Source organism: Schistocerca americana, chromosome 5, assembly GCF_021461395.2.
Source record: "Schistocerca americana isolate TAMUIC-IGC-003095 chromosome 5, iqSchAmer2.1, whole genome shotgun sequence".
Classification (NCBI taxonomy): Eukaryota; Metazoa; Arthropoda; class Insecta; order Orthoptera; family Acrididae; genus Schistocerca; species Schistocerca americana.
Window position 1 is genome coordinate 158,948,955 of NC_060123.1, and position 142,473 is coordinate 159,091,427.

The following is a 142,473-nucleotide window of genomic DNA, read 5'->3' on the forward strand; positions in this document are numbered from 1 at the left end:
TAACCTCTTGTATCTGTTTCTTGCGTCTTTGTGGTTTTCTTGTCCCTTTTGTCCATTTAAGTGTTTGTTGTCCAGTTGTTGTGGTTTTTCCTTTCATTCTGTTTTGAGTTGTAAGTCTCATTGCCTTATTCTCACCCTTGTGGCATTGTTTCCTTTGGAACAAGGGACCGATGACCTTGTGGTTTGGTCCCCCCCCCCTTTTTAAATCAACCAACCAGCGTTCTTTTCTTAGTCTTATAATATATCACTGATACTCAACCAACTTATTCACATGCAATGCTGGATGACACTGAGCAAGGGTTGTTTGATGTTGCAGCACAAGTCCATTGCGTCACATCATCCTTGTACATCACTCAGAGCTGGCTTTAAATTGGATACTGTGTCCCTGTGCCTATTCACATGCTTTATTTTGTATGACGTCCCAGGAAACTGCCATTTCTTCTTTATATTTCTCATGCGCAAATGCCACCACTTAGATTTCAATACTTTTCAAATATCCACTCTGTGGGCCACTGAAAGCTTTCCAGGTCAACTTCACATTTTTCAGACATTGTTTGTCCTTTTACCATCTCTCAACATTGGCTTCTGTTTCTCCACATTTCCTCAAAGCTGCACAATTGTTTGTTGCTTTTGTAATGCTGAACAACCGAGGGTTTGAAATTTGCTCCATAGTAATGTATGCATCCTGTTAAAAAATTTGATCATGTAAATTGAGGGTAGAAGTGGGGAAAGGGAAAGGGAAGGGAAGGAACTATTGATGTCAGCAGCATCAGGACTTTATGTGGAATCAGTGGCAATGAGTGGCAAATGTGTGCCAGACTGGGATTCAAACTCGCTATCTCCTGCTTACTAGGCAGTTACGTTAACCACTGCACCATACAGATGCAATGCTTATTGCACTTGGGTGGACTATATTCACATGCCTCCTGGCTAATCCACCCAGTGCCACCTATCTGCACCTCCATGCTCGCTACTTTGAGATTTCTGCAGCAGGTTGAACATTATTGAGCATCTGCACTGAAGATGGTCGATTCATTACCCATCAAGACACTGTACATTTATATAAAAAATCTGATGTTGGACCACATTGCTCCACACAATGACCCATTAAACATTGTACTAGACAGTTTAGAAGTGGAATCTCCGATGTCAAACAACATCTAATTAAAAAATTGCTGTGAGAGACACTTCCTGCTGTTATATACACTCCTGGAAATGGAAAAAAGAACACATTGACACCGGTGTGTCAGACCCACCATACTTGCTCCGGACACTGCGAGAGGGCTGTACAAACAATGATCACACGCACGGCACAGCAGGCACACCAGGAACCGCGGTGTTGGCCGTCGAATGGCGCTAGCTGCGCAGCATTTGTGCACCGCCGCCGTCAGTGTCAGCCAGTTTGCCATGGCATACGGAGCTCCATCGCAGTCTTTAACACTGGTAGCATGCCGCGACAGTGTGGACGTGAACCGTATGTGCAGTAGACGGACTTTGAGCGAGGGCGTATAGTGGGCATGCGGGAGGCCGGGTGGACGTACCGCCGAATTGCTCAACACGTGGGGCGTGAGGTCTCCACAGTACATCGATGTTGTTGCCAGTCGCCAGTGGTCGGCGGAAGGTGCACGTGCCCGTCGACCTGGGACCGGACCGCAGCGACGCACGGATGCACGCCAAGACCGTAGGATCCTACGCAGTGCCGTAGGGGACCGCACCGCCACTTCCCAGCAAATTAGGGACACTGTTGCTCCTGCGGTATCGGCGAGGACCATTCGCAACCGTCTCCATGAAGCTGGGCTACGGTCCCGCACACCATTAGGCCGTCTTCCGCTCACGCCCCAACATCGTGCAGCCCGCCTCCAGTGGTGTCGCGACAGGCGTGAATGGAGGGACGAATGGAGACGTGTCGTCTTCAGCGATGAGAGTCGCTTCTGCCTTGGTGCCAATGATGGTCGTATGCGTGTCTGGCGCCGTGCAGGTGAGCGCCACAATCAGGACTGCATACGACCGAGGCACACAGAGCCAACACCCGGGATCATGGTGTGGGGAGCGATCTCCTACGCTGGCCGTACACCACTGGTGATCGTCGAGGGGACACTGAATAGTGCACGGTACATCCAAACCGTCATCGAACCCATCGTTCTACCATTCCTAGACCGGCAAGGGAACTTGCTGTTCCAACAGGACAATGCACGTCCGCATGTATCCCGTGCCACCCAACGTGCTCTAGAAGGTGTAAGTCAACTACCCTGGCCAGCAAGATCTCCGGATCTGTCCCCCATTGAGCATGTTTGGGACTGGATGAAGCGTCGTCTCACGCGGTCTGCACGTCCAGCACGAACGCTGGTCCAACTGAGGCGCCAGGTGGAAATGGCATGGCAAGCCGTTCCACAGGACTACATCCAGCATCTCTACGATCGTCTCCATGGGAGAATAGCAGCCTGCATTGCTGCGAAAGGTGGATATACACTGTACTAGTGCCGACATTGTGCATGCTCTGTTGCCTGTGTCTATGTGCCTGTGGTTCTGTCAGTGTGATCATGTGATGTATCTGACCCCAGGAATGTGTCAATAAAGTTTCCCCTTCCTGGGACAATGAATTCACGGTGTTCTTATTTCAATTTCCAGGAGTGTAACAACGCTCCAAGCACATAAGTATGTTCAAGGTTAACGTGGCAGGTGTGGCAGAAAGTAGAGGGACAGCATAATGGAAGCTTAAGGTTCTGTTTGATAAGGAAAAGGAAAACTCTGCATCATATGCTGTGAATGTAAGATGACTGCCTACTTCCGGGCAAAAAAATTTGGTAAAATCCTTGTCTTGGATTCAGACGTAAATAGTAGTTCTGCCAAGACCAACAGTATTCTCAAGAAGCATAACATCAAAGTCTTACATTGGCCAGACAACTAGGACTGTGGACCTTGATCAATAAAAAATAAATGAGGCTTCTGGCACAGACGCCAGATACTGGGACAGTGTTAACAGTAAAGTCAGTAGAGATAAAGTTGGTGGAAAACCTCATGAAGACGACACTGGGTACTAGCTCAGCAATATCTGGGATCCTGCACTGAAGTTGCCAAAAGTGAAATGGTTGCAGCAGAAGAACTCAACAAAAAGAAGTGCTGAGAATAAGGACATGGGGAATGAATTGCAGACAGAGCACCAAGGGCTGACTATGAAGAGGGGAGGCAGCAGGTATAAACACTGGACCCAGTCCACTTGACTAACAGTCATAGGTATTTCATGATGTAGACCATGAGTCAAGTTGTTGAAACACTGTGTGTTGATGGCACTTATATCCAGCAGAAGACACGACACCTCGAGATGTAAGCTGACCATCAGGACAGCCTGAAGAACTACATTTTAAATTCTTCTAATTACATATTTTACAGGGTTTGCTTTTATGTTGACATTATTCTCACATCATTTACATTTCAGCAACACAAAAAATTATATCTGATTCATTAGGCCAGGTTCTCTGTACTGGCGATCGTGAATTCATACACCTTTGTTTCATCAATCTGTATTAAAAGTGATATTCTAAAACTTACCATCAGGGAGGAAATGCATCATGACAATACCAGAGCTAGTACTGTGTTTGCTGCGAGAGTTTAACTTTGTAGGAATTTCAAGATTAAGATTTGCAAAGAAAGTCCTTCATTTTCATATTTTGCACATCTTTATTTCATCTGTTACATTCATAAGAATTTTATACTGTTATCATGCACCAATACAATGAAATATAAAACAAAAAACTGACTGAATTAGATTACAGGTCTTTTGCTCTTTGCACAAGTTATCTTAATAGCTGCCATCATATCTGCAGTTCAGATTTCTTTATTCTGAACACACAGAAATATATAACACAATTTCCAGTTCAAGTTTTAATTCTTAAATATTACATTAAGTAGAAATCATTTAACAACAAAGATTAAATTAGTATTGAAATTAGTTCATTGGTTCTAAAAACTGGTTTTGATGAAAAAGTCTGATGACTGTATCTGACATTTCATCTGAGGAACTGTGAAACACATTAGAAATTACATGCAGTAAAAAATATGTTTTTAGTGTTAATATTAGGATCAACATTTCTTTGCTACATGAGCAAAACAGAAAATAGCTGATAGAGAGTACCCAAGTTGAGAAACTGGCTTTCATAAATTTTAATTTTTTACAATATCAAATTAACTACATGTGCAATTGACATCCATGTCTGCCTGGTGCATGACACACTGTTCAACCTATAAATGCTGTTTGTTTCTGCTGAAAATATAAGTGAAATACTTGGTTTCTCATGGAATTATTCCAAGTTTGGTTGCACATTATCATTCTTATGTATGCAAGGAACAAAAGCATAACAGGAAAATTAAGTAATGAGATCTTTTGAAGAAAATGTTACCGTATTTGTGCTATGGACTAGGATATCAAATTGGACAGTGTTTGAGAATGGTAATGTTAAAAATAGCAAGAGACAAAACACGAATATTCTTCTAAGACTATTGTCGCACAATTAATACCACCAAAGACAACAGCATGCATGAAAACTAACTTTAATGACTTTGGTATAACTTTAATATGATTTTTCAGGCTTTTTTGCTTGATTGATTAATGGTGTGCATAAAATGGAAAGAATAACTTTGCAGAACACTCAGAAGCACACACTGAAGAAAACAATACTTTTTGTAGATAACGATAGAAAAGGAAGATTAAGGTTTAACAGTGACATCATTAAGACAAAGCACAAGCTTGGATCATAAAAAAAGGGGGGGGGGGGGAAGAAATTGATCATGCTTTGCCTTAAGCAGTTCACGGAAACTGTGGAAAACCTGAATCTGGTTAACTAAACAAGGATTTGAACTGCACTAGTGCAAGTCCAGTGTCTTACCCCTATTCCACCTTGTTTGGTACATTTTCCTGGGCACAGTTCACTTCCCTTCCTGAGACTGCAGTAGCAATTGTTTTATTGTAAAATGGTGAAATAATCTCACAATGAATTATTAACCGAGGCAAAGTATATAATAGTGTATGTAGTCTGTGAAAATAGTCAATAATTCTGCCCATGACTATTAAAATCATAATGTTTATAAGGTTACCATTGGCCACAGAGACTAAGCCAATGACTACATTGTTAAAAACACAGTGAATGTTCAATGTGACAAACTAACATAATGACCTGCTCCTTTATTTGAAGCACTTAATACAAATGTAACTGTATATTATAAAATATAACGGTAAGATACTTATTTGCAAATGATCATGTTCTGTGAAAACATAGTAAAATTTCAAAATGGTTGATCATCATCCATCACTTTACAAATGTTAAAATGCGAGAAAGAGAAGGAAGGTGTTTCTTAAAGTTCTTATTAAGTGTATGTAGTCTGTGACTACTCTCTAAGAGGTACACAGGAAGTTTGAAATACAATGAATTTAACACATCCCCAAAAGTACCAGTTATGTAAAGTAGTCAGAGACAGTTATTATAAGTGCTTGAAACAACATCTTTGATCAAAGAATTATCACCGGTGAGGTGCTGACTGAGGGGAAAAAAAACAGACAGAATGAAAAAAAAAGGGAAGGAAAATGACACAATATAGAAGAATGTCATTCTTTCTTATTAACATGATAGCAGTGTAGATACAAAAAATATAACAGGAATTAGACTCATTCACATACTTGTTAATGAAATGTAGAATGTGACAAGACATGACATGAAAAGATTATTCTATCCAAAGTAGGCAGATGTTTATTGAGCACAATGGCTATGAAAATAGTAGTACACAACTGAAACTCAGAGGCAAACTATGACACCGATATCAGTAAGATACTGACTGTCACAGGACATAGCAAAAGTGATATATCATCGATTGTCTCTTTCGCATTATGGCCAATCCCATGCATCTGTGTCAGCTAATTCATATAATTTTTGAATCCATTCTTAAAGTTGATGCAGTTGATTAAAGTCCCTGCTCTTTCTAATTGCCTGAGCATCGTTTATAAATGCACAAACATAACAGGAGATATTGAAGGCACTTACCAAATTCTTTGGAATAATGTTTCCACATACTGTCATCTCTAATAATGGCGCACAGTTTATCTAGCAATAAATTTCAATTTTTTACCACCAATAATATCATCCATAATTGATTTCCTTCTTAATCTACTCCTAGAGTAAGGGGAAAGTGGAAAATCTAACATGCATATTTGAATGTCACATGACAGATGTAGCTAGGGAAATTATAAGACAGGCATTAACTGGACTTTACGAGTATGTGTGTCGTGTTTCAACATTTGGAGCTGTACCACTACAGAGCACACTGCCATCACTGTACATGGTTAAGTGCGTCATGCTGCTTATTTCAATGCATGGCAATTAATTTTGTTGGATTAATAAGTGTCATTGTCTAAATACTACTGGATGTTTGTGTTTTTTATTTGTTATGTGTTCAATGTGGAACCATGGTAAAAGCTGACGGATCGTCTAGTGTAGTCTGCAGATTTGGAGATGCTGAACTGAGTTATTTCTTACCCAACAGCCACTCCTCACGGAAGATGTGTTCTGCTGTGTTAGGAATACTGCTGATGATTATTGTAATTGGAAAAAAAGAAAAGACAAGAAGATATCAGTGTTAAAGTAATCTTGTATTGGTTCATTTTCAGTCTCATTTGCTTTCGCATGCTTGTTAATAAATGTAACATATTTTTATAATGGAAGTTTTGAAAACCAATAAGGAGTTGTTTGATGAATTTTTATCTGTGACATTTACCAGAAATTATTTAACCTTGTATATTTGAAACAGAATTCATAAATCACAGATAAACCACATCAAAATTGAAATCTAAATACGATAGCAATTTAGACAATATATTAATTTCAGACTATATATGATGAATGGAGATTTAAGACTGAATATTTTGATTATTACTGAAAAGAAAGTTGATATAAATTATATACCAGTGAAAAGTATTACATTAAATTACCTGAAAAGTGATGAATGATCAGAAATATTTAAAAGTTAAAAAAATAATTTCAGTTTATTTGAGTAAACAATTTTAAACTCTGACATTAATCCAGGTTGCTGTAATGCAGCTGTTTAACATTTCTGGTTTTCATGGTAATGCACTAAACAGCACTGTAAAATGTTATGCAATTTTTGAGGGAACATACTGTTGAAAAGAGACGGAAACTGTGCTGCCCCCCCCCCCCCCCCCCCACTATTCTTTTAAAGATCTTTTGAATTTATACCTGAACAAATTATCTCTCTTTGGAAACAAACTGATATACTGACACGTTTGATAAAAGCAGATTATTACTTAATGCCGACTACTGATTTTTTACCACGCAAAACTACACATACATTCAGGAGCATAATGCTTTGGTATGAGCCTTCATGTATGAATGGCAAAATCCCTGTAGAATTATTCCACACTAGATAATTCTGGACTATTCTCACTTCTTCAGCTGCCCGCTTCCCATACGTGTTCAAAATGATCCCCTCATTTCCATAAAGGTGCTCTTATTTGGATGTGGTTATTTTGGTAAGTGCCTAGTATAATTGACAGCATAGTGAATGTGTGTATGGTGACCTCACATCCTTGTAAACAATAGCCACCAATCATGGTACTTTTTTACTTCAAATCAACCAGCTACATCTGTGTAGCCACTTCCACCATCACTGCTGTCATGTCCAGCAAGTACATCTGCAGCAACTGTTTCACTTCTGGTGGTACACAGTGCCTTGGGTAAAGTCATTATGCCCATGGGCAACTCAGAACTTCATAACAGTGGGGTCATTAAATCATGACCTTCGGATCACCCCTCTGCCACTTTTTATGACTTGGCTGTGACTGTGGAGAATTTTTGCAAAAATGAATATGCTGCTGGGCACCAATTACATACCATGGCCGGCCAGCATTGATTTGAATGCCCTCAGTTCCAACCCTAGCCGAACAGGTTGGATGGTGCTGCCAGACAATGAGACATATCTTCTGCAGTGAGCACTGTCACAAGACTTCACGGTGGACCCTGAAGATGGTATATGAGCTCCAGTCATCCTTCCTTCACTGCTTCAGAGGACTGGCACTTTCAACCATATGTAGCTATTTCATCTATGGATATCTGTCTCAGTAGCACACTTGGGTTGCTCAAAGAAGCACATCACCTAAGGTTCCACCACAGAATACATATCGGAACTGCCAGTTTATTAGTTCATGCTAACTTGTATGGGCCATGTCCCCATTGCATAAAGGCTGCAGCACAGTCATTCAACTTTATTGCATCTGTGGTACTGCCTTACATTAGTATTACTGTGCCACCAGCAGAATCCATCCATTGTGACATTGACTGTAATTTGGCACTTGCTGTAGACTGTGTTATATAAGATCCTATGTGTGCTCTCAGTGGATTCTGCTGTCTCTCTGGAGTTTCCTCAAGTCATGCAATGTCACACAATTCTCAGTATTGTAACTTTGCAGCTTTGAGTTCCAAATGTGTACTTCTCTATTCATATTCTTGTGTTGAATAAAAATCTGTCTATGATAGTTACAACAAAATCTTCAAGGGCTTTCTTGAAAACTGATAACAATATGTCATTCTAACAAAAAAACACAAAGTATCTTGCACAGAGAGAGAGAGAGAGAGAGAGAGAGAGAGAGAGAGAGAGAGAGATCTTTTTGTAGATTATATGATGTCCGAAAGTCAGTGAATCGAGATGTGGTTGAATAGCTAAACTATGTCCTCTACTTCACAAGTTTGCTATTCAGTCTGGTCAGCAAACTCCCCTTGTGAACTTCAGTTTAATACATTCACAGCCCTGAAGGTCACAATTTTCCTATCAAATTAAAACTAACTTTTCCAAGTACATCAGTAGCAAGACAATGAAATTGAGGCATTTACATCCTGCAGTGCCAGTACTCATTAATATGTTTTACTTTTGTTGCAGTTACATCTTTTTGTCAAATTTATGGAATGTCTCTTGGTTACCTTTTAGCTTCTGGATAGTTTTACGTTTGATTGACACGGAAAGCATTGTGTACATTCTTCATTTATATATCAAGTATATTCTGACCGAGAAATTATATGCTACTTTTCATTTCCACTTTTAAAATTTACAACAAGAACAGTCAGAATAATGCATACAAGTTTATTGTGATGTGACTATTATTTCTGCTATAACCAATAGTAAAACAGCAAGAAAGTTGGCCTGTTGGGAAGAGCTTCTAGAAATAGAAAAAATGGCATAAAGATTACATATTTCATCATAAGTAATGTTTGCAACACACTGATATTCTGTGTTTATCATTTTCCGCAATGAACTGAGGGGGAAACTGCACAGACCTATAGAGCAAGTATTATTTTTATCATTTTCCAATAGTGTTTTGTAAAACTGAGCAAGTTCTGGTTCTGAATCTGCAATTTGTGTGATCCAACTTAAATGAATACATGAACAGACAAATTTATTATCTGATATGTATATTATACCATTATGTTCAGTAAAGGAAGAAACATTACAGTGAAGAGATCCCACATCTGCAGATTCAATGTAATTCTGCTTAAAAATGTAGATGGGGTTGGTAGAATGCGACAATAAATTTGATCTTATGTTTTCTAATGACCTAGTCATTAAATAACCAAATCTATTTCTACTTATTTCAATGTGATGTGCAGAAATGATGAATCCTCCAGGCATTACTGATCTGAATCCTGAATTATTTACCATTATGAATGTTTCAGCTTCAACATTAAATGCATGTAGTCGAATATCTTTGATATGCGAATTTTCAATAACAACCTGAAATATAAAATTAATTGTGAAGTTAATAAGTCATAACATCTTAAAGCACAAGAATTCATTGATATCCATAAATGGAACATTTGCAGTGTCTATTAAGATATGCTATTTATGAACACTATCTTTAATTATTTTGTGCACATACATTTATTCCAGAACATGAATTGTAGTTAAGACATAGTATTGCATAGATATTTAATGTTCCTGGTAAAACTCATTAATCTCTGTTACAATATTCCCCATTATCTCAGAAAACAATATTTTCTTGTCTGTGAGAAAAACTGCTTATATATTTTGCATATATTTATCTTCCTATTTTGTTAGGTAAATCCTTGTGGGCAATATAGTAAACAAAGTTAGCATGTTTATTTTGCCAAGGAGGATATTAAGGAGGGACGTTGATGAAATTGACCAAAAATGTCATTTTTCGATTTATTTTTTATTTGTTAGTACAACTCATGGACAATAAGTTCCCAAAGTTTCAATGTTGAAATCACATCCGAAGTGCCTGAAAATTAATTAAAAGTGCAACACTGCCTCCCTGCCACACCCATGTTTTGAAGCAGCACTTCAATACCGGGTCAGCGAACAAAAAACTGGATAAACTGCATTTGAATAAGTTAGTGAATGGAAGATGCGAGAAACAATGAGAAACCAGCAATGAGGCTACATCCGAAGTAAGAACATCTGCCGAAAATGTGAACTCATCTCCTAGCAGCTCCAAGCGAAAAATTGGTGAGGTGAATCTCGGTACACTGATGAATCTCGGTACACTGGATTTAGGTTAACTGACCTTGAATTATTGACTGCAGCAGTGAAATTTTCTTATGTTTGTAAGACATGTGGTAGTGATAACATTCAGATTATAGATGATCGTAAGGGAGTAGGCTTGGCAGCCAATCTGCATATTGTGTGCAAAAAATGCGATGGTGATAGCTAATTCAAAACTTTTAAATGTAAAAACTGGTACTATGAAGCTAAAATGAGGTTTACCCATGGATTGAGGTGCATTGGAGTTGGGAGAGAAGGGGGAAATTTATTGTGCGGAATAATGAATATGCCAGCACCATGCCTGAAATTTACACAAATAAACTGTGTACTGGAAAACATAATTTTTGACATGTGTGAGGACAGTATGATAGCAGCTACAGTAGAAGCTATTGCAAACAATGACCCATTAGATGAGAACGATTCTGGTCATGTTAGGACAGATCTTGTTGTGTCGTGATGGTACATTCATGGTTGGTTGGTTGGTTTGGGGGGATGAAAGGGACCAGACTGCTACGGTCATCGGTCCCTTGTTCCAAAGACAAAGAACACCCACAGAGAATAAAAACGAGGAACAGAAGAGATCACAGACGATACAGAACAAGAGAAACAGACAAGGACAAGACAAAACGAACGAAAACCACACAGAGTGTGACGGTGGTTGGCCGACCATAGAAAGAAATAAGGAAAAGCCAACCACTTAGAAACACATTAAAAAATCAGTGGAAAATCATAGGCCAAAGGCCAGAATCAACACAAAACGATAAAATAAAACAGAAACACTCAGAGTAAATGATAAAATCCCCCTGCCCGAATAAAACGTAAAACTAAGTCAGCCATAGTGGAGTCGTCTGTTAAAAGGGCAGGGAGCGTAGCAGGCAGCGCAAATGTCTGCCTGACCACAGCTAAAAGAGGGCAGGCCAACAGAATGTGGGCCACTGTCAAAGCCGCCCCGCAGCGACATACAGGAGGGTCCTCCCTGCGCAGTAAATAACTGTGTGTCAGCCGGGAGTGGCCAATGCGGAGCCGGCAAAGAACTACCGAGTCCCTGCGAGTGGCTCGCAGGGATGACCGCCACACAGCCGTCGTCTCCTTGACAGCACGGAGTTTATTGGACATTGTCAGTTCGCGCCATTCCTCGTCCCATAGCGCCAAGATTTTGCGGCGGAAGACTGCCCGCAAATCAGTCTCAGGGAGGCCAAGGTCCAGAGGTGGCTTGCTGGTGGCCTCTTTCGCCAGGCGGTCAACATGTTCGTTACCCGGGATACCGACATGACCGGGGGTCCACACAAAGACCACAGAGCGGCCGCAACAGGCGAGAGTATGCAGAGACTCGTGGATAGCCATCACCAAACGAGAACGAGGGAAACACTGGTCGAGAGCTCGTAAACCGCTCAGGGAATCGCTACAGATAACGAAGGACTCACCTGAGCAGGAGCGGATATACTCTAGGGCACGAAGGATGGCGACCAATTCAGCAGTGTAAACGCTGCAGCCATCCGGCAAGGAACGTTGTTCGGAAAGGTCCCCTAGAGTGAGCGCATATCCGACACGACCAGCAACCATCGAACCGTCAGTGTAAACAACACCAGAGCCCTGATACGTGGCCAGGATGGAATAAAAGCGGCGGCGGAAGGCCTCTTGAGGGACTGAGTCCTTAGGGCCCTGTGCCAAGTTGAGCCGAAGGCTAGGGCGACGAACACACCATGGGGGTGTATGCAAAGTAGCCCGGAAAGGAGGTGGAACAGTGAAACCCTGGAGCCCAGAGAGAAGCTCCTTGACGCGGACCGCTATTGTACAACCAGACCGGGGCCGACGTTCTGGGATACGGACGACCGACCGCGGGAACAGGAGACGATAGTTTCGATGCCCGGGCGAGCTTAGAACATGGGCAGCATAAGCGGCCAGCAAACGTTGGCGTCGGAACCGCAGTGGAGGTACACCTGCCTCCACTAGTACGCTGTCCACAGGGCTGGTGCGGAAAGCACCAGTGGCAAGGCGTATCCCGCTGTGGAGAGGAGGAGGAGGATATTAGTGTTTAACGTCCCGTCGACAACGAGGTCATTAGAGACGGAGCACAAGCTCGTGTTAGGGAAGGATGGGGAAGGAAATCGGCCGTGCCCTTTCAAAGGAACCATCCCGGCATTTGCCTGAAGCGATTTAGGGAAATCACGGAAAACCTAAATCAGGATGGCCGGAGACGGGATTGAACCGTCGTCCTCCCGAATGCGAGTCCAGTGTGCTAACCACTGCGCCACCTCGCTCGGTACTCGCTGTGGAGAATCGGGTCCAGCACCCGTAACGCAGATGGGGATGCTGAGCCATAAGCCAGGCTCCCATAATCCAGACGGGACTGGATTAACGCCTGGTAGAGCCGCAACAGTGTAGAGCGGTCGGCGCCCCAGTGGGTGTTGCTCAAGCATCTCAGAGCGTTTAGATGCCGCCAACACGTCTGTTTCAGCTGCCGGATATGAGGCAGCCAAGTCAACCGGGCATCGAAAACCACCCCCAAAAACCTGTGGGTCTCCACCACAGCAAGGAGTTCGTCGGCAAGATAAAGCCGCGGCTCAGGATGGACTGTTCGGCACCGGCAGAAATGCATAACACAGGTCTTGGCTGCCGAAAACTGAAACCCATGCGCTACAGCCCAAGACTGCGCCTTACGGATAGCGCCCTGTAGCTGACGTTCAACAGCTGCAATGCCAGTAGAGCTGTAATAAAGGCAGAAGTCGTCAGCATACAGGGAAGCGGAGACAGAATTTCCCACGGCCGCAGCAAGCCTGTTAATGGCTATTAAAAACAGACAGACACTTAAATCAGAGCCCTGTGGCACACCGTTCTCCTGGACGTGGGAGGAACTATACGAGGCCGCGACTTGCACGCGGAAGGTACGACACGACAGAAAATTGCGGATAAAAATCGGCAGAGGACCCCGAAGACCCCATCCATGAAGCGTAGAAAGAATGTGATGACGCCACGTCGTATCGTACGCCTTCCGCATGTCGAAAAAGACAGCGACCAGGTGCTGACGGCGGGAAAAGGCAGTACGGATGGCCGACTCCAGGTTCACCAGATTGTCGGCGGCGGAGCGGCCTTTACGGAACCCACCCTGAGATGGAGCCAGAAGGCCCCGAGACTCCAGTACCCAATGCAAGCGCTGGCTCACCATCCGTTCAAGCAACTTGCAAAGAACGTTGGTGAGGCTAATGGGACGGTAGCTGTCCACCTCCAGAGGGTTCTTTCCAGGTTTCAAAACGGGGATGACAATGCCTTCCCGCCATTGCGACGGAAACTCCCCCTCGACCCAAAGACGGTTGTAAAGATCGAGAAGGCGCCGCTGGCAGTCCACTGAAAGGTGTTTCAGCATCTGACAGTGGATGCCATCTGGCCCAGGAGCGGTATCAGGGCAAGCAGCGAGGGCACTGCGAAATTCCCACTCACTAAATGGAGCATTGTAAGATTCTGGGTGGTTGGTGCGAAACGAAAGGCTCCGACGTTCCATCCGCTCTTTAATGGAGCGGAAGGCCTGGGGGTAATTCGCAGAAGCGGAACTCATAGCAAAATGCTCTGCTAAGCGATTGGCAATGACGTCGGAGTCAGTACAAACTGCTCCATTCAGTGAGAGCGCAGGGACGCTGGCAGGTGGCCGATAGCCGTAGACGCGTCGAATCTTGGCCCAGACCTGCGAGGGAGTGACATGGAGGCCAATGGTGGACACATACCGCTCCCAGCACTCCTTCTTGCCTTGGCGGATAAGGAGGCGGGCCCGCGCACGCAGCCGTTTGAAGGCGATAAGGTGGTCGAGGGAGGGGTGTCGCTTGTGACGTTGGAGCGCCCGCCGGCGATCTTTAATCGCTTCAGCGATCTCAGGCGACCACCAAGGCACAGCCTTCCGCCGAGGGGACCCACAGGAATGGGGAATGGCAGATTCGGCGGCAGTAACGATGCCGGTGGTGACCGATTGAACCACCGCATCAATGTCATCGGTAGAGAGAGGCTCAAAAGCGGCAGTGGAGGAGAACAAGTCCCAGTCAGCCTTATTCATAGCCCATCTGCTAGGGCGCCCAGAAGAGTGGCGCTGTGGTAGTGACAAAAAGATCGGAAAATGGTCACTACCACACAGGTCGTCATGCACACTCCATTGGACAGACGGTAAGAGGCTATGGCTACAGATTGAAAGGTCAATGGCGGAGTAGGTGCCATGCGCCACACTGAAGTGTGTGAAGGCACCATCATTTAACAGCGAGAGATCGAGCTGCGACAATAAATGCTCAACGATGGCGCCTCCACCTGTGGCCACTGACCCACCCCACAGAGGGTTATGGGCGTTGAAGTCGCCCAATAGCAAGAAAGGTGGCGGCAATTGGGCGACCAATGCAGCCAGGACATGCTGCGAGACATCACCATCCGGCGGAATGTAAAGACTGCAGACAGTAACAGCCTGTGGCGTCCACACGCGTACAGCGACAGCCTCTAAAGGCGTCTGGAGAGGGACAGACTCGCTGTGCAGAGTGTGAAGAACATATATGCAGACGCCACCAGACACCCTTTCATAAGCTGCTCGGTTCTTATAATAACCCCGATAGCCACGGAGGGCGGGGGTTCGCATTGCTGGAAACCAAGTTTCCTGGAGAGCAATGCAGAAGAAAGGGTGAAGGCCGATAAGTTGGCGGAGCTCAGCTAGATGGTGGAAGAAACCGCCGCAGTTCCACTGGAGGATGGTGTTGTCCATGGCTGGGAAAGGCGTGACGGGACTGGGAAGGCAGATTACGCCGCTGGGTCACCTGCTGCCTCCAAGTGAGCACCTGCGCCAGTGCTTTCCATGGCGCTGGAGGGACTGGCGAGATCGAGGTCCTCAGCGGACGCCAGGATCTCCACCTCGTCCTCAGACGCAGAGTTTGAGGGTGGCGGTGGGACAGGTGCCACCGCAATGTCAGGTTGCTTGGGAGCCTTTTTCTTCAACGGCTTCGCACGCTGTGCCTTGGGAGGGTCTGGCTGGGAGGGCCCCACTGGGTCAGCCTCAGGGACGGACGACGACCGTGAAGCCCTATGACCAGCGACCGGTTGTTGTTTCAAAACTTTTCGTGGGTCCGCTTTGACACTGGGCAAAGCCTGGGAAGGGAGGGCCCCAAGAGACCCCTTCCTGGCTGGAGTGGCCGAAGAAGCCCTACGCTTCTCCGGCTGGGAAGGGGGGACGAATGTCCCCGATGGTTGGGGTGGTGTTGCTCCTGGAGTAGATGGAGCAACAGTGGGCGAAGTGCCCCCCACAACCAAGGGGGCCGGTGCATTGAGACATAGCTGAGAGGCAGCAGTACGTGACGACACGGGAGAGGATCGGACTGCTTGTGCAGCAGCGGCATAGGTGGATGTCATGGGCACGGGATGTAGCCGCTCATATTTCCGCCTTGCCTCGGTGTAGGTCAGGCGGTCCAGGGTCTTATATTCCATTATCTTCCTTTCCTTCTGGAAGATCCGACAGTCCGGTGAGCAGGGGGAATGGTGTTCTCCACAGTTAACACAAATGGGAGGCGGAGCACATGGAGTATCAGGATGCGAAGGACGTCCGCAATCCCGACACGTGATGCTGGAAGTACAGCGAGATGACATGTGCCCGAACTTCCAGCATTTAAAACACCGCATCGGAGGAGGTATATATGGTTTCACATCACAACGGTAAACCATCACCTTAACCTTTTCGGGTAAGACATCACCCTCAAAGGCCAAGATGAAGGCACCGGTGGCTACCTGATTATCCCTCGGACCCCGATGGACGCGCCGGACGAAGTGAACACCTCGTCGTTCGAGGTTGGCGCGTAATTCATCGTCGGACTGCAGAAGAAGATCCCTGTGGAATATAATACCCTGGACCATGTTGAGACTCTTATGCGGCGTGATGCTAACGGAAACATCCCCCAACTTGTCACAATTGAGCAACCACCGTGACTGGGCAGAGGATGCCGTTTTGATGAGCACAGAACCAGAGCGCATCTTGGACAGGCCCTCCACCTCCCCGAACTTGTCCTCTAAATGCTCCACAAAAAACTGGGGCTTGGTCGACATGAAAGGTTCTCCATCAACCCGCGTACACACGAGGTACCGGGGTGAATATTCTCCACTGCCTTCTTGAGCAAGTCGTTCCTCCCATGGAGTAGCTAGGGAGGGAAACGATCTCTGATCCAATTTCTTCACGTTGAGGTTAGACCTCGATCGCTTAGAGACTGCTGGTGGAGGCCCACCAGCGATAGATGATGTACCACGCTTCATTGCGGGTCATCCGCCCTGATGCCACCTACTCCGACCAAGGGCCCTCCCCACGGGCGCCACCCAGCCACAGCAAAGGCCACCTGGCAGGATGGCCATTGCCGGGAGTCCTGATGCCCCAGGGAGATGGGCATCTACTCCTTGGCATACGTGGGGAGTGAACGGCGCAGGCATCAGTAGAGTGATCCCTGTGTTGTCAGGGGGCTACAACCAAGAGGGTACATGGCGACCCCACCACAACGGACTGGCTACCGTGCTGGATCTTAGGTGCAAAAATGGCCAAGGTCGTCGTCACAGTTAAAAGAACACTGCAGAGTGCAGCGTGGTAATCGCCCAAGAGATCGAAAACGAGCAGGACACCATTGCAACGACGAGAAAGACGGCGATAGGTCTAATTGCACGAAGGATACAGTGCACCATGTAAGGTGCCCTTCCCCAATTGGCTCGCTCTTCGGAATAATTTAGATAGATGGAGGTCAAACCCGAGAGGGGACCATCACATAAGGCCGAAACGTTTGAGACTCCTTTTAGTCGCCTCTTACGACAGGCAGGAATACCACGGGCCTATTCTAACCCCCGAACCCGCAGGGGGGGGTACATTCATGAAAAGAGGGCATACGTCTTTATATGGTGTGTCAAGTGTCATAAGTATTGACACAGGGGAGGTACTAGATGTTCAAGTTATGAGCAGATTCTGCCATAACTGTGCACTTAGTGCAGAATGTGAAGAAGATGTAAAAGGACATAACTGCAGGAAAACACTTTCTGATTCTAGTGGTGGAATGGAAGGAGCTGGTATGCAAATTATTTTTAAGAGATCTGTCAAGGAACGTTGTGTCAGATATGTGAAATATCTTGGGGATGGTGACTCCAGAGCATTCAAGTCTGTGAATGAGAGCAAACCTTATGGAGAACTTTCAACTGAGAAACTTGAATGCATAGGTCACATCCAGAAGAGAATGGGCTCAAGATTGAGGAAACTTGTCAGTGACATGAAGGGCAAAAAGTTGGAAGATGGAAAGGGCATTGGTGGACACACCAGACTCACAAAGAAGATGACAGACTCTCTTCAAGTGTATTATGGCAAAGCTATCAGACAGAACCTATCCAGTGTAAATGATCTGAAAAGTGCAGTATGGGCTACATATTTCCACATGTTGTCAACAGATGAACACGCTATTCAAAGTCTGTGCCACATTAGCTGGTATAAATATGTACAAGCTCAGAGGGGTAACAACCCCTACATTCACAAGGAGAGGCTTCCAAATTGTATCCAGGATCTTGTCAAGCCCACTTACAAGTTTCTGGCCAATCCTGTACTTCTCAAAAAGTGTGTTCATGGCAAAACCCAAAATCCAAATGAGTCTCTAAATTCACTCATATGGAAACAATGCCCTAAAAACACATTTGCATCAGCTACAGTTGTCAGAATTGCAACTTATGATGCAGTTATTGTATTTAATGATGGGAATGTTGGGAGGATGAAGGTATTAGAAAGAATGAGCTTCAAGATAGGAAATTTTACTCTAGACATCCTAAGAAAAATAGATTCACAGAGCGTCTCTGCAGCTGAAAAGTCAGTTGAAGACCTGGTAAAGGAAAGAAGACAGACAACAAGAAACCAGAAGAGAAGCCTTGAAGGGAAAGACAACCCAGAGTACACATGTGGTGCCTTCTGAAGAAGTGACATAAGGAAAAAAGTTAGGTTGAACTTTAAATTGTGTTTCCTGAGAAGTTTGTTTTTTAAAGTTTATGTACCTTTTCCTCAGATTATATGAATGCTAGAATTATGAAATTTAGTACACATATTTCTGCAAACCTAATAAACATTGTCTCAAGAGCAAATTTTGAAATTCTGATTGCAAGCTGAGATATGTGGCAAAGTGCTTGGAATTTTGCATGAATTTAAAATTGTACTTGTGGAATTAGAATTTAAAAAATTATGAAAATTCTCCTATTTGACCTGTTCCAGAAACATCATGAGATAAGCTTACAACATATAAAGAGAGGAAACAGAGAAATTTTTGTAGAAATGTCTTGAATACTTTCTGAGAAAAAGGAACATATACATTAGTTTTTGAAAATAAAACTTCAAATTTCATTTAAAAAAGTTGAATATACATAATCAAAGGATTTTATATGTAAATGTGTTACTTTCATGTAAAGCATGGTACAAAATTTCATTGCCATATCTCCAAAACTGTGTATTTGGTGTATTTTTGAAGTAGTGTGTGGTTTTCATCAACATCCCCCCTTAAAAATCTGTGCACTGCTAATAACTGACAGTGAAGCATGAGCATCTTTCAGGGACATGGAGCTCTGAATTTAGGATTGCTCATCTCTGTTTGTGCAGAGCTGTCCTTAACATGAAAGTCGTTTGAACACAACAATGGTTTACTAGACTTGGTGCTACTGGAGGTACTGCCTTCCTCCAGCCTGTGAACTGACTTACCCAAAAGTTATAAGGAGACTTGCACTTATTATGTAACCCAAAGCCATTATGAACAAGCTTTAGTGAAAAATCTGAGTTATGATACAAGTGAAAACACATGAGTGGTTAGTCCTAAAATAACTTCTATTAAAGACATTGGCCAGCAAGGTGCAACACACAACTGGTTTGAAGTGCTACATAATATGTGGGGTGATCTTGAACTAATTCATTTGTTGACTTTGAAAAACAAAAGTGTAGTGCATTGATAACAAATAATCAAAGAGACAAAATGCTTATCATAACTGATAGTCAATGAAGGAACTGTGGGAAATTGCTACAGGACAAATTAGTTAGCCACTTCACTCTGCAAAGTATTATAAAACCTGGTGCACCCATCAAGGAAGTTACTACAAACACAGACAAATCAACTGAGAACCTTTCAGGAAATTGATGGCTCAAATGACACAGCAAAACCTCTGGAAAAATTGCATAGGAACATAACAGATTCTCTGGAATGCATACTGGAACTAGCCCACAAAATCAATGGAATAATTCATCCAGCACCTTTTACATCAGATGCCCAAGGGCTGAATGTAAAAATTAAGTTCTGAATCACTTCATGATAGAAAAATCAATACTGCTATAAATGTGTGTACAAAGAAACACTCCAAATTTCAACACTGAATGGCTGGAAAGAAAAATACACAGCTCATTGTCTCCATGTAAACAGATTCACATTTGCAATAGGCATACCTCTTTCATGTGTATGGCAAAAATAGAAAAGCCAAATACAGTGTTCTCTAATGTCCATCTTATGTGGTATACTTTGCTGCTGTTAAGTTGGCCACATACTACTTTGATTACTGCAGAGGCAGATTCTGTACATGGGCTATTGCCTGTATTTCTCATACTTACAGCACGGATGGTTTGAAGATGGACACATGTATCTGAAACTAGCCACCATCAAGAAACAAAAAATGGATACTTCTCAATGCAACATATGGCAGAGCTACAACCATTTACTTCAATATTAAGACAAAATTCAGACCTATTTTTGACCTGCAGCTTGCTGCAAGTTCATAATTATGCATCAGTATGTGAGCACAAACAAGCAAAAGGGAAGAAACAACAGCACACCTACTGAGCTGAATTTCAAACCAATACATACAGCAACAGTGCAGTCGTTAATGGATAGACAGGTGAAAAAAGAACTGTAATACACTGGGAATTGGAAACAGCTTGACAGAGGAACTACAGAGTCCCACAACCAGTGTACAAACAAGGCAAAAGCCAAACAACAAGACTAATCAGGATATTTTTTCTACTAAAGACACTAGTACAAAAAGTGAGTTAAGTGGTCAAGCAAAAAATAATATAATCCCCGTACTCAACTTTAATTGCTCCATGAGAATATTCAATCACTGTCCAATAAACTTAATCAAACAAAAACAATGTTAAATGATCTTGATCCTTTTTCTTAGAGAAAACATGGAATCCAACAATTGTAACTAAATATAATAATTTGTCTAGTGAAGAATATACAGGGTGATTTTTGCCATCATATACAAACTGTAGGGACTGATCGACAAGAGCACACAGAACCAAAAAATTCATGGTTTCCATGCTAGAGACCATTTATATAATCATAAATTGTTACAGAGTCTGTGATCTAGTATGCACTATAACATGCAACCACAGTTACAGTATGTGCCTCATTGCATGCATGTACATGCCGTAGCATGTTCTGTCTCGCACATTCATATCAGCTAGGCCGCATCTGAACAGTGTCAAAAGCAGCAAGAATACAGTGCTCCATGGTATCCACATCTGGAATGGGCTCTGCATACATGATAATTTTAAGATGGCCCCATAATCAGAAATTGCACAGGTTGAGATCCAGTGAACTAGCAGGCCATGCGTCTGGACCCCCTCTTCCGATCCATTGACCAGGCAAGCCACTATCGAGATGTGTTCAGACGTTAGTGGCAAAGTGGGCTGGAGTACCATCATGTAGCAGCCACGTAACCCTTCAAATCATCAATGGCACTTCTTCCAGCAGGGCAGGCAAAGTCACCCAAGAAACACTGATAGTTCTTGCCTGTTAGGTAATGCAGAAAGAAGACTAGTCCCAAAATACAGTCGTCAGTTATCCAGGCCCACACATTCCAGCTGCACTGGTGCTGATCGTGTGATGTCACCATACCATTAGGATTCTGAATACTATCCCACAGACAATTGTTATGAAAGCTGAAGGTGGCTTCATTTGTGAATAGGATGGATGACACAAATCCAGGAATCATGGTTGCCTGGTGAAGAAATCAGTGCAAAACTGCTCCCAATGTGGAAAGTCTGTTGCTAGTAAGCCTGCATGCACTGTAAGTGATGACTAGTAACAAGAGCCATGGAGGATGTTCCAGGTGGTCATCTGGCTTATCCTGTACTGGTGGGCCAACTGTCTCAGACAAATGGCAAAATACTGTTGCAAACATTGAATGCTGTGGTTGTTGCCAGCAGGGATAGGTCTCCTGATACAACCTTGCTGCCTGCCACCTGTTGACATTTGCCTTTCTGTAAATAAACACTATGTTGACAAGCTCGTGACTTGAATACAGAAACATTTTGTGTAACACTGTATCACATCCACTACAGGGTGACACAGAAAGAGAAGTGAATTGGACACAACATTACCCATTACTATGGCAGGAGAGGGTGCTTGGGCATGACATATGAGGAAAAGTACCACTGTCTAGGAGGAAACCATACATACTGTAACTGTGGCTGCATGGTGCAGTGTGTATTAGACTGCAGTCTCTCTAACAATATATGATTGAATAAATGGTCTCTAATGTGGAAACCATGCATTCCCGGACATAAGTTCCTTAGACCTTTTTCGTTCTGTATCCTCTCATCAATCAATCCCTAGAATTTGTACACAGTGTAAAAATCACCCTGAATAGAACTCTCTATAATTGAATTACCAAGCCAAATTCCAATTATTATTTGCATGTGCAGGTCATCACATGGTGGCAAAAAAGGGTTTTATAACCACATGGAGAATCCTTCAGAAGAAATTAACTCTCCCAAGAAAAATATAAATATTTGGTGACTTCAATGATGATTTCTCAAAATCCAATAAATTCACAGACGATATTATAAGTTTACTATATTCATTCAACTGTTGTGATGTATGGAAGTGAAATATGAACACTCACAAGAAGGATGAAAACCCCAAATAATAGCTATCAAGATGCAGACAAGATATCAAATTACAGAGAGCAGGAAGACAAGCTCCAATACAGAAGCGATACACGGGTTCACCATCTGTTGAGACAAGATGATACCATTAAAAATATCATTGGAGGGTCATTAGAACAGAAGAATACAAGAAGCAGATGAAGACTAGAATACATCAACCAGATCATGGAGGACACCACATGGGCGCTGATGACCACGCTGTTTAGCGCCCGTAAACCTCAACCACACACACACACACACACACACACACGAGGACACCACCTGCACCACTTATACCACTCTCAAGAGGAAGGCTTCTAATAAACCTGACAATTAGAGACCCAAGAATTATTCAATATAAGCCCAAATGTAACTGAAACAATATTTTTGATAAATACATGCAACTATGCCATAACACACAAGGGATACACATATTTTAGGGATTAATATGTTCAAATTCTTATAAAGAATTTCGCAGGAGACTCGAAACTCCATGTAATAAGATGCACTGTAAGGAATTTCAATACAGAAAATGTGGAATACTTTTGTTTCCTCCTGAAGGGAGAAAATTTCGATGATATATACAACTGTAATGATACCAACGACAAATATGATAAGTTTATGGGCACACTTAAGTATACTTCGGAAATAGCTATTCCCAAAAAAACAATTATATTTAACTCTGACCAAATAAACAAACAAGTGCAGCCCAAAAGGGATAAAGATGGCATGTCAGAATAAAAGGAGACAGTACTAAAAATAGTAACTGTGATTTTATTACATATTTCAAAAGATAGAAACAAGTTATTTCGAAGGCAAGAAAACCAGGAAGTGACTAACTGATGTGTGATTTCAGGAATAAAATTAAAGCAAGATGGCTAATTATAAAAAGAGAAATTGGTGCAAGGTAAGATAATAACAATACTACAGGGCTGAATAAGAAAAACAGTAAACTAACTGACCCCAGACAAGTTGCTAGTGATTCCAACCATTATATTTCAAATATAGCATAGCAGTTGATAAACACACATTACGACAAGCTAGCAGACAATAAGAGAATACAGTCAGATCAAGGAGTTGTTGCAAATATGTTATTCATGTATCCTACAAATCTGGGGAACTATCTACAATTATAAAGAGATTACCTAATAAATATTCAAAGGATGCTGAAGAGATACCAGATACTATGATCAAAGCTAATGCAACGTTTACTGTAGAACTGCTAACAGATGTAGTAAATTCATCATATGAGAGTGGCTAAAGTCTGCAAAAGTGACACATCTGCGGAATAGGCTGCCAAATGTGAAGCTGTTAATTATAGGCCAGTTTCAGTTTTGTCAGACTTCAGCAAAATTTTGGGAAAATGTTCCTTGGAAGATTAACAACCTTCTTAAATAAACTAATTGTGATAAATGACTCACATTGGTTTACAGCTGGAAAGTCAACCAATTCAGCAATTTTTGCCTTTTTAAATCAACTACTAAAAACAGCAAATGATAAGCAATATAAATGTGAAATATTTCGTGATCTTAGTAAAGCCATTGTGTTATCAATCATAACAGTCTCTTGCATTAGTCAAATAATTATGGAATTAGAGGTCAGCCTAAAATGTGGATCCAATCATAACTCAACAATCATGAACAGGTTACAGAAAGGAACAACAAAACACTCAAGTATGGAATTCCACAATGGTCAGTTCAGGGACCTGTCTTATTCCTGCTTTATGTAAATGACTTGGCTGATAAAGTAAATGATGGAACAGTACCCTTTGCAGTTGACATTAGCATATTGATTAAAACCCAGCAAGGAAAATCTGCAGGAAACTACAGTATCAGTTGTCGAAAGTTTAACACAGTGGTTCGGGGATAACAGGCTCATAAATTCTGAAAAAAACTGTGGCAGTTAACTTTCACACCACACAAAACCACCATCCTGAAAACCATGTTTTCATAACTGTAGGAAAAAAATGTATCATATGTAAGTCACAGAAAATTTTTAGGCATATATGTTCAGGAGGATTCAAAATGTAAGATACACCTTAACAATCTAAATAAAAAACTGACCACATATAAAAGATGCTGACTCACTGGTAGGGCCTACCAGGCATACGAGGGGGCCATTCTGGTACCCATGGCTGTTCTCTTTAATTGTTCGTATGTCTGGCCTTCAAAAGTGAAGAAGTTGTCGGTTAGGATGACCTATTTATGGGTTGCTTAGAGGAGGCCTTCTTGGTTACCCAAGCCTGCCAACCCAAAGTTTGGTACAGATTTATTGATGACATCTTCATGATCTGGACTCACAGTGAAGAAGAACTCCAGAATTTTCTCTCCAACCTCAACTCCTTTGGTTCCACCAGATTCATCTGGTCCTACTCCAAATCCCATGCCACTTTCCTCAACATTGACCTCCATGTGTCCAATGGCCAGCTTCACACATCCATCCACGTCAAACCCACTAACAAGCAACAGTACCTCCATTATGACAGCTGCCACCCATTCCGTATCAAACGGTCCCTTCCCTATAGCTTAGGTCTTCGTGGCAAATGAATCTGCTCCAGTCCTGAATCCCTGAACCATTACATCAATAACCTGAAAACAGCTTTCGCATCCCGCAACTACCCTCCCAACTTGGTACAGAAGCAAATAACCAGAGCCACTTCCTCATCCCCTCAAACCCAGAACCCCTCACAGAAGAACCCCAAAAGTGCTCCACTTGTGACAGGATACTTTCCGGGACTGGACCAGACTCTGGATGTGGCTCTCCAGCAGGGATACGACTTTCTCAAATCCTGCCCTGAAATGAGATCCATCCTTCATGAAATCCTCCCCACTCCTCCAAGAGTGTCTTTCCGCCGTCCATCTAACCTTCGTAACCTGTTAGTTCATCCCTATGAAATCCCCAAACCACCTTCCCTACCCTCTGGCTCCTACCCTTGTAACTGTCCCCGGTGTAAACCTGTCCCATGCACCCTCCCATCACCACCTACTCCAGTCCTGTAACCCGGAAGATGTACACGATCAAAGGCAGAGCCACGTGTGAAAGCACCCACGTGATTTACCAACTGACATGCCTACACTGTGAAGCCTTCTATGTGGGAATGACCAGCAACAAACTGTCCATTCACATGAACAGACACAGGCAGACAGTGTTTGTTGGTAATGAGGATCACCCTGTGACTAAACATGCCTTGGTGTACGGCCAGCACATCTTGGCACAGTGTTACACCGTCCGGGTTATCTGGATACTTCCCACTGACACCAACCTATCAGAACTCCGGAGATGGGAACTTTCCCTTCAATATATTCTCTCTTCCCGTTACCCACAAGGCCTCAACCACTGCTAATTTCAAGTTGCCACCCCTTGTACCTCACCTGTCATTCAACAACATTTTTGCCTCTGAACATCTCTGCCCAACCTCTTTACATTTACATATGTCTGCCTGTGTCTGTATATGTATGTGTGTGTGTGTGTGTGTGTGTGTGTGTGTGTGTGTGTGTGTGTGTGCTCGCGTGCGTGTGCGCGAGTGTATACCTGTCCTTTTCCCCCCTGAGGTAATTCTTTCCGCTCCCGGGATTGGAATGACACCTTACCCTCTCCCTTAAAACCCACATCCTTTCATCTTTCCCTCTCCTTCCCTCTTTCCTGATGAAGCAACCATGGGTTGCAAAAGCTTGAGCATTTGTGTGTGTGTTTGAGTCTTTTTTATTTTATTGTGTCTATCAACATACCAGCACTTTCTCGTTTGGTAAGTTAAAGCATCTTTGTTTTTTATATATATTTTTCCCACATGGAATGTTTCCCTCTATTATATATTTATATGAAATAGTGGTCTTCACAAAAGGCAGCATTTTTATTTATTTATAAATCTTCAAACATAACTATGATTTACACTCATATGAAACTAAGCTGCAGCTTATCATACATGTAAAAACAGTAGGTATAAACTTATGTGGAGTTGTGTTATATAACCATATGCCTTCTTACTAAAACGCTTGCCAACAGTAAATACATTCAAAGTCAAGTTGAAATAGTTCCTTCTTGACTATTGCTTCTACTCTGTCTCTGAATTTCTGGAAAATCCTAATAAAGTAATTTATCAAACAGTGTTAATTATATTATTATGCGCACTGACTGTGTTGATTGTGTACTCTCACTTAGTAACTATTTTTATTATAAATTATGTTACCTGTGACTTGCCTTATATCATATGTACAAACACTGTACTAAAATGAGTTACTGGAGCAAATTAAAATAAATAAATAAAACAAAGGAGCAACTTAGCATTTTTCACATACATAAAGAATTGACAGTGGTGACTCCCAGTACTGCCCAATTCTGAACATTTGGGTTTGAAGTTGTGACAAACTGGTTGACACCCAGCATCGTACTTGGTATGCACTCCTGTTTCATATATTAAGGTCTATATTAAATTTTGGTAACTTTATTTTCAAAATTCTGATGCTTAAGTTCCTATATTTATCAACTGTGTGCATTTTACTACCTGTGTTTCTATCAAGATATGTATATATGTGGAGTGCCTTTTATACTTTTACTTCTTGTAATGTAACACTGCAATTTTATGACAGGTTCTATAATATCAGATGATGGAAGCATAAGACTGTTGCAACTGATCATTTTGGAACAATAAAAGTGTCTGCACTGTGATTGTGACAAATGAAGTGTGCTCTTCATTTACAACCGTGCAGATAGACCCACAGCACAGCATGTGTACCTTACATGTTTGTTAGAATAATAGTGACTTTTATGTTGCAAATCAACTTAATAAAATAAGTAACCATACATGGGACACACAAGTTGCTGAAGTGGGGCCCAATTGAAAGATTTGCACATGGTCATTGCACCATACGACCATTATTATTATTATTATTATTATTATTATTATTATGTAATTATGAAGTACAACAGGTGAACTGATATTAGTTGTTCAGCAGTAATACTTTTCTCAAATGAAAGTAAGAAGCTTTTGATGTGTACTGGACAAGATAGTGACTTATGACATGAATATAGTAAAGTTTATCATTCAACATTTAAAATTATGACGTTTTTAGTTTTATGTTGTGCTTCTGTCATGTGTTTCTTTAGAAACTGAATTATTTTATTCATTGTATTTCATTCAAACATTTTTATAATTATTCTTAGTTTTATAAATTCCTTACAAATTCAGTTTTAACTATTGTGTTACCATATTGCATTACTTCATTTATGTTTATTGCTGTAATACTTAATACCGTCTGCAACATTCACATCTTTAAAAAAAGGTAACACTGATTTTTATGATAATGTAATCTCATGCTGTTCCACTGGATTATAACAGTCAATGTAAAATTAAGATATGCTTGTGTTTGCAAAAGTTGAAGAAAGTGTGTTTCATAATAGTGCAGTATTTTCACATTATTTTACAACAAGTTAATCTGATTCTGAATGAGGGGAAATGGAGAGTCAAAGTACAGCAAGCTCCTGATTTTCAATGTGAGGATTATTGGGATTGGGATTATCTAAGTACAGTCAGAAATTTTTTGAAAAACTAAAAAATGAAGCATGAAATGTTATTAAAAAGAATGTTTTTATTTAGAATACACTTTTATTCATGTGACTCATGTTTTACCATTGGAGGATGATGCAAAGCCCCAATCCCATGACCAAACTTCCCTGAAATACTTTTTCATTCTTTCCCATTTAATTTTCAGGTGAATGTGGGAACTCTACCTTTGTAACAGACCCACAGTCAGTTTCTTACCTGCATCTTTGCCTAGCCCTTTCCCTAGAAGCTAAATGTTTTTAATTTACAGCTCACTTAAAGCCAACAGTAAACAAAAAATGATTTAGGTTTTCTTCTGGCATGATTCCCATCAGTAATCTTGCTCCATGTTGATACATAATGAAAGTGTTGATCTTTTATTAGAGTAGACAGGACAAAACTTTTTTGGCTAAAATCGTATTTTGCCTCCCTGGACATAGGATAAAATTGAATGAAAAATAGAAACAAAATGGTGGACAATTTTTGCAAAAAGTGAACTAAAAGCAAAATACATTACTGTAATTTTGTAACTAAGTAGTCAGTTTCCAGCAAGTTCAAATGGCTCTGAGCACTATGGTACTTAACATCTATGGTCATCAGTCCCTCCAGCAAGTAATGTATAAGTAACACAGTAGGCATTCAGTGTGATAGGTACATTTTTTTTTTCAAAGAAAAGCTGTAAATATCAGTTTCTGGTAATGATTTGTGTTTTGTATTGTCCATTATTTCTGTTATCTGTGCTCTCTTGGGTCCACACTAACCCAGATAATGGAGAGCTAGCTTTCCGTATGCGATATTTGGTAAGTTTGATAAAATCCAGATTGACAAACCTGTTTTTATTTGCTTAAAAATGGAATTGCAATTCAAGCTGCCCCAGGGCAATGGCAGTGCAACATTTCTGAAAAAATCTTTGAGAAAGTGCATATAAATTTCCTGAGCATGTTATATTATAAGGGAGATTTCAACATACTAGCTATTGACCAGGAAACTTGAACGATTAGTGTAGGTGGTAGGGTCAATGATCTGTGTGCCATTGTTCTAAATGCCTCATCTAAAAACTACCTTGAGCTGCTAGTCAGAGAGCTGATTTGTGTTGGTAACATCTTACATTTCCCAGCTGTAAATAAGCCTAACTTTTTTATTTAGTTAATTAACAGAAGCATGGAGTCAGTGATAACAAGGCAGTTAAAGCCTCACTGACTATTGGTATTGTGGTATCCACTACCATTAAATCTCCGCACTGAGCAGTGGTACATTATTACGTGCAGCTGAGAGATGCATCATTGGCCCCACTTTTCCATGCATGGCCCACTGCTAGCATTGCAGGCTGCCTTTGTGTGCATGTGCTTGATACCATAATGTTTGGCCACTCATAACACTCAGTGATTGGCTGCCCAGAATACACAGTGACCCAGCTACTGGCTCTATTAACTATGGAGCCCTATTTAATGCTGCTACTGATGTCTACGAGCCGGTTTTCATCATGCTATGTTCTACTCCACAACTAGGACGTGCTATGCTGTGGTAGACCTGCTGATCAATGTTAATTTGGCTGTGCTCCCTCCCATCCACAATATAATCAGAATGCTATGCTGCAACTTAGACTTCAACATTTACTAGGCTTAGTATGACAATGGACTTGTGATTTCCTGCAGAATTCTGCATTTCACTTGTATTTCCTGGGCAATGGTATAACCACCATCAATTTATATAATTCCCATAAAGTGTTATCTACAACTTGGCACTTTGTAACAGAACTATTTTCTATTAGTGTTGTGTCAATAAACCGTAGAACAGTGATATGTTTATTGTGTTATCCCTGGTTATAAAACAATAAAAATGGCAATGAGCCAGCAACCCTCTACATTTGAAGCTCTACTCTTGCAACTTATTCATTAGCAGGATGGGAACCAGAAGTTGGTACCCTCCAACCACTTCTTCAAGGCTTACTGCAGACTCAAGCAACTCAGCAAGTGCCAGCTTTTCCTCCTTTGATGAGGCTTTAGAGGATTGGGATGCCTATGAATAAAGATTATTGGAGCATTTACACGCATTCAAGGTAACTGATGCCAACCTCATGAAATCTTTGTTTTTGCCTTGATCATTACCAGCAGCATACCCATGTTATTTCCTCCAAGGTAGTATTTTAATGATGCAAGAAACAGCCAAACCAGACTCATAGAGAATGGTCCATAGAGTTGCAAGGTTTAGGGTGAAAACATCATTTTGTTACCCCTAAAAGTAAGGAGTCCTATGAAGAAGAAATGTTCAGGGACATTATCAACAGGGATACTCCCGACAGGGATTTACAGCATGATGTACCTCAACTTAAAGACCCATCATTAGACAAAATTTTGGACTTAGCACAAAGCTTCGATGTGGCCCGAGTAGCAGGCAAGAAACTAGTCATGGATCAACAAAGCAACGATTAGTGTAAACACATCCTAGCCAGCAGCCAATGGCCACACTAGTGGTGATTTGGATGTAGCAACAGTACAGGCAGGATGCTGTAGCATTAACCAACAATGTCCTCCACCTTGCTCGAGCTGCTCAAAGCGGTCTTGGATATCGAAATGATTGCTGTCTTGTCCATTTGTTTTAAAAAACGTTGTTGTGAAGACTGTCCTGACAGATGGGCCTATTCCCAACACTGTTCTTCCAATGGCCATTTACCTTCTTAGTCGTTAAGAGTGATTCCATTGAGAACTTGTTTGGGTTGGATTCTTTTCAGAAATTTGGATTTTCAGTAGATGATTCTGTGACTTTGGTATCCAAAGATGTTTCATACTCAGACCTAGAGACACTTTGCCAGGATTATGAGGACCTATCCACCCTGGAACTTGGCACCTCAAAGGATTTTGAGGTGTACATTGCACTGAAACATAATGCATGGTCTCTGTACTTTTGAGCCCACACCGTTCCATTAGCTCTAAGAGGCCAAGTAAAGGGAGAATTGGATTGCCTAACTGCAATTGGAGTTCTAGAACCTATTCCTTCTAGTCAGTGGACTACCCCATTAGTCATAGTGTGAAAGCCATTGGGGAGGGCCCGTCTAAGCGGCAATTTGGAAATAAGTGTCAGTGCCCAATCAGAGATTTAGACATATCCTATTCCTAAGCCAGAAGAATTACTGTAAAAATTAAAAGGTGGAAACTTCTTCTCTAAAACAGATCTAGCAGACGCATACCTCCAATTTCCCCATGATGCAAAATCTCAACAGTTTCTTACACTTAACATGCTACAAGGGCTTTATCATTTGGAATGATTAATGTTTGGTACAACAAGTGCCCCACCATTTTTCAATGTTTTTGGAACAATTAGCACTCGAAGTGGATGGATGCATTAACTTTTTAGGCAACAATATTGTAACAGGGAGAACCATGGAGGAACACCTTTGCAACCTGAAACAATAGAGTGTCTTACAGGAGGCTGGACTAAAATGCAGAAAAGAAAAATGTTGTTTTTTCCAGCTGGAGATTGAGTACCTCAGTCACATCATTTCCAGCTCAAGCATTTATTCAGTGGATAAACATATCAAAGCCATAATCAAACTTGCCAGACCAACAACACTTAAGCAACTTCATTCTTTTCTGGGGAAGATATTGCATTACCCAAAGTTGTTACCTGCAGCAGTAACAAAAACCACCCATTGTACCCATTATGCAGAAAAGGGGTGCCTTTCCACAGGACACCAACTTGTGAGCATTCCTCCCACAGGTTGAAATCCCAGTTGTTGATGGCCCTGTGCCCCACATGTATTGATCCAACAAAGCAGACACTTATTGCCATGGATGCATCTGATAAAAGCATCGGAGCAGTGCTGGCACACAGGGAGGTGGATAGCTTTGAGCACCTTGTCGCCTATACATTGAAAACATTGTCTGACATGGAATGCAGGTACTCACAAACAGAAAAAGAAGCACTGGCCATCATCTTTGCATTACAGAAATTCCACAGTTTTGTTTATAGCACAAGTTTCACATCATCACAGACAATTAACCACTGATCTCCTTATTCAATCCAGCAGCAAAGATTTCAGACTGGACTGCTCACTGCCTCCTGTGCTAGGCTTTATTTTGGCATGCTACCAGTATGAGATTCACTTCTGCAACACAACTGAGCATGCCATGTGGGTTGCATGTGCAACCAGTAATGATGAGGTACTCCAACAAGTCCGAAGTCACATACTTCATCGATGGCCTGAATGACAGCCTTGCAAAGCTTCCACAGCGTCCTGTCAGTTCTTTAATGCCTACCATCAGCTCATGTTGATCAATGGACTAATTCTACTTATTTTTGACAAGGGACACCCCCAAGTAGTCATTCCTTCTTCTTTACATCAGCAAGTCCTGCAGCCGTTGCACCAAGGTCACTGGGTGGTATCCTGAACTAAACTCTTGGCTTGCAGGTTCACTTACTGGCCAGACATGAACCAGGAGATTGAATGACTCACCTGAATGTGTCCATCCTACCAAAGCCAGCGGGCAGTCCCATGACATTCATTTGCTTCCTGGCCACCACATGCTTGCCCTTCAGAGCAGTTACACACTGATTTTGCCAGGCCAGTGTTTAACACCATGTTCTTGGCAGTGGTTGATGCTTAATCCACACTTCTCTAAATTATCTGATGCAATGCCATGTCAACCCCCAACACCATCACAGCCTTAGAAAAAATTTTTGCGATTGAAGGTCTGCTGGAAGTGCTCGTAACTGACAACAGTCCACAATTCCATAGCAAGAAATTTTGTCCTTTCTGTGCCCAGCATGGCATTTGCCACATTCCAACTCCCTCCCTCCCATCCACAACATATTAGAGAAGCTGAGAGAATGGTCCACACTTTCAAAACTCAGATGAAGAAACACCTCCAGGATCTCTCCACCAATGGATTTCGAACTTTTTTTTTTTTTTTTTACTATTCACAGATCCACATCCATCGGAGACAAAAGTCCAACAGAATTTCTCCATGGATGGCAGCCCTGGACCCTCCTAAACCTGCTAATGCTAACATCACGGCCAGTTCCTCCCTGGGACCTTGGTGTGGGAGAAAGGATTTGGCTGGCAACCAGTCTGGATTCCAAGAACAATCAACTAGCACTGGGACTGGAAGGTTTTCAGGGTGCAGTTTCTGGACGGAGAAGTTCTACAACATGCCAATCAACTTCATCTCCGACTAGTTTCCCAACACTTTTTTCTGTCCCCCTCTCTGCACCAGCATTACCAGTCCTCTAGTTCCCATCTTACCCTAAGCCAACCAGCCAGTGTAGCACCAGATTTGTACATGCCTTTTGCCCACAGCCAGCTGACCAACACCACACCCCAACAAGAGCAAATTACCCTAGATGTCACCCAGCCCCAGTGGCTGCCCTTCCTGGACTATGAGATGTCACCCAGTCACCAGCTAGAGTGATTCTGGATGAAGATGAAGACACGCTGCTGGCTCCTCCTGCTCTGCTGCTGAGGTCCACACCATACAACCTTCACCCCCGGCCAGGGCATTTTCCTCCGTATGCCCCTGTGCCCCAAATCACCAATGATGCTGAGGACTCAGAGAAGTACCACATGGACGTGGCAGTCATTTGCAGCAGATGTTTCCCCGCTTTCCCAAGGGGGAAGGGGTGTGCTATCCATGACTATTAAAACTCTGAACCGAGCAGTGGCATGTTATTACATGCAGCTGGGAAATGGATCATTGGCTGCACTTCTCCATGCATGGCTCACTGCTAGTATTGCAGGCCAACTTCACGTGTGTGCTTCAAACCTCAGTGATTGGCTACACATAGCACTCGGCGATTGGCCACCTGGATTATACAGCGACCCCAGCCATGAGCTCCACTAACTATGGATCCTTAGTTAACGTCCCTACTGACATCCATAAGCCAGTTCTCATCATGCTATGTTCTACTCCACAACCAGGAAAAGCTATGTGTGATGAAGCAAGCTGGGATACTTTTAATTCCCCTCTTGTTTTCTATCTGCCTCCCTAAAATTCATGATTTAAACAAATAATTCGGCTTAACTCTTGTAGTAGAAGAAACTGTTAAAAAGAACAAATTTTTTCATGTATTTAGTTAATTTAACGAGTTAAGTTTTAATTGTAATTTCTGTAAATTAAACTTTAAACAATGTGTAGTTTCAGTGACTATTATGGTGATGATATATAAGGGCCTAATGTTTGGTCACGAGACAATCAGTCCACGGCCGAGTTTCAGACGAGGAACTTGTGTTGGTTAGAATGACAACAATGCATCAGGTTAACAGTGTAAGAAGTGTTACACAATTAGGCCGTGTGTAAAACAGTGACAGTGTCTGCTCCATACGTACCTTTCTATTCTTCAAGAACAGTGAAATTTGTGGTTAGGTTTTTACTGCTCATAGATGTTCAATAGTAAACTATTGTAGCAGTATGTGGAGATTTGCCTGCAAACTCTTAACGAGGCTTATCGAAAGTTAAACAATAGTGCACAGGTCAAATAACTGTGTATTATTGGGGGGTTGTGAACAGTGAAATTAAAGTACTGTGAAACGCAACTGTGCATCTGTCAGCTACATTATTTACAGTAGTCAGTGTCAGAATTAATTATAAATTATATTAAATATTATATATATTATATTAAATATTATAACTAAATTAATTTATTTATTAGGTAACAAAACAATAATGGAATAATAAAACAATGAATAATGTTAGGTTCCTAATGGTTAGAGATCCTGTCTCTGCAGTAGTAATATAAATAATAAATTGTATTGTATTATATTATAATAAATATATTATAAATATAAATTATAAATTAATTATAAATTATAAAATAAGGGACAATAAATAGTTTAGACAAGAAGAGAATAGAAGCTTTTGAGATGTGGTGCTACAGAAGAATGCTGAAGATTAGATGGGTAGATCACGTAACTAATGAGGAGGTATTGAATAGAATTGGAGAGAAGAGAAATTTGTGGCACAACTTAAAGAAGGAACCGGTTGGTAGGGCATATTCTGAGGCATCAGGGGATCACCAACTTAGTATTGGAGGGCAGCATGGAGGGTAAAAATCATAGAGGGAGACCAAGATATGAATAATGAAGAACCTTGCACAGGATGGAGTAGCATGGAGAGCTGCATCAAACCAGTCTCTGGACTGAAGACCACAACAACAACAGTGTCAGAATTACAAACCCATATTTTTCAGCCAGTGTAGCAATGCAGTACGTCAACACCAAGGACAACAAATGATCAACGAAGAAATGAAGCCGCCAGAACTGCTACATATGCTGTGGTGGACCTGCTGTTCGATGTTGATTTGGCTGTGCTCTGGACTTAGAATCTGAAGGCTATACTGGAACTTGGACTTCAATGTTCACTAAGCTTAATATGTCAATAGACTTGTGATTTCTGCCAGAATTCTGCATTTCACTTCCACTTCCTGGACAATGGTATAACCACCATCAATTTATATAATTTCCATAAAATGTTTATCTACAACTAAGCTCTCGGTAACAGAACTACTTTGTATCACTGTTGTGTCAATAAACCGTAGAATGGTAATATATTTGTTGTGTTATTCATGTTTATTACAGGTATCATACGAATATGAAGAAAGATAGGGGAGATATTTCTGCACAGTGAGAGAGACAAGAAACAGATTACATGAGCAGTCAACATCAAACTTGCTTCTCTGAGACTGTATACATTGAGTACAAATGGAAAAATATGTGAGAGACAGGTATATGCCAAGCAAAGTTGCAGGGGATGGTAAAGACACATCAGGGTTCAACAGTTATGCTAGCAGGTTGCTCTGAAAGCTAACTGTACCTCAATGTGCTACCAAAGCCATCATGACAAACAAAAACTGAATGTTTCAAAAATGAACATAAGGGAAGCTGTACATGAAGCATTCAGTGAATTCAAAATATAAAATTCAATCTACTCTTTTGACAAAATAATGGAGAGAAGACCAAAATACTAAACTCCATTTTCTGAAATTATTTTGCTGAAAAGGTCAGTTATGCAGGGTTTATGTGCTATGAGGGGTGGACAAGGAGGAGCACTGTAAGGGTAGGATAGGGATTGGATAGTGGTGCCCCAAGGTGGTAGTAGGATGTCAGCAAGTTTGATAATTTATGGAGTGGTGGCTGAATTCTCCTCCAGGTGTGGGAGAACAAGGGATTCAATTTCAGAGATGTGATGTGTGGAGTAGGGATTGTACAGTAGTAGTGTCTTGAGGGGGAAGCAGAGATAGTTCTGGGATGCCTGTGCCATGGAGAAGTGTTTTTGCAGTGTCAGATTTGGGCAGAAGGTAAAGATCATTGTGAAAGGAGGGGTTGGGTCCAGAGAAAGGTATGTTTACAGTTAGGCCATTTGGGGGAATTCCATGGTTTAGGCAGCATTTGGGAAAAATGATGTGGGACTGGGTTTTAGCCAAGGAAAGGGACACTTTTCTGGACAAAGATGGAGCAGGAACCCACTGTGGCAGGAATGGTGTAACGGAAATGGGAATGACACAGAAATGGGCAAAATAGATGTTGATGGTTGTGAGAGGAGCTGTACAAGAAAAAAGATGCATAAACTATAAGTAAAGACATGCAGAAACACATTTAGATATGCAAAAATATGCACAGCTACGTAAAAACACACACAAATGTATAAAAACACACAAAAATGCATGAAAGTGCATGAAACCACATCAAAACATGCATAGATACATAAAAATGTACTGAAATGTGGGAGGAAAGGCATGATGAGGTATGGAAGAGTGTATGTATTGCGATAAGGGAAGAGAGGGGTGGGGAATGGATTTGTTTGAGGATCACAAGTATGTATGGCACAGGTAAGTATGGAAAATGAAACGCTGAGGTACATCTGAATGAGGGATGAAGTGGGGCCAATAGGAATAAATATAACTATTGGGGCTTCAGATGCTGTACCAACAATCTACATGGTCACAAAGCCTGTGTTGTTTGTGGATGATCATTGATACAGTGTGGCTCAGAAGTAGATGTGGTTTGGAAGGCGCCGAATAAACACAGTTTGTAGGATGGAAGAAAAGCCATTCAGCAAAATCAAGCAATGGAAACTTCAGATAGGAATAAGAACAATGTAGGAAAAGATAGATTGCTACTTACCATAAAGAAGACATGTTAACGTGTAGACAGGCACAATTAAAAGATATTTACGTAAAGCTTTTGGCTGCCCCTTTATCAGCAATAGAGAAACATGCACCATTCATACACACAAGCAAGCACACCTCATGTACACATGACTGCCAGCTTCAGCAGTTTGGACTGGAATGCAACTATCATATGGGACACAAACAGCAATTTGGAGACGGCGGAGAAGGGGAAGGGGAAGGTGAAGGGTAAGTGGTAGTAATGTAAGGGTGGGGGGTGAGATGAATGCTGTATGGCGGAGAGCGCAGGAAGTAGTATGTCAAAAGGTGGAGTGTCAGTAGGTTGTGGGGCAGAGAGGAGGAGAAAAAAAGGATTGAGAAAGGAGAGGAATGGAAAAAGATGGGCGGATGCACTGGCACAGGGTGGCAAACAAAAGAATGTGGGAGATGAGAATGGGGAGGAGATGATGATCAGAGGGGCTGGAATCTGTTGGGTGGAGGGTCTGAGGACAGCATGTTACCGTAGGTTGAGGGTGGGATGATTACCAGAGCAGAGAACGTGTTGTAAGGATAACTTCCATCTGTGCAGTTCAGAAAAGCTGGTCGTGGAAGGAAGGACCAAAATGGCTTGGGTAGTAAAGCAGCCACTGAAATCAAGCATGTTATGTTCAGCTGCAAGTCATGCCACAGTGTGGTCTACTTTGCACTTGGCCACAGTTTGGCAGTGGCTGTTCATCCTGGTGGACAGGAGGTTGGTAGTCGTACCAATATAAAAAGGGTGTACATTGATTACCTCGCACATCATTAGCAAACATGATAGTCTTTTCAGTTATGAACCCTACAGTATTGCTAGTGGAAAAACTCTGGTCGTAGGTTGTGTTCCAAAAATGAACAGCATAGAGAAAGAAGTAACGACACATTCTGTAGGACCTGAACACCATTTTGCAGGACAATACTCAAGCACGTACAGTGTACTGTTACTGTGTACTGTGTACTGTTACTGGTTTGTTTGAATGATGAGGCTGCTAAGTGCTATACCAACTACTGCACTCCCCTGACTTAAGCCCTGCTAAGTTCAACTTGATTTCTAAATTGAAGGAAACACTTCACGGCATTCACTTCAGAACTGCTACAAATTTGTTGGTCAGTAGACTGTGCCGCTTGAAATGTCAACACAACTGACACTGCTAAGAGTATCCTGTGCCTTCCACATCGCTGACAACAGGTTATACACAATGCTGGTGACTACTTTGAATGTCAGTAAAACTTTGAAACACACTATCTATTTTGTATGAGCTGTAACTAAATAGTTGCCACTATTAAAGTTCCAACCCTCATATATGCAATGACAAGACTGAGTTGTATGTGGCACAAGAAAAGGTGGTGGCTAGGCCCCTTCATCATATATTGGCTCAGTCCAGAACACTTCACGTCGACTGTTGTGTTTTTCCATTGCTGCCGCAACCTTGCAATAGTTGTATCATAAGATTCATTCAAGATATAGTTGCAACCATTGCAAGCATGTGAATGTGTTCAACATAGACCTGCTCCCAGTTCCTGTGGTTTGTGACTGAGTGAATGATGTTTGAGTTGCAGCCAATGAATGGTTGCAACTAATTTTGACTGATAAGAGGACATTCTTCTGATTGGCTCTAAAGCCTTTGGTGAGCCTGCTCCAAAGAGAACTAGATTCCTGCTAGCCTTTTGATGGAACTGTACATCTCAATCCCATGAAAACTTAATATGTCCTAGTGTAATTTTATTCCACTGATGGATTTTTCTTTAGAAATGTGTTGCAGGACAATACTCAAGCATGTACAGTGCAAGCTGTTACTGGTTTGTTTGAATGATGGGGCTGCTAAGTGCTATACCAGCAAAGTGGAGAAAAATTGTGTCACAAAATTTTAACCCTGTATAGCTGATGCCAGTAGGAAGCAAAATTACTAATGTTGTATAGGTGGACAATGCACCATATTTAAAGTATGGGAACTTGGTGCCGTGCGCTCTGATTGACCGTGGGATTGCCCTGTTGCCATTCGTAGGTTGACGGGCAGCGCTATGGTTGTCGGTTCACACATACAAACACCCCTCGTCCTGTCACTGCCCAACGTGATATGCACACATTTCGAATATTTCTTGCTGTTTGTATCTGCCACATGTCAGAGGCATTCACACATAAGCTTCACTTCAGAGTACACACACGTCACCTGCGATTTAGTCATACAGTAAGCATGGAGGCACAGTATTCGTTCGAAGAACAATGAGATATAGGTTTTGTTTATGGACTAGCCGATGGCAAGGTGCATGAAGCTCAATGGTTGTATGAGGAACGGTAGCCAGCAAGATGCCACCCATACCCGCAAACATTTACAACAATTCACTGGCAACTTGGCGAAACAGGCTTGTTAGCGTGATATCATGGTGATGCTGGAAGACCTTGGACACAACAGGATGCTGCATTTGAAGAGACTGTTCTCGGGCACTTTGAGGAAGCACCTATGACAAGTACTCGAGCAGTTAGATATGACATGGGGGTCACTCATCGGTTAGTCTGGTAGGTTTTGAGGGATGATGCCCAGCAGCCATTTAGTTTCCATCCTGTCCAAGACCTAAATCCTGTGGCACTATATGAACATAGGCTAGGGTTTTGCTGGTGGTTTCTGTGATGTGTTGCATGAGATCCTGACTTCCCTGCCATTGTGTTGTTTATCGACAAGTGCACCTTCCATTGGGATGGCCGAAACATTCATTACTGGGCAAGGAGAAATCCTCACAGCACGTACATCCACAGACACCAGGAACAATTTTTGCTCAACATTTGGGCAGACATTGTGGGTAACCATCTGACTGGGCTGGTCTGTCTACCTCCTTGACTTACTGGGACAAAATACCCTCACTTTTTGCGAGAAGCTCTACCTGGCCCGCTGGAAGATGTTCCCCTGGACATAAGGAGACGCATGTGGTTGCAGCATGATGGGGTGCCCGCACATAGTAGTCATGCTGTGCGCAGATATGAAAATGAACTCTTCGACAGCTGGGTAATTGACAGAGGTGCTCGTAGGACATGGCCCTCATGCTCACCGGACTTTTTCCTGTGGGGATTCTTCAAGGTTCTAGTTCACCCACCTGGATGTGAAACACCTAGAAACAAAGAGGAATTAATGGATTGCATTCAACATGACATCACATCAGGGCAATGTCAGGAGTCTTTGACAGAGTTCAGCAAAACACCGTTCGACGTTACCAAGCTTGTGTCATGCCAGAGGGTCACCAGTTCGAGCACCTGCTTTAAGTAAACAATGTCTTACAAAAAAGGTCCTTTTCATGGCTGACACAATTTGGAAAAGACTTTTTGTACGCAAACTAACAGCTGTTGACCGGTTTGTTCCCAGTACGTCTTATCATGAAACTACAATGGATGTGTCGGGACCCAGGTGGATTCGCCCCCATGCCTCCAGAGTGGAAGGCTGGTGCGTTACCACCAAGCATGTGGGCTGCCTTGGATACATTGTGTTCTTCAGCAAGCAAAGCATTCTCAGTCATGCTTTGTCCAGAGCATCCAGCAACCGGGCAATCTCACGGCATCAGCAATTTTAGTTCCTAATGGCGTCTGCTATTCAGGGTTAAAATTTTGTGAGACAATTTTTCTCCACCCTGTATAAAACCTGGGGTATCAAAAGCAAAAGGATCTCACTATCCCTCTCTTAAAGTCATTTTCAAAATGCATAAATTTTCTGTATTCCATGCAAGGACCTGATCACAAGAGCCAATAATTGGGGGTCAAATACTGTACTTATTGCTATAAATGATATGCACACATTAAGTTAAATTGGCTCACTTTAGAGGGGAGATGGTATAGGTAGAAATAAGCATGCTATGCTGTCATACTTGTATTGGTGAAATTCATCTGCATACCAGATTCATAAACAGTGGGCACATTGGAGCCACACCCAAACAACTAAACCAACAATAATTTTTGTTCAAATTAGATAAATCTGGCATTTGTGATGTTTGGAAATTTACTACATTTTAGTCTATTAACATTGGTACTAATTATTTGCATTGTATTATCAATTTGTGTTACCAAAATCAATGAGACATGCTTATCAAATATTTTCATAATATGCATATAATTAGAATATATAAAAGAAAACAGAATGTTGATGAGGAAACTGGTGTCAGACATAATTAAGAACAGTTTCAGTTAACATTTTGTATCACTGGTTCTCAAAGAAGTTCTGACCGCAAGTGGGAAGCAGAAATGTTTGACTCAATTTCGTTCAACATAATTGATGCCTTTGGAGTTTTTGGAAAGCCTGCAACTGTCATTCATTCTTTAAATAATGAAACACTGCAGCAAGTACATATTTTTTCATGATTGGCTTGAAGTATTTTGAGACCTTCTCATTGTCATAATCACATATAAGATTAGTATTTTTGTATTGTACTGTCTGTCTTGCAAAGCAGCCATCTTCTGGAGGTTATGGGATGCTGTGTCTCCAGCACTGTGCAGAAAACCACACACACAAACCATCACTCATATTATTTGTGAAATTTCACTGTGTGTGTGTGTGTGTGTGTGTGTGTGTGTGGGCGCGCGTTGTACATAATACAGAAGACACAGTATGGTACCTTAACCTAAAAAAGATGACACAGTACAATGCAAGAGAGGCACAACTCACATACAATCAGCACACAAAATAGTTGCAAAAATATTTGCTCTTGATAATGAGAATAAATTCTCAAAATCCGTAGTGCTGAGCATGAAAAAAAAAAAAAAAAAAAAAAACACACACACACATACTGGGTGCATTGTTTCATTATTCAGATCATATGCATTTGAGCAACATGAAGAGAGCAAAGGAGTCAACTAGAAATACAGGTGGTCAGACAGCAAAACATGCGAAATATGTGTTTGAGTTAACCCACAGAGTACTGATGGTTGAAACTATGACAAAACTGTGCTGTACAGCAGAGGCAGTTTGAAAAGGTTTCACTTTCACTCAAATAAAACTATAATTGTGCAGTGAAGTCAAATGTTGCAAATTGTGTTAGCAATGCCAATCATGGACTACACCAGCATTTTCTCTCTCACATCTCCCTCCTCCACAATGGCCTAAAATATTCCCTTAACTCCGCCACCACCTGGAGTACAAACTGTTTGTGTTTTGCGCCACTTATAACTTGCTCAGTCTCGTCCAATGTCAATAGGAAGAAAATGGGATGAAGTCAAATGAGGCATTGAGTAAAAATGTAGAATCGAGGTAAATGAAATGATCGTATGGTATTGTTGGCCGGGAGGCCCCATGTGGGGGAGTTCAGCTGCCGTATTGCATGTTCTTTTCTAGTTTATGCTACTTCAGTGACTTGCGAATCAATGATGAAATTATGATGAAGGACACACAATACCCAGTCATCTCGAGACAGAGAAAATCCCTGACCCTGCCGGGAATCGAACCCGGGACCCCGTGTGCGGGAAGCAAGAAGTGAGAACGCTACAGCAAGACCACAAGCTGCGGACATTGTGGTAAACCTTACTAGGAAGAAACGTAAAATTAGGAAATTTTTTAGAATTTATCTTATGTGTTTTTCACAGGGATTAGGAGTTTATGGTCTAGAATCATGAAAAACGTAAAATCAGAGAACCTAAAATCAAAGTTCCGCTGTAGTTTTAAAACATATCTTATTAGCAACTCTTTTTACAAAATATGTGACTATCTAGATTTAGGGATTAAAACTTTCTGGTTAGGTACTTGGAAAGTAGCAGTCCATGTTAATTTATCAGAAATGTTTGGTGAAAATCTAAGACTATAAAAACATTAGGTTTTTTTTATGAAATAACTTTACTGCTACCAGTCATGAGTAGCATTGTTATAAAGTTTTATAACATATAATAATGTTCTACAAATAGGATTCAGTATTTACAGATATAAAAATACTTTCTTCGAAAAATACCACTACATTCAAGTCAATATTGAGCTACTAAAAGGAGATAAACAGCGGCTATATAATAACAATTAGGAGAGAGCAGCTATTTTCAAATTAGCAGCTTTTTTTACTAAATTACTTGATTAAATTTATATGGTATACGTGTGAATAACTTTAAGGAGAGTTATTATAGTTTATTGGTAATAAAATATACATGCAGACTGAAGCGACAAATGAAAATTTTTACCAAGGTGAGGATTCAAACCCAGGTCACCTGCTCACTAGGCAGATGCACTAATCACTGTGCCACCCCAGCACAGTGGCTCTCAAATGTAATCTCACTAACAAGGTGACTTCCTCCCCCCCCTCCCCCCTCTAAGATCTAGTTGTAAGATGGCCCAGGATAGCCCATCACAAACTGAACACAGATCTAGCACGAAAACGGCAAAAAGATGTCCGAAATTGTGAAAAAAAAGCAAAATAAAAACAGTGATTGTGTGGGGGTCGGAGATGTTACGTACAGTAATATCGAACCCACCATTAAGTATTTTCTCATTTATAATGAATTAACTTTATTTTGATCATGTCAGTACAAACACATCTGCTCGAATACAGAGTTCGGAACACACTGAGATCAACAATTTTCAAAGACTTTTGTTCTAAAAGATGAGGCGGTTGACTCTTGCAGTTGATAACTGCTACAGAGCCCCCACAGGTAGTGTGGAGCATGGTAAGGATGATGAGAGGCGTGTGTGCACCCAGCCGGCTGATGGCGCAGGTGCGCGTGACCGATCATGTCGTGGCAGACGCTAGTAGGAGGCACGATCGGACCGTTTCTCGATGTCTTGGTAGGCACGACCAGTGGAGGGAAGGAAGCGCCAAAGGCATCCACAGGTTGACCATGCCATGCTGCTGATGGCACGGTGGAAACAGAAGGCGGTGGCGTGTCGGTGGGGAGAACATCGTCATGCCGAGGCCTTGCGGTGCAGCGGGCTTTTGATCCGATCAAAGGTGCGGAGAGCGTCGAAGATGAGATGTGATGTATTGCCAAAGTATTTGCCGGCGAGCACCACGGTAAGTGCAACGTGTCGGGCAACAGTTTGTTATTGGCTGCATGACATAAAGGAGCAAGCATGGTGTGGCTTAACAGGTTGCGTAAGAGCTGCCGGATGAGCAACACTCGCTGTAATGACGGAGTTATAGAGGCACTTGATGTCGCAGCAGGGGAGAAAACAGCAAGCTGCACGTGACTGACCTTGGCAGCGGATGACTTCAGTGTAGATGGAAGTGTCACCTCAGAGTCCGTGGATGGTGAGTGTGTTACAGCGGTAGAGGGCATGATGTTCCAAGCGGAGTTGACAGTGTCGGTGCTTTGGTGTGCGAAGCAGCCGTGATCGAAGGTTGGGGGGCATGGCCATGAGCCTGTGCATGAAGCATGGCAACTTCGAGAGGTGGTGGAAGGCAGACGTGGTCGGCGAAACCATGGTCAGACCAGGAAGGCGATGAGACATAATGTGAACGTGAAGAAGTCGAATCGGCGGATGAACTACTGGTCCGTGGCGGAGAGGTGACACAGATCAATGGAACTGGAGCTGCGTGTGTGCTGTTGCTGTTGGTGCTGTGGTCAAGTTGTATGGCTGCAAGCTGCTCACGTGAAACTGCTGCACAGTCGTGTGTTGGAGCGGAAAGATGCTCACTCGTCGAAGCAGAAACGGCAGATGTGTTGGTTGTACATTGCGGAGGTAGTGAAGAGGATGGCAAAGCAAGCAGCACTGGAATGCGGCTGGTTATGCTGTGGTACAGAAACGAAGTGTCTGGAACTACCAAGGAAAGGTGGCAGTGGCGTAAATAAGTTGTTGTCTCATATCACTAACATAGAATTTCCACTTGAGGCGGCGTGATGATGACAGTTGTGACATCTGGGACATAGATAAATGTAGCGTGATTGTCAGGGTATTAGTTGTTGCTGGTAGTAATGGCAAATGATCGTCAGCAGTCAGAGGCGGAACAATGACAGGAGCATCTTGTTGCATGTTGTGCTCGGTCAGTGTTGGCTGCAGCATGTGTAACTGATCTTGTACCAACAAGTTGTATGTTGCAATTTGCTCACGTAGCTGTCGCAATTGTTCAGGCGAAAACGTATGTCATGAAGCAGTCTGCTGTGTATCACTGAGTAAGATGGGGTCAAAACCAGAATCTGTCTCTATCAAAGGGTAACCTGGTGTACAAGACAAGGTCGGCGGCACAGTATTGACGTAACAGTGCGAGTAGAAGAGATCGTGTGTGCGATCGCGAATGTGAAACTCAGTACTCGGCGGTGGCGGAGTGACAACACGTTCACTGCTGTATGAAGCATTGATATGGCTGAAATCGTGTTCTGGGATGGGTGAACAAGTTGCGGGTGCGATCGAGTAGTGAACGGCCGGTCGGTAAGCGTGCGTAGTGTCGGTGAGTTGTTGAAAAGATGCGGGTGCGGTAGCCATGGCGGGATTGTATGTCACACAGCTGTCTGTTTTGGCTGGGTTGAGGTCAGTGAGCCAGCAGGCGGCGGCCATGACATTGCTGTCGGTAGCAGTCAAGCAGAGTCGGTGTGGGTCAGGTGCTGCGTAGAGGGAGGCATGGCATGTCCAGTGTTGCACTGAGAAACAGCCGGCATTGTCGTTGGTGTAATTGGTGCATTGTCATTGATCGGTAGGATGTCCTTGATGAAATTGTTCCTGTAATGTTGGTGACAGGCACTGAATTAAAGCAGCTTTCGCTCTGGTGTACTTGTCACTTAAATTGTCACAGATAATGTCCATAATTATATAATGATACCCATGTAGGCTTTCACGGCCGGCGACTTCATCAGTAAACACTTCCGGGCTAAGTTGCCGTGGTCGATCTGTAGAACTTCTTCTCCCTGATGTTTTGTTCTCAACTACGGAGAACATCTTCCAAGGCGAGTCGACGACTGGCTGCTAGGAGCTGGGGCCACCGCTTATATGGAGATCGTAGAGGGCACCACCGCACGTCACGCGGCGTCGATGTGTAGCTATCTCTGGCTATCATCTGTTCTCTCGATTGCAGGCAATCGATTGTCACGTGATTGATGCAACTCGACCACCATATCTTGTCCAATTTTAATCCTTCTTCTTTACAATTAAAATTGTATTGGTGTTTGTGGATTTCAATTGCCTCTCTATACATACGTGTATAATCATGCGACGTCCTCGCTAGCATGCTTGTCTCACCAAATTTTATTTCGTGATCTCCATCCTTAAAAACATGTTCCGCTACTGCCGATTTGTCGATATGTCTCAAGCGACAGTTTCTTTTGTGCTCCGTCAACCGTGTATTGATGCTTCTTTTTGTAGTTCCTATGTAAACCCTGCCACAACTACACGGAATTTTATATACCCCTGGGGTGGCTAGGGGGTGATGAGCATCTTTTGTTGATCTTAGGCATTCACTAATTTTCTTAGTAGGTCTGAAAATAGTCTCCACCTGAAACTTGGCTAGTACTTTCCCAATGCAATCTGTGATGTTATGGATGAACGGAAGAAATACTTTTCCAGCTGATGGTTCTTGCTGTCTCCTATTTTTAGGCATTTTTCTACTTGGGTGAAGTGCTCAGTTAATCTCGTATTTCGTATAACCATTTTTTGCAAAAGCCATACGTAAATGATTTAGTTCTTCTTGTAAGTAGCCTGGTTCACAAATATTATTGGCCCTATCCACTAGTGTTTTTATGACCCCCCTCTTTTGCCTAGGGTGGTGGTTTGAGTTCTTATGGAGGTAGCGGTCAGTATGTGTACCTTTCCTGTAGACCTTATGGCCTAAGGTCCCATCCGCCAGTTTGATAACTGATCAATACAATTTTAATCGTAAAGAAGAAGGATTAAAATTGGACAAGATATGGCAGTTGACGTTGCATCAATCACATGACAATCGATTGCCTGCAATCGAGAGAACAGACTATAGCCAGAGATAGCTACACATCGATGCCACGTGACGTGCGGTGGCACCCTCTACAATCTCCATGTAAGCGGCGGCCCCAGCTTCTAGCAGCCAGTCGTCGACTCACCTCGGAAGATGTTCTCCGTAGTTGAGAACGAAACGTCAGGGAGAAGAAGTTCTACAGATCGACCACGGCAACTTAGCCTGGAAGTGTTTACTGATGAAGACGCCGGCCGTGAAAGCCTTCATGGGATGATTCGACGCCTCTATGGGGAGGAAATGTCAACTAGGGTACGACGACTGGAGAACCTACACAAGAAGAAAGGTCAACAACTTTGCTCACTCACTTTTCTGCTATGCTGTTGTGATACCAGTATAGGTCCCAAGTTTTTAAAAGTGAGAAGAATGTTTCATTCGGCACAAGCTAACTGTATTTATTCTCGTATGGAACTGGCATTACTATGTGAGCGGATACATCAGACATGACAAGGACTGGCGGTATGTGATAGTCAACTGCTAAATCTTAATTTATGTATTAGCAATACTATGCAGTTTTGTCATTGGAACAAAGTGGACAGTTTAACATTCAGATCTATGGAGATTAGTGCAGAAGTGTCTTCCAATAGGCAGAAGGAGAAGTTTGATCGTCTACAAGAGGGTCGACAGGAAACACCGATTCCAAACAATACCCAAACGGTTATTAATTTATCGGAAAAAGAATTGTCTAAGGAAGAACTTTCTGTTCTGTTAAAGGAGGGAATTTTGCAATCACTCCATCCAAGGTTCCTATGGAGGACATTATTGCTAATATAGAGGCAGGAATTCGTCAGTTACCATCATATTCTGCTGATGAAATTAGGGTGGAAACCTCCAGGATATTACGTAAAGCTAAGCCACCCAGCAGCAATCTGTCTCAAGGGGAAAGGAAGGTATTGCGGGAGATCAATGCAGACAAGAATGTTATTACAGTTGCCGCTGACAAGGGAAATGTTACTGTTTTAATGAATTCTGAGGATTATCACAAGAAGATCAGTGATCTCCTGGAACCCAGCACATACAAGAAGTTGAAAAAGGATCCCACAACGAATGTGCTGAATGCCACCAATCATCTGATAAAACAGTCTTCCGTTCCTACAGAAGTTAAAAAGTATCTTTGTAAAACAGAGGCTTATCCTCCGAGATTATATGGATTACCAAAGACACATAAGCCTGATGTTCCTTTGAGACCGATAGTCAGTGCAATTGGAGCTCCTACTCAAGAACTAGCCAGACACCTTGCCTCTTTGTTACAACCTTACATAGGCAAAACTGAGAGTCATATTAAAAACTCTCTACACTTCATTGAGAAATTGAGGGAAATTACTGTCGGTCCTAATGACATCCTCGTCAGTTTTGATATAGTGTCTTTGTTCACTATGGTTCCAGTTGATGAAGCTCTCTCTCATATAGCCGATATGTTCCCTACCGATATAGTGGCCTTGTTCCAACACTGTCTATCCTCGACCTATTTTCAGTACAATGGTGAATTTTATGAACAGATTGATGGGGTAGCCATGGGAAGCCCCCTAAGCCCCACAATTGTGAATTTATTCATGGAATATTTTGAACATCAAGCACTGCAGTTGGCCAAAAAAAGCCTCTCGAAGTGGTATCGGTATGTGGATGGTACCTTTGTAAAATGGAATCATGAGGAAGAGGACTTGAATGATTTCCTGGTGCACTTAAATAGCATCAACCCAAAGATCAAATTTACTATGTAGAAAGAGAAGAATGGACAACTTAACTTTTTGGATGTATTAGTTATCAAACGGGCGGATGGGACCTTAGGCCATAAGGTCTACAGGAAAGGTACACATACTGATTGCTACCTCCATAAGAACTCAAACCACCACCCTAGGCAAAAGAGGGGGGTCATAAAAACACTAGTGGATAGGGCCAATAATATTTGTGAACCAGGCTACTTACAAGAAGAACTAAATCATTTACAAATGGCTTTTGCGAAAAATGGTTATACGAAATACGAGATTAACCGAGCACTTTACCCAAGTAGAAAAATGCCTAAAAATAGAAGACAGCAAGAACCATCAGCTGGAAAAGTATTTCTTCCGTTCATCCATAACATCACAGATTGCATTGGGAAAGTACTAGCCAAGTTTCAGGTGGAGACTATTTTCAGACCTACTAAGAAAATTAGTGAATGCCTAAGATCAACAAAAGATGCTCATCACCCCCTAGCCACCCCAGGGGTATATAAAATTCCGTGTAGTTGTGGCAGGGTTTACATAGGAACTACAAAAAGAAGCATCAATACACGGTTGACGGAGCACAAAAGAAACTGTCGCTTGAGACATATCGACAAATCGGCAGTAGCGGAACATGTTTTTAAGGATGGAGATCACGAAATAAAATTTGGTGAGACAAGCGTGCTAGCGAGGACGTCGCATTATTATACACGTATGTTTAGAGAGGCAATTGAAATCCACAAACATCAATACAATTTTAATTGTAAAGAAGAAGGATTAAAATTGGACAAGATATGGCGGTCGACGTTGCATCAATCACGTGACAATCGATTGCCTGCAATCGAGAGAACAGATGATAGCCAGAGGTAGCTACACATTGACGCCACGTGACGTGCGGTGGCACCCTCTACGATCTCCATATAAGCGGCGGCCCCAGCTCCTAGCAGCCAGTCGTCGACTCACCTCGGAAGATGTTCTCCGTAGTTGAAAACGAAATGTCAGGGAGAAGAGGTTCTACAGATCGACCATGGCAACTTAGCCTGGAAGTATTTACTGATGATATATAATGATAGTCCTTTAGGTACCTGAAGAGTACGAGGTATTTTTCACTTTTGTCGGTGATGCCATAAGAGGAGAATATATAATCTGCTGCCATGAACCACATTGGAAGTTGGTCTGAGAGAAATGTTGGTAGTTGAATGCTGCAAATGAGGGACAAGCGCGGAGAAGCAGCAGAAAAGTTGGCGCGAACATTCGAACTCTGGAAGACGGGCTGTGCGGAAATCGGGTCGAACGAATTTTCACACGGTGCAGAAGATGCGATAGCTGTGACGGGCATTTGTGAATTTGACCAGGCATGGGATTTAGCCATAGTTCAGAGTTTGTGCGAACTGGAATTTGCAACATAGTCCCCATTTGTTGCAGTCCATTGTTTGGCACTTACGAATGTCACTGTAATAATTCTCACACAAAAGCAAGTCAAAATTGTCCAAATTAATCAGCGAAGGAGCACTGCACTGTCCGGAAGTGAAATTACCGACGCGTTGAACGGGTTTTGACGGACAACGTGTGCATCTCGGTCACATTGCCGATGTGTGAGAAGGTGACGAAAGTTACCAAAAAGCACGATTCACACAAGAGCCGGGAATTTACACACTAATTACACTTCCTGTACGCTGCATCCAGGTGTGGCGCAATGCGAAGTCGATGGACGTAGAAATCCGACAAAGGGTTGCTGCATTGTCTGTCCCTGGCAATGTTCTAGTACACATTTCTAGCATCGTAAGCAGTGTTCGTGAGTCTCGGGGTCACCAGTGTAGTGGTCGGAGATGTTACATACGGTAATATCGAACCCACCATTAAGTATTCACTCGTTTATAATGAAATAACTTTATTTTGGTCATGTCAGTATAAACACATCCGCTTGAATACAGAATTCGGAACACACTGAGATCAACAGTTTTCAAAGAAGTTGATTCTCAAAGATGAGGCGGTCGACTCTTGCAGTCGATAACTGCCACAGATGTTCAATGGACAAGAAGCGCAATGTAGAGGAGCCATTCCTGTTCTCATGCTTGATCTGTGTTCAGTTTTTGATGGGCTATCCACTGGGCCATCTAAATCTGAGGGGATGCAATGGGGAGTTTCCCTTGTAAGTCTCACTTTTTCCAGCCTTCCATTGTTTATTTGGGTCATGAAATTTCCCGACAGGGTGTCACTCAATGTGTGATAAAGCAAGCTGGGATAATTTTAACTCCCCTCTTGTTTTGTCATCTGCCTCGTTAACCCTTAACTACTATGGACATTCACAGGAACACAATTACTATGGAGGGGTCTTACAGACCACATTTTTCTATTTTATACACCAAACCAGAATTTTGCTGAATATATATAGTTTCTTGACTTCCAGTCATTCATTACACTTCTTAGATGTGGCTTTTGTAGAAATTTGAGTTTTTTTAAACACTGCGGTATTTTAAACACTGCGGTATTTTAAACACTTCAACAATTAAAACAAAGCGAAATCTAGAGTATATTTTTATTTTATGAGTTACGAAAATAACAGCAAATAGTTAGCTCTCTACTCACACATAGATTTTCATAAGAGGGATTATATTCCAAATTGGCAATATAACTAGGTGGAAAAATCCGACATGACTTACGATAAATTGCGTGCGAAGTTAGCTTTCAGTTTACGACTCACTTTGCAATGTACAGCGAATATTTCAGTCCATAGGTCTATGAATGGAGAAACTTTGGCACCATTTTACTTCTAAAATTACAAGTAAAAACTAAATACTTGTTCTCATGTGCCACTGAATCATACTTTAGTCAATTTCCACCTGCAAACACTTCACCCAGACCTTCCTGGAACACTCCAAACAAATTGGAACACCACACTGTTAACACGGATACCTTGTTTTCCTCTTCAGACGAGGAGGGCAAAAGGTGCATGACTTTCGATTTTTGAATTCTTCTTTCGGTGTCTGAGGCTCATCTTGCAAGTGAAGACATCTGTCTCACATAACACACATTGCACAGAAGGCCCAGCTTTCCCCGCCATGGAGAAACAGTAGCATGCAATAAAAACGCGGCATGCAAACACTATGGTATGTCTGTGAGACCTCTCAAGGCTAATAATTACGAAACAAAGAGCAGCAACATTGCAAGAATGCTGGCACGTGTAGCTTGACAGCCAATAGGAAGGTACGTATAAGAGTCCATTTGGCTTTGCAGGGGTGTGAGAAATATCTCGACACAAAAATCTGTAGCGGTCTGAGAGATGGTCGATAGTAGTTAAGGGTTAAACTCTTTTTTTTAATTTTAACTATTTAACATTAGCATATGTGAATATAATCTGCATTTTCATAAAAGAGAAAGATTGACCCTCAGTTTAAAGAATATAACACCAGATCTAATTTTGTGCTTAGTTTTATGTATGTAATTGATTTTCCAATTTATTCTGATTATTACTAGTTAGTATCATTTAATATCGGGCGAAATCAGTAATTGTTTTGTAACTTAAATTCTGTTGTTGACATATAAACAAATATAAATTCTGTAATAATTATAAACTTTTGGATGATGAAATACTAGTAATCTTAAAGTATCTATTTCAATCTCTTCAAAAACATGTTAGCAAAGCCAGCCCTTAATTCCAAAGTAATTAACAGTTTTGTCAAAAGTATTGTTTGCCTAACTATATTTGTTAATTTCATGATTTAAACAGATAATTTGGTTTAACTCTTGCAGTAGAAGAAACTGTTAAAAAGAATGAATTTTTTGATGTATTCAGTTAATTTAATGAGTTAAGTTTTAATTATGATTTCTGTAAATTTAACTTTAAACAATGTGTAGTTTCAGTACCTATTATTATGATGATATATAAGGGCCCGATTTTTGGTCACAAGACAGTCGGTCCACGGCCGAGTTTCCGACGAGAAACCTGTGCTGGTTAGAATAACAACAATGCTTGAAATTAACGGTGGAATAAGTGTTAAACAATTAGGCCGTGTGTCAAAACAGTGACAGTGTCTGCTCCATAAGTACCTTTCTATTCTTCAAGAACTGTGAACTTTTTGGTTAGGTTTTACTGCTCGTTGACGTTCAACAGGAAACTATTGTAGCAGATTGTGGATGTTTGCCTGAAAACTATTAATGACGCTTATGTAAAGTTAAACAATAGTGTGCTGGCAATATAAATGTATATATGGGGCACTGTGAAAAGTGACAGTAGAAGACGGTGAAATGCAACTGTGCATCTGTCAGCTACATCATTTACAGTAGTCAGTGTTCAAATTACAAACCCCATTTTTCAGCCAGTGTAGCAACGCAGTACGTTGACATTAAGGATTACCAACAAATGAAGAAACAAAGGCAGGAGGAACCGATACACATGGAACAACATGTGGCCAACGTACAACTTTTTCCAGTCTAGCTAACCTATGAGAACTTCAAGCATTCCTCAGCAAAGTGGCACAACATCACAATTCCCTTTTGTAACAGTGAGGACCAGGTCCCAAAAAAGTAGATCCTGGGTAACAAAAGGAATTAGAGTGTCTAGTGCTACTAAGAGGAAACTGCATATGGAGGCAAAAGTAAATCGAAGCCCTCAATTTCTTAAGTATGTAAGCACATACAAAAAAACATTTGACAAAATAGTTAAACTAACAAAACGTACTGCAAATAACGACTTCATTACAAATGCAAAAAACAAATCAAAAGCTGTTTGGTCTGTTATAAGAAGTGAAGTTGGCAGTGAGGCAGAGAGAAAATGCCCTTCTAAAATAGTGATTAATGGTAGAGCTGTTACAGAACCCAGTGCCATTTGTGAATCATTCAATGACTTTTTCATAAATTGTAACAAATTTGGTGACTGTTCACCACCAAATACAAAGCCCAATATGACAGATAGCAATTGCACATGTTTTAAGTTTTCTCATGTTTCCATCTCAGATGTCATCAAAATCATAATGTCCCTAAAAAATTCAAAATCTGCGGGGTGGGGTGAGGTCCCCACTGAAATAATAAAAATAGTCCGTCACAGTATTGCATATCCACTCTCTTTCATAATCAACCAATCATTTGATGAGGGATGTTTCCCAGATCGATTAAAATATGCAGAAGTTCGGCCCATACACAAAAAAGGCAAACAAGATGAATTGGGCAACTATAGGCCAATCTCACTGTTACCAATTTTCTCAAAAATATTTGAAAGAGCTGCATGTGATCAGATTGAAAATCACAATTCATCTAACAGCCTTATCTTAGGCAATCAATATGGTTTCAGAAAAGGCCGCAGCACAATCCATGCAATAAATGAATTAGTCACAAAAGTCAGCAGATGTCTTGATGATAGAATGTGTGTGTCAGGCATCTTTTGTGACCTGTCCAAAGCCTTCGACACAGTAAATCATGACCTGCTTCTCCAAAAATTGGCACGCTATGGTTTTCAAGGCAAATCTCTTAGCTGGATGTCATCATACTTGGCAAACAGAAAACAAAGAGTACTTATTAACATCAACGGCAAGAAATTTCTCTCTGGCTGGAAAAACACTCAATTAGGTGTTCCACAAGGCTCAATATTAGGGCCACTGCTTTTTCTACATTATATTAATGATATTCCATGTCAGGTCCAGTCTGATACTATCCTCTATGCAGATGACTCAACAGCTGTAGTCTGTTGTAAAAATGAGGTAGACCTAATTCGTCATATTGAACAAACACTTGGGGAAGTGGAGGCATGGGTCAAAAACAATAACTTGACATTAAATTTTACGAAAACAGAAATTGTTCATTTTACCACAAAACAATCTGCACAGTCTATAAGTGAAATAAGGTATATGGACAAAAAATTAGAGACTGCAGACTGTGTCAAATTCCTTGGCGTGTTAGTCAATAAAAACCTGTTATGGAGTCGCCATGTGGATAACATACTGGGTCGACTGAATAGCCTTGTATATATTATGAATATCTTGTATAGTATTACTGATTTAGCTGTAAGAAAAACTGTATATAATGCATATTTTGTTTCAGTCATCAGGTATAGTATAATTTTCTGGGGGTCTGAAAAAACAAATTTACTTAGAGCTTTTAGACTACAAAAAAGAATCATCCGAGCAATGGTGGGAGCAAAACCAAAGCAACACTGCAAACCTTTATTTGTAAAACTGGATCTAATGAGCATTCCAAGCATATACATCTATGAAACTCTCACTTTCACGAAAAGAAACCCACAACTTTTTGAGGGCAACTTCTTCTTGCATCAATATGATACAAGACATAAAACGAGCTACATGTTACCTACCCACCGTTTAAAATCATATGAAAAAACCCCATACTATATGGGCATGAAATTTGTAAATAAAATATGGAAAGATATGGATGACCCAAATATAAAAGGCACCAAAAGAGACCTGGAAAAATATCTGAAAGATAAATGTTACTATAGTGTAGAAGATTTCATGAATGGTAACAATGCATTATAATTGTAATTAAAATACCTCTTTGAAGATGTTACACCATGTATATTATTAGTTTATTGTCTATTTTTAGTATTGTTATATATAGTGTAAAAACTGACAAGTCACCTATGTCACAATCTTTGATTGTATAAGGCATGTTATGTGATAATAAAAATTGAACTGAATTGAATTGAATTGAATTATTCCCAGAGTGGCTACTATCACCCAGCTCTTGCACCTGTTGCTTCAGAAACATGCTCCTTTGTTTGGTCTGTTGCCTGATACTGTAATTTTGTAAAGCTTAAAACCAGTCTCCACTCTGCACTATGTCTTGCAATATTTCAACCCAGCAAGCATCTGGTCTTGGCCACAGATGCAACTTGGGAACTGGATATGGGGGAGTCAGCCACACATCCGAGTATGGAGTGGGTGTGATACTGGCCCATTGCCATTCTGATGGCTCTGAATAGCCTATTGCATGTGCATCAAAAACACTCAACTCAGAAACTTTATTCTCAGGTGGAAAAATAAGGTCTTGCTATTGTCTATGCTTTAAAAATTTTCATGTGTTCTTGTACAGTACAAAATTTTATTTATTTACCAACCACAAGCTGGTGTTTTTCCTGTTTAAACTGTTGGTGTCTTTACCAGACAAACCAACTCATTGTCTTCAACATTAGGCTCTGTTCTTGTCCCAGTACAATTATGAGATCTATTTTTGTCCCACATTGCAACACGCAGATGCAGATGGTCTGTCCCAGCTCCCATGGCCTCTGACCTCTGACCCCTCATTTGTCCAGGAGGAACTGCTTTCTTTTCAGCTGGATATGGAGGTGAGGCACATGGTGGCTGACTCCCCCATATCCACTTCCCATGTTGCCTCTGCTGTGATGGCAGATCCAGTGCTCCGGCAACATGATACAACATGGGTGGCCTGAGTGTCTGCCAGGCCAGACACTGGACCCACTTTAGAATTTTTATGCATTGCACCATCACCTCTCCCTCTTGGATGACGTAATTCTCCTGTCAACACTAGGGACCATGCCCCGCATTGTGGTTTCTGATGCTCTGTATTGGGAGGTTCTCTGATTATTACATGGGGATCACTGGGGATCCCTCATACAAAACTGCTCATGTGCTGCTATGTGTTGGGGGTTGAACTTTGATTGGGAGGTGGAACACCTGCTTGTGGCCTGCCACAAGAGTTCAGATCAGCACAGCAGGCAATATCATGCACTGTTTTTTCAACATGGCTGGCCCCTACAAAGCCCTGGGAAAAGATCCATATTGATTTAACTGATCGTGTTTTGGACAGTTTATGATTGTTGGCAATTCATACTTTTTCTTGTTTTCTTTATGTCATTTTTTATCCATCTGTGACAGCAGGGATGACTGTTGCCTTGCAACCTGGGTGTGGACAACAGTCCTCAATTAGTGACACAGTCTTTCAAGGGCTTTTGTACATATAATGGGATTTGTCATGTCATGGTGCCTCTCTTCCATCTGCTGTCAGACAGCTACGTGGAATGCAATGTCCAAACGTATAAGATGCAGATTTGCAAGTACATTGATGATTTCCCAGCCAAGGAGGCCTTCACAATTGTTCAGCCCTTATAGAATGATGCCAATTAGGGCCAACAGTCCTGCTGAGCTTCTGCATGGCTCTCAGCCATGAGCACTGCTCATCCTCTTGCTGATGGGCAGGCATCTGCTAGTGGCACCTGTTTTGTTGATGTCCATGCCTGGTGCATCAGTTTGGGGCAGCATGTTTGGATGGTGCCTATGTTGGATTCTGGCCAATTGTCCATAGCTGGCAGAGTCACTGCATTTTCATGATTTGCATCAAATATTGACTTGTGGTATGCCACCAGACCTGGGAGCATCCCAGGATGAGTGCAGGGCCTCGTCCTCGGGCCAAGGGTTCAACACTTCATCCTTGTCAGCCTTGGTGGCTTTGGCAGTCATATAGGCTGGCTCAAGCCTGCTTATCCTGGCAGTTAGGGCTTTATCAGGACCGACAGTGGGTTTGCTTCCTGCAGCAGGTGCTGGTGCCCCTCACTGTGCTGAGTAGGTGCTGCTGTCAATGGGGACAGAAGTCAGGTCTGTCACCAGAACCTCTCCTTTCCAATCCGACATCATAATGGTTTGTGCCCCCATCACTGGCCCTGTTCACCAGTCACCTTGGGGTGCACAGTCAGTGAGGATGTTCTCGTCCCACTCACTTTTGCCCATATGGGCCAATGTGGGCAGATCGGGAACTTCTCCCATCTTTGACTGCCATCGCTGGCACTGCCACAGATGCCATGGGTGTCTCTTCACTCACAGCATTGTGGGCTGTGATGCCTTGTTTTTCCCTCCTCCAAGAAGGAGGAGTGTAATAACCAAGTGGTTACTACAATTTCCATCCACAGCAGACCTTAGGCCACAGCAGCAAATGTAGTGCACACCAACATTCACTTGGCTTGCCCACAACTACCTGAGGTGGGCACCAGAGCCCCCCAATCAACTGCCATCACCTGGTTTTCAATGCATCCACAACACTACTCCAGTGACACCTGATGGGGAAGTGTCTTTATAAGGACACGCAAGAGCCTCCAGGTCCTCAGTTGTTAATGTTTATGAGACATGTAACTGCCTACACTGTATTTTTGTTGTTGTCACTCCATGACCATACTTACACTGTACACATGTTATTGTCACTCTGTGAGCCAATAAATTGTGTTTCTTTTCTGGATGTGTGCTTCCTTGTGTTCCTAGTTAGAACAGTTTGATTAAGTTATGTTAGCACACATTCAAGTAATGTCAGTACGTATTCGAGTAAATCAATACATAGCTCACTTGTAATGTGGGCCAATTCTGATGCAATTACACAAGACCTGGATACACAATTTTGATCACAGCTTTCTATATTAAATTTGTAATTTAATTTCTTTTCTTAGTTTATTTTAACACCACACTATATGTTCTAAGCAGTTCACTACACTTCCCCAAAAGAGGTCTGAAGATCACCTTCACATGGTTTAAGCTTCCACAGGTATCCCATGATTTTGCAATCTAATAAGAAAAAGTAATGATATTGGTACAAAATTTTTGCACAATATCTGTGATATTGATCTAGCTTGTAGGTGAATACACTTGCTACTTTGCAGTGAAATAGAAATAATATGAGTTTTCTTCCTGTTGGTTCGAACCGTTGCTACATACAATTTAAAATGAATTATGGTTTCTTTGTTTGATTAGTAGTCATTATTCCTAATAATTATTCTCATATGATTCCTTCTTGTACTTATGTATAGTGGGAGCTTCTCCATGTTTAACACAAAAAAATAACCATTCACAGTCAACATGCTCCATTTTTAAGACAATTAGCCAAGTTTTGCTTTTATGTGCAACATACTTATGTATAGTGAGAGCTTCTCCGTGCTTAAAACAAAAAATAAACATTGACAGCCAACATGGCTCATTTGTAACAAAATTAGTCATGTTTTGCTTTTATGTGCAACATACACTCTTTTTTTCTTTGTCAATTTTAGAATTTGGGTGCACATAATGCAGGAAACAAGCTGTTTCCTACATATGAACTGTTGTGAGCAGGACCAGACCATAAAGAGTACCTTCAGCATCACCTTCCTTACTCTGTACCTACACTGTTTTTCGAACCAGGTTCCTATGAAAGCAAAGACAATGAAAGCTCATATATCTCAACTAATTGAAATTATATTATAAAGTTTATCTTATACATGTCATTAATAATGAAAAGGGACAATTACAACACCCTGTTACATTAAATGCATAATCATAATGTTATGCTTTTACAAGCAAATGTGACAAGATCTGTAGTGCATGATAGTAATGCTTTGTCACTCTAATGAGCTGAACATTTCATTGATTAGGTGGGATACTGACTCAGTTTTTGAAATGGACTGAAAGAGGATGTGGGACATGCAAGTTCATGGTCATGAGTGTGCAGCTATAGTGTCTGCAGTGGTGCAACACCAACTTTGTTGTAAGATATTCGGTGTACACTGTGTATTATCAAAGAGATTACTGCATGGTATGGACCATACAAATGATGCAATGCACTGACTTTACATTGGAAAGATGGAGTTTGCTCTGCCTGGCCATTCTAATTATGTTTTTCCTTTATCATTTCAGGCAAATGCTGCAACTGTTCTTTCAGCGAGACCATGGCTGATGACCTGTCCTATAATCATAAGCAAACTTATGTATTCTGTGCATTGTGCAATCTAAGACCCCCATCCAAAAAAAAGAAACAGCAGCATCATGAAGGAATTATCTGAATTGGATGGAAATCGGTAGATGTTTTGTACATGTACAGACAAACAACTGATTATGATTTCAGAAAAATTAGATGTTTTATTCAGGAGAAAGAACTTCACAAATGGAGCAAGCTAATAATGTGCTGGTCCACCTCTGGCTCTTATACAAGCAATTATTTGGCTTAGTATTGATTGAGAGAGTTGTTGGATGTCCTCCTGAGAAACATCATACCGAATTTTGTCCGACTGATTTGTTAGGTCATGAAAATCCTAGTTGGTTGGAAGGCCCTGCCCAAAATGTTCAAAGGCTCTCAATTGAGGAAAGAACTGGCAACCTTGCTGGCTAAGGTAAGGCTTGGAAAGCACAATGACAAGCAGCAGAAACTTTCACCATGTGTGGGCAGGCATTATCTTGCTGAAATGTGAGGCCAGGATGACTTGCCATGAAGGGCAACAAAAAAGGGCATAGAATATTGTCAGTGGACTGCTGTGCTGCAAGGGTGCTGAGGGTGACAACCAGAGGGGTCCTGCTATGAAATGATATGATACCTCAGACCATCACTACTGGTTGTCAGGCTTTACAGTGGGTGACAGTCAGGTTGGTATCCCACTGCTTTGCAGGGCATCTCCAGATACATCTTTGCTGGTCATCACAGCTCATTCAAAGTGACACTCATCATTGAACAGAATTCTACTCCACTCAGTGAGATTTCAGGCCATAGATGTGTTTGGAGATTCCCCGGACAGTGATGGAATTTTTCTGAAATTGTAATCATTTGTTTGTCTGTACACATACCTCACATCTACCGATTTCCACCTCATCCAAATAATTCCTTTGTTTCTTTGCCTTAGAGTGTATATTGGAGCTATTTACCTTCATTGTATTATGATGCAAAATCCTAAATCATTATGAAATCATCCTTGGATGACAGAATAAAAAAAAAAAATTGTAGGATATAGGACCTATTCTACATTCCAGAGCATGATTCAGTGATGTACAGTTGTAGTACTAGTTCTCACAGGAGACGGGTTCACAAGTAAAACATGAGGTGTGTGTGTGTGTGTGTGTGTGGGGGGGGGGGGGGGGGGGTATTGTGTTGTCAGTAGAGAAGAAGCAACAGCAGAATGAAGTGGTCAAGAGAGCACACTAGTTTTGGACATGGACTAGTCACTGGATGTCACCTGAGTAACAGATCCATATCAGGGATATTTAAATCATGCTAAAGCTGCCCAAGCTGATAGTTGGTGATGTAGCTGTGAATTGGAAACGTGAAGGAACAGCCACAGCTAAACCAACACCGGCAGCCCTCAAATGCTGACAGACAGGGACTTCTGTGCATAATTGGGAGTGGTTGTGAAAAATCATACAAAATCAAAGTTCCACAGTGCTAGAGAAGTCCAGTTACTGCACTGACTATGCATATGGATTAAAATGAATTGGGCACAATGGTAGAGCAGATCCTCATAAGCCACACATCTCTGTAGTAAGTGCTATGTGATGCCTGAGGTAGCGTAAACAGTGACACAGTTGGAGAATGTATGACTGGAAATGAGTGAAGTGGTAAATCGTACTATACCCTGTGACCTGCAAGAAGAATTTGACAGAGCACTGAAATACTTAAGCCAAAGCAAAGCCCCAAGAGTAGACAAAATCCATCAGAATTACTGAAAGTCTTGGCAGAACCTTCCACAGCAAAACTCTTCCATCAGATCTGCTATACATATGAGACAGGTGAAGTACCCTCAAACTTCAAGAACAATGTAATAATTCCAATTCCTACGAGAACTGTTGCTACCAGGTGTGAAAATTACCGAACTGTCAGTTTAATAAGTAATGGTTGCAAAATACTAACACAAATTCTTTACAGAAGAATGGAAAAACTGGTAGAAGCTGACTTCGGGAAAGATCAGTTTGGATATCAGAGAAATGTAGGAACACATGAGGCCATACCAACACTATGACTTATCTTAGAAGATAGGTCAAGGAAAGACAAACCCACTTTTTTAGCATTTACATACTTAGAGAAAGCCGTTGACAATGTTGACTGCAATACTCTCTTTGAAATTATGAATGTAGGAGGAGGTAAAATAGAGGGAGTGAAAGGCTGTTTACAATTTGTAAGGCAACTAAACAGAAGTCATAAGAGTTGAGGGGTATGAAAGGAAAGCAGTAGTCGAGAAGGGAGTGAGACAGGGTTGTAGCCTATCCCCCATGTTATTCAATCTGCTCACTGAGCAAGCAGTAAAAGAACCCAAATAAAAATTTGGAGTAGGAACTGAAGTCCAAAGAGAAGAAATAAAAACTTTGGGGTTTGCCGATGACATTGTAATTCTGCCAGAGACAGCAAAGGACCTCGAAGAGCAGTTGCACAGAATGGACAGTCTCTTGAAAGAAGGATATAAGATGAACATCAACAAAAGCAAGACAAGGATAATGGAGTGCAGATGAATTAAATCAGATGATGGTGAGGAAATGAGATTAGAAAATGAGACACTTAAAGTAGTAGATGAGTTTTGCTACTTGGGCTACAAAATAATTGATGACAGCTGAAGTAGAGAGGATATAAAATGTAGACTGGCAATGGCAAGAGAAGTGTTTCCAAAGAAGAGAAATTTGATATCATCAACTATAGACTTGAGTGTTTAGAAGTCTTTTCTGGAGGTATTTGTCTGGAGTGTAGCTATGTAGGAAGTAAAACATGGGCTACAAACAAATTAGATAAAAAGAGAATAGAAGTTTTGAAATGTGGTGCAGCAGAAGAATGTTGAAGATTAGGTGGGTACTGTAACACCCCAAATATGGAACCCCTAATGAAAGCCCTTTAGCAGCAAAAGAAATAGCGAAATTAGTTATCCTGACATTGATGGGAGCTACTGACAACAAAATTAACACTATTGCAAGTTTGACTAACAGGAATACTATGTAGCTAATAATGTTCATTATAAAGAAATGACTAAATGAAAGACTATCAGATGATATGAAGCCTGAAACTTTAAATAAATAATTCAAAATATATTCTTTATGAAGGTTAAAGCCCTGACCATAAATAGATCAGAGATAATATTTATCCAAGAAGAGAGTTGTCGCCACATCAAGCTGTAAGTTCGCTGCGACTACAATGTGACGCTGCAATGAAGATGTTAATTCAGTCTCTCTTGTAGACATCACAATAGTAGTAAGCCTATTGAATGCTACTAGATTGTTTCAAACCAATCTGAAGTTTTAAAAACTTTCCATTATCGACTTGACATACTAGTCAGAATTTTGAACTGAAGTAAAATAACATTTACAGTTTAGCCAGACAACGGAGCAGTTATTATATGTGAAAGAAAAGTAAATTGTGTGATACCTGATTAACGCTGGGACTTAGCCTTCATGATCTGTGATTGTCACAAACATCAAAGGACACAGCAATATACCAACTGCCGACATAAACTCTATTATTAGCCTTGAGTAGGAAACAGCTACATGTGATCACGAAGAACTAACAGTTATGCCGTGTTGTTGGAAGCTGTAGTCACTGATGCAAAAAGATTCAAGACCCTCAATGACAGATCGGTGTGTTTTCAGAGCAGGTTTAAATAATTAGAAAGTTTAATAAACTCCAATATGACCTTAATGCTTCATGTTGGCTACGTCATTTAAAGGAAATTTACTGTGTAATTGTGAAATTTACTATTTCTTGAGAGAACGCAGAAGTTAAAGGTGATTTAATGATTTTATTAACAGTGAACAGCAAGTTTACACTGAAATCCGATGCTTTCTGTATGTTGTCTGAAGAGTATTTTATCTCTGGAATTACATTGTATTAGTTGTTGAATTAACACTGTAGTGACACCTTGACAATGCTATATTAATTAATAAATCAACATCCTCGCAAAACTATGATGTGGTATCAGCTTGAGTGATGGACTTTATAATTCAAGATATACTATTATCTGCATTTGAACACTCATTCGCAAACTGGGCATAAGAACTACAGTTATCAAGTTTGCGTAAGCTTATCAGCCTGTTGTGAACACGTGGAGCATATTTGGTTAATTGTTTCAGATCAAGGGAGTTGTTACGGTATCGTGAGGTGCAGTCGCTGTGGGTTCGAAGTAAAGCAGACTGACAGAATTTGAACACCAGTGCTTCAATATTAAACAAGGGCTGCTTACACATTCCAATGTGCTGCTACATCGATACACTGATATCAGTCTAAGGGAGATAATGTCTGAAACTATCAACCAAGCAAGGAGTTTGTTCTTAACAGTTACAGATCAGAGTCGTCGCAATCTACGGACGCTGTTCCATGTCAACCAGACTGGGACAACCATCACCATTCAGCCAACACAAATAAAATGCCACAGCAGATCACATACCTAATTAGGAGAAACTGAACAGGACTGGGGAAAAATGAAATTTGTGACACAACTGGACTAAAAGAAGGGATTGGTTGATAGGGCACATTCTGAAACATCAAAGGGCCACCAATTTAGTTTTGGACGGAAGTGTGGCGGTGAGGCATAGCGCCATATAACGATCCTGCCTTGGAGGCGGTTAAGTGGGAGATGTGTCTCAGAGCTGGATAGTGACAGATGGTGACGTGAGACTGGTCACGCACGTAGTTTATGTATCAGCCGATACAGGACAATATTGGACAGGGGGACTGTGATTTTAGTTTTGATTGTGCCCACTAGAGTGCACTAAAGTAATAGAATGTTTTTCATAAACTGTTCTAGTATTTCCATAAAGTGTTATTATTTCTTTTTGTGTATGTAAAATGCTATAAATATAATGGAAGGAAACATTCCACGTGGGAAAAATTATATATAAAAACAAAGATGAGGTGACTTACCGAACAAAAGCGCTGGCAGGTCGATAGACACACAAACAAACACAAACATACACACAAAGTTCAAGCTTTCGCAACAAACTGTTGCCTCATCAGGAAAGAGGGAAGGAGAGGGGAAGACGAAAGGAAGTGGGTTTTAAGGGAGAGGGTAAGGAGTCATTCCAATCCCGGGAGCGGAAAGACTTACCTGTATGTGTGGATGGATATGTGCGTGTGTGTGAGTGTATACCTGTCCTTTTTTCCCCCTAAGGTAAGTCTTTCCGCTCCCGGGATTGGAATGACTCCTTACCCTCTCCCTTAAAACCCACTTCCTTTCGTCTTCCCCTCTCCTTCCCTCTTTCCTGATGAGGCAACAGTTTGTTGCGAAAGCTTGAACTTTGTGTGTATGTTTGTGTTTGTTTGTGTGTCTATCGACCTGCCAGCGCTTTTGTTCGGTAAGTCACCTCATCTTTGTTTTTATATATAAAATGCTATAAATGTGTTTTAACAGTATGAATGATGCGTGAGTGTGGTTTAAGGTTAAGATGAAGATAATTGTTTAACGAATTATGTAGTAGGATTTAGTGTCGGAACATTTTGAAGAAGTATGGATGTGGACAAAGGGGATTTTTGTAGAACAGATTTGTAAAGTAAGCTTATGGTAAAGGGAAGGTTAATTTAGGTATAAATAACAATAGTAAATGACTTTATGCATAAGCAAAACTTCAGCATATTAGATAATTACGTCGGTAAAAAGTGCAGTCATTAGGTTTACTATTTTGCGATTGGTTATTGATGAAAAGCACGGACTGATGCGAGAAAGTGTTGTTTTGCTATTGGCTGTTGAGTAAACTGACCAATGGTAAAGCAATATTCTTCATGCGCCTTTCTCTGCTGGTGGAGAAGACTTAGAGTATTCTAGAGAAGAATGGGAGCCTAACTGTGAAACAGTTCGGATGTGTGTAGTAGTAGTTCCAATGGAAACAATAAGTTGCTGGATCTAGCAGCGTTTCATACATCAAAAGTGTTGTAATGTGACGGAATAATTATTCTGATGGGTGTGTAGAAATTTCGGAATTTTTAAGTGAATTTTGTGTTGAGAAAAAACATATAGTCCACGTGGCATATTGAGCAGGTTGGTGGCTAAAAACTGTGACTGCATTTGGTACCGACAGACTTAATATTTGGGGAGCATTCTCAATCAAAAACAATCAGTATTTTTGTAGCTATTACATTTTTGGGAAATGCAACACCACAAACTTGCTAACGTGAGTGAAAGGGATTGTGAGTGACTGTGTTAAGACTAGCACAGGCTTGGCAGTGATACTTGTTCACCTAAGTTTCAGAATATATTAATTGAGGACAAAATTTCCAAACTTTCATTTGTGTGAAAACTTTCTCCCAAAACGTAGATTAGTGACTTAAATTGCAGCCTCATTCACTTCGAAGTACAGTAGGTATCACTCAGCTTTTCTACTGATGATCTGCTGAGACAATGTTCACAGGTAGGTGCAGGTCCGTCGTAAAGGGACGGAAAGAACCGCGCCGCCGCACGTGGTGCATCGGCCGGGAAACACTAAAGCCGTAGTATTTTGTATCCACGCTCGAGAGAAAGATTTTGATGCACTGAACAGTGAATGTTAGTGAAAGAATTTAGTGAACCGGTACTAGCAGAAGTTTGAACGGCACTCGTTTCGAGTTGCTGGAGTTGCAAGAAAGAAGATGATCCACAACGGCTGCAGTAGCAACGGAAGCACAGTGAAGTAGCAGATGGTATCTTAGCGGCAGTGGTGAGCAGTACAACGTGGCAGCGTGGCCAGCCTACACGACAAGCGGGGGCCCAGAAACTGTTACGGCAGCCGCAGGGGATCGGACTCCCAGTTTCAACATGCCGAGGCTGCAGCATTCGACAAAAGATAAGTCAACTTTGTTACATCTGTTCTGTGTGTGTGCTGAAAGACTGAGAAACATGGAAAGTGATAAAGGTTTTGTGAATACGGTGAAGGAGGAAGAACTTTCATTCAGTATGAGTGCTTAACACACAAGCACACTTGAACAGAGAGAAGAAGTAGATGTTAAAATAAAAGGGGATGTTTTTGATGATATTTCTATGTTATTAATGGACAGTGGAATTGAGTCTGCTTCAAGTAGGTTTGTAAATGTAACTAGTGGGGATAATACTAATTCCAAAAGTGACATTAATCATGAACTCAGTAACGATCAGGTGTGTGATGATAGTGTTGGGAATGTTACTGAATCAAATGTATCAAATGTGGATACCAAATTTGGTATAGTGCCAGTGGAACAAGGTAAACAAGAACCAGTGATGCCAAAAATGGAACTAGGAAGTATGCAGGAAATGTTTGCCGCTTTAATGGGCTCTATACAAGGACAAACTGAAAAAATTATTAGTATACTTGACAGTGGTTTTAATGAAAAAATTAGTAAACTTGACAGTGGTTTTAGTGAAATAATTAGTGAACTTAATAGTGGGTTTAATGAAAAACTTGAAAAGCAGACTGCTGTTTTAAAAGAAATGTGGGAAAATGAATTTAAGTCATTAGAAAATAAAGTAGATGACAAAATTTCTCAAGATGAGAATAATTGCAAAAGATCTGTTAGCATTGTAAAAGCTGAATTAACATAGGCTTTGAAAAGAGCTGTTATTGGAAGCAAACAAAGAGTACATCAAATTAAAGAAGGTATACAAAAAGTACAGGTTAAAATAGCGGCTGTAGAATCTGTATGTGAAACTGATCACAAAGTGTTAGCCAGTAAAATCAGTTCTGAATCTGACAAAAGTATGAATGAAGTAAAAACTGTGTCAGAACGAGTGGATGAGTCGGAAAAAAATGTTCTTCAGCTAACTAACCAAGTAGAAGAGATGGAATGTAGGTTGGATGAGCATGATAGACTATGCCAAGTTGAAACTAACCTCAAACATGGAATTAACAGTAGTGGGTGTAGTTTTGTGGTAGAATCATCTGAAATTTCATATGTCACTAACAGACAGTTTTTACATTTTGATCCGACAGGAAATGTTTGTCCAAAAGAATTCTGGAATGATTTTGAAGGTGTGTTACCTAGTTTGTGGTCAGACAAACGAAAAATAGGTTTTATTACGTCAAAATTCTTAGGAGAGGCCAGAACTTGGGGGGTTATTGCTACTGAACAGTACGATACTTTGGATAAATTTAAAGAGGCATTTTTGAAAGAATCAAAAACAGATGGAGTTCTTAAATAGCTTCTGGGTGGGGGAAAAGTTTAATCTCAGAAGGGAAAGCGTAAAAAAGTTCGCGTTAAAGTGGATGACAAATCTGTCACACTTAAACAACAAAATTGAGCCAGAGCAAATTGTTATGGTTTTGGAAGGTAAACTGCCTATGCACTGGCGGAACAAACTTATTTCAGCACCAAGGGATGATGTGTGTAAGTTCATTAGTCATTTGGAGAGGGTGGAGAAGTTATTGCGTGAGGAGGAATATGCAAATCATAATGACAGACCACCAAATGATGCAGGACCGTGACATAATGTAAACATTAACAGAATTGGCATGTTCCGTGGAAATGGCAGGGGCAGAGGTGCCGGGAAGTGGTACTATCCTGCAAATAATAGGTGAAGTAATGGGGAGCAGGTGCACGATTATTGATCGTATTCTCCAATACGAGAGAATGTTGTTGCGCAAAGGCAACAGCAGAGAGGGGTAAACGTAAGAAAGGATACTGAATTACAGAATCCGTCAAACTAAATGCTGTCTGTGAAAGGGCTAGCATTTACCAGATGGGAAGTAGTAGTTTGAGCCCGCTAGCAAAACCTTTTGTATGTGTTAATAGTAACCAGACAGGGTCTGTAAGGGAGGAACAGGAGAAGGTAGTAGCAACAGATGAAATGAGCTACGTAAAAATCTGTACGTTTATTGGAGGTTTAGAGGATTTTTTGGATAGACATAAACAAGATAAGCACTGTATAGCAGACGAGAGGGATGGTGTATTGGTGGAATATGTGACAGAATCCGACTGCATGAAAGTGATTAGCAACCAAGCTGAAGTCGAGTCATGTTTTGAGGAAGGAGAAAGTACAGAGGCTGCAGAACTACAGGAAATTAGTGATGCCAGTGTGGAGGAAATATTAGCGTCTATAAATGACGACATTTGTGAGACTATTAGGGAGAAGCAGGAGGATGGTGACCAAAGTGGGGGTCGAGTAATTAATAGTGGCGAAAGGGAAGAGAGAGAGGCTATAATGGAGAATCGCGAAGCACCAGAAAGGAGTTTTGAGTTGTCACTAGTGGATAGAATACTTAGTATGGGGGAAAAAATGGTGAAGGTGGTTCTGCAAAAATCTGTGTAATTTCCGGAAAGAGGCAAGGTTTCAATAGAAGAGAGGTTGTGAACAACTTGTTGGAGGAGGGGGCTGATACTAGCAAGGAAAGGATACTATTGAGTCAACCAATAATTAGTCTGCAGGTGTGTGATGAAGAGGTACAGTGTTTTGCAGATACAGGTAGTGATTTATGTGCTGTGAGTAAAGGTTCATTAGAATCATTGCAATAAGGGAATAATCTTGTAATTATGCCAGTAATGGGGGTACAGATTATTGTAGCTACTGGAAAAGTGAAAAAACCTGTTAGACATGAAGTTCTGTTGCCAGAGAAAATAAATAGGGTGGAAGTATTCCATAACTTCCTTATAATTCCTGATCTGTGTATAAAAATGTTGATTGGTGTAGATTTCTTCAACCATTACAAAGGGAGATTAAATTTTAAAGAAAGTGTGATAATTTTTGGAATAAATGGGAAAGATGTGGTTGTGCCATTTTTTCAAGAAGATTATGTGATTGATGAAGAGGTAGCCAGTATACCAGTTAGATATTGTAGAAGGACAGAGGATTTGGGGGACTACAATGAACATGGAGATGATGTGGGGGTGAACCCTGAGGAAATGTGGGTGGTACAAGAAAAAATAGAGCAAAAAGTGAAAGAGGTGCCAGATTTAGAGCAGGATCAAAGGGAGTGGTTAAGAGTAGTGTTACTAGATTATAAAAATGTTTTTTTCTGATAAACCTGGCTTAGTCAAGGGGTATGAATGCTACTTAAATGTAAAAGATGACACTTCTTTTTTTCAAAAAACCTATACCTATCACTGAAAGACACAGGGAAGCTGTTAGGGATCTTATACAGAATATGATTAAATGGGGGATTGTTGAAAAGGCTGTGAGTGTATATAATAATCCGGTCATCGGAGTTACGAAGAAGGATGGATCTGTAAGACTAGTGCTGGATGCTAGAGCTTTGAATAAAGTTGTGTTACCAGAAAGCGACCGGCCAGAAAACATTGATGAGTTACTGCAAAAATTTGAGGGATCTAATTATTTTACATCTATGGACGTGACCTCTGGTTACTGGAATCTGCCGCTGGCCAGGGAATCCAGAAAATATACTGCTTTTTTGATTGAAGGTAGATGTTATCAATATAAGGTGGTACCCTTTGGTTTAAATATAAGTGTGTGTGCTTTTGTTAGAGCCATGTCACAAGTGTTGGGGGATGAACTATAGTCTATGTAGATGATATATTAAATTCAACTGCCACATGGGAAGAACATTGTATTTTGTTAAATAAAGTTTTGGATGCTATTGAAAAAGGGGGATCGAAACTGAAATTGGAAAAAACTGATTTTGCTAAGAAAGAATTAAAATTTTTAGGACACATTATTAGTGGGAAAGGAATAAGGCCAGATCCAGACAAATTGAAGGCTATTGTGGAATACAAAGCTCCAATTAGTAGAAATAGTTTAAGAGGCATGTTTGGATTATTTGGATTTTACAGGTGTTTTGTACCAGGGCAATTATTCAACGTAGCCTGTTTAAGAAATTTGTTGAGAAAAGATGTACCATACAAATGGACCAATGAATGTCAAATTGCATTTGAGGAACTAAAGAAAGCCTTATGTGAAAGCCAAATACTTCATCATCCTGATTTTTCCAAACCTTTTTGCTTAATGGCAGATGCGTATGGATACGGAATTGCAGTAGAGCTGCTTCAAGTGTGTGAAGAAGGAAATAATGAGGTTCATAAAACCATAGCATTTGCGAGCAGATCATTGCAACAGTCTGAGAAGAGTGATTGCATTTCAGAACAAGAGGCATCAGCAATTATCTTTGGATTAGAAAAATTTAAACAATACCTGTTGGGACATAAAGTATTTGTATACAGTGGCCACATGGGGCGTTGACATATCTGCAGACGCGCAAATTAAAACACCCCAGGCTAACTAGGTGGCCTCTATACTTGCAACAATACGATCTGGAAATTAAGAACATAAAAGGATCTGAGAATGTGGTGGCTGATGCATTATCCGGAGGGGGGGAGGGGGGGGGGGGTAGAAGATAATGAGGATAATGGAAATATGTTGACAGACAAAGAAGGGGTTCATGTATTTGCAACTGTGATGAAGATTGAGGAGGAGGGACAGTTGAAAAAAGTGTGTAAAGAATTAAGAAGGGAACAGAACCAAGATGATAATTTGAAAATAGTAAAAATTTATTTAGGTAATCCAGCTTATCTTAAAGTTGCCGAATATTATAAGATGCATCAAGGGGTTTTATTCCATCAGAGAAAAAATACTGATAGTCAATGGTAGGTTTGTTTTCCTGATCAACAAGTGAATTTATTAATTGACTATATTCGTAAGAAGTTTGGACATTATGGGGCCAGAAAATGTGTAACCAAACTCAGTGAAACTGTAATTTTTAATAATATGTGGAGACGAGTAAAAGCAAGGGTTGAAACATATGACAGATGTCAAAAAGTGAGAGCTAATAACAAAATAGTTCAGGGAGACATGTATAGTGTTGAGCCACAGAATAAACTAGACCTGATAGCCTGTGATTTGTTCGGTCCTTTGCCTGTGTCTCAAGGGGGTTGTGAATACGATTTTGTGTTGGTGGATGGGTTCACAAAATTTGTGAAACTATACCCAATTAAGAAAGCTAATGTGAAAGTGGTAGTAAATTGTTTGCAGAAAGAGTATTTTGTGGTGGTAGGAGTTCCAAAAGCTATCTTGTCAGACAATGGTCCGCAGTTTGTCTCCAACAAATTTAAGGAATGTTTAGAAAGCAGGAACATTGAGCACATAAAGATTTCAGCGTATTTTCCGCAAGGAAATATGTGAAAAAAAAAAAAAATTATGAAGGAGTTGAAAAGGTTATGTCGTACTTATTGTCATAAAAAACATATGGCATGGGCACAGTATATAGAATATTCTGAGAATATCATTAATAATATAAAGCCTGAGGCCACATGGTTTGCCCCTTGTGAATTGATGTGGGGGGTAAGACCAGACAATTTGCTGTTTGACTTGGTAGAGTTTCCAGTTATTGTAGATGTTGCACTGAGTGTAAAAGAAAAAATTGCTAGAGAAAACATTAAGAAAAAAGCATTGGAATGTAAAAGACGTCATGATGCTAAGGCTCCACCGACATGTTTCCAAATTGGAGAATTGGTATTACATAAAACAAGGGAGAAATCAAAAAAGATTACAGCATAAACGCAAAAGTTCACTGATGAATTTATGGGTCCATTTAGAATTACTGAAAAACCACACCCAAATGCATATAGATTAGTGTACTGGAAGTCGGGGAAACCATTGGGCTTAAGAAACATTATTGATTTAAAAAGATACATTAGTCCTGAGGTAGATGTGAGTTAAGCTTGGAGACCTCAGAGGGCATTGCAATCTATGCAATGCTAGGTGTTTGGCGAACACCAGGTGCTCAAGTTACTGGCAGTGCTATTTCATTTTCTTTTCGTATTGCCAGTCTTCCTCTTCTAATCATTCTGAGCTGAATCCTTCTTCTGCAATATTCTTCACTATCAGGGAAGGTGTGCTTGTAGGTGTAAGATGGAGTAATGGTATTAAGATGAAGTACGTTTTGTGGTGAGAGAGATGGGGGTCAGTTTGTGATTGAAGGCTGAGTGACATGTACAAATAGGAGAATAACCAGACGTGACAAGGGCAGTTAGTAAAGGAGATCTTGGTGAAGAATATTTTTTATGAGTGGAGTATGAATGAATGTGGAGAATATATGTATATTTTGTATATACAATTCTTGATTTTTGTTACATAGTGGTGAAACTATGAGGAAGAAGTGATGAAAAGAGACACTACATAAAAAGTGGTAACTATATACTATCAAAAATGTTTGTAAATAATTGCTTTATAGGAAATGCGTTTTTTTACCATTAAATACACTCCTGGAAATGGAAAAAAGAACACATTGACACCGGTGTGTCAGACCCACCATACTTGCTCCGGACACTGCGAGAGGGCTGTACAAGCAATGATCACACGCACGGCACAGCGGACACACCAGGAACCGTGGTGTTGGCCGTCGAATGGCGCTAGCTGCGCAGCATTTGTGCACCACCGCCGTCAGTGTCAGCCACTTTGAGCGAGGGCGTATAGTGGGCATGCGGGAGGCCGGGTGGACATACCGCCGAATTGCTCAACACGTGGGGCGTGAGGTCTCCACAGTACATCGATGTTGTCGCCAGTGGTCGGTGGAAGGTGCACGTGCCCGTCGACCTGGGACCGGACCGCAGCGACGCACGGATGCACGCCAAGACCGTAGGATCCTACGCAGTGCCGTAGGGGACCGCACCGCCACTTCCCAGCAAATTAGGGACACTGTTGCTCCTGGGGTATCGGCGAGGACCATTCGCAACCGTCTCCATGAAGCTGGGCTACGGTCCCGCACACCGTTAGGCCGTCTTCCGTTCACGCCCCAACATCGTGCAGCCCGCCTCCAGTGGTGTCGCGACAGGCGTGAATGGAGGGACGAATGGAGACGTGTCGTCTTCAGCGATGAGAATCGCTTCTGCCTTGGTGCCAATGATGGTCGTATGCGTGTTTGGCGCCGTGCAGGTGAGCGTCACAATCAGGACTGCATACGACCGAGGCATACAGGGCCAACACCCAGCATCATGGTGTGGGGAGCGATCTCCTACACTGGCCGTGCACCACTGGTGATCATCGAGGGGACACTGAATAGTGCACGGTACATCCAAACCGTCATCGAACCCATCGTTCTACCATTCCTAGACCGGCAAGGGAACTTGCTGTTCCAACAGGACAATGCACGTCCGCATGTATCCCGTGCCACCCAACGTGCTCTAGAAGGTGTAAGTCAACGACCCTGGCCAGCAAGATCTCCGGATCTGTCCCCCATTGAGCATGTTTGGTACTGGATGAAGCGTCGTCTCACGCGGTCTGCACGTCCAGCACGAACGCTGGTCCAACTGAGGCGCCAGGTGGAAATGGCATGGCAAGCCGTTCCACAGGACTACATCCAGCATCTCTACGATCGTCTCCATGGGAGAATAGCAGCCTGCATTGCTGCAAAAGGTGGATATACACTGTACTAGTGCCGACATTGTGCATGCTCAGTTGCCTGCGTCTATGTGCCTGTGGTTCTGTCAGTGTGATCATGTGATGTATCTGACCCCAGGAATGTGTCAATAAAGTTTCCCCTTCCTGGGACAATGAATTCACGGTGTTCTTATTTCAATTTCCAGGAGTGTATTATCAAGTTAAGTGAAAGTTAAACAGAAAAAATTAATATAACCTTTGCTTGCAATAGCAACTAGTTCTTTTAAATTCATAAAGTTTTTGGAAAAGAAGTAAATTTTAGAAAAGATTTTCGAATAGATTTGATCTTGCAGATTTGAGTAAGCAATACTTTGCTAATTTACTTTCATTTGAATTCAAGTTACACTAAATGGTAAAAAATGTAAATAATCTCCTATACTATAAGTAATTGTATATTGGTCTTTAAATATGTCTGCTTGTGTCTGTATGTGTGGATGGATATGTGCGTGTGTGCGAGTGTATACCTGTCCTTTTTTCCCCCTAAGGTAAGTCTTTCCACTCCCGGGATTGGAATGACTCCTTACCCTCTCCCTTAAAACCCACTTCCTTTCGTCTTCCCCTCTCCTTCCCTCTTTCCTGATGAGGCAACAGTTTGTTGCGAAAGCTTGAATTTTGTGTGTATGTTTGTGTTTGTTTGTGTGTCTATCGACCTGCCAGCACTTTTGTTCGGTAAGTCACCTCATCTTTGTTTTTATATATAATTTTTCCCACGTGGAATGTTTCCTTCCATTATATTAATTGTATATTAGGATGTATATAAAGGCCTTGCTGTGCTGGTACTGCGAACGGCTGAAAGCAAGGGGAAACTACGGCCGTAACTTTTCCCGAGGACATGCAGCTTTACTTTATGATTAAATGATGATGGCGTCCTCTTGGGTAAAATATTCCGGAGGTAAAATAGTCCCCCATTCGGATCTCCGGGCAGGGACTACTCAAGAGGACGTCATTATCAGGAGAAAGAAAACTGGCGTTCTACGTATCGGAGTGTGGAATGTCAGATCACTTAATCGGGCAGGTAGGTTAGAAAATTTAAAAAGGGAAATGGATAGGTTAAAGTTAGATATAGTGGGAATTAGTGAAGTTCGGTGGCAGGAGGAACAAGACTTTTGGTCAGGTGATTACAGGGTTATAAATACAAAATCAAATAGGGGTAATGCAGGAGTAGGTTTAACAATGAATAAAAAAAATAGGAGTGCGGGTTAGCTACTACAAACAGCATAGTGAACGCATTATTGTGGCCAAGATAGACACAAAGCCCATGCCTACTACAGTAGTACAAGTTTATATGCCAACTAGCTCTGCAGATGATGAAGAAATAGATGAAATGTATGACGAGATAAAAGAAATTATTCAGGTAGTGAAGGGAGACGAAAATTTAATAGTCATGGGTGACTGGAATTCGTCAGTAGGAAAAGGGAGAGAAGGAAACATAGTAGGTGAATATGGATTGGGGGGAAGAAATGAAAGAGGAAGCCGTCTGGAAGAATTTTGCACAGAGCATAACTTAATCATAGCTAACACTTGGTTCAAGAATCATAAAAGAAGGTTGTATACATGGAAGAAACCTGGAGATACTAAAAGGTATCAGATAGATTATATAATGGTAAGACAGAGATTTAGGAACCAGGTTTTAAATTGTAAGACATTTCCAGGGTCAGATGTGGATTCTGACCACAATCTATTGGTTATGAACTGCAGATTGAAACTGAAGAAGCTACAAAAAGGTGGGAATTTTAGGAGATGGGACCTGGATAAACTGAAAGAACCAGAGGTTGTAGAGAGTTTTAGGGAGAGCATAAGGGAACAATTGACAGGAATGGGGGAAAGAAATACAGTAGAAGAAGAATGGGTAGCTCTGAGGGATGAAGTAGTGAAGGCAGCAGACGATCAAGTAGGTAAAAAGACGAGGGCTAGTAGAAATCCTTGGGTAACAGAAGAAATATTGAATTTAATTGATGAAAGGAGAAAATATAAAAATGTAGTAAATGAAGCAGGCAAAAAGGAATACAAACGTCTCAAAAATGAGATCGACGGGAAGTGCAAAATGGCTAAACAGGGATGGCTAGAGGACAAATGTAAGGATGTAGAGGCTTGTCTCACTAGGGGTAAGATGGATACTGCCTACAGGAAAATTAAAGAGACCTTTGGAGAGAAGAGAACCACTTGCATGAATATCAAGAACTCAGATGGCAACCCAGTTCTATGCAAAGAAGGGAAGGCAGAAAGGTGGAAGGAGTATATAGAGGGTTTATACAAGGGCGATTACTTGAGGACAATATTATGGAAATGGAAGAGGATGTAGATGAAGACGAAATGGGAGATAAGATACTGCATGAAGAGTTTGACACAGCACTGAAAGACCTGAGTCGAAACAAGGCCCCGGGAGTAGACAACATTCCATTAGAACTACTGATGGCCTTGGGAGAGCCAGTCATGACAAAACTCTACCATCTGGTGAGCAAGATGTATGAGACAGGCGAAATACCCTCAGACTTCAAGAAGAATATAATAATTCCAATCCCAAAGAAAGCAGGAGTTGACAGATGTGAAAATTACCGAACTATCAGTTTAATAAGTCACAGCTGCAAAATACTAACACAAATTCTTTACAGACGAATGGAAAAACTGGTAGAAGCGGACCTCGGGGAAGATCAGTTTGGATTCCGTAGAAGTGCTGGAACACGTGAGGCAATACTAACCTTACGACTTATCTTAGAAGAAAGATTAAGGAAAGGCAAACCTACGTTTCTAGCATTTGTAGACTTAGAGAAAGCTTTTGACAATGTTAACTGGAATACTCTCTTTCAAATTCTGAAGGTGGCAGGGGTAAAATACAGGGAGTGAAAGGCTATTTACAATTTGTGCAGAAACCAGATGGCAGTTATAAGAGTCGAGGGGCAGGAAAGGGAAGCAGTGGTTGGGAAAGAAGTGAGACAGGGTTGTAGCCTCTCCCCGATGTTATTCAATCTGTATATTGAGCAAGCAGTGAAGGAAACAAAAGAAAAATTTGGAGTAGGTATTATAATCCATGGAGAAGAAATAAAAACTTTGAGGTTCGCCGATGGCATTGTAATTCTGTCAGAGACAGCAAAGGACTTGGAAGAGCAGTTGAACGGAATGGACAGTGTCTTGAAAGGAGGATATAAGATGAACATCAACAAAAGCAAAACGAGGATAATGGAATGTAGTCAAATTAAATCGGGTGATGCTGAGGGAATTAGATTAGGAAATGAGACACTTAAAGTAGTAAAGGAGTTTTGCTATTTAGGGAGTAAAATAACTGATTATGGTTGAAGTAGAGAGGATATAAAATGTAGACTGGCAATGGCAAGGAAATTGTTTCTGAAGAAGAGAAATTTTTTCACATCGAGTATTGATTTAAATGTCAGGAAGTCGTTTCTGAAAGTATTTGTATGGAGTGTAGCCATGTATGGAAGTGAAACATGGATGATAACCAGTTTGGACAAGAAGAGAATAGAAGCTTTCGAAATGTGGTGCTACAGAAGAATGCTGAAGATAAGGTGGGTAGATCACATAACTAATGAGGAGGTATTGAATAGGATTGGGGAGAAGAGAAATTTGTGGCACAACTTGACTAGAAGAAGGGATTGGTTGGTAGGACACGTTTTGAGGCATCAAGGGATCACAAATTTAGCATTGGAGGGCAGCGTGGAGGGTAAAAATCGTAGAGGGAGACCAAGAGATGAATACACTAAGCAGATTCAGAAGGATGTAGGTTGCAGTAGGTACTGGGAGATGAAGAAGCTTGCACAGGATAGAGTAGCATGGAGAGCTGCATCAAACCAGTCTCAGGACTGAGGACCACAACAACAACAACATAAAGGAAGTAGGCTTAGACGGAAGTATGGTTTCAAGGACAGCATTGCATGTAAACCATGGAGGGATCAATAAGTGGAGAACGGAGGTGTGTTATGGACGCTACAATGCAAGGTGCCATACTCAAGACTCACGGAAAAATGTGTGATAAAGAGGCGATAGATATATGCAGTTTTTTAAGGTAGGACAAAATACTATTATTAAATAGTAGGACACCAACCACAGTGCCTGAAAAAAGACATTCAAAAAGCAAATGTAAAAAAAAAAGAAAAAAATAATTATTAAAAAAGTTAGGAATGTTTTTGAGAGGTTTACAAAAAATGTTTTCAAGTAAGAAAGGATTACTATCAAAGATAAAATTTGAGACTAGGTTAGTTATAGACTGCCAAGTCCGAAGGAAGAGATTTGTGATTTTAGTTTATAAGATTGAGAGTACTTTTGTGAAATATTTTGTAATTTTAAGTCAGGATCAATATGAGTATAATTTTAAAATTTTTTGGAATCAAATATTATAATCATAGCAGGTGTGAGGCATAGCGCCATATAACGATCCTGCCTTGGAGGCGTTTAAGTGGGACATGTGTCTCAGAGCTGGATAGTGACAGATGGTGACGCGAGACTGAACGCGTACGTAGTTTATGTATCAGCCGATAGAGGACAATATTGGATAGGGGGACTGTGATTTTAGTTTTGATTGTGCCCACTAGAGTGCACTAAAGTAATAGCATGTTTTTCATAAACTGTTCTAGTATTTTCATAAAGTGTTATTATTTCTTTTTGTGTTTGTAAAAAGCTATAAATGTGTCTTAGCAGTATGAATGACGCGTGAGTGTGGCTTAAGGTTAGTATATAGATACCTGTTTAACGAATTATGTAGTAGGATTTAGTGTGGGGACAGTTCGAAGAAGTACGGATATGGAAAAAGGGGATTTTTGTAGAATAGATTAGTAAAGTAAGTTTATGGTGAAGGGAAAGTTAATTCAGGTATAAATAACAACAGTAAATAACTTTATGCATAAGCAAAACTTCAGCATATTAGATAATTACGTCGGTAAAAAGTGCAGTCATTAGGTTTACTATTTTGCGATTGGTTATTGATGAAAAGTGCGGATTGATGCGGGAAAGTGTTGTTTTGCTATTGCCTGTTGAGTAAACTGACCAATGGTAAAGCAATATTCTTCGTGCGCCTTTCTCTGCTGGTGGAGAAGACTTAGAGTATTCTAGAGAAGAATGGGAGCCTAACTGTGAAACAGTTTGGATGTGTGTAGTAGTAGTTCCAATGGAAACAATAAGTTGCTGGATCTAGCAGCGTTTCATACATCAAAAGTGTTGTAATGTGACGGAATAATTATTCTGATGGGTGTGTAGAAATTTCGGAATTTTTAAGTGAATTTTGTGTTGAGAAAAAACATATAGTCCACGTGGCGTATTGAGCAGGTTGGTGGCTAAAAACTGTGACTGCATTTGGTACCGACAGACTTAATATTTGGGGAGCATTCTCAATCAAAAACAATCAGTATTTTTGTAGCTATTATGTTTTCGGTAAGTGCAACACCATAAACTTGCTAACGTGAGTGAAAGGGATTGTGAGTGACTGTGTTAAGACTAGCTTGGGCTTGGCAGTGATACTTGTTCACCTAAGTTTCAGAATATATTAATTGAGGACAAAATTTCCAAACTTTCATTTGTGTGAAAACTTTCTCCCAAAACGTAGATTAGTGACTTAAATTGCAGCCTGGTTCACTTCGAAGTACAGTAGGTATCACTCGGCTTTTCTACTGATGATCTGCTGAGACAATGTTCACAGGTAGGTGCAGGTCCGTCGTAAAGGGACAGAAAGAACCGCGCCGCCGCAGTGGGTAAAAATCATAGAGGGATACCAAGAAATGAATAAAGTAAGCAGATTTAGAAGGATGCAGGTTGCAGTAGTTACTCAAAGATCAAGAGGCTTACACAGGATAGAGTAGCATGGGGAGCTGCAGCAAAACCAGTCTTTGGACTGAAGACCACAATAGACAACCCTGTGCCAATCTGATGGAAGGGTTTGAGTTTGACGAATGTCTGGAGGATGATACCTGCTATCACTTGTAGTGGCTAACAGTGATATTTGGAGGAGGTATTGTTATGGTTATGGTAAGGGGATTTTTTTTTTTTTTCCGGTCTGCGTATTGTGGCGTATTGTGGATAAGGAAACACTAAATGCAGAAGGATAGTAAGACATTCTACAGCATTGTGTACTGCATACAGCAGAGGAAAAGTTCAGAGGCAATGGTTGATTGTATCAACATGACAATGCACCCTATCATAAATGAGCATCTATGGAGCAATGGTTTGAGGGCAACAACACTCCTGAAATGGAGAGGCCTGCCCAGAGTCTCAGCCTGAACCCAATGGAACAGCTTTGGTATGAATTAGAATGTAGACTTTGCTCCAGACCCCAGTGTCCACCTTACCAGGTTTCAGCCTATAAGGAAGAAAGACCTTCAGGCACCTCCTTGAAATGGTACCCAACAGAGCTCAAACTACCATAAATATGAAGGGTGGATCCCATATTAATGTCCACTAATTTGTATCTGGACACTTTTGGTCAGACACTACTGTATTATTATAAATGGATTAACAGAGTTATATACATAATACAGCCTTCCTTTTTTGTTCACAAACGTATCAATTGTTTAATTAAAGTTTGATAAATTTAACTGACAAGCCAACAATAATACCATGACTAGTACTCCTAAATCTAATAATACTGCCACATTGTTAAATGAATGCAATAATTTAAAATAACTCCTCTAGCTTGTTTACACTTGCTAATTCATTTCAGCTCTATAAAATATCATAATGCACTCTTGGAGGTTTACAGCACAAAGATAACAAACTTGTGATGAAGAGAAGAAAGTTATTGTGAAAACAATCACTAAGGCATAGTGAAGCACACATGGTACAGCATGTGGCGTTAAATTGAAGCATAACAGTTGATTTCAACAATATCCGAAATCATATGTAGAATATTCATTTATATGCAGGCTGTCCCATTTATCTCGACCACCCTAAATAACTGTTTGTCTAGATGCAAATTACAAAATGTTTCAAGCAAATGTTCTTTAGCCATCAGGGGGACATCAATCAGCATGATTGCCTTCACTGTAGCTTTGTTTTTTACAAAGATATGAACAATGGTATGACTTTTTTAAATGGCGCCCTGTATTTTTAATCCAGTAATTCATTTCCTCTCCTAAAGACCTATTCAAAAAGGTATCACATTGTACAGTTCACTGAAACAGAACGTTATTAATTACACAACATTATGAATTACACAATGTTATTAATTACACAACACAACATTGACGTTGACGCTCCCAGTGCTTAGTGTAGGTACTCAGGGTAATGGAACACATCCACATGCTAATGTCGACAGAGGACAAATATAAATAAAAGTAGAATGCACACCCAACATTCCATCAACCATCACCAGTTGAAGAGTTGTGTGAGTAGAATGTACACCAACGAAGAGAAGGTAGAAACACCACTCATCTATGGGGAATGTAGCTTACCAGAACAGTAATTGCAATACTGTTTTTTTTATGTATGAGTACATTTAGTACAGTAGTTTAGTCCTTTTTAAATACTATTGTGTAGAGTAGTCATACAGTAAAGGCTGTCCTTCCTACAAACTACATCATTTCTTTTATTATTGATGTTAAAGGTAGGCGAAATGGTACGCACGCAGCGGAACTGTACAGAGAGCGATATCCTCACAAGAACCCACCTTCCTGATGGATGTTTCCTCTTCTTGTTACAATGCTTCAGGAAATGGGAAGTTTTGACGCATGAAAACGCAATCATTGAAGCACCCGCACAGATGAAGCTGCCAAAGTTACTGTTCTCGCTTCTGTTGTTATGAATCCACATGTGAGCATACGATAGCTTGAATATGATATTGGCATTCCTAAAACCAGTGTACATCATATTCTTACACGTCACCGGTTCCATCCTTACCATGTACACCTACACAAGAATTGCATGGAAATGATTTCCAGAATTGGGTATAGTTCTGTCAGTGGGCACAGGAGCAAATCCTCGCCAACCTGAACTTCTTCTCCAATGTTCTATTTACCGATGAATGTTCCTTCTCAAACAAAGGACAGGTAAATACAAGAACATGCATTATTGGTCCAGCAACAACCCACAATGGGTTAGACAGGTGGAGAATCAGTGTCAATGGAGAGTTAACGTCTGGTGTGGGATGCCTGGTACTACAATTATTGGCCCTTATTTTATCAATGGTAGTCTAAATAGCACAGCGTATGCCAACTTCCTCAGACAGATTCTTCCTTCTCTTCTGGATGAAGTGCCGCCAAGAACCAAAATGCTTATATGGTATCAACCCGATGGGTGTCCAGTACATAATGCCTTGCGTGCACATCGTGTTCAGGACCAAAGGTATCCTGCCAGATGGACTGGTCAAGGAGGAACAGTTACTTGGCCTGCTAGGTCTTCTGATTTAAATCCTCTGGACTTTGTTCTTTGGGGATGCATTAAAGACATTGCCTATCGCAATATTCCAACAACTCCAGAGGACATGCAAGAACGTATCATGCTTGCTTGTAATTCTCTTCAACAGGCAACACTGGAAGCAGTAAATAATTCTTTCATTCAATGAGTGCACCAGTGTATCGGTGTCCAGGGTCACCACTTTGAGCACCTTTGTATGTTCTATTCCTGGGCAATGGTAACAGGAGAGTCAAAGTCAATTTTGTGTTATGTTTTAACTTGGTTTTCATTTGTTTTCTGAGAACTCCAGCAAGTGGATGAGTTTGTGATCCCGGGCTCAGAGTCAATGTTGTGTTATGTAATTAATAGCGTTGTGTGTTCAGTGAATGGTATACTGTGATACATGTTTGACTAGGTCTTTAGGAGAGGAAATGAATTACCGATAAAAAATACAGGGTGCCATTTAAAAAAGTCATACCACTGTTTATATCTTTGTAAAAAACAAAGCTACAACAAAGGCAGTCAAGCTGATTGATGTACCCCTGACGCCTAAAGAACATTTGCTTGAAACATTTTGTAATTTACATCTGGATAAATAGTTATTTAGTGGAGGTCAAGATAAATGGGACACCCTGTGTACATATGAAATACATGTAACCATAGATGCAAACAATATCAAAAGAAAATAATACAAAACAGCTAAACATGAGTAAAAATCATCTAAGGATTTGTTAGTAATAACTATGTATTAATGTTTTTTCTATTGAAATGTACTGCTGACATGAATGAATGCAGGAATGAATAAGATTATCTGGCTCTTTTGTAATCTGCAAAAATGAAATCACAAACAATGAGAGATGTAACATAATTTATCAAACATTAATACGGTCATATTTCAATGTAATATTAACCCAGATGTATTGCTATTAAACATCATTAAACTTTTCATGTGTTTAAAGCTACAGAAACAAGTTAATATGTTAGAAACATACAATTAATGGTGAGGACATTATTAGGAAATGTAAAAAATCTAACTTTCTGAAAACTAAGCCAGATACATAAGTTTTGCTTACTTCACGAAATGCTATATTTAATTTCATCTCTCAGTGTACAGTAGGAACTCTTTTTACTAATTAGTTTGCCCAAAAGTAAAGAAAGAAGTAATTGAATTGTTGTTAAATTGAACATCTTGTATTTCACTACTAAAATATAAAAAATACTGTGATCTTTGTATTTAAAAACATGTACCTGTAAATTAGAAGTATTTTGCCTTCCAAATTGTCAATGCAATGTAAAATGTTTAATTGTAATTCATTTAAAATCTGTTAATAACAATTAACCCATTGTAGTGTTTACTAGAAATACTGGTGGATTTTTGTAGCCAGCAGGTCATTCTTTCATCATATTTTGAAGCAGAATCTATGTTTGTCATTGGTCCTAAAATGGTGCATCTGTAAACTTGATTATTATACATATCACATATTAAGTTTGCAGATCGGAGGAATTTCAGACTGTCTACAAGAATCATTTATTTATTTATTTATTTATTTTGATCCAACATCAACTGATTGCAACAAAGAAGACAAGTGTTGTACTGCTTGAATTTACACCCCATATGCTGAACTGTTCACGATATTAGCTGTTGTCATGAACAGTGACAAATTTTTTATATTTCATCAGATTTTGAAACAGTATAATGTTTCAAAATGGAGCCAAAAAAGGCTTCAGATTGTGTTGCATTTAGCTGTTCTTGATTATATAACATGACTGCCAGGAATTTCATTATGTGAATGGTGGGGTTAGTAGGTTGACAATAATATGCTAAAGAAGACAATAAAAGAAGTCAGCATGGTACAAAAGGTCTTTTTTACCCTGCTCATGATTGTTCCATGGTACAGCCACGATCTCGGTAATTTGGAAGAATAAAAGACTCACAAATGAAGGAGACATATTATTGAGTGTGTGGACTTACCATTTATCACTATCTTTCAACAGAAAAGATAGTATTCTTCTTGCCATAAAATGAAACTGTTATAATTTAAACTCACCTTTTTTATAGTTGCCCTTAAAAACTGGTTATTATAATTTACAAATTTTGTAGCTTGTATACATGCTGGTTAACACTAGTACAGTATAACTATCTACAACTAACATAAAAAATAGTCAAAAAGTAAACTCTAATGAAAACAGGTAAGGGTGGACAATGGAATAATTAACATCTGAAATTTGTAAGTCATCCTTACTTTACATTGTATACATATGAGTAGTGCTCATTAATCAAGTGAACACGACTTAATTTGGAAGGACTGAGATGGGTTGAAGCACATAATGTATATGGAGATGTGCAAACACATTCAAATTAAGCTGAAAAAGAAGCTAAATTAGGAATCAGAACCTGCTACATGATTGTCTCATAACTGTGTGCATGTTAAACTGTGCCATCTTTTGTGGGAGTCATTTTTAGAACAATAACATGACAGATTTATGACTTCAGTTGCTAACATCATTTCTACACAAACTCTCACGTACTCTGTCACTTAACTCATAACACAGCTGCTTTGGCGAATGAACACAAGTGACAAGAGCGATAATGTAAGGAAAGTCCAATATTTTAGTAAGAATTTTAAAATATTGTGCAGCTGAATTTACACTGACTTCTGAAAGGTCTTATGATTATATACAATTAGTTCTATTTATTATGGAATTACATTGTCCATGATTTTGTCTGAATTCCATTTATACTTTGAACAAAAGAAATACAGTATTCATTACACTAATGTGAAAACAAGTGAGAGTTCCATTCACTTCATTCTGGCTTTTAAAACATAAATAAAATTTGCATTTTACAGTAGCATGTGATCTTTCACACACTGAGTTATATTTCCCACCACCAATCAAAAATTAAAAACAGCAAAGCATCAGTATACATTTGGAGTTTGATTTGTTGAAACAGTACTTCCAAGTCTGGGCTTTGTTTCCACAAAAGAGTGAGCTGTAAAATCGAATATGCTCATCTTGGTATCAGCTAGTAAATAAAAGTATGGTGCAGCATCCAGTTCCTCTGCAACTGCTGACACCGACCATGTCTGTAGCAGTGCAGCACAACAGTGGAAAAAGAGAGACCCTTAAGAACCTTCCAACATCCTGTAATTTAAAGGCTGAAGTAAAAGCTGATACCCGAGTAACAGAAACTTGCCAAACAGCTCTAGATCAATTTATAGGCAAGAAGAGTTTATACAACACATCACTAAAAATTTTCAGTGCGAGTTTTAGTGACCATCTTCCTCAAATATTAAAGCATAAAAGTAAAAGGCAGTATTATTAACAACATGTCTTTCAGAACCTCATGCAGAAGTTATAACCAGTTTTTTGATGCATTAACCCATTTCTTTGAAATTGCATTCCCACTGAAAACATTAACCATATGGGGGAACTCTAGAACAACAGCTGTATCACAAGGGCAACAAGGGCATCATGCCAGAAGAAAAGACTACTTTATAACATATGTAACTCAAAAAATTCCTCACCTGTAGTACATGCATACTATAAAAAATACTCCAAAATATTAAAGAAAGTAATAAAAGCAGCAAAAATAATGCATAATGATGAATACATTTATAATTCAGCTTATAAATCAAACACTATGTGGAGTGTTATATTTAAAAAAAAAAAAAAAAAAAAAAAAGAATCTGGAGAACACAGACAATCTTGCAAAAATGTAACACTATCACAAAAAAGTAACAAATCCTTTGAAGTAGCCAACATATTTAACAATTTTTTCAAGGTGTTGCTGATAATATGTTACAATCAAACTTTAAGAGCACCCAGGCAAATGAATATAAAATAAGTGCATGTAGAGGATAAATGTACATCAGTTCTGTTTCACAATATGAAGTAGCTAAAGCAATGAAAGGACTAAAAAATTCCAACTCTGCAGGCATTGATGGTATACCTGCAACAATATTAAAGAAGAGTGCATCAAACCTAACTGAAATACTCACACGCTTATGTGGCTGCTCACTTCTGGCAGACACTTTCCATGATGTATTGATAACATCAAAAGTTATTCCTGTACATAAAAAGGGTGAGAAAGATAATGTAAATACCTACAGACCCATCAAAATTACCTCCTGCATCTCTAAAGTATTAGAAAAAGAAATGTACGACAAACTTAAGAAATTTATAAGTAAAAACAGCATCCTATGTAATGAACAACATGGATTCAGAAATAAGAGGTCAACAACAACTGATATTTACGACTGCATCAATTCCATCCTAAACCTGATGGACAAAAAACAGGAATCAACAGAAGTATTTATTGACTTGTCGAAAGCTTTTGACATGGTGGATCATAAAATTCTGCTATCAAAGCTTGAAAGATATGGTATTCGAGGACTGTCCAACAAATGGATCAGTTCCTTCCCGACTAATCGTAAGCAGACAGTGTGAATCAAGCATACAAATATTGAACTAAAAACTCTATACAAACACTTGTCAGACTACAAACAAATTAAATGTGGTGTACCGATCAGCAATGGGACCCCTTCTGTTCATTCTGTACACAAATGATCTAAACTTAAATGCTAATGACACCACAATTCTACTAAAAGGAGACAGCAACAAACAGTTACAGCAGACAGTAAATGCGGCATGAAACAACTCAGCAACTGGGCACAGAATGCTTGTAATAAACAGTAAAAAAACCATTGCACTAAAATTCCACAACGCTCCTAACAAGGACATGTTTATCCTATTGGTCTCTATCAATGATGAATTAGTTGGTAACAGTACTGAAACCAAATTCTTAGGACTTTGACTGCAGAGGAACGTCAGATGGAATAAGCATATTGAATATCTCAATGCAGAACTGAGGAAAACATCTTACCTTCTTTGCTCATTACAGTCATGCTATAGTGTGAAAACAGTAATGAATGCATATCATGCCTACTTTCATTCTCGTCTCAGATATGGGGTCACTTCTGGGGAAACTCTAAAACAGCTAATACTACTTTTAAACTGCAAAAAAGGGCCATTAGAATCTTGTTTGGGTGCAAGCCTAGAGACTCTTGTAAATCTCTGATTAAGAAATCTGGTATTCCTCCATCACCATGTGTATACATTATGGAAACCCTTTTATTCTTTAAAATAAATCTAATAGGTAAGGACTGCAGACTGCAAAAAACTATAATATACATGATAATTTTACCAGATGAAAGAAAAACTTACATATAACTGAAATCAGCACAGCTCTGTGCCAGATAGGTACTTTTCACACGAGAGTTAAGTTTTATAACAAACTTCCTGAAAATATAAAACCTACTACTGAGGTCAATACCGTTGGAAAATCTCTAAAGTCATATTTACAGCATCACTGCTTTTACTCCATTGAAGAATATTTAAATTTATGAAGTGTGTTATATAAATACTTATGTATAAAGTGCATTATTGTAACCTTAAATCCATATGCCTAGAAATGACTTTCAGCAGTACATTTATAACTTTCACATAAACTGCTTTGTAGACAACAGGGCCAATAAATACAACAACAGTACATACTACACTGCAGTAATCATCAATATACCGTACTGGCTAACTGAACTTCAGCATCTGAATATGTGGATTCCTGGACTGTAAATTACTTTAATTACATGGCAACAGCACAGTTTGTCATAAACCTGAATGATAAGTAATAATGTACTATAAACAGGACTCAGTATTTATAAGACATAACAGTATTTTCTTGGAAAAATACAATTGTGATCAAGTACATATTAAGCTACTAATATCAGGTAAATAGTAGCTATATAATGAAATAGGGGAGGCAGCAGCTTTATTCAGAGTAGCAGCTTACTAATTAACTCAGCTTAATTTAGGTAGCATATCCTCAAATAGCATTAAGCAGTGTAGCCACAGTTTACTGTTAATACAGCATACAGATTAAGTTTCTACTACGTCTGTGTCTTGTGTTAATGTATGCCTTGACTCATTCCACATCCCTGAAGGTTATCCTTCTTGATGGGATCTATGGAACACAATGAATGAATGAATGAATGATCTTGTTATGGATTCTGGTAAAAGTGCCTGTACAGTTTGTGTTTCACATTTTAATCATATGCCCTAGATTCAATCATATGCCTTACTTGATTTATAGAGTAACAGTTTTATTTTTGGTCATAAATGAAAAGCCCACTTGAGAAAATTACAAAATTACAGAGAGATAGAGTGGCTGATCAACACATTTAAAAGTGAGAAATTAATGATCATTTCTACTAAAACTAATAATAATACATAATAATTAACAAACCTAATAATAAATAATAATATAAGGGGCAATCAAAAAATTTCTTTTTGAAAGCCATACAGTCCAAAATTGGTATGACAGTCAGGCAAAATCACCATGAGTATTGAGGCAATCATTGCACTGACACACCACGTTGAAGATGCCCATTTAGTAAAACACAGTCTACTTACGTGTGGAGAAGTCTATAACTGCCTGCTGCACATCCTCGTCCAAAAGGAATCAGATCAGAATGATAGAGCAGGTGTTTAAGTGTCTCCCACCAGAGTTGGTGTAATTTCTGCATTACAACATTTGCAATTCGCAGACAAGCGTTATCATGAAACAGCAGCACCCTTTGTTGCACCACTCCACAATGGTGGTTTTGGACAGACATGCTGCTCCATACAGATTCTTCATTCTCTGTTGTATGTCTATTGGTTTTGCCTTCAGAAGTCAAGAAAAGATTAACAGCACATTGGTCCTGTTTGGACACTTTCAGTAGTAATGTCGCCAAAATTCGTGTTGCCACCTCTACTGCACACATATTGGAAAGACAAAATTGCCACATTAATCCCTTGCCTACATGTCAGTTCTTATATACCTGCATCGCAATCACACTATGTTGCATATATGCTGTGAAAATGCCCTCAAGTGGAAACTTTTTGATTGACCCTTATATTCCATGTTTGTGTGTTCCTCAAATTCTTTTATCCTCCCCTCTCTCCCTCTCTCTTCACACACACACACACACACACACACACACACACACACACACACATATACTAAATTACATACAATTAACGATGCTTACCTTTGAAGCTTTTATTCCAAATGACATTATTTCCATAGTTTCAATGACAGAATTTTTTATTTTGAAACTTCCTTCTTCAATAAAAACATTGGCAATGGCGTTTGTATCTAAAAGGTTTACATTCACATTGTCCCATTCAATGTGCACAGCAACATTAAGTTCTGCAAATGCATACATGTCAATTCTGTCAATGGTTACATTGGAAAATGCTATAGACTGCCAGTCTCCTGAGAAAGTGTTCCTTTTTATACAGTCCAACCAATGAATGTTATTCAGAATAATATTTTGTGGAATGGATAATGTATCAGGAGCTGCTGTCAAGAGCAGACTAGCAACATTATTTATACTGAGCTTTGGCAGCCTCTGATTCAAATCACTATGGAAACTGAATGACAGTGGAATCATAACATCATAGCAGTCCGTAATTGTTATGCTGTGTGTTCCATCAGGTACTGTCAGTACACTCTCCTCAAAGACAGCATTCTAATGGGAAAAATAGCAGTAAGTATGTATTTCAGGTATGATACTACAGCAATCTACACATTTTCTGTCAGTACTTACCCACCCAATGTCTTCATTACAATGGTACAGTAAGTTCACGGATTTACCTTCTACTTCACATGACCAACCTTCCTCCTGGCATAGACTAAGACACCGGATCACACTTACTTGCAATAATAGCAATTCAGTAACAATAAATAGTGCAGAGCCTATGAGAAACATGGTTTATGCCTACTGTGATAGCTGTGACACTTGACACTAAGGGAGACTTCCTAATGAAGCTTTGCAGTTATCATATAGATAGGCCGCTTCCTGTTTCTCCCACACATGTGTAGACATACCAAGATTTCTGCCTGTTTGGAAAGGCTATCCATGGAACACTTAGACAATGAATCTTATACAACTATTTTCTAGTAGCTAGCAATAGATTATTTATATACAAGGATGTTATTATTTACATCCATATATTTTGTTAAGCTAGGGACTGAAGACCACAACAACACATTTTGTTAAGGGTATTCCAGCACATATTGCTTGGAGAAGATGGCAAGCAGTAACAAAAGCCTTTTAACAATTGGAATTCAGTATTATGAGACAAGACAAACATCACAACACACTTTCTTGTGTTCATGTCTTCAAACTAACTCTTCTCAGAACTGGCTCATTTATAACAAGAACATGCAAATGGAAATTTATGATAAACAAACAGGAAGCACAGCTAAAACTCTCATACTGGCTATAAAAAAAAAAAGAAAGGCCATACAATATGAAAACTGTCAGACACACATGGCAGTAGAGAATCATATTTACCATTATGAAATGAAATCCACAAAGTGTTTCATCAAGTTTAACAATGCACTCTGTTTATACAATGACACAGTCTTTGTCACAACAAATTTGCAAAATTACTGAGAATGCTGAACTAATAGCAAAATATAGATGAAATAGACTCAAACATTTAAATGTAATCAGTTCATAGCTCGTAATAGTAGTACTACCAATGTTCTCCTGTAATTGTCTCTTAGTTTAGATCAATTAATAAAAAAAGAATATTGAGGTTCATTCAGCTTGGAGACCATGTACTGTTTTTGCTCTTCCATGGAGATGAGTTTTTAAAATTAGAGAGATATAAAGACACAATTCAAAGAAGGCAACTAAAACTGGGTTAGAAGAATGGTAAAATGTAGAAGTCAACTAAATGCATCCATGTGCAAAGATGTAATTTGTAATAAGTATTGTTTATTGGAAAAGTTATTCAAATTATTATTCTCATTATTATTATTATTATTATTATTTCTCTTTCCTGTCTCAGACATTATGTCTGGTTAAAAATGGAAAGTGACACAGACCTTGGTCAAAAGTGACTTCCTTTTAACTGTACGGTATATGTTACATTGCATTTAGGAACTTTCGGGTAATTGAACATGTATAAATAATTACAAATTTCTGTAGTTGTATACATACATTTGGATGTATTGCATTGATGTACTGGTGGATATTGTGTGGTATGACTCTTGTAGTTGATAGTATAATTGGTATGATGTCAACTTGCTCTATAAACAATGACTGCACCGATTTTACAGAAAGTGAGGTCATTGTTATTATAACAGGTTCAAACGACGTTTATTGCAATGAGGCCAGTTCATTTATTAAAAAGTTGATTGTTATGTTAAAGATGTCCCATACAAATGTGATCGTGTCAAATATTCCGGCGAGATTTGATCTGCCTGACTGGTTGTGAACTGAGAAATCCGATTTACAAATAAAAAATTAAAACATTTCTGCTCCAAGTTAAAAATTGAGAGACTGCTGGACCTTAACAGTTATCAAAGAAGCAGCTTCACTGTACATGGACTACATCTTAATCGTCTGGGTAAGAATACTCTAGCAACTGACATCAACAGAGCTATTGAGGAAACAAAAATCAATAATTCAAATCTGCTAACTTGTACCTCAGATGTCATACACACGAAAGACAGAAGTGATAATTATATATGCCTGCAGAGCAAGCAAACGGTAATAATTCATCACTGCAATGTCAAGACTGCTGATTTTTTAGGATAACAAAGTCCCTCAGTGTTCCTAATTTAGAAACTATCAATTTGTGTGATAATATTAACCTTGACAAGGATACATCCTCTCATGAGTGTACTAATGTATCATTTTTACATTATAATGTTGAGGGCTTGGGTAACAAAATCGATGTATTCGAGGCCATAGTGACAGATCTAGCTCCACATGTAATCGTGGTTACAGAGCATCAAAAAGCTAACCATAATATTCAATATTATAAGTTACAGGAGTATAATCTTACATCGTTTTTCTGTAGAACACAACATAAAGGAGGGGGTGTTGCTACTTACGTAAGGAAATGTAACCTAATAAGTTCTGTAGAAAAAGTATCATGGGTTAATGATTATTGCATTGAGAAAGATTTTGAAGCAGTGATAATTAAGTTAATGATTGTATCCGTCCCACTTCTTGTGGTAGGTATATATCGAGCCCCTTCTGATAATCTCGAAGTTTTCCTGGAAGCACTGGATAGTGTATTGGGGAAGCTAAGCAAGGGTGGCAATACAGTAAAGATTATAATGTTATGAGACTTTAATATAAAAACACTAAGCGACAGCCAGGAATGCAAAGGTTTACAAGACTGCATATGATCCTATGGTATTAAATATCTACTTGGTCATCTGCCCACTAGAATAACTGAGACAAGCAGCAGTTCCATAGATCATGTAATGACCAATTATGAAAATGTTGTGTCAGCACAGACTGTAAACGGGCACATATCTGATCATCTAGGACAGTTATTAGTGATTGGTTGTCTTAATAAACTTAAACAAAACAAAAAATATGAGAATAGAAGATTATTTTCTGAATACAACATCACCTTGCTAAAGAAAACTTTGGGTTAAGAATCTTGGGAATCAGTTTATAGAGAAAGGGGAGTTGACAGCAAATGGGTAGTATTTGTAAAAATTTTAACTAGACATATTGATATTACTATCCCGGCAAAGAAGATCAATGTAAATAAAAATAAACCTCCACTAGTCAAACGTGTAAAACTGGATGAAAAAACGAAAAGACTCAAAGAAGGAATGGAGTATATGTATAAGCTACGCAGAGAAACCAGTCTTGATTTATATAAAGAGGATTATAAAAAATATAAATATGAGTATCACAAGGAAGTAAGGAGAAGGAAAGTAGAACACATTAGTATACAGATCAGAAATTCTGACTGTCTCAAAGTCGTGCTGGGCAGTAGTTAATGATATGAGGAACACTGATTCAAAAACTAAAATTAATAATATAGAGTTAAGTATACGTAATGATAATTTTTCTGATCCTTATATAGTTAGCAATATATTTAATGATTACTTTATAGATGCTATTGAAAATGATACTTGCATGAAACAGGAGACGCAGTTTAAATATGATAAGGAAAAGAAACGGAACTCTTGTAAGCTACCTACAGTAACCATCAAGGATGTAAGTTTGGAAGGTAGGAGACGAGATGCTGGCAGAAGCAAAGCTGTGAGTACCGGGCGTGAGCCGTTCTTCGGTAGCTCAGATGGTAGAGCACTTGCCCACGAAAGGCAAAGGTCCTGAGTTCGAGTCTCGGTCGGGCACACAGTTTTAATCTGCCAGGAAGTTTCGTATCAGTGCACACTCCGCTGCAGAGTGAAAATCTCATTCTGGAAACCTCCCCCAGGCTGTGGCTAAGCCATGTCTCCACAGTATCCTTTCTTTCAGGAGTGCTAGTTCTGCAAGGTTCGCAGGAGAGCTTCTGTAAAGTTTGGAAGGTAGGAGCTGAGATACTGGCAGAAGTAAAGCTGTGAGTACCGGGCATGAGTCGTGCTTTGGTAGCTCAGATGGTTGAGCACTTGCCCGTGAAAGGAAAAGGTCCCGAGTTCGAGTCTCGGTCGGGCACACGGGTTTAATCTGCCAGGAAGTTTTAACATCTAGTCTGTATTTACTAAGGAGATTAGTTCAATATTTAGATATCGAAGCAATAAAAATAGCGTATTTTGGGTTGGTGTATCCCCATCTATCTTATGGAACTGTATTGTGGGGTGAGTGTAGCCAATACAATATAAAAAGGGTATTTGTATTGCAGAAGAGAGTAATAAGAACTATGGCAAAAGTAAGACCCAGAACTTCATGTAAAAACCTGTTTATTAAGTTTAATATTATGACTATCTATGCAGTATATATGTTTCAATCAATATTATTAGTGAAAAAAGACAAAAAAGTGACAAACAGGAATATGGAAATCCATGATTACAATACAAGACAAAAATCAGACTTTCATGTGGTGAGCTGACGATTGAATCTAACAACGAATATCCCATTCATTAAGGGAGCAATATTTTATAATTCTCTGCCAAACAACCTGAAACAGCTTTCTGGTAGAATTTTTAAAATGAGTTAAAAAAATGGCTTATATTGAAGTGCCCATACAGTATGGTGCTGACATGATTTGACCTCAGGAATGCTTTGTTAAATATACTTAAATGATCTTTTACTTAATAGCATGTAATCTATTTATATTGCGTATCAATAATCTAAATGTAATTATTATAACATTGCCCATGCATGTTAAATACATGTTTCGAGCTGTAAGATAAATAAATAAATAAAATAAAAAATAAACTTTATCCTGATGCCACATGTCTATGACTTCCTCAGCCAGTTGGAAGTATTTTTCAATTTTTTCTCCTGTTTTCTTCTGTATATTTGTTGTATTGGGTATGGATATTTCGATTAGTTGTGTTTATTTCTTCTTTTTATTGGTGAGTATGATGTCAGGTTTGTTATGCGGTGTTGTTTTATCTGTTATAATGGTTCTGTTCCAGTATAATTTGTATTCATCATTCTCCAGTACATTTTGCGGTGCATACTTGTATGTGGGAACATGTTGTTTTATTAGTTTATGTTGTATGGCAAGTTGTTGATGTATTATTTTTGCTACATTGTCATGTCTTCTGGGGTATTCAGTATTTGCTAGTATTGTACATCCGCTTGTGATGTGATCTAATGTTTTTATTTGTTGTTTGCAAATTCTGCATTTATCTTTGTGGTATTGGGATCTTTAATAATATGCTTGCTGTAATATCTGGTGTTTATTGTTTGATCCTGTATTGTAATCATGAATCTCACTGTATATATTGCCTTTTCTTAGCCATGTGTTGGATGCGTCTTGATCGATGTGTGACTGTGTTAGATGATACGGGTGCTTGCCATGTAGTGTTTTCTTTTTCCAATTTACTTTCTTCGTATCTGTTGATGTTATGTGATCTAAAGGGTTGTAGAAGTGGTTATGAAATTGCAATGGTGTAGCCGATGTATTTATATGAGTGGTTGCTTTGTGTATTTTGCTAGTTTCTGCTCATTCTATAAAGAATTTTCTTAAATTGTCTACCTGTCCATAATGTATGTTTTTTATGTCGATAAATCCCCTTCCTCCTTCCTTTCTGCTTAATGTGAATCTTTCTGTTGCTGAATGTATGTGATGTATTCTATATTTGTGGCATTGTGATCGTGTAAGTGTATTGAGTGCTTCTAGGTCTGTGTTACTCCATTTCACTACTCCAAATGAGTAGGTCAATATTGGTATAGCATAAGTATTTATAGCTTTTGTCTTGTTTATTGCTGTCAATTCAGCTTTCAGTATTTTTGTTAGTCTTTGTCTATATTTTTCTTTCAGTTCTTCTTTAATATTTGTATTATCTATTCCTATTTTTTGTCTATCCTAGATATTTATAGGCATATGTTTTTTCCATCGCTTCTATGCAGTCGCTGTGGTTATCCAATATGTAAACTTCTTGTTTAGTGTGTTTTCCCTTGACTATGCTATTTTTCTTACATTTGTCTGTTCCAAAAGCCATATTTATATCATTGCTGAATACTTCTGTTATCTTTAGTAATTGGTTGAATTGTTGATTTGTTGCTGCCAGTAGTTTTAGATCATCCATGTATAGCAAATGTGTGATTTTGTGTTGGTATGTTCCAGTAATATTGTATCCATAATTTGGATTATTTAGCATGTTGGATAGTGGGTTCAGAGCAAGACGGAACCAGAAAGGACTTAATGAATCTCCTTGGTATATTCCATGCTTAATCTGTATTGGCTGTGATGTGATATTATTTGAATTTGTTTGTATATTAAGTGTGGTTTTCCAGTTTTTCATTACTATGTTTAGGAACTGTATCAATTTAGGATCTACTTTGTATATTTCCAATATTTGTAGTAACCATGAGTGGGATACACTATCAAAAGCTTTTTGGTATTCAATGTATGAGTATTGTAGTGACCTTTGTTTGGTTTTAGCTTGATATGTCACCTCTGCATCTATTATCAGTTGCTCTTTACATCCTCGTGCTCCTTTGCAACAGTCTTTTTGTTCTTCATTTATAATTTTGTTCTGTGTTGTATGTGTCACTAATTTCTGTGTAATGACTGAAGTTAATATTTTGTATATTGTTGGTAGGCATGTTATGGGGCGATATTTTGCTGGGTTTGCTGTGTCTGCTTGATCTTTAGGTTTCAGATAAGTTATTCCATGTGTAAGTGTATCAGGGAATGTGTATGGGCCTGCACTGTAACTGTTAAATAATTTAGTTCGATGTGAATGTGTTGAGGTGAACTTCTTTAGCTAGAAATTTGCTATTTTATCTTTTCCAGGAGCTTTCCAATTGTGCATAGAATTAATTGCTCGGGTAACTTCATGTTGCAAAATTATCACTTCGGGCATTTGTGGTATCATCTTGTATGTGTCTGTTTCTGCTTGTATCCACCGTGCATGCCTGTTATGTTGTACAGGGTTTGACCATATGTTGCTCCAGAAGTGATCCATGTCTGTTATGTTTGGTGGGTTGTCTATTTTAATGTGTGTGTTACCTATTGTCTGACAAAATTTCTTTTGGTTTGTGTTGAATGTTTGGTTTTGTTTCCTCCTATTTTCACTCTTTTTGTATCTTCTAAGTCATTTGGCCAATGCTTGTAATTTCTGCTTCTTTTCATCTAATTGCTCTATCGCTTCTTGTTGTGAGATTTTACCTAACCTTTTTCGTTTTTTGTCTGATATTTCATTTCTTATAAATTGTGTTAGCTGTCCGATGTCTTTTCTCAGTTTTTCTATTCTGATCTGTAGCCTGTGTTGCCATGCTGGTTTTGTGGGTTTCTTCTGTGTGTTGGTTTGTTCTGATCTCTGCCTAGTGTGTATATTTAGTGTAGTGAGTGCTCCTATATAGACCAGTAGTTGTAACTCTTCCATAGTTGTATTTTCATTTATTTTGTTGTGTATGATTGTGTTGATAGTTGTTGTTGTTTCGATTTGTGGGTTATTTGGTGGTCTATGCAAGAATGGTCTAATGTCTATATTTGTGTCTTTGTATTCTATATATGTTAGCTGAAATTTTTCTTCTATATCTAACATGTGTGTCACTTCATGTTCTGTTTGTGCTTGTTCTGGTGGCTGTCTTAAGATGTAGTTTTCCTCTGATTGTTTAATTGATGCGTGGTGTTCTTTGTATGTTTGCTCTGGAATGTTTGAGTCCATTACTGTATTTTCTTCTTCTTCTGATTGCACATCATTTTGTTTCAGTATTTATTGTGCTTGTTGTTTGATGTTTTCTAATTCTGACTGGGGTATCCTGTTATTTTTGATTATTACACGGATCTGATCAGCTAGCCGTTGTTCTGTTAAAAATTTTAATTCTGTGTATCTGGTAATAAATGTTGTGTATACTTGCGATCTGTATCCAGTTGTGTTGGTTCCTAAGTTTGTTGCTTGGTAATAACAGAACATGAGGTGTTATTATTATTATTATTTTGAGGGGGAGAGGGAATATTAGTTGCACATTGCTCTTGGTTAATAGGTGATGATAGAGCAAAACAATACGATGGATGTAAATGAAGTTTAGAAGATTATGTGTACAGTAGCAACGCTTTGAATCATTTGTTTTAGATCTCTTGTGTGTGGTAAGGAAGTACTACTTCTAATTGTTTCTTAATGCCAACATCTATTTAATTTCAAGTTTGATTTTCCTTTATTTTCTGATTATCTTTTTGTCCAAGATATGGTGTTTAACATACAGTTCTGTGACAACATTCCACAGATAGAATTTTGGAATTAGACAGAGGTTGGAAGGTGGTGAGTTAACTCTGTTAAAGGTGAAATTCATGTTGGTGATGATTAAATCAGCAAAGCCAACATAACAAACATAGTTCATCTTACAGAATGAGCAGACAACATTTAAAGACCTGTTTCACCAATTACACTCAGTAAGCTTAAACACAATATTAGAATGAGGACACTATTGGTAGAGAAAAATGGAACAATGTCTCTAAGATTACTACAAATCGATTCTTAAATTCTTATGGCTTGATTTCCAAAAAGCTGCTGTAATATTTTCGTTAACAGTGTGAGGATGAGGCACTATATTTTGGGAGTATGATGATATGTGACTACATCATGTAATAAAACATATTTATTATGATACACCAAAACAAAGTCATAATTCACTAATGATCACAACGGCAAGAGAAAACAAACTGAGTCAAAGATGGTATCACTGAGATTCACAGCAGTTTAGGCAGACTCTCGATAGTCAGTCTGCTATTGGTAGTCACCACCTGCCCCCTGACCCCACCTGACACCTTAGAGCATGGGGAAGGAAATGAAGGACCAGCACATTGGTTGAAAGGGTGGAATGGCAGCAGGTTGGCGTCAGACAACGAGGTGTGCAAGATTGCGCAATCAGTGACGTCATGGCAGGTCAATGAAGGAGATACAACTGGACCATTTCTCGAGGCTGGAGGCAGTGTGAAGGGTTGGATCCCTGTAGTTCTGTAATGAGTGAGGAAGACACAGAGGTCGGTCCACTTGAGAGAGAGGGACTGGGTGTCCAGCACCATAAAGGGAGAGTGCATGGCAATTGGGACAATGAGGAAGCTGCAATATTGTCCTTGTCAGCATTGTGCAGAAACTGGAAGGAGCAAAGAAGAGTGATGTGGGCAGTTGCCGAATCATCAAGCGTACACGGAGCAGTGTGGAAATGAAGAGAATGTTGTTTCAGAGTTGGAAAGAGAGATCTTTGATGCAACATGCTGATATGTTGATCATGAAGATGGCAATACTGGGAGAAGAGTGCAGTGGCAATGGTACAGATGTAACACTCAGGGAAAGCAAGTCATCTGGCTGTGAGTCATCAGGTAGAGCACTGTTGTTGGCAGGTACACAGGGAGATGTGGACTCAAGGCAACTGGCCAATGCACATGGAGGAAGCATGTCTAGGGATGACATTTCAAAATTGGATATCGAGGGAGGGTCCTCATCAAGGGTCCAAATGGGTTTAGCTCTGTTAAGTGACATGGTGTTTTGTTTCCCATTGACGCAAATGTCTAAAGTATTATTCAGTCAATGAAACACCCTGTATGGCTGGAGAAGGAGGTTGTAATGCTGCCTGTAATGTGTAATCACGGAGCATAACAAACTAACAGTGCTTAGATCTTTGTATACAAAAACTCATGGTACAGTGTGAGTGTGTGGAGGTGGAGTGCGAATGGATGTGCTCGACAAAGGCGAACGGATGCGCTCGACAAAGGCAGGGACCTCGGCAAGGGAGGGGAGGGGAGATCAAAGTCATCAGTAAACTCATCAGGGAGTATCAGACTGTCGCCATGTAAATTTGAGCTAAGGAGGAGTTCAGGTCATCAAAGGTTGTGTGGAAGTGGAAGAAAATGCACACAAGGGCCTCTGACCAGGAGCCTGAGTGACATATGAGTGGTGCAATCTCTCAATCAGTCCACTGCTCTGGGAGTGGTACATAGTCACGGGGGTTTTGTTGGCACTGAACAGGGCACATAACCTGGTAAAGAGGAGTCACTCAAATTGTCTGCCTTATTTGGTCATGATAGAAGATGGACAGCTGAAGTGTGAGAACAATGAAGAGACAAAGGCTTATGTGGCTGAATTTGCAGATGTGTCTGAGGGGAACACACTGCTGGCGTGGTCAGTGACTGATAGTATATACCTAAAGCCTTTCGAAGGATGGAAGAGGACCCACAAGGTTGAGGTGTACATGATGGAACCACCCTTTTGGTATTTTGAATTGTCCTAGAGGGGATCGAGCATGATGACCAACCTTGCTACACTAGCAAGGTAAGCACATGCATGTCCGAGAGAGTCATTTTTATCCGAAGCCAGATGAGATATTATGTCATGAAGCCAGTGGTAGCCTTAATTTCTAGGTGTGCATGGTCATGAATGGCCGAAAAAGTCGTATGTTGGAGGGAGACCAGGACAAGGGTGTGGAGAATATCCATAGAAACATCACACGCCACTGGACGTGAAGCATCGGGAAGACAGCGTGATTCCACTGTCAACACAAAGGAGATTCTGAATGTCTGGGTCATCCACTCGTAAGTGCACTAGTTTATGCAAGTCCGAGGGAGAAGAAATGGCACGCATATGCAACATGTAGTTGGCAACAACATTATCAGCCCCCCCCCCCCCCCTCCTCCGCCAATGTAGTGGAAGTTTGTGGTTTATTGACTAATGAGGTCCATATGACGGAAATGTTGTGGGAGAAGATTGTTGGCAGCAGTTTGTGATCAGTGAAGATCATGACTTCACAACCTTCAATGTACTCACAAAAGTATCAAACAGTCTCATACATTGCAAGGAGTTTCTTGTTGAATGTCGACCACTTGCATTGACAAGGATGTTTCTTTCTGAAAAAAAATGGACAGCCTGGATCGTATCATCGACGTGTTGCTGAAGAACAGTGCTGATTGATAATTCACTCACTTTGGTCATAATAGAGACGTGAGGATCAATACGTAGGTGTGCGAGTGTAATGGCATTTGTTTGGGTAGTCTTGAGAGTGTCAAATGTGCAGATCATGCTGTTGGATGACTGCACTTTCCATGCCCCACAAGTGTGTTGCCTGCGAAGGTGTCCATCAAAGGGATCTGGGGAGAAGTAATGTGAGGTATATGGCACAGGAAGAAATTTACCATTCTGAGTAATCATCAAAGATTGTGGTAGGTCTCTGGCAATGACAAGTCATTGATAAATGTGACGCAGTCTGATGCTGGACAGATTCCTTCAGCAGTGATGGTGTGACTGAGGAAGGTAATGCTAGTGTGGTGCAATTGTGATTTGTCATAGTTAATCTCCACACTGTGGTTGGCGAGTGCTTTCAGGACCTGTGTTAAGTGTTGCTTGTGCCCCTTGGTGGAGTAGATGAGAATGCCATTAAGACAGACATAGCTAAAAGGTAGTGAGAAAGGTACAGTGTCGAGGAACTGTTGCCACATTTGAGCAGCATTCTCGAGAACTCATGGCATAAGGCGGTATTCAAACAAGCTGAATGGCTTAATGATGCTGATTTTGGTATATTGTCTTCATACATAGTAATCTCATGATATGCTTTGGGACAGTCAATCACACTAAATATCCATGTGCTGTTGAGTTGTTGAGCAAAGTCTTGTATGGGAGGACTAGAGTAGTTGTTGATAATGGTACATGTGTTGATCATGCAATAGTCCCTGTACAACTGGAATGAACCATCTTTCTTATGGATTAGATGAACTGTTACCTGATGGATGAACAACTCTGGCATTTAGGAGTTCATGAATGACTAATGAATAAGTGACAACAAATTGCTATCTGATGGATGCATGATTCTGCCATTTACGAGTTTATGAATGGTTACTTTTGTGTGACAGAGTTTCTTAGAGTTTAGGTGTTGTGCCTTGTAATGGTCTGTAGTGGATAACCTACGGCAGATATTATTTTCAATTAAGCCAAAAAGAGCAGTTTGAGTATGTGTGGGGAACACACACATATCATCATGAGATGGGAGCGCCTGATCACATGAAACATTGATAGTTTGAGTGTCTCTGACCTAAGTTGTATGAAGCACGGCCGGGGGTGAGGGAGCAGCAGGTGAAGAGGCCAAGTCCACGCCATAAAGCGGCCATGAACAACCTGCACTTGCAGGTGCCTCCATAGCTGTGGAGGTGTTCTGGCTTGAAGTTGTACGCCATGGACAATGTAATGTACCACTTCCGACACAGAGTGCAACATGCACTCAACAATGAGAGACTTCATGGTGATGTATTTACATTAGGTACGCGAGTTGAGAAGCAGATCACTAATAAGTAGGGCCCAGATTTTAATGACAAGTCATATTTTTCTCTGAACTATAGGGTGAATTTTAGAACAATTCATACACAAATCTAGGCATTTTAGTGTCGAAAAATGTATTTTGATTGTGCATATAAAGTTATATTTCAACAAATTTTAATGATAGGTCATATTGCGGTTAACTTTCAATATAATAGGTCATATTTCCGTCAACTTTTGTCAAATATGCATATACTGTTTTTCACTGAAAAATTGGCGTTGATGTATGCCAAGTTTCAAGAAAATGAATATGTTGCTCATGAGACAATATTTAACGTGCTATTATGAAAGATAAACAGATAAATTAGTACACAGCTTTATTTCTCAGGACTGTAGCAGAAAATCGGTGTACTACAACAGTCGTTTCGCGAACATAAAAAAGATTGTTGGGCAGAGTCGACAATACGCTCTCAGAGCCAACAAAGGCGACTTCTGCCATAATAATCATCGCAGTCGCACAGGTGTTCCCAGTAACCAGTATGAATACAGCCTTTGCCTTGTTCAACATGCCTAAAGCAAAGTGCTCTGACAGTGTGAAGTTGAGAGATATGTGCAAGAATTTGGAGAGAAGTTCTTTAGTACTGATGGGAAAATATTATTTTGTACACTGTGTGAAGTTAAAGTTAGTGCAGAAAAGTGCTTTAACGTGCAACAACACTGTAATACCGCTAAACACAGCAGCTGTGTGAAACGAAGTGCCGAAAATATCAGCAGGCAAACGCTGTTATTTGAACAGACGGGTCAATTGTCAACCGTGAAATCATTCTGCAAGGATTTGTGTGAGATGATGGTGTCCTGTAACATCCCATTGGAAAAGCTGAAGAATCCAGGCTTCAGACGGTTCTGGGAGAAGTGCACAACACATCCAGTTCCAGATGAATCAACACTGAGAAAGACCTATTTATCCGTATGCTACAATGATGTGCTCAACAAAATATGAATTACTATTGCTGAGCAAAAGATCTAGCTGTCGATAGATGAAACTATGGATATTAGTGGGCAATATATTGCAAATGTTGTTGTTGGTGTTCTAAAAGTTGATGGCCCTGGAGATATGTTCCTACTAACATGTGAAGCTCTCGATAGAGTAAACAATTCGACGATTGCTATTTTATTTGACAACTCTCTGAAGCTACTGTGGTTGGATGGTGTGTAAAGAGACAACATTTTGCTGCTTGTAACAGATGGTGCTTCATATATGGCTAAAGCAGCCATAGAGCTTCAGATTCTCTACCCCAGTATGGTGTACACCACATGCCTTGCACATGCATTACACAGAGTTGCTGAAGAGGTGCAATCAAATTACCCTGACATGGACAAATTAATTTCCTGTGGCAAGAAAATCTATGTGAAGGCTCCATTACGGGTGCAGAAATTCAAGGAACAAGCACCTTCAACGCCCCTTCCACCTAAACCTGTTCTTACACGATGGGGTTCTAGGCTTAATGCTGCTGAGTATTACTGCACCAACTACACCCAAATAAAGACAATCTTCTGTGAGCTTGATAGCGATGAATCAACTGCTATCAAAATTGTGAAAGAAGTTTTTACAGATACATTGTCTTGAAACTTGGCATACATCAACGCCAATTTTTCAGTGATATCAAAAGCCATCAAATGACTGGAAGCTGTTGGCACTCAGCTACGTGAGGCCCTGAGTATTGTGCAACATGTGCAGAGTGAGTTGGGTCGAGCTCGTGGTCATGTGGCTGAGAAAGTGAAAACCAAACTGCAAAGTGTTCTCCAACGGAATCCTGGATATTCTACATTGTGCAAAATTAGTGTCAGTCTTTCAGGGAATGCCGCAACATTTGAAGATACTGAAACAAAGCTGAACTCCAGTGACCTGGCTGCCTTCAAATATGCTCCAGCGACATCTTGTGAAGTGGAGAGGAGCTTTTCCAGGTACAAAACTATCCTCAGCGACAACTGTAGATCTTTGACAATGGAAAACCTGAAAATGCACCTTGTGATCCAGTGCAACTTTGCATCAGATACTGAAGATTGACATACGGTATTAAATAATGTGAAACACTTTAAATACTATGTAGAAATAAAAACATTGTTTTACTGTTTCGATAGATGATCTTTTCACTGTGCTTTGTATTTAGAAAATAAAACATTCAGACATTCAAAAAATAGTTGCAAATCAGCCACAAACCCTACAGAAAGAAAGAACTGTACTTACAATATATTGAGAAGTGAATTTTGTATTACTTTATGGCGAATAAAAAATTAAATAAACAAAGAAGAATGCTTTAAATAAACTTCTATTAAGTCATATTTTATTTTTAAGGTCATATTTATGTAAGTTTTATGTCATAAATGCTTGCATATTTCACTGTTTTTTAGGTAATTAAAATCTGGGCCCTACTAATAAGGTCTGCATGATCATGGTCATGGCTAATAAGACAAATAAAACAAGTGTCATGATTCATTATTTCACGAATGTCTGAGATGTTACCCACCAGAGTAAACCATGTTTTTGCGTTCTCTTATTGCAGCTAGGGAAGTCTGGGGAATCTGTCCACAGCAACATGCTGCAGCAAAACAGAGTAGGACATGGGCTGACAAATGAATGGTGAAGAGGTGGTGGAATTGTGATGTAGAGCAGCTGACGAGCTAGGCAGAGGATGCGTTGCATTACCCGAGGCCTAAAGTGAGGGGGCAGGTGGGAACACACATGGCATCGTTAGCACGTGAGGTACCCCAATCATGTGGATGGGGTGACCATTGTCGTCACTGTAGAACAGTTCGAAAAGTTTGTAGGAAACAATTCGGATCAGTGAGCGGAACATTGCAGTATGCACGGATGAACAAAATTCAAAGGGTGCTAAGGTAGTGAAGACAGAGGTGTCAGTCTGGCAAATTGATGAGGCAATGTGGCTTCATGCTTCAAACTGTGTGGCACACAGCCTGAGTAGGCTGAATGAGCCTGGAAACACACATGTGGTCCAAGATGTAGAGGCATGAGTATAGCCATGGTGGCATTGGCCAGGTGAGGTTAGGCACTGGAGCACCAGTATGAAGTGAGTGTAAGTGCACAAATGAATCTGGGAAGCACTAAGAAGGCAGAATTTGTGCTTCACAGTCAAAGTTAATTAAGAGCCAGGCATGCAGAGTTCGAGTCACAACATGATAAGTGATCCGTTGTTTACAGGTCCTGGCACAAAACCGCTAAAACACAACACATATTTTGCAAATGAAAGAAATGAATCGGGATCAATGTGGGAATGAGGCATTATACTCAGTGAATATAATGACATGTGACCACTTTATGTAATGAAAACAGGCTGAGTCAAAGATGATATCATTTATCTTCGCAGCAGTTTAGGCAGATCCATTATTGATAGTCAGTACATTGGCATAGGATTTTAAAGCTGCAGTTGTCTCACTGGCTTAAAAATTTTGTATTGAAATTGTACAAAGGTGTAACATACCCAATATATTACTGTGTTCATTAAAATATATCTAAAAACAAAGATGATGTAACTTACCAAATGAAAGCGTTGGTATGTTGATAGACACACAAACAAACACAAACACACACACAAAATTCAAGCTTTCGCAACTCACAGTTGCTTCATGAGGAAAGAGGGGAGGAGAGGGAAAGACGAAAGGATGTGGGTTTTAAGGGAGAGGGTAAGGAGTCATTCCAACCCCAGGAGCGGAAAGACTTACCTTAGGGGGAAAAAAGGACAGGTATACACTCGCACACACACACATATCCATCCGCACATACAGGGTGGCCCAAAAAGGATGGTCACATTTTAAATAACTATAACTCCATCAGTTTTACAAATTAATTTTATTCAATTACGTAACTAAATGCTCCCAGGCACCCAATTACAAGAACTAACCACAAAAAATCATGTACGGAAAATGACTTCCGGAAGATGGTGTCCTTCCTCGGTGATGCATTCCACAAGTCTTTCCTCGAAATTTTCCATCACTTTCACTACTGTTTCTTCTTGAATTGCCATAATTTCCGCACTGATTGCCTCCTTCAGATCAATTAAGTTTCGGGGCTTCTTTACGTAGACTTTTGACTTTAGGTATCCCCAAAGAAAAAAATCACAGGCTGAGAGGTCAGGTGATCTCGCGGGCCAGTGGACATCTCCAAAACGCGAGATGATGTGGTGGGGGAACATCCGCCTTAAAACACACATGGAGTCATTGGCTGTGTGGGCCGTGGCCCTGTCCTGTTGAAACCAAATTCGATCTCGATTTACATGTAACTCTCGCAGTTTCGGCACCAAAAAGCTACGTAGCACGTTAACGTAACGTTTCGAGTTCACTGTGACTGTTGCGTTGTTCTCCTCAAAAAAATAAGGACCAACAATCCCCAATCTTGAAATTCCACACCGGACTGTTACCTTAGCACTATGAAGAGGCTTTTGGTGCAATTCTCTGGGATTATCTGCTGCCCAATACCTGCAGTTTTGTTTATTGACATAGCCGTCTAAATGGAAATGGGCTTCATCTGACATAAGAAGCACAACATCATTATTAGAGTACAAAATGTCAAGCATTGATTCACAAAATCGTCTTCGCTGCTCAAAATCACGATCATACAGCTTTTGCGTGATCATAATTTTGTATGGGTGAAACTGTAACTCACGGCTTAAAATACGCTGCAACGAACTACGGCTGAGGCCTAAAGTTTGAGCACGACGCCTAGTGGAACGACGCGGGCTTTGCAGCACTGACGCTCTAACATCATCAATGTTCTGTGGAGTAACTGCCGTACGTGTACGCCCTGTAGATTTACCACTTTTGACAGACCCTGTTGTCCGGAATGCAGTCACCCAACGTGATATGGATCTGCGATCTGGAATGGGTCCATCACGCGCTACACCAAAACGTTGTCGAAACAATCGTTGCACAATAATAAACGATTCATCATTTCTGAAAAACTGTTCCACAGCAAAAACACGATGCTCGACCGTCCACTGCGCCATCTCGTGGCAAACTGGGTGTAATGGCCGACTTGCAGACGGCCGGCAGTGGTCCCCCCTCCTCACCTTTCAATGGTACTACGCAGTTCAAATCCGACCATCCTTTTTGGGCCACCCAGTATATACATATATACTTACCTTTGTCCTTTTTCCCCCTAAGGTAAGTCTTTCCACTCCCGGGATTCGAATGACTCCTTACCATCTCCCTTAAAACCCACATCCTTTCGTCTTTCCCTCTCCTTCCCTCTTTCCTCATGAAGCAACCGTGGGTTGCGAAAGCTTGAATTTTGTGTGTGTGTTTGTGTTTGTTTGTGTGTCTATCAACATACCAACGCTTTCGTTTGGTAAGTTACATCATCTTTGTTTTTAGATATACTTTTCCCACGTGGAATGTTTCCCTCTATTATATTCATATCATTAATTTGAACCCAACAATTGTGTTCATTAAAACTTATACTGTATGTATGCTAAACAATATTATGAAAACGATACATTGCTACTCACCATATAGTGGAGATGATGAGTTGCCAATAGGCACAACAAAAAGACTGTTACACAAGTAAGCTTTTGGCCAAAAGGACCAGAATGTGGTCTGAGCTGCCGGAGACAGTGATCATTTGTGCGTGGGGTGTGCTTGCTTATGTAAATGAATGTATGTGTGTTTCTCTTTCTGATGAAGGCTGTGGCTCAAAGCTAATGTGTAAGTGTCTTTTAGCTCTGTATATCTGCAGCTTAACATGTCATCTTTATGGTAAGTAGAATCTCTCTTTTCCTTATATTGATGATATCATCTGATGAGTAGCTTTTCCTACTTATACTGATTATGCCACAAGCCAAAGTTTTCTCTGCTTTAAGCGTAACAGGCAGGGCAAAGTAAGTAAAAACTTATTGAGGTCCAGTCTCCTGTTTTTGCCCAAAACGTCTTTGGTGAACCTGAAACCATCCCTTTTTCCAAACACATAATTTTCAAATTACTTGTCCAGGGTCTCATTTCTCCTTTGATAAATATGAAAGGTAAGAATGTGGCATTTCTAGTCTGCAACATGCTACAGTTTATAACTGTGTTACACAGGGTTCATTGCATTGGGTTATCTCACTGAATTTCCCCCCATTGCAGAAAATTTTGGATCATCTATATTTCTTCCACCTACCGTCTCAGGGACCTTCCTACTTCCGCAAGGCATTCGTGTACGTCACCATTTATCTCTTGAAACTTACTGGCAGATTAAAACTTGAATTTGTAACCTTTGTCTTTCGCGGTCAAGTGTTAGGTCATGAGTCGTGCTTGGGTAGCTCAGTCGGTGGACCACTTGCCCACAAAAGGCGAAGGCCTGAGTTTGTGAATCAGTCTGGTACAGTGTCTTAATCTGGCAGTAAGTTTCATATCAGTGCACACACTACTGTAGAGTGAAAATTTAATTCTGGAACCATTTATCTCTTGTTTTTCTTATTTCTCTACAGCTTCAAGTAAACTGATTTTGAGCTCCACTGGTACACTTTCTATCAAACAACCTCTTTCAAAAATTGCATCAAGACCCAAAGCTGCAGGATTGGTAGAATCAGTTACATCAGCATCATTGTCCTCACCATCCTCTACTTCCATAACATCAATATCATCTCACAAACCTTTGAGAAGAATGGCAACAATTTCATTTTCTATTAGTATTTTTGATGCACAATAAATGGTACTTCTCTGCGAAACACTATTTACAGCCAGGAGAATCATGCTAACAGTAAAAGGAGCCTGACCTTTATGCAACTAGATGAATAAAGCTGGAAAAATACAACAAAAAAATCAAAGAAAGCAACAAACTACAACAGTGTAGCAGCACACAAAGGATGCACATATGGGCAGATGGTATTCTAAAGTACAACAAGGTTTTTAGTTTATTTCACGCATACATCACACAGATTTAACAAAACAGGTACCTGAGAAGAAAAAAGGACAGAACTCTGTCATTTCTGCACTAATAAACACTAAAATAGCCAACAGCTGTATGACAGTAAAAAAACAAATATGGTACCTCCAAAGCTAACCTTCAGTAGCCACGAAGGTCATACAAACATAGTTTTTAAATAGCAAATGAGATCAGAAGGCAGTGAAGTTTTTCCCACTGAAGGCAAACATGTATTTGAAGGTATTATCAGCTCAAGATGTGGGATATATGTGTCCATTCAGAATAAATAATGACTAAAAGAAGTGGTATTTAGAAGCACCAACAGGGAATGAAGGGTTAAGTCTTCTAAAGCTCTTTTAAATTCTGATTCTCATACTGGATCCCCTATCTGTTCCCTATGAACTCCCACTTCTTCTTCTGTCACACCATCAGACATGCTCCCCACTTCATAGAGGCCTTCAATGTGCTCTTCCCACCTATCTGCTCTCTTCTTTGATTTAACAGTGAAATTCCCATCGCACTCTAAATGTTATCACCATTGCTTTTAAATTCACTGAAGATTGTTTTGACTTTTCCATATGCTGACTCAGACCTTCTGACAATATTTTTTTTTTTCAATTTCTTCACATTTTTCATGTATTCATTTCACCTTAGTTTCCCCGTACTTCTTATTTACTTCATTCCTAAGTGACTTGCATTTCTGTATTCCTGAATTGTCCAAAACATTTTTGGTTTTCCTTCTTTTGTTGATCATCTGAAGTATTTCTTCTGTTATCCATGATTTCCTTGCAGTTACTTTCCCTGTACCTATCTTTTTCTTTCCAACTTCTGTGTATGCTCGTTCTAGAGATGGCCATAATTCTTCAACTGAACTGCCTATTGACCTGTTCATTATCACAGTATTTATATCCTCAGAGAACCTCAATTGTATCTCTTTATTCCTAAATACCTAGGGATTACACTTGCGAACAGTTCAGTGATCAATACATTAATAGTTACTTCAGATTCAGGTTCCAGAGGAACATTGCAGATTTTCTGGAATGTATGCTGAAACTCACACACCAACTGTACATAATAGTTCAACCAGTACTTCTCAGACATGATGCCCAAGGCATGAAAAATCAAGCCTGAGAATCACTTCATGATAGAAAAGAATCAATATTACTACAAATGTGTGTAGGAATTGACTGTCTGTTAATTTTCAACTTGAATGACTGGAAAGAAATGAATATGCAGTTCTTGGTCTACATCTAAACAGTCAGGGAAAGATCCACATTTGCAATAGACAAACTTCACTTCACCTGTCTAATTGTTTGCCAGACTTTTGACAGAATTACTCACTGAAGTACTCTCATAGCTGATGAGGTTTTCAATACAGTCAGCTAACTTAAACACCAGCAATACCTCCACTTCGACAGCTGCCACTCGTTTCATACCAAGAAGTCCCTTCCGTACAGCCTAGCCACCCGCGGTCATCACATCTGCAGTGACGAGCAGTCCCTCTCTAAATATACCGAGGGTCTCACTGAAGCCTTTACTGACCGTAATTATCCTCCTATCCTTGTACAAAAACAAATCTCCAGTGCCTTATCTTTCCAGTCTCCCACTACCTCCCAAAGTCCCACAGTAGGCCACAGAGGAGCATTCCCCTTGTAACTCAGTACCATCCGGAACTGGAGCAACTGAATTACATTCTTCACCATGTTTTCGACTACCTCTCATCGAGCCCTGAAATGAGACATGTCCTATTCACTATCCTTCCCACCCCTCCTACCTTGGTATTCCGCCGTCCACCGAACCAACACAATATACTCGTCCATCCTTACACAATCCCTGCTCCCAATCCCTTACGTCATGGCTCATACCCTGTAATAGACTAGATGGAAGACCTGTCCCATACATCCTCCTACCACCACCTACTCCAGTCCGGTCACTAACATTACCTATCACATCAAAGGCAGGGCTACCTGTGAAACCAGTCGTGATCTAACAGCTAAGCTGCAACCACTGTGCTGCATTCGATGTAGGCATGACAACCAACAAGCTGTCTGTCCACATGAATGGCCATCGACAAACTGTGGCCAAAAGCAAGTGGACCACCCTGTAGTTGAACACGCTGCCAAACATGATACCCCTCATCTCAATGACTCCTTCACAGCCTGTGCCATATGGATCCTTCTCACCAACACCAGCTTTTCTGAATTGTGCAGGTGGGAACTTTCCCTGCAATACATCCTATGCTCCCGTAACCCTCTTGGCCTCAACCTTCGTTAATCACTGTCCTCACCTACCCAGCCGCCCCCTGTTCCCCATTCCAGCATTACACAGCGGTCCTTTCGCCACCACGCCCAGTCTTTTAATTTCTTTTATTTTTATTTCTCTCCTTTCCACTACTTACCCCCTCCCCCATCCGCACCTTCTCTCCTACCCTCTGTCTAAACTGCAACACTTCACTGTCCTCCCCTCCCACCATACTATCCACCGCCCCCTCCCCACCCCAGCTTCCTCCTTACCCCCATCCAGTCGCCACTCCCATCATGCGCTGGTGCTGCTGCTCGCAGTGTAGTTTCAGCTCTCTGAGTGTGTGTGTGTGTGTGTGTGTGTGTGTGTGTGTGTGTGTGTGTGTGTGTGTGTGTGTTGAAATTAAATTTTATTTACCATTTGTTTTCACGCCGCTGCAACATTTAAATGTATCTGACATTCAGTAAAATACCAATTTTTACTATGTTTTAATTCAGTCTGAAATTTCCATTAACTGCAGCTAAAAATGTTTATATCTTTATCAACTGAAGTCTACTTTTCTCTGGGTTAGTTAGGTATGGCTATGAATGGAAAGGTTTCATTGAACATTTCTAGAAAGCTACTGAAAAGTTTCATACAGTTCTGCTACTTGATAAGCAACTGTTAAAGCTGTATTTTAATTTATTACTAAATATGGTGAATTTACTTCAGATGCCTGCCAAATATGTTATGCTTCCCTGCACACAATTTATTATCGTTATGTGTTTTGTTACTGTTCTGTGTGTTCTTCCATCATCACCACCTGTATATGATAAGGTAAAAATATTTCAAAGTGTTAACACCACCATCTGACCCAATTCCAAGGGCTCTCAGTAGCTTTATTACACTGTAAACACAATAAACAATAAATTTACCATTAAACTGAGTTTGTGAGACTTTTACAGGAGAAAACACAAACTTGACTTCACATTATTATGACATCCACTGCTGATAAAAGCCTCCATCCAATACACTGTTTCACGCATTACGGTCTTTCAGCAGTGTACATCCTTGCTACTTCTGTCCCCCCCCCCCCCACCCCCCCCCCCACCCATTGAAACTGCATGGATATTAATGAGCTAGGTTCATCATGCACATTCTCAACAAACTGCTACCAACTTCTCATAGCGCTCTTTTTTCATTTTATTGTTCTTTATCAATCTTAAAATCATTCAAGTGTATTCAAAGCTTTCCCCAGAAATTATTTTGAGCTCTCTTTCATGAGCCCACACAAAGTGTAAAGATTGCGATAACAAACTAGACTTCTTGGCAGCAAACAATCCTGAGCATATGGTAAGCAGCTGTAACATAAAAATTCATCAAAAACAAATGCAAAATACAATATGACTAATTACAAAGCAGATAAAAACTCAGTAGACACCTTCCGAGAGACAATCTCCATCCCTTCCGTACTAACTATGTAACCATTGCCCAAATTTGGCTTAAACTCAAAGAAATAGTGTAATTGACAGTTGAGAGTTTTATATCAAGTAATGAGAGATGAAAGAGATATGTGACTGTACATAAATCAGTTCAGGGGACTATCACAGAAGCAATGGGAAAATGCACACCAGATTTAAAAGAATGCAAAATCTCCCAAGATTGGCAAAGCTTTACAGATGCTCAGAACTTATAGTGAACTTCAATCCGAGCTACTTTTCACAGTTTCCACAATGAAAATCCATCTTGAAATATGGCAGAAAATCTATAGAGATTTTGGTTGTATGTTTAGTATACTAGTGGCAAGGCACAATCAGTACCTTCATACCAATGGTAATGTTCCCCTTGACAGTACCACTGAAGCAGAGTTACTTGCATGTGTGTGAATGTGTATTTGTGTTGTATAATGCAGAAGAAGGCCTTTTGGTCAAAACCTTAACTTGTTTGCAGAATTTTTGGTGTGCCTGTCTGTGACTCAGTGCTTCCACTATATAGTGATTGGCAATGATTCTTTTCATAATATTGTCATTATTCTATCCTGGATCTTCCATAGTTTGAATTAATATTCAAAATTGGCATACTGTATCACGCGGCTGCCTCAAGCCTCTATTCTGGGGCTAAAATTTTTTCTAATCCAGGCAAATGGCTTATCTGTAAAGATAAATTTTTCAGAAGCTCAGGTGACCTAGTACTCAATTCTACTAACCAAGGTACAAGATAATTTCAGAAGATGGTCAAGGAACATCAGTGACACACCCAACTGGAACAACCAAGCAAAGCAGCCGTCATTGAGCACTGCGTCAAATATAGTCAAGAACTGAAGTAGAATGAGACCAGCAGCATGGTGCAAATTAAAAGTTTCTGAGACAATGTAATTAAGGAATCTTATCAAAATAAAGATGTCAGAAACCTAATAAACAGGGATGGATGGTTCAGTTTAAACAAGGCTATATGTCCAGCACTCAATTTATTAAGACCTTAGCCATCACATCCACCAGAGTTGAGCACTGCTGAGAGTATTTGTGCTTCATGAAATATCCCTATCAGCTCTGAAAAATAAGAGAGCCTCAGTGATTGTAGTGGGCATCAGGAATCATACTCTGCTATAATTCACAGCATGAGACCAATAATATTTCACAGTCTGGTTGGAATACAGGCAGCAAGTACACATAACCACAAAACTCTCAGCACCTGAAGAAAATGGGTGGATCCGTTGTCAAAATATTGTGGATGAGATGGAAACTACAACTCAATCAGACTTTCAGGAACACACCATTAAGTTTAAGATCAATTTAAAAAACAGTCGTGTTATGGTCAGTACATTGCCATGTTTTTTTAGTGGGGCATTGCTTTGTAATTGTAAACAGATTCATTCAGCGAAATATTGAGAAATCACAATTATCATCCATGGAACAGGCAAGTAACTAACTTACATAAATTGATTGTTATGATCATTTATAACTCCCTGGTTCATTGCTATTTGACTTTTCGGTTCTTAACTGTACCAAACTGAATTCTGAAATGTTCAATTTGAATTCATTTTAACCATGACCAGGCTTCTAGAATACTGAGCAGGATCTCAGTAGAATCAGGATGTCTTTTCCCCCATTCTTCAAAATACAGCCTTGTACTTCCACCAATAGATGCTGTCTCCACTGGCCACCACAAAAATCAGAACCTGGTAAGTCTAAGATGTTTTCAGATGCCTTTCGCAGTTTTGAATGCAAGATCACATCGTTTCCCATCCACCACTCTTACAGATAAAATGCCATACGAATTTTGTTTGCACCTATGGTCTACGGGTAGCGTCTTTCATTCATAATCCAAACGTCTTCGGTCCCGGGTTTGAATCCCGGTGCTGCTTAAGTTTTGATTAATAGTCAGCACTGGCCGCCGAAGAAATCCGGCATAAGTAGTCACTCCTCATTCTGCCAATGGCCTTGTGAAAGAGGATGGAGGAGCAGACAGAGGTTCAGGGCACACTCTTGTCCTAGGGGTGAGAAACTGCCCCTAAAGGAGGAAGAATCAGCAATGCTTAATGGCATGAGGATACAGAAGGCAATGGAAACCACTGCATTAAAGACATGTATCGTGTATCCACAGGACATGTGGCCTGTAGCTGAAGAAGTGTCATGATGATCTCTCCACTGGCAAAAGATTCTGGAATAGTCCCCCACTTTGATCTCTGGGAGGGGACTGCCAAGGGGGATGCTACCTAGAGAAAAAGATTGAATAATCAATGGAAGGATAACATTCTACGAGCCAGGGTGTGGAATGTCAGAAACTTGAACATGGTAGGAAAACTATAAAATCTGAAAAGGGAAATGCAAAGGCTCAGTCTAGATATAGTAGGGGTCAGTGAAGTGTGAAGTGGAAAGAAGACAAGGATTTCTAGTCAGATGAGAATAGGGTAATATCAACAGCAGCAGAAAATGGTACCACAAGAGTAGAATTCGTAATGAATAGGAAGGTAGGGCAGAGAGTTTGTTACTGTGAACAGTTGAGTGATAGGGTTGTTCTTATCAGAATCAACAGCAAACCAACACTGACAACGATAGTTCAGGCATAAGTGCTGATGTCGCAAGCTGAAAAGGAAAGAGCTAGAGAAAGTGTATGAGGATATTGAAAGGGTAATACAGTATGTGAAGGGATATGAAAATCTAATAGTCATGGGAAACTGGAATGCAGTTTTAGGGGAAGGAGTAGAAGAAAAGGTTACTGGAGGATATGTGCTTGGGACAAGGAACAAGAGAGGAGAAAGACTAAACTGAGTTCTGTAACAAGTTTCAGATAGTTATAGCATATACTGTTTGAGAATTGCAAGAGGAGGAGGTATACTTGGAAAGCTGGGTGATATAGGAAGATTTTGATTAGATTACATCACAGTCAGACAAAGATTCCAAAATCAGATACTGGATTGTAAGGCGTACCCAGGAATGATGAGATATGGTTGAAGTTCTATATGACTATAGATACAGCAATAAGGAATAGCTCAGTAAGAAGTACAGTTGAAGAGGTATGGACATCTCTAAAAAGGGCCATCATAGAAGTTGGCAAAGAAAACATAGGTACAAGGAAAGTAACTGTGAAGAAACCGTGGGTAATAGAAGAAATACTTCAGCTGATCGATGAAAGGAGAAAGTATAAAATGTTCCGAGAATAACTCAGGAATACAGAACTACAAGTCACTGAGGAACAAAATAAATAGAAAGTGCAGGGAAGCTAAGACGTACTGGCTGCAGGAAAAACGTGAAGAAATCAAAAACAAAATGATTGTTGAAAGGACAGACTCAGCATACAGGAAAGTCAAAACAACCTTCCGTGACAGTAAAAAACAAAAAGCAAGGGTGATAACATTAAGAGTGCACAGGAATTCCACTGTTAAATGCAGAGAAGAGAGTGGATAGGTGGAAAGAGTACATTGAAAGCCTCTATCAGGGAAAGATTTGTCTGATGTTATAGAAGAAGAAACAGGAGTCATTTTAGAAGAGATAGGCAATCAAGTATTAGAATCAGAATTTAAAAGAGCTTTGGAGGACTTAAGATCAAATACGGCAGAAGGGATAGATAACATTCCATCAGAATTTCTAAAATCATTGAGGGAAGTGGCAACAAAACGACTATTCACATTGATGTGTAGAATGTATGAGTCCGACAACATACCATCCGACTTTCAGAAAAGCATCATCCGCACAATTCTGAAGACGGCAAGAGCTGTTAAGTGTGAGAATTACCACACAATCAGCTTAAGATCTGCTGAATGGAATGAACAGTTTAATGAGTACAGAGTATGGATTGAGAGTAAATTGAAGAAAGATGAAGGTAATGAGAAGTAGTATAAATGAGAACAGCGAGAAACTTAACATCAGGATTGATTGTCACGAAGTAGATGAAGTTAAGGAATTCTGATACCTAGGCAGTAAAATAATCAATGACAGACAGAGCAAGGAAGGCATCAAAAGCAGACTAGCAATGGCAAAAAGGGCATCCCTGGGCAAAAGAAGTCTACTAATATCAAATATCAGCTTTAATTTGAGGACGAGATTTCTGGGAATGTATGTCTGGAGTACAGCATTGTATGGTAGTCAAACATGGACTGTGGGAAAACTGGAACAGAAGACAATTTGAGATGTAGTGCTACAGACGAATGTTGAAAATTAGGTGGACTGATAAGGTAAGGAATGAGGAGGTTCTGTGCAGAATCGGAGAGGAGAGGAATACATGGAAAACACTGATAAGGAGAAGGAACAGGATGATAGGACATCTGATAAGAAATGAGGGAATGACTTCCATGGTACGAGATGGAGCTGCAGAGGGCAAAAACTGTAGAGGCAGACAAAGATTGGAATACATCCAGCAAATAATTGAGGACATAGGTTGCAAGTGCTACTCTGGGATGAAGAGGTTGGCACAGGAGAGGAATTCGTGGTGGGCTGCATCAAACCAGACAGAAGACTAATGAAAAAAAAGAATTTTGGTACAGGAGGAAGCCTTCCACAACCACATTTGAAAATTTTTTGACTGGAGTGCATTGGTTCACATCCCAAGACCCATCACAATAAGTGGGATAAGAAGTCACGGAGTTGACATTTGTAGGCTACTAACGGGCAATCAATGCTATTGATAGGAAAAGTTGCCACATAACTATCAGCAGGTATGAAAATTTCCTGCAGGATGAGAATTTTCCAAGTTCAGAGATAGAGGAAAGTAAGATCACCAACATTTAGGGCCGGACAACAAGAATTTCTTCATGACAACAACACTTCACATATGGAAGATGAAATTAAATCAGTAGACAATGATAATGAATGCTTTTATGGTTTTGACAGTTATCCAATGAAAACTAACATTCAAGATGAGGATCATCACAATTAAAAAAAAAAAATGATCCTATGGTTCATAAAGGTGTTACACTCTACAGCTAATCAAGGAACCAAAACCCAAGAAATGGCCTGATTGCCTTACTTAGTTCTTGCAAGAAGTACTTCTAAATGAAGTTATTGATGTCAAAGAGGCCTTGGAAAGGATAAATAAGGAAGACAGGAAAAATGCAAAAAAATTATTCTTTTCTCTAGTTCTCAATGACACACTTGACATATATATATATATATATATATATATAATGGAAGGAAACATTCCACGTGGGAAAAATTATATATAAAAACAAAGATGAGGTGACTTACCGAACAAAAGCACTGCCAGGTCGATAGACACACAAACAAACACAAACATACACACAAAATTCAAGCTTTCGCAACAAACTGTTGCCTCATCAGGAAAGAGGGAAGGAGAGGGGAAGACGAAAGGAAGTGGGTTTTAAGGGAGAGGGTAAGGAGTCATTCCAATCCCGGGAGCGGAAAGACTTACCTTAGGGGGAAAAAAGGACAGGTATACACTCGCACACACGCACATATCCATCCACACATACAGACACAAGCAGACATATTTAAAGACAAAGAGTTTGGGCAGAGATGTCAGTCGAGGCAGAAGTGTAGAGGCAAAGAAGTTGTTGAAAGACAGGTGAGGTATGAGTGGCGGCAACTTGAAATTAGCGGAGATTGAGGCCTGGCGGATGACGAGAAGAGAGGATATACTGAAGGGCAAGTTCCCATCTCCGGAGTTCGGATAGGTTGGTGTTGGTGGGAAGTATCCAGACAACCCGGACGGTGTAACACTGTGCCAAGATGTGCTGGCTGTGCACCAAGGCATGTTTAGCCACAGGGTGATCCTCATTACCAACAAACACTGTCTGCCTGTGTCCATTCATGCGAATGGACAGTTTGTTGCTGGTCATTCCCACATAGAATGCATCACAGTGTAGGCAGGTCAGTTGGTAAATCACGTGGGTGCTTTCACACGTGGCTCTGCCTCTGATCGTGTACACCTTCCGGGTTACAGGACTGGAGTAGGTGGTGGTGGGAGGGTGCATGGGACAGGTTTTGCATCGGGGGCGGTTACAAGGATAGGAGCCAGAGGGTAGGGAAGGTGGTTTGGGGATTTCATAGGGATGAACTAACAGGTTACGAAGGTTAGGTGGACGGCGGAAAGACACTCTTGGCGGAGTGGGGAGGATTTCATGAAGGATGGATCTCATTTCAGGGCAGGATTTGAGGAAGTCGTATCCCTGCTGGAGAGCCACATTCAGAGTCTGGTCCAGTCCCGGAAAGTATCCTGTCACAAGTGGGGCACTTTTGTGGTTCTTCTGTGGGGGATTCTGGGTTTGAGGGGACGAGGAAGTGGCTCTGGTTATTTGCTTCTGTACCAGGTCGGGAGGGTACTTGCGGGATGCGAAAGCTGTTTTCAGGTTGTTGGTGTAATGATTCAGGGATTCCGGACTGGAGCAGATTCGTTTGCCACGAAGACCTAGGCTGTAGGGAAGGGACCGTTTGATGTGGAATGGGTGGCAGCTGTCATAATGGAGGTACTGTTGCTTGTTGGTGGGTTTGATGTGGACGGACGTGTGAAGTTGGCCATTGGACAGGTGGAGGTCAACGTCAAGGAAAGTGGCATGGGATTTGGAGTAGGACCAGGTGAAACTGATGGAACCAAAGTAGTTGAGGTTGGAGAGGAAATTCTGGAGTTCTTCTTCACTGTGAGTCCAGATCATGAAGATGTCATCAATAAATCTGTACCAAACTTTGAGTTGGCAGACTTGGGTAACCAAGAAGGCTTCCTCTAAGCGACCCATGAATAGGTTGGCGTACGAGGGGGCCATCCTGGTGCCCATGGCTGTTCCCTTTAATTGTTGGTATGTCTGGCCCTCAAAAGTGAAGAAGTTGTGGGTCGGGATGAAGCTGGCTAGGTGATGAGGAAAGAGGTTTTAGGTAGGGTGGCAGGTGATCGGCGTGAAAGGAAATGCTCCATCGCAGCGAGGCCCTGGACGTGCGGAATATTTGTGTATAAGGACGTGGCATCAATGGTTACAAGGATGGTTTCCGGGGGTAACAGATTGGGTAAGGATTCCAGGCATTCAAGGAAGTGGTTGGTGTCCTTGATGAAGGATGGGAGACTGCATGTAATGGGTTGAACGTGTTGATCTACGTAGGCAGAGATACGTTCTGTGGGGGCTTGGTAACCAGCTACAATGGGGCGGCCGGGATGATTGGGTTTGTGGATTTTAGGAAGAAGGTAGAAGGTAGGGGTGCGGGGTGTCGGTGGGGTCAGGAGGTTGATGGAGTCAGGTGAAAGGTTTTGCAGGGGGCCTAAGGTTCTGAGGATTCCTTGAAGTTCCGCCTGGACATCGGGAATGGGGTTACCTTGGCAAACTTTGTATGTGGTGTTGTCTGAAAGCTGACGCAGTCCCTCAGCCACATACTCCCGACGATCAAGTACCACGGTCGTGGAACCCTTGTCCGCCGGAAGAATGACGATGGATCGGTCAGCCTTCAGATCACGGATAGCCTGGGCTTCAGCAGTGGTGATGTTGGGTGTAGGATTAAGGTTTTTTAAAAAGGATTGAGATGCAAGGCTGGAAGTCAGAAATTCCTGGAAGGTTTGGAGAGGGTGATTTTGAGGAAGAGGAGGTGTGTCCCGCTGTGACGGCGGACGGAACTGTTCCAGGCAGGGTTCAATTTGGATGGTGTCTTGAGGAGTCGGATCATTAGGAGTAGGATTAGGATCATTTTTCTTCGTGGCAAAGTGATACTTCCAGCAGAGAGTACGAGTGTAAAATCTTTGACGAGGGCTGTTTGGTGAATCTGGGAGTGGGGCTGAAGGTGAGTCCTTTGGATAGGACAGAGGTTTCGGATTGGGAGAGAGGTTTGGCGGAAAGGTTAACTACTGAATTAGGGTGTTGTGGTTCCAGATTGTGTTGATCGGAATTTTGAGGTTTTGGAGGGAGTGGAGCTGGAAGTGGGAGATCGAGTAGATGGGAGAGACTGGGTTTGTGTGCAATGAGAGGAGGTTGAGGTTTGCTGGAAAGGTTGTGAAGGGTGAGTGAGTTGCCTTTCCGGAGGTGGGAAACCAGGAGATTGTATAGTTTTTTGAGGTGGAGGGTGGCATGCTGTTCTAATTTACGGTTGGCCTGTAGGAGGATGCTCTGAACAGCCGGTGTGGATGTGGGAGAGGAAAGATTAAGGACTTTTATTAAGGATAGGAGTTGACGGGTGTGTTCATTGGCTGAGTTGATGTGTAGGTGAAGGATTAGGTGGGTGAGGGCAATGGATTGTTCAGTTTGGAACTGGTATAGGGACTGATGGAAGGAAGGGTTGCAGCCAGAGATGGGAACTTTGAGTGTGAGGCCTTTGGGGGTAATGCCAAATGTCAGACAAGCCTGAGAAAATAAAATATGCGAGCGTAATCTGGCTAGGGCGAAGGCATGTTTGCGGAGGGAATGTAAATAAAACTTAATGGGGTCATTGTGGGGGTGTTGTGAGGGTGACATGGTATTAGAAGGTGGAAAGTGTAACATGAGGTGAAATGAAGAAGAAAATAAAAATATATGGGGAGAGATAAAGGTGAACCGGAAAGAAACTGGAGATCTGGAATGAAAAAAGGCGAAAAGGTGTTGGTTACAGCTGGGCTATGTTGGACTTGGGTTGGTAGACAACGATGTGCATAAAGGTTAGGTGGTTGTGTTGCCGCCAAAACACGTTAAAGGACGGAGAAATTCGGGAAAATTTCGAAAAAACTGCGTGTAGTATATTAAAAGGAGTGGTATTGTGGTGGCAGATTATGAAAATGAGGCTAACAATTGTCTGACGAAGAAATAATGGCGTTAAAACCTGTGGGACGCGGCTAAAAATGATCAGTGATGTGGGAAAAACGGAAATGGAAATTCAACCAAATGGAAATTCAACCAAACAGCCCTCGTCAAAGATTTTACACTCGTACTCTCTGCTGGAAGTATCACTTTGCCACGAAGAAAAATGATCCTAATCCTACTCCTAATGATCCGACTCCTCAAGACACCATCCAAATTGAACCCTGCCTGGAACAGTTCCGTCCGCCGTCACAGCGGGACCCACCTCCTCTTCCTCAAAATCACCCTCTCCAAACCTTCCAGGAATTTCTGACTTCCAGCCTTGCATCTCAATCCTTCTTAAAAAACCTTAATCCTACACCCAACATCACCACTGCTGAAGCCCAGGCTATCCGTGATCTGAAGGCTGACCGATCCATCGTCATTCTTCCGGCGGACAAGGGTTCCACGACCGTGGTACTTGATCGTCGGGAGTATGTGGCTGAGGGACTGCGTCAGCTTTCAGACAACACCACATACAAAGTTTGCCAAGGTAACCCCATTCCCGATGTCCAGGCGGAACTTCAAGGAATCCTCAGAACCTTAGGCCCCCTGCAAAACCTTTCACCTGACTCCATCAACCTCCTGACCCCACCGACACCCCGCACCCCTACCTTCTACCTTCTTCCTAAAATCCACAAACCCAATCATCCCGGCCGCCCCATTGTAGCGGGTTACCAAGCCCCCACAGAATGTATCTCTGCCTACGTAGATCAACACGTTCAACCCATTACATGCAGTCTCCCATCCTTCATCAAGGACACCAACCACTTCCTTGAACGCCTGGAATCCTTACCCAATCTGTTACCCCCGGAAACCATCCTTGTAACCATTGATGCCACGTCCTTATACACAAATATTCCGCACGTCCAGGGCCTCGCTGCGATGGAGCATTTCCTTTCACGCCGATCACCTGCCACCCTACCTAAAACCTCTTTCCTCATCACCTTCGCCAGCTTCATCCTGACCCACAACTTCTTCACTTTTGAGGGCCAGACATACCAACAATTAAAGGGAACAGCCATGGGCACCAGGATGGCCCCCTCGTACGCCAACCTATTCATGGGTCGCTTAGAGGAAGCCTTCTTGGTTACCCAAGTCTGCCAACCCAAAGTTTGGTACAGATTTATTGATGACATCTTCATGATCTGGACTCACAGTGAAGAAGAACTCCAGAATTTCCTCTCCAACCTCAACTCCTTTGGTTCCATCAGTTTCACCTGGTCCTACTCCAAATCCCATGCCACTTTCCTTGACGTTGACCTCCACCTGTCCAATGGCCAACTTCACACGTCCGTCCACATCAAACCCACCAACAAGCAACAGTACCTCCATTATGACAGCTGCCACTCATTCCACATCAAACGGTCCCTTCTCTACAGCCTAGGTCTTCGTGGCAAATGAATCTGCTCCAGTCCGGAATCCATGAACCATTACACCAACAACCTGACAACAGCTTTCGCATCCCGCAAGTACCCTCCCGACCTGGTACAGAAGCAAATAACCAGAGCCACTTCCTCATCCTCTCAAACCCAGAATCCCCCACAGAAGAACCACAAAAGTGCCCCACTTGTGACAGGATACTTTCCGGGACTGGACCAGACTCTGAATGTGGCTCTCCAGCAGGGATACGACTTCCTCAAATCCTGCCCTGAAATGAGATCCATCCTTCATGAAATCCTCCCCACTCCACCAAGAGTGTCTTTCCGCCGTCCACCCAACCTTCGTAACCTGTTAATTCATCCCTATGAAATCCCCAAACCACCTTCCCTACCCTCTGGCTCCTATCCTTGTAACCGCCCCCGGTGTAAAACCTGTCCCATGCACCCTCCCACCACCACCTACTCCAGTCCTGTAACCCGGAAGGTGTACACGATCAAAGGCAGAGCCACATGTGAAAGCACCCACATGATTTACCAACTGACCTGCCTGCACTGTGATGCATTCTATGTGGGAATGACCAGCAACAAACTGTCCATTCGCATGAATGGACACAGGCAGACAGTGTTTGTTGGTAATGAGGATCACCCTGTGGCTAAACATGCCTTGGTGCATGGCCAGCACATCTTGGCACAGTGTTACACCATCCGGGTTATCTGGATACTTCCCACCAACACCAACCTATCCGAACTCCGGAGATGGGAACTTGCTCTTCAATATATTCTCTCTTCCCGTTACCCACCAGGCCTCAATCTCCGCTAATTTCAAGTTGCCGCCACTCATACCTCACCTGTCATTCAACATCATCTTTGCCTCTGCACTTCCGCCTCGACTGACATCTCTGCCCAAACTCTTTGTCTTTAAATATGTCTGCTTGTGTCTGTATATGTGTGGATGGATATGTGTGTGTGTGCGAGTGTATACCCGTCCATTTTTCCCCCTAAGGTAAGTCTTTCCGCTCCCGGGATTGGAATGACTCCTTACCCTCTCCCTTAAAACCCACTTCCTTTCGTCTTTCCCTCTCCTTCCCTCTTTCCTGGTGAGGCAACAGTTTGTTGCGAAAGCTTGAATTTTGTGTGTATGTATGTGTCTGTTTGTGCTTCTACACACACACACACACACACACACACACACACACACACACACACACACACACACACTTAATACCCGGCAGAAATCTAACCTGCATTTGGATCGGACTTTCTCAACTCTTGAGCAGAATGGTGTGCAGTATACTGCTGAATCCATTTTCAACAAGCTACCACTCGAATTCAAAAATCTTAGCAGTAATCCACGCACTTTCAAATCAAAACTGAAGAGTTTCCTCATGGGTCACTCCTTCTATTCCGTCGAGGAGTTCCTTGAAAAATTAAGCTGATTCTTGTTGTATTGTTGATTGTGTTTACTTTAATTTATGGATTGAATTTTTTTGGGTTCATAAACATTTTATTTTTATCTGTTATTACTTTTATGTTGTAATTGTGGTGTCACCGCCAGACACCACACTTGCTAGGTGGTAGCTTAAATCGGCCGCGGTCCACTAGTACATGTTGGACCCGCGTGTCGCCACTGTGTGATTGCAGACCGAGCGCCACCACAAGGCAGGTCTCGAGATACGGACGAGCACTCGACCCCAGTTGTACAACGACCTTGCTAGCGACTACACTGACGAAGCCTTTCACTCATTTGCCGAGAGACAGACAGAATAGCCTTCAGCTAAGTCCATGACTATGACCTAGCAAGGCGCCATTAACCGTATCTGAAGATAGTCTTATTTGTATTATCAAGAGCGACGTACCACAAGGATCGAATAAAGTTAAGTATTCGAGGAGCTGCATACTTTTCTTATTAGCATTCACTAATTATCCTGTTCCAGAATTCACGCCCGTTGGCTTTCGGCCTCCTCTATCTACAAGGTGTTGGCACATTTACCAACACATCATTGGCGACGATTTAACGGAAAGGGTCTTGTTGTTTCTAATTGCTTACATTTACTTGTGTCATGGCTTCGCCACGATCTCCAGATGTACTGTCCGAATTTTATCGCTTGCAGAATCAGCAGACGCAGGCGTTATTGGATGCCCTTGGACAGCTCGTCCAGGGTCAACGTGCCATTCAAACCGATGCGGCAGCCGCCGATTCACCACTACCGCAGCCACAACATGCAGTTGCACCACCTTTTAGGCCCTACGACCCAGACGTGGAATCGTGGACCGAGTGGTCCCGCCAGTTTGGATTTCATCTCGCCGCCTACAGAATTCAAGGTAACGAGCCGCAGCCTCATTTATTGTCGTGTGTAGGGGTGCAAACGTACCGTGTGATAGTGAAATTGTTTCCCCGACGCGACATAGCAACTCTGTCCTACGAAGAAATTTTGTCGGCATTGGACGCCTATTTCAAAGAAACAGTTAATATAGTTGCAAAAAGGTATACGTTTTTTCGTACAAAACGTACGGCCGGTCAAACTAATAGGGAGTGGGTTGCAACTTTGCAAGGCCTTACTAGGGATTGTGCCTTTGAATGTGACTGTGGCCTTCCTTATTCAGATACAATGGTACGTGATGCCATAGCACAGAACGTTTCTGATGTTCGCATACGGGAACAGATATTGAAACTAGTTAATCCCTCCCTTCAACAAGTGATAGATATATTGGATAGACAAGACACACTTGACTGTGCACAGGAATCTTTTGAAACTTCGCCAGCAGTGTGTAACATTAACCGGCCGGCCGGGCGCGCTGCGCGGCCCGGTCAACTGCCCTCGCGCACGTCAACGCAGCTGCCGCCACGCTCTAAACCAGGTGTGCCGCGCCAGCACACAAATGCAGTGAAATCATGCCCGCGGTGTGCTACTAGACATTCGCGTGAACATTGCCCGTCACGCCAAGCTATTTGCTTTTTCTGTAATAAGAAAGGACATGTTCAAAGTGTTTGCCAGAAAAAGCTCAGATCAGACAATCATAATCATTCCAGGCCTTTTGCTTCGCGCCGGAATCGAACCAAGGACACTCAAGCTCGTGAACCTTCGCCCATGGACATTCATGTAGTTCATTCCACCCCGTCCAGTGCCACTTTCTCTAACAGTGACTGTGTTCGTCCCACAAAAAGTGTGCGTCGACGTCGCCGGAAATCACGTCAATTAGCGAGTGATGCTGTACCAGTGTCTGTTCAAATTGCACGAGACAATCGCTCTTGTCGTCAGCAGGACAATAAACTTTTTGTAGATTTGGACTTTAATGGCAAGGTCATACCATTCCAGCTCGATACCGGAGCTGCAGTTTCATTGCTTAATCACGACACGTACAAACAACTGGGCAAACCTCCGTTGCGTGCCGCAAATGTTAAGCTCACTACATATTCAGGACAGCTCATCCCTGTGTTAGGACAGTGCACTCTTCTTGCAACATACAAGGGACAAATAAAACTTGTGTCATTTTACGTTCTTCGTTCTTCTACTGCAGTGAACTTGTTTGGTTTAGATTTATTTCAGTTGTTTAACATGTCTACTGTGAATCAGGTCCTATCAGTGAATCAGACTGTACCTTCAGACAGTGTTTCTCGTTGGTGTGAAGAATTTGCAGACATTTTTGCACCGGGCCTCGGTTGCGCTAAGAACTATGAAGCACACTTGGAACTGAAAGTAAACGCGCAACCGAAATTTTTCCGAGCGCGCAATGTTCCTCATGCATTGCGTGATGAGGTCGCAAGAACATTACACGATTTAGACTCACAAGGTGTGAATGTGCGCATTGTCTCTTCTATTTCAGCTCCGCTCCATCGCTTACGCCGTACAGGTGTTCCGTTCGTCTGGACGACGGAATGCGAACGTGCCTTTCGCCAGTTGAAATCGGCGTTGCTTTCCAATACTTGCCTTACGCCATTCGATCCCCAGAAACCCCTTTTGTTGATGGTAGATGCAATGGATTTCGGGATCGGTGCTGTGCTTGCGCACAAAGTTGGCTCGCATGATCGCCCTATTGCCTTTGCGTCCAAATTGCTCTCATCTGCGCAAAGAAATTATTCACAGATAGAGAAATAAGCTTTGGCTCTCGTGTTTGGTGTTACTAAGTTCCATGATTTCTTGTATGGTCGTCACTTTACCATCATCACAGACCACAAACCTTTGACGTCGCTTTTTCATCCGAACAAGCCTGTACCTCCGCGTACAGCGCAGAAATTCATTCGCTGGTCTATTTTCCTCTCGCAGTACCGCTACGATATCTTGTATCGGTCCACTGCTAAGCACGGAAACGCAGATGCGTTGTCCCGTTTGCCTGTTGCTGAGGATAAAGCAGTCGATTCTTCCGAACTTGCTTGCATGTTCATTGATGCGGAAACCGATGAAGTGGTCGAATCGTTTCCGATTGATTTTCGTCGTGTAGCTACAGCCACAGCTGCTGACCCTGTCCTTGCTACCGTTTTGCGTTTTGTTGCTACGCAATGGCCTTTGTCAAAGTCTCAGATCGAGGATCCGTTGGTTCGCAGATTTTTTGCTCATAAGGAGAGACTTTTTGTTCGACGTGGTGTTTTGTTTTTGCGTTCTGATAATGATCAGTCCAGAGTCGTGGTCCCACGTTCGTTACAGTCCTCTGTTTTACGGCTTCTTCACCAAGGACACTGGGGTATAGTGCGAACGAAGCAACTTGCTCGTCGGCACTGAACTTGGTTCGGAATCGATGCTGCGATTACGAATATGTGCTCTTCTTGCATGGCGTGTGGCGAACAACAATCCGCACCACCGCGGAAAGTCTTTGCATGGCCAAAAGCCACTTCCCCTTGGCAACGCTTGCACATCGATTTTGCTGGTCCATTCTGGAATGCTCGATGGTTGGTTCTGGTAGATGCCTTCAGTAATTTTCCTTTTGTTGTCCGGATGTCTTCCACGACGTCCTCTGCCACCATCCAAGCGTTGTCTGCTATTTTTTGCATTGAAGGTCTTCCGCAGACTATTGTTTCCGATAATGGCCCACAATTCATGTCCGCAGAATTTCAGTCATTCTGCCAGGCCAATGGTATTCAACATCTGACATCCGCGCCGTTTTCGCCTCAGTCAAACGGTGCCGCTGAACGATTGGTCCGGACTTTCAAGTCACAGATGTTGAAGTTGAAAGAGTCGCATTCTCGGGAGGACGTGTTGTTGCTCTTTTTGTCATCGTATCGCTCTCAGCCCCGAGATGGTCGCTCGCCGGCTGAGTTGCTCCATGGTCGTCCTCATCGAACCTTGATGTCTTTGCTGCATCCGCCGCATCAGGTTCCTGTGCAGCAGCAGACTCCTGCTTTTGCTCCAGGCGACGTTGTATTCTATCGCAACTTTCGCGGTTCACGGCATTGGCTCGCAGGGCGCATTCTTCGCTGCCTCGGCCGCGCGATGTATTTGGTTTTGGGGGCCTCTGGTGAGGTGCGTCAGCATCTCAATCAGCTGCGCCTCTGTCGTCGCACGGGTTCTGCCGCTCCCCGTCTGCTTTCAGCGATGGTGCCGTCCGGTCAGCGCCCTGGGGACCCATCTACTGGCTCGCCTCATCCCCAGGTGTTACCGACGATGCCTTCCATTTTGCCCCATGGCGACGCGCCGCTGCCGCCGCCTGTTTTCCCGCCGGCGCCGCCCGCATTCAACGCTTCGCTGCGGCCGCCAAGCGCCTCCCTGGGTCACGCGCCGCCGATCGCTTCCCGTGACCAGCCGTCCTCCGCCATGGAACTCTTGCCCGCTCCGGACCACATGGCATCTTCGCGCGTCGGGTACCCCGACGCAATGGAGGTCGACCCTTCGGCCCCTCTTGTCTCTTTACGGGCGCATACACCGCATGTTGACGTGCACCCTGGGCTAGGTATTCAGGCGTTTCCTAGCTCCCCTCGGACCGAATGGCCGGGTGCGGGTGGCACAGCCTCGCCTGTTGTTAGGCTCCCCACCTCATCGCATACGTCAACATGGGGTCCTCCCCACGGCGGGCGGAAGCCTTATAACACGACCGTTCGCCGATTTGCGGGGGAGGAATGTGGTGTCACCGCCAGACACCACACTCGCTAGGTGGTAGCTTAAATCGGCTGCGGTCCACTAGTACATGTCGGACCCGCGTGTTGCCACTGTGTGATTGCAGACCGAGCACCACCACAAGGCAGGTCTCGAGATACGGACGAGCACTCGACCCCAGTTGTACGACGACTTTGCTAGCGACTACACTGACGAAGCCTTTCACTCATTTGCCGAGAGACAGTTAGAATAGCCTTCAGCTAAGTCCATGACTATGACCTAGCAAGGCGCCATTAACCGTATCTGAAGATAGTCTTATTTGTATTATCAACAGCGATGTACCACAAGGATCGAATAAAGTTAAGTATTCGAGGAGCTGCATACTTTTCTTATTAGCATTCACTAATTATCCTGTTCCAGAATTCACGCCCGTCTGCGTTAGATTTCGGCCTCCTCTATCTACAAGGTGTTGGCACATTTACCAACACATCAGTAATTTCATGTATTGATGCGTTCCATGACCTTGGAGATTTGCTTCTCAATTTGGTCCTACAGAACTTGATGTTTAAATGAAAATAAAAATAAGAAATTAGTGCTACTCTGGGGACACAAACCTCTCAAGGCTAAGTGGGTAATATCGATAAAGCCCGGGACTGACAGTACACCAGAAACATTTTTAAAGTACGTCTAGTGGTAAAAGGTCACTCTTGAGTTTAAGGTGTTAATTATCAGGAAACTTCCACACCAGTGGTCCAGCATGTATCCATTACAAATATCTGATCTACAGCAGCTCAAGGCAACCTGGAGATTGGTCATGTTGATATCACCACTGCCTATCTCTATGGAGATGCAATTGGATATATGTATGTCACTTAATGGGAAAATTTTTGCAGCTTCTGGAAAAGTATGGAGGCTGAAGAAATCTGTTTATGGACTTTTAATAGGCTATTTGGAACTGGAATAAAAAAATTGATGAGGTGCAAAGAAAACTGAAATTGATCAGATCAAACACTGATCCCTCTATCTATTTGGAGAGAGACTGAAACAGAGTAAGCTAGAACTATCCCAGCTGCTGTTATTCCACTCCTATTATAATAATTTTTTTCTAATTTTTCATTTTGAGTTTAGTCATACACATGTACATATGTAGTGTATGCCCAAAGTATGCTGACTATAATAATGTGTTTAGTTTTTTTGGAGACCATGCTGACTAAAATCAATGAATAATTGAAATTATGATGCCGGCATGTATTGATAGATTTTGAGTGAACTATCAACTGTTCTGGAAATATTAGTGCATACCCTTAGAAAGCTAGGAATCCAGACTTACAGTAACATCTTTTAATTTTTCAGGAACTAATTAACTTAATAGATAAGTGGTATTAAAGATCAGACACATCAAAAATTACTGTTGTCTTTAGTGCCACTGTACCTGTGTAATTCTCAAGTTTATCACTATACTTTGGTTGCAATAATTTTTCTGCACCAGATGACATACTCCAGTAATCAATTAAGGCATTAATTAAGAATTTGGTTAAATTATCATAATTACAGATATGGAAACTCTACTTGTATATAGGCAACCCAAAGTGTAGACACACGAAATAGTTTGTACTTTACTAACTCTTACTGTGTAGACGAAATTATTGCCTGAATGTACAGCTCAAAGATTCTCATACATTTTCCAAGATTTCTTTATGTCAGTTTATAAATATCCCTTCCAACCCACAAATCTTCAGTTCTGGGATAGATACACAATATTTCGATAATTGTAAATCACATGTGCAGTATGAAACTGACACCACTCTGTGTAGGGTGGATCTCGTGTACTAGTACTGAATTAACATCTCCGTGAATGTTCACACCAATTGTGTAGTAAAGTTGGTGCATAGAAAGTACTCACTAGCATTTCAATGAAAGTTAGCATTCATTCAAACCGAGTTCTTCAGTAAAACCATCATATCTCAAGCAATTCATTGTCTGTGTCACTTTTGTTGTTAACAACATGTCTCAGTTAAACTTCTAGGTGAAATTCTTTGGTTGTTGCAAAGATAAACTGTGTTTACCAGATTGTACTTTGTAATGTGTATTTTGACCTAAGGGGTGTTGAAGGGATTACCCACATTTCACCCCTTCTTTTGATGCCTCCCTGATGGGGGTCAGGACCACAAGAGCCAGCCTTTGAATCACACCATTTTCATATCGGTGGTTGAGGAATAAATTTCAGACACACAGCCATTCAGATCTGATATGGAAAGGTCTTTGGAGGTGATGTAAAATGCATCAGTGAAACTACACTTTTCTTTGGGGATTTGATTGTTACACATTTTGGAGTCAAAAACAGCAGTTCACTATGTGACCAGTAACAGGACAAAGTCAGCAGAGTTGAATGTTGTCGGGAACATTGCTCTGTTGCTCGTCACACTGTGAACTGTTGTTTTTGATGGCAAAATGTGTGACAATCAAATCCCTAACGAAAGGAGTAGTTTCATTGATGCACTTTACACCACTTCCAAAGACCTTTCCATATCAGATCTGAATGACTGTGTGTCTCAAATGTATTTCTCAACCATTGATATGAAAATGATGTGATTTGAAGGCTGGCTGTTGTGGTTCTGGCCCCATCAGGCAGGCATCAAAAGAAGGAGTGAAATGTGGGTAAGAGCGGGTATGATGACCTTTCCATCATGCGATACGTGTATGGTGGCACTGGGCAGAATTGTGGTGAAATTTGATGCTAGAGTGACACATTAATTCACCTTACACCTCACATATACTTCCGAGCTCTGGCCTTTTTTCTGCACATGTTGACACGTTGCTGTCGGAAGCATCGCCGAACCCAAGGGTGACGGTGAAGGGAACCATGCTTTTGCACCATTGCAGAGAAATGTTATAGGCACTTTGAGCCAAACTTATGCATCACAATGGAAGGCAATTACAGGATGTTGAAAAACTCATTGCCCCTTTTTTTTGCATAGTGTATCATGGAGATATGCATCAAACCAGTCTCTGGACTGAAGACCACAACAACAAGAACAACAACAACAACAACAACAACAAACTACCAAGAAGAAGGCTTGAACCAGGTTTATACCATCACAAGATGGGACCAAACTAGTCATTGATTTATATGTTGATGATGTGCTATTATTCTCAAATGACAGAGGTATTTTGAATCAAATCAAATTTTTTTTAAAGTCTTAGGACCAATGAACCAATGCCTAGGTATGGAAAGTACATGAAATCATGAAAAAGAAAAAAAAATGGAGCTTCCAAGAATCCCATGCCAGAAAAGTTCTGGAGAAATTTGGAATGAATGAAGCCAAGCCAGTGTCAAAATCACTAGAACTCTGTTTGAGCAATGAGGCAGTCAGATCAACTTGTATGAATGTACCTTATCAAGAGTCAAGTCTTCTCTGTACATCCTGTCTCCAGATCCGACATACACTTTGCTGTCAATAAACTCAACAGATATAATTAGTGTTTTAATAAGGGCTGTTAGTTGCTAGTAAAAAGAGTGTGTAGATACTTAAGGGGCTCCATGGGCCTCAAGCTACAATTTTTCTAGAGTTTGCAATAAACAAATAATGACCTTCAGTGATGCAGATTGGGGAAATAAAATCAGTGGCAGATACACTGTAATTGAGTCATGCATAAAGTATGAAATTCTTTAATTTTGTGGTCTAGTAGAAAACAAAAGCCTGTTGCACATTCTATTTGTGAAGCCGAATACAGTACATGAAATGGCACCACCTATTAAAGGTTTATTGTGATTAAGATAACTTACGTCTGAAGTAGATCCAAGTAGTCTCATTAAGCCACTTAATATACATTGTGGTAATAAAGGAACTATTCAGTTAGTCAAGAATCTAATGATAAATTCTAGATCCAAATATACTGACATAAGAAGGAATGTTTAATTAGGTGCTATTAACTTGCACATCTGACCTCTGAAGAAATGTTAGCTGATACTTTCACAAAATACTTAATGAAGCACATCCAGGAGGGGTAGGGGATAGGTGGTACTTAACCTTGGAGCTGGTTTGCTTGGGTATCATGGTCCCTGAGTGGTACACCACTGAGCTCCCACTTAGCATTTATTTTAATGTCTAAGCAAAAAGTACATACATCGATACTTGAACAACTGTTGTGTTAGGAAATACAAATAGTTTCAATTAAATATGTATTTGCATATAATTTTTTGTCTCAAGCAAATTCAGAGCACTTACACTTTTCTTAAAAAGGATTTGAGTCCACTAATTCCAGAGAGCTGTCTCAATTATATCTCCACATAGAAATTTCAAACTATTTTCCTTAATATTTTTATCTATCCTAAACAGTCATGGCTAACTAACAGTAAAATGAACAACATAAATTTAAAATAGATATCACTTGGCAAGATGGCCACGGCTGACTCAAATTCAGTTGAGCAAATTTAGTTAGTTGAAGAACACCAATATTTCACTCAGCCTAATGAGAGCAATGGTTGGAACCATTAATAACACCAATCTCTTCCAAAAATGGTAGTGACCCAAAATGTTAAACAGTCGATTAATTTTAGCAGAATGCAAGACATAATTTTACTGAGGGAACAGTCATGCTTAACTGGCAGTATCAGTAGATGAATATGCAAATTTTCTTTAAGCAAGGATGGCCGTGACAGGTCAGTAGAAACAGTTAACATAAATATTTAAAGGGAGATATAACATAGCATTAAGCAAGAGGGAGTTAGTGACCAACAGCTTAGTAAATTAAACAATACAAAGAATAATTTACTAAAAGAACGTCCGTGACTAACTGGCAGTATCAGTATATGAATCTGCAAGTTTCATTAAGCAAGGTAGATTGAAACTGACCATTAAAAAGACACAAAGGGATTACAGACATTGGCTGCAAGCAGGCATTGACTGAAAACAGGGGGGAAAGTTGAAAACTTGTGTCAGGCCAGAATTTGAACCCAGATCTCTGGCTTACTAGCAGATTCTCTGACCACTGAACCATCCAGATACAGTGGTGATTGCAACTGCACCGTCTACCCCTAGTGCACCCCCCCATTAGACTCAAATTCTCAACTTACCCACACATTACCAATGTACTGCCTCTTACCCATTATCCTCATCACTTGTGGCATTTCACCGATTCCCATATGAGTTAGAGCTGGTGTGCATCTCATCGGCTCTGAAGACATAACTGGCTGCCTCGCTGTTAAATTAAATGTTTAAAAGGAAATATATTATAGTACTAAGCAAGAAGGCATTATTAACCAACAGCTTAGTAACTTACACAATACAAGGCACAATTTCACTAAGAGAATAGCCATGACTGACTGGCAGTATCAGTATGCGAATGCACAAATTTTCATTGAGTAAGGATGACCAGGACTTATCAGTAGAAACAGTTAAATTAAATTAAAAAAAAGCATAGTATTAAGCATGTGGGCATTATTAAGCAACATCTAAGTACGTTGAACAATGTAACGCACAATTTTACTGAGAGAATGGCCGTCACTAACTGGCATTATAAGTATATAAATATACAAATTTTCATTAAGCAAGGAACAGCCATGAATGACCAGTAAAAACTGTTAGATTAAATATTTTAAAAGGAAATATAAAATAGTGTTAAACAACCTTAGTTACTGACCAATGACTAAGTAAATGAAACTGCTTCAGAAAAATAGCACTCACTAGCTAATGCCAAACACACAACAATTTTAGGGAATTAAGATTGGAGTATCCTTTAAGCAACAACAGCTGGAACAAACTGTCAGTTAGACAAAGCAGGAAATGTTACAATTTACTTACTGAACAAACAGCCATGATAAACCATGGATGAACAATTACTATTGCCACTGAGGGTGGTAGATTCAATGCCTGTCAAGGTGAAACAATTATATGAATGTGTGGTGTCTGTCTTTTCAGACACCTTCAGCACAGATGCAGAGTATGTTTGGCCTCCTGTGAGAAGAACAAAGTAGTATTCATGGAGGACACGAATGGGGACTACGGATAGGTGGTGCTAAGTGGGAACATGGGTCAGCTGGGAGGCATGTTGAGATAATCTATGCAATCACGATAAACACTGTACCTGGATGGCACAGTGGTTGGTGCAACTGCCTACTAAGCAGGAGATCCCAGGTTCGAATCCTGTTTTCACACACATTTTTACTTGGTGCCACTTGTTCTACATGAAGTCCCAATTCAACTGACAGCAATAGTTCCATTCCTTTCCTTTCTCTCCTTTCCACCTTCCATTTGTATCTGGTCTTTCAGACAGATCCAAAAGAACAGACACCATGCATTCATAGATTTCATAACAATAAGTTTTACATTCTAGTGTTGCTCTTCATAGCTTACCCACTGGATCAGAGTGCAAATCTGAAAGTATCCATATGACACGCGAACAAGAAGTTGAACTTAGTCCTTTCAAAGTGTTCAGAATACAATGCAATTGGATATTTGTGTGCGAGTGTAGTGTTTCACTAGGATATGATAACGTACAACCAGTGACAGCCCAGCACTTACAAGAGTACATCCATGAACGTAGCACTCTAAAGACGAAAAGTTCAAAAGGAATAAATGCAACTTATTTTTTATGTGCCATGCATTGCTTGATATTTCCTCCACTCATTCCACTGTTTGCATTCCACCCACGATTTTCAAATGGATCAAATGGCTCTAAGAACTATGGGACTTAACATCTGAGGTCATCAGTCCCCTAGACTTATAACTACTTAAACCTCACTAACCGAAGGACATCACACACATCCATGCCTGAGGCAGGATCCGAACCTGCGACCATAGCAGCAGTGCAGTTCCGGACTGAAGCGCCTAGAACCGCTCGGCCACAGCAGCCGGCCCAGGATTTTCCGTTATCATATTAATCATGCATATCTCATTATTTTCTGGTTTTATTTGTGTAGATAATTCTTTTTCAGGTGTACAACAGTTAAATTATTGATTCTACCAGATTGAATAGAAACAACTAACACCCTTCAGATCATTTCTAAGACAATACAGCAAAGTCCTTGAAATTTTTAACTTCAAATATCATTTGCATAGAAGTCTACAATGAAGCAGAGTAAGTTGGAATCTTCCAGCAGCTCTCAGTGCAAAACTTTTAATAATAACTTTTTTCTTTTTTTACTTATTTTTCAGTTTATGTACGTTTTCTATGTAATATACATGTGGTGGGTGCTCAAATACAGGGTTATTACAAATGATTGAAGCGATTTCGCAGCTCTACAATAACTTTATTATTTGAGATATTTTCAAAATGCTTTGCACACACATACAAAAACTCAAAAAGTTTTTTTAGGCATTCACAAATGTTCAATATGTGCCCCTTTAGTGATTCGGCAGACATCAAGCCGATAATCAAGTTCCTCCCACACTCGGCGCAGCATGTCCCCATTAATGAGTTCGAAAGCATCGTTGATGTGAGCTCGCAGTTCTGGCACGTTTCTTGGTAGAGGAGGTTTAAACACTGAATCTTTCACATAACCCCACAGAAAGAAATCGCATGGGGTTAAGTTGGGAGAGTGTGGAGGCCATGACATGAATTGCTGATCATGATCTCCACCACGACCGATCCATCGGTTTTCCAATCTCCTGTTTAAGAAATGCTGAACATCATGATGGAAGTGCGGTGGAGCACCATCCTGTTGAAAGATGAAGTCGGCGCTGTCGGTCTCCAGTTGTGGCATGAGCCAATTTTCCAGCATGTCCAGATACACGTGTCCTGTAACGTTTTTTTCGCAGAAGAAAAAGGGGCCGTAAACTTTAAACCGTGAGATTGCACAAAACACGTTAACTTTTGGTGAATTGTGAATTTGCTGCACGAATGCGTGAGGATTCTCTACCGCCCAGATTCGCACATTGTGTCTGTTCACTTCACCATTAAGAAAAAATGTTGCTTCATCACTGAAAACAAGTTTCGCACTGAACGCATCCTCTTCCATGAGCTGTTGCAACTGCACCGAAAATTCAAAGCGTTTGACTTTGTCATCGGGTGTCAGGGATTGTAGCAATTGTAAACGGCAAGGCTTCTGCTTTAGCCTTTTCCGTGAGATTTTCCAAACCGTCGGCTGTGGTACGTTTAGCTCCTTGTTTGCTTTATTCGTCGACTTCCGCGGGCTACGCGTGAAACTTGCCCGCACGCGTTCAACCGTTTCTTCGCTCACTGCAGGCCGACCCATTGATTTCCCCTTACAGAGGCATCCAGAAGCTTTAAACTGCGCATACCATTGCCGAATGGAGTTAGCAGTTGGTGGATCTTTGTTGAACTTCGTCCTGAAGTGTCGTTGCACTGTTACGACTGACTGATGTGAGTGCATTTCAAGCACGACATACGCTTTCTCGGCTCTTATCGCCATTTTGTCTCACTGCGCTCTGGCGGCAGAAACCTGAAGTGCGGCTTCAGCCGGACAAAACTTTATGAGTTTTTCTACGTATCTGTAGTGTGTCGTGGCCATATGTCAATGAATGGAGCTACAATGAATTTATGGAATCGCTTCAATCATTTGTAATAGCCCTGTATTTCAGAGCCTGAAATCAAACAATGGAAAATCCAGGATAGAATAATGACAATATTATGAAAAGGATCGATTGCTACTCACAATATAGCGGAGACGTTGAGTCACAGATAGGCACAACAAAGACTGTCAAACAACTAAGCTTTTTGCCAAAAGGCCTTCTTCAGAATTGGACAAAACACACACTCTCACTCACACACGCAGACACACACACACACACACACACACACACACACACACACACACACACACACAAAAAATCACTGTCTCAATTGACAGTCTCTATTGAGCCTATCTGCAAACCAACATCTCTGCTGTATGGTAAGTAGCAACCTATCCTATTCATAATATTGTCAAAGCCTTAACTGTGTTTTTCCCTGCTTGAATTCATTATGCAAATGATAAGTTTTAATGGATCTAATTTTACTGAAAACCTGGCTAATCAAAGGATATGAATCATTGAACTTTTTATTACAGATGACACTGCAATTTTCATGTGAACTAATATGTGTTTATGGACACAGTGACATCACCCACTAGAAAGACTGGTTTTCCAATGTTTCGGTAATATGTTTCAATTTCTGTGAAACTAATTAACTTTTGAGATACCTAACATTAAAGTTTGTGACCACCTACACATTCCATTGCAGGTTTTGCCCCTGTCCTTGTTAAATTCCAACCTTTGCCATTATACTTTTGTTGGTCTGCTTTATACAAGAGTTCACATGATTAAGCTGTTAATTAAGATTTTTGCATAATTTTCAATATGGTGCTTGTATGTGTAAATGGGATATTGCCAATATGAAGGCATAAAATGGTTTCATAATCATTTCTAAATTCCTAAACAACTGCATATTGCACTAACCAAGTTACTATTAATGCTTATAGTTCATAATAAACAGAAAAATCTAACCTAGCCATTTTTCAAATGACTGTATAGTTTTGGAGATGCAGTGCATTCACAGGCTAGTCTTCACACAGTCATACACCAACCAACATTTTCAGTCTAGGACCAGCAAGCATTCACCCAACACCCAGGCAGGATTTTGAGAAACCATGGCTAATCTTGGTTGTGTTAAAGTCAATTCTTGCGTTCACAACTGATCTTTACATACAATGTTTCTATGTAGAAAAGTTATGGCTCACTGTTAATATAACAATTTCATGTTTCTGAAGTTCGTATTGAACATGTTTATGGGAATCTTTTGACTGTGTACATATGAATGACTCATACGTGTAGGTTATATGATGTACTTTTCTTAAGTATTGACTATATTAATTCTTTTGAATTGATGCAAATTGTTTACTTCAGACTGGTATTGTGTTCTGCACTTTATATTTACTCATCTTGGTGACTGTCTCAAAAATTAGAGTTTGTGGACCATTTACCGTGTTCTTCAAATATTACATCTAAAAATGACTGTAGTTTCTGACAGTGCTTATGTTATTAATGCCACATTGGTGTGTAGTGAAGTGCAGAGGCTTGCATAAAAACATTTGATGTAAAACTGAATCTGGTCATCATAATCTTTGTGGTGGTAATAATTGTGAAAATACAACACATCACATGGGAATATGTGTGATATACATTATCTGCACAATTTATAGAAATCAATTGACAGCTATTCTACAAGACTTTGATCATTGAGGCTCCGAGGGATTAATGAACAATGCAGGCAGGCACCAGTGCAACATCAGGAGAGATCAGGTGATTAAATACCAAGACTCTCTATGTAGATTATAGCAAACCCTATTAAGTCTAACTCAAATATTATTTATGTGAAAGTCTACATGAAGTAGAGAACAGGTGTTAAAATCAATGACAGTGGCTTTGTTAAGAAATAAGGAAAAACAGTATAACAACAATCATTGTGTGCAAAGAATTATAGAAAGTTTTATTCCACTGTTTCCATCAGCAGGTATTATCAGAGAACATATATCTGGATTGCAGAATCCTTGACATCAGACAATACGGCTTGCTTAAAGAACAACAAAATAGGTTTTTTTTTTCTTGAAATAATATGAACATTGAAATGTTGAGTTTTATGCCCGAGCTACCTACATGACAAATGATTACAGCAACTTATTGCCTCTGAGGTCACAGCACAAATGTATGCTCAACCTTAAAGGCTGAAAAAACAATGATGTTTAGATAGCACATATCCACATAGTATGAAATTAAATTACATGTTTAACATTTATATACATCACAGCCAAAGTTCTGAAATTATTGACCATTAGAGGTTGCAGCTGCAAAACTATAATATAAATTATGAAATTATCTTGGGCTTCCATCCAGGTGGCTGCATCAAAATGCCCCACACATACATGTCCAAATGTTCCATGCAGCATTGCGAGATGCAGCACTGTGTTTGTCCGAAGTACTGGCAGTACCACTTGCAAAGCATGCTGCATACACTGGGTATTTTCAGTTTCAGTTTGTCCTTTACTAAATCAAGCATAGTTTTTGTTTCTTGTGGTGACAAATATGGTCTCAGTGTTGTTTTTCTGACAATTCTCACAATCTTTATTAAGGGAGGTCTAATACAGAGGATAAAGGTGGGTTTCTCTTCATCCTCCTCTACCCCTTTTTTCATTTTCTTCAACCCACATCTGAACTGCACTTCAGTGCATCCATTTTGACGAAACACATCCCTAAGGTGTTACATTCATTGTCACAAATGGCCTGTGCCCTGTGCAATGGAGTTGTTTGAGCATGTACTACTGTGTTGGATGATGACAGCTTGATACATGAAGATACTGATATGTATTGGTCTTCTTCTTGTAGACTGCTTTTCTTATTATTAGAATGTCCAAAAATGGAAGACTTTCATTTTGTTCTAGCTCCACTGTGAACTCGTATGTTTTGGTGGACACTTTTCAGATGGTCCAGGAACTTATTCAGGGTCTCTCTGCCATATTTCTACAGAGTGAAAATGTCATCTGTGTAACGGATAAAAGTATTTAACACCCAGCACCAATGATAATGAGAAAACAACAACTTTGCTTTACAAGTCAGCTCTAATGAAAAAAGATAAGAAGCAGCTCTATCCAGTACCTCCACACTTGTATTGACTGCTTAAGTTCTTAAAGAAGGTTTACCACTGTGTCCTATAGTGAACATTAATAATGCACCCACATATGGAGTGGCCAAGTATCTAGCCTCACTTCTGAAACCCATAGTGGGACTCTCCAGTCTCTGAGTGAAGAACTTGGCTGATTTTGTGGCCTTCCTGGAAGAGATGTCGCTACAGAAGGCTGATCTCCTGGTGAGCTTTGATGTGACATCTCTTTTCACATGAGTACCACTTCAAGATGCCTTGGTACTCTTAACAGATCATTTTGAGCCCAAAACAGTGAAGCAGTTTAAACATATACCAATCACGATCTACTTCATATGCAGTGGGGAATTTTATGAATAGGCTGACAGAGTAGACATGGGCTCACCTCTTGCCTCTGAGACAGCCAGTCTCCACATGGAACATTGTGAATAGATGGCACTAAAACCTGCATGGCTAAACTTATTAAATTATGTAGGTCACAGTTTTATTGTGTGGGAACATGGCGGAGAGGCTTGAACAAGTTCTTGAACTATATGAACAGCATTCATCAAAATATACAGTTCACAATGGAGCTAGAACTCAATGGGTGAATTCCATTTTTAGATATTTTAATAATAAGACAAGCGGATGTACATGAAGTATACAGATAGAAGCCCCACACAGATCTGTACCTTCATGCAAAGACTTGTCATCATTTGGTGCAGCAGTACACTGTTCTAACCACTCTAGCACACAAGGCACATGCCATATATGACAACGGCAGCCTTTCAGCTGGGTACAGCGAAGTGGAGATTAGATGTGCACTGAAGAAAATGAATGGTGCAGTCTCTGCAAAATAGAAGAAAATAAAGAGGTAGAAAAACTTGCTTTATCCTCTACATTGGGCCTCTCTCAGAAAATTGTGAGAAATCTTTGGAAAAAAACAACTCAAGGCCATCTTTTGACTACCATGAAAAATGCAGGATATGCTTGGATCAGTAAAACTAAAACTACAAATATCTGGTATATGCAGCATTCCTTGCGATTATGGTCACAAGTACACTGGGCAAACACAGCACTGCATCTTGCAAAGCTGCATGGAACATATTAGATGTATACATCTGGTGTATAAAGATGAATCAGCAGTGGCAGACAATAGCCTCAATGAGGGATGTACTTTTGAATTTAAGTAAAACAAAAATGTTGTGATGAGCTAGCGGCTTTTGGGAGAGTATCATCAAAGAATCCACTGAGATAAGGTCCAATGGAAACACAAGGATGAGGGTTATCACCTAAGTTCACCATGGAACCCTGTATTAGCAGCTTTACACCAAGAATGCATCCAGTTGTTGATGCTTCATGAGTCTGGGTGAGACTGAAACCTATGTATGGGAAAAGGGGTAGGGAGAATCAGTCGCCACTCAGGGATATATATATACGAGATGCCCACACAATCTCGACACTTCTCCAGAAGATGAGAGTGACACTCACTGAAACATCACAGAATTTCAACTCGTCCATCTGGACAGAAGCCGGAGATGATTTCATCAGCAGTATACGCCACAAAGTCCAAGTCCACATTCAAATATAATATAAATGGCGTATATCTGCAATAACCTAATACACCCCCCTCCCTCTCCCAAAAAAAGTCTCCCCATTGTACAAATGAAACATGAATTATCTTGAGCATTACATATTTTTTAAAAAAAAAAAAAAAAACAGCAAGTCCTTATTATTACTCCATTTACAAACGGTAGAATTTTTTGTCTTAAACACTAATAGTAATGTCAACGTGCTACTATATATTTGCATTATCATTAACAATCTATGAATAATTCTCTCATGCTGCCATATACATATTAATTTCTTAAATTACATTCAACAGTAGGAAGGCTCCATACACTATTCACTACCTCCTTTATTGTATAGGCACTGTTCACTGTATCTCAAACGATATATTGGTGAATAATCTTACAGTACACTATGACAACAAACATAACTTCAGGAACACCAATATTTATTACACAAATGATGGTCTACCTTTTTATAAAGACAACAAAAGATTATTATAATTATTAACTTTGGAGCTTTTGTTGGTTTCTACAGGAAGGATAAGGCTATAAAAGTAGCTGGTATGGCAGAACAGAACAGAATGAGAGCCGTAAAAGACTGCTGTAATTCTGTGATCAACATACGATGATGATAAAATTGTTCATCAAAGTTCCAAAATTGAAGACAGTATATGTGTACAACTACTGGTAACCTCAGCAAGGTACAGAGATGTTCCATTTTAGGCAGGGAATGTTATGAAGTCAAGTACCATCAAGCCATAGGTAT

General features: G+C 40.8%; 1 protein-coding gene across 1 annotated transcript; it reads right to left on the reverse strand.

The window, feature by feature from the left end:
* Positions 1–7,222: 7,222 nt before the first annotated feature.
* On the reverse strand, positions 7,223–89,880 carry LOC124615851. The gene is made up of 3 exons (XM_047144007.1): positions 89,699–89,880; positions 89,138–89,620; positions 7,223–9,786 (listed from the first exon to the last, which is right to left on the reverse strand). Exons 1-3 carry the CDS (start codon positions 89,858–89,860, stop codon positions 9,139–9,141), a joined length of 1,293 nt encoding a protein of 430 aa, XP_046999963.1. The 5' UTR covers positions 89,861–89,880; the 3' UTR covers positions 7,223–9,138.
* Positions 89,881–142,473: the final 52,593 nt, after the last annotated feature.

Coding starts and splice junctions, on each gene's coding strand:
- LOC124615851 (XM_047144007.1), bottom strand. CDS start 89,860: ATGTTTCTCATAGGCTCTGCACTATTTATTGTTACTGAATTGCTATTA. Junction 89,621..89,698: donor GTAATGAAGACATTGGGTGG/GTAAGTACTGAC, acceptor TTTTCCCATTAG/AATGCTGTCTTTGAGGAGAG. Junction 9,787..89,137: donor TTGGAATAAAAGCTTCAAAG/GTAAGCATCGTT, acceptor TTTATATTTCAG/GTTGTTATTGAAAATTCGCA.